The following is a 144,179-nucleotide window of genomic DNA, read 5'->3' on the forward strand; positions in this document are numbered from 1 at the left end:
CTTGGACCTCGCCTTTGAAATGTCTCACTTGCATGCCAAGTACACTGTCTTCAGGCTTCCCATTGTTCTCGGGGCCCTTGGTTTGGTACCTCCTGATCTTTTGGCGCAGATCAGGAAAGTGCCCGGGTTCTCCACCGGGAGCACAGCCCTTCTGACAATCTGGGCAATGCAGAAGGCTGCAGTGTTGGGGAGCCTCCATATTCTCCGGAAAGTTCTTGGTGGGTTCGACTAGGCAGTGTTTCCTGGGAGAAGTCCCATTCGCTGTCTGGGCTGCGTGTAGAGGGGGCGAGGGCCCTGAGCTGATGATGAGCTTGACCAGCCTGACTGTGCCAGGATCACCCGAACCCTCTCTGCTGCATTTTAATCTTAATCTGTAAATAATAATAATAATAATACAGTTTTTGAAGCTATTGTTCACGATCACGTCTGGTAAACGAAACAAATTTGATTACATGTGGTAACAGCCCGTTACGCGTCTCAAAAAGCTCGTGGGTACGGTGGGGGTAGCCTAGTGGTTAAACCTTTCGCACATCACGCCGGAAAGACGCGGGTTTGATTCCCCACTTGGGTTCAGTGTGTGAAGCACATCCCCAGCATACCCCACCGTGGTATTGCTGGAATATCGCTAAATTTATAACTAGGCTCGCTCACTCACTCACTCACCACGCTCGTGGTCTATGGTCCAAAGGCCGACTAAACAATGATGTCAGAGGTTTGTAGTTCCGCAAATAAAGTTACTGTATTATTTGTGCAGGAAGTATGAAGTTGAAAGATTTTGATTTTAAAATGACGCGTGCGGCGATTTATTTCCGCCCTGGTGATTTCTTATGTGTTTCTAATCGACCAGTCAGTCATTTTCAACACCTATGGCAAAACAGGTTGCTGTTATTCTGGCGTCCATTTCGTTGCTATTTGAACATGCAGGTATGTTTCAGCAGCTGCTTTAGATACTGACACAAGCTCTTTCCTACATGAGGTTTTATAGTTGAGTGGACAGTTATTTCGTGGATGTTGTTTTTCGAGGACACTATTCGATGATTAATACATAACCACACTATACATGTACACTGCGTATAGGAAATAATATCACACAGTTATTTTTTCATTAATGACTGTGTAATGCGGCTATTCAGTAACTTATGCTTGTCGTAGGGGGCTTATAACGGGATCGAGTGGTCAGGCTCGCTGACGTGGTCACATGTTATAGCATCCCAGCTGCGTAGATCGATGTCCATGATGTTGATCACTGGATTGTCTGATCCAGGCTCTATTACTTACAGACTTACGCCACTCACATAGCTGAAGTATTGTTGAAACAACAGCCAACAAAACAACCATTTCAGAACATTTCGAACAAAGGCTCTTACCCAAGAGACAAAGCAAGTCAAATGTATTTAAATCTGCAATATCTGTATGTATATATCTCATATGCACTGGCATTGGCTAGTGGTATGCTTGCACAATGGAACATCCCCTACTTTTCTTATAATGATATACACACACAGTACTCTGTCATTTCTGTTCAGTGAACATACCGTCTCCGGCAGCCATTCTACTCGTCATTCTACTAGTCCTCTTTCCGCATGTCTGACATAAATCTCTGCACGAGCAATCTCCTCCAAACATATGAAACTGTTATCAGCCTATGTTCCAGCAAGGTATCTGATCTCACTACCAGAACCTTCTGACGGTACCAAATACAAACTCAAATCCTTCTGTCAGAGATCTTTCGAACATTATACCCCCTACATGTGGACCTTTCTTCCCCAACATCTGAAACTTTCCCCTACGTGTGATTCATACAAGGTTGGTCTCAAAACCTATGATAATCTTTTCTGTCAGTTCCATGCATCATTCTAACGTTGCCATCTTCGCTTCCATTATGCTTTTTGTTTGTTGCGCTTTGAGCATGCTGAAAGCGTGGAAATGAGCGCATTATTAATGTACACTATTATTATTATTATTATTATTAGATATGTACACGTCGTGGGATGGTCGAGCACCCTTACTACGGTTGTCTGTAGCCTCGGGGGAACCAGCATCACTTGTCTGTCGCAGTCCACCCCCGGGAAAGATCAGTTGGTTCAAAAAGTGCGCAAACTCGTTCCCTAATGAGATTAAGAACAGCAAGCGGACAACGACAGACTCAGAAGGTATACAGTTTAACTGAACTTAATTTGGTAGTTGTTTTTTTTCATTTGTGTGAGATCATAGATACATTATCGGGAAATGTAGTTAATGATTCACAACTTATGATTTCGCCCTATTTACCATAGCAGCGGAGGTTCATGTGAAAATCCACGTTAGAGACCTACACCAAGTCGGACGCGTGAAGATTCGGGTTAGAATTGATCTTCAATAACCCATGCTTGCCGTAGGCTTCGTAACGGAAATGCAGTGGCCAGGTTGCTGACCTGACACACATCACTGTATTCCAGATGCGTAAACTGATGCTCATGGTGTCGATCACAGGACGGTCTGGTCCAGACTCTCATATTTACAGACCGCCACCGCCGCCATGATATTACTGAGCAGACTTTGTAGGTTCTGAATAAAATCATCTTCCAGATAATGGTTCTGCAGACAGTGGCACCACCATCCGGGTCTCACCGAGGAAGCACAGACTGACACAGTCTGTTCCCCACTACTTAAACATTTTTGAAATAGCTTTGTCATTTTGAATCACATTCAGACATCTCTACTTTTTTCATAGGTACGCTCCACTTCTCCTATGTACAGGAAAGTGACACGGGAGACTTCCTGTGTGGTGTCAGTGGAGTTTCATCGATGCTATTTGGAAGTGAAGTCAATATGACCGTCCAAACATCAACAGGTACACGTCATAAAAGCAGTAAAACCATTTGGCAGTAGAAATCAATAAGCATCTTTCTCAAAACAAATAAACTGAACACTAGAGAAGAGCTAGAAATATGTCTCATAAATATTAAACAGACATTTCAAACTATTTAGCTATTACACGTGGATCAAACAGTCCACGTCTCAGCTTGGCGTTTAATCACATATTCTGATGTTTCAGATCAATCGGTGGACGTGAAACCAAGGGTGATGTTTCACAGTGGCGTCATCAGCAGTGACCTCTTAGAGGACATAAAACTGGAATGTATCTTCAGCGGCAGGTCTGTTGTCATATTTTGTCACACAACTATGCATTTTGTCATGTATTAGTTTGTCACGTCGGTGTCAACCCAGTAGCTTATCACGTCGGTGCCGACCCTTTACTTTGTCACGTGTGTCTCTGGACTGTAGTTTGTCACATCGGTGGCAAGACGGTAGTTAGATAAGTCAGGAGGTCCTTAACCAAGTTCTTTGTGTATGTTTGCTCAATGAAGCCTTGGCATGGATGCTTGTGTTACTATAGCAACATCCTTTGCAGGCCTATACCAAATATTTCCTGGACACATTCCAACAAGATCCTCGAGTCTGATGGCCGAGTCCTCGTCTCTCACAGCTCGGTGATCATCACAAAAGTGACCGAGGGAGATGCCGGAATGTACGCCTGCACTGGAGAGAATGTTGCAGGGAATGCCTGTACACTTGTTACTGTAGACTTGCCGCACACTGGCAGCAGTAAGTCTATTTTCGTGTTGTCATTTAAACTTTCACGGGGAATTCCGGGTTAGAACTGATTCCTATTCAAGAGTTTTGGTTGATTCTTTAAATTTTGCTATCGAAATCCGACGACGGGGATCGTTCAATACAATATAAATCAGGTGTATATCCGATCGACTTAGAGTTTACTCGTTTAACTAAAGGAGTTACACTTGTTGTTTTTTTGGCAAACTACGCCCACATCTGTCAACAAGTCATAAATATTAAACAAAACGCTTAGTTACATACTGTGAAAAATTTCTGTGTGGCACTATTGCACATTATGTGAAGAATGCTGTTTGTAGCAGACAATTATGTTTTATGTTAACTGCGTTGTACAATGTTATGTACACACGCCTGTTTGACACATGTCATCGTATCCAAACTGCGTAGGTCGATGCTCATAATCTCACTCACGGAATTGTCTGGTCCAGACTTGATTATTTAATTGAGCTGGGATTTTGCTGAGTAAGGCGTTATTTTATAAGCAAGCAAACACAAATAGACGAACTCGCACATTGATCTACATTTCACAGCCGATGTCTCCGATACGGGCGTCCCCGTCGTGATAGCTGTTGTCGTCATCGTCTTGGGGCTTGGTAGTGTTGTCCTATGTATTTCGCTTTGGTATGTACATTTTTTTTATTACACATCCTGGATCGTAGCAAACTGGCCCGTGAAGATCCGGGTTCGAATTGATCGCAGTACGTGATCAGGCTCGTTGAGTGAGTGAGTTTGGTTTTACGCTGCTGTGAGCACTATTCCAGGGACATCACGGCGGGGGACACCAGAAAATTGGCCACACACATTGTACCCATGTGGGAAATCGAACCCGGGTCTTCAGCGTGACGAGCGAACGCTTTAACCACTAGGCTACCCCACCGCCCCTCAGACTCATTGACCTGGTCGACACGTGTCAACTGCAATGATCGATGCTTATGCTGTTGATCACTGGATTGTCTGGTCCAGACTCAAGTATTTACAAACTGCAGCCATGTAGTTTGAATACTGCTGCGTATAGCTAAATCCACTAACTCACTCATAACTTGGCGTGACTCATTTGTAATTATGACACAGGAGAAGAGTGAAAATGCACTGTTTTTATCACTTGGTTTCTTTACTTCTAGGCGCAAGATGAAAACTAAACTGAGGAAGCAAGAAAATCAACTTTCATCAAGTGAACAACAGGAAATCGAAGATTTTGTTGTTAAACAAGACCGAATGCATCAGGATATCCTTTAAATTTAAACATAAGATGATGGTGTTAAAGGATAAGAAAAACGGAATAGGTGTTTGCAGTGTATATCTTATTTTAGGAGATTTATGAGTGAATAAGTGAGTGAGTATAGTTTTACACCGCACTCAACAATATTCCAGGTATATGGCGGTGGTCTGTAAATAATAAACTCTGGACCAGACAATCCAGTGATCAACAGCATGACCATCGTTCAACTGGGAACCGATGGCATGACTCAGCCTTATCAGCGAGCCTGACCACCACCCCATCCCGTTAGTCGCCTCTTACGGCAAGCATAGGTTACTGAAGGCCAGTATTCTAACCCGGACCTTCACGAGTCTTGAAACTGACTGGAGATATTCTACCCCAGATTATATGGTCTACGGAGAACCAGGGAGAGTTCCACCTTATATATTAGCCTCTAAAAGAGTAATCTGTTTCTGCTATAAGCTACATTTTGTTGGAACTGCACCAAAACTATCAAAATTGATTAATTGTATAATTATGCACTTATCCAAGGCGCTAGAGAAAACGAATATTACCTTTGGACCAAGTATGTAAAGGGTGTCGTTGATAAATCTAGTCTATCTTATATATTCCATAACCCCGTACATGTTTCATGCCAAAGGTTAACTTCTCGGGTGGAATCAATCCATAAAGATCAATTTTGTCAAAGTTGAAAGCTGAGAAAAGAAAATAGTCCTAAAGGTCTTTATTACAAATACATTAAAATCTCACGATTTTACAAAATTATCTTCTCCTGCCCGCTTGTACATATCTACCAATGTTAAAATACAGAAGCTGTAACAATGACCTACTTGAAGTTGACCGTTGGCATGGCATTGAGCGTGAAAATATCAAAATAGAACCTGCAATCTCTGTCAACCACCTGCTGTAGCACATGAATGTAAATGAATCCATTATGTAAATATGAATCTTTTACTGAACAAAGAAAGAAATACATTCACATTAGATACTTATCCTTCCCTAATCTAATAACTTATATAGTTATCATATTCCTGAAGCAAAATCTTGCACAATCGAAACATTTATCAAAATGCCTAAACTAGTTGACACTAGTGTGAAAAAGACTCTACTGTAAAATGTAATTATCTTGTACTGGTATTGTAAAACTATACTTGTGCTTTCTGCCATCTTGCATTTATATTTAAGTATAGGTTTTGTAAACATTTCTCTTGTACCACCAAGATTAAAAGCGAGTTTGAATTTTGAGTTTGAGTTACGACAAAAATGGGTTACTGAAGATCAATGCTAACGGGTATGTCTTATCTTCTTGTCTTCACGGGTATGTGTTTGAAGACTGATCGGTAGGCATTGTGAATGTTCAAATATAATCATTCCTTTTTTATGTACTTCCCTTACAGTCACGTCAAAACGTTGAGCAATACTTTCACTTTCATCTCATATATGTGTTGAATTTATAATCATTTGACGGGAAGTAATTTACAAATTTAGATCAAACATGTTAATAAACGAACTTGTTGAATGATATTGATTCTTAACAGATTTACTGAAGACACTGTATGTTTGTCCTGGTATACTGTCAAATAAACCGTTGTATTTTGATACAAGTTCATATCCACATTCTACGTCTACCGTGTACTGTATGTTCTTCTACGTGTCTACAACATTGCGTAAGGGGATGCTCATTGTACAATTATCATATATTTTACTGATTATGAAGAACAATTATGAAACAGTCGCTTTAAATGAACTATTTTATATTTAATATATTTTCTATATACATAATCCAGTTTGGTTTTTTTGTGTTGTATTTTTTGGTTTTGTTTCTGATTTTCTTTTTTTTATTTGGCTCTAATTCCGTTAAATTAGAGCGGATTACACACACCCAACATGTATGCTAGATGATTAATGAATGAGGGAGTATTGGTTTACGCCGCTTTTAGCAATGTTTCACCAGTATCACTGCGTGAACACCAAATATGGTCATGATGATGAGGAAGTATGTGATGTTGTTAATTATTACTAATCACTAATAAATTACTTATAAACTGGCAAATAACTAATAAACTGACTGGAGCGTTTCAATTCGCTCATCTGTGTCACCTGTAAGCATTGTAATCACACCGACATGTGACTTTGAGGTATTAGTATCCGACACCTGTGGAAGTTCATGTAGCATGTCTCACTTACAGGGTAAATTATATTGAACAGTGATCAGGAAGCTCACTCCCGTCAAGGTTCACGTAGCGTGTCTCACTTACAGGGTAAAGTAAATTCAGCAGTGATCAGGAAGCTCATTCCCGTCAATGTTCACGTAGCGTGTCTCACTTACAGGGTAAAGTATAATCAACAGTGATCAGGAAGCTCATTCCCGTCAAGGTTGATGTTGCGTGTCTCACTTACAGGGTAAAGTATTTTCGGCAATGACCAGGAAGCTCATTCTCGTCAAGGTTCACGTAGCGTGTCTCACTTACAGGGTAAAGTATATTCAACAGTGATCAGGAAGCTCACTCCCGTCAAGGTTCATGTAGCGTGTCTCACTTACAGGGGAAAGTAAATTCAGCAGTGATCAGGAAGCTCATTTCCGTCAATGTTCACGTAGCGTGTCTCACTTACAGGGTAAATTATATTCAACAGTGATCAGGAAGCTCATTCCCGTCAATGTTCATGTAGCGTGTCTCACTTACAGGGTAAAGTATATTCAACAGTGATCAGGAAGCTCATTTCCGTCAATCTTCATGTAGCGTGTCTCACTTACAGGGTAAAGTATATTCGGCAATGATCAGGAAGCTCATTCCCGTCAAGGTTCACGTAGCGTGTCTCACTTACAGGGTAAAGTATATTCAACAGTGATCAGGAAGCTCATTCCCGTCAAGGTTGATGTTGCGTGTCTCACTTACAGGGTAAAGTATTTTCGGCAATGATCAGGAAGCTCATTCTCGTCAAGGTTCACGTAGCGTGTCTCACTTACAGGGTAAAGTATATTCGGCAATGATCAGGAAGCTCATTCCCGTCAATTTACATGTAGCGTGTCTCACTTACAGGGTAAAGTATATTCAACAGTGATCAGGAAGCTCACTCCCGTCAAGGTTCATGTAGCGTGTCTCACTTACAGGGTAAAGTAAATTCAGCAGTGATCAGGAAGCTCATTCCCGTCAATGTTCATGTAGCGTGTCTCACTTACAGGGTAAAGTATATTCAACAGTGATCAGGAAGCTCATTTCCGTCAATCTTCATGTAGCGTGTCTCACTTACAGGGTAAAGTATATTCGGCAATGATCAGGAAGCTCATTCCCGTCAAGGTTCACGTAGCGTGTCTCACTTACAGGGTAAAGTATATTCAACAGTGATCAGGAAGCTCACTCCCGTCAAGGTTCATGTAGCGTGTCTCACTTACAGGGTAAAGTATATTCAACAGTGATCAGGAAGCTCATTCTCGTCAATGTTCACGTAGTGTGTCTCACTTACAGGGTAAAGTATATTCAACAGTGATCAGGAAACTCATTTCCGTCAAGGTTCATGTAGCGTGTCTCACTTACAGGGTAAAGTATATTCAACAGTGATCAGGAAGCTCATTTCCGTCAATGTTCACGTAGCGTGTCTCACTTACAGGGTAAAGTATATTCAACAGTGATCAGGAAGCTCATTTCCGTCAAGGTTCATGTAGCGTGTCTCACTTACAGGGTAATGTATTTTCGGCAATGATCAGGAAGCTCATTCCCGTCAATGTTCACGTAGCGTGTCTCACTTACAGGGTAAAGTATTTTCGGCAATGATCAGGAAGCTCATTTCCGTCTATGTTCATGTAGCGTGTCTCACTTACAGGGTAAAGTATATTCAACAATGATCAGGAAGCTCATTCCCGTCAATGTTCATGTAGCGTGTCTCACTTACAGGGTAAAGTATATTCAACAGTGATCAGGAAGCTCATTTCCGTCAAGGTTCATGTAGCGTGTCTCACTTACAGGGTAAAGTATTTTCGGCAATGATCAGGAAGCTCATTTCCGTCTATGTTCATGTAGCGTGTCTCACATACAGGGTAAAGTATATTCAACAGTGATCAGAAAGCTCATTTCCGTCAATGTTCACGTAGCGTGTCTCACTTACAGGGTAAAGTATTTTCGGCAATGATCAGGAAGCTCATTTCCGTCTATGTTCATGTAGCGTGTCTCACCTACAGGGTAAAGTATATTCAACAATGATCAGGAAGCTCATTCCCGTCAATGTTCATGTAGCGTGTCTCACTTACAGGGTAAAGTATATTCAACAGTGATCAGGAAGCTCATTCCCGTCAATGTTCATGCAGCGTGTCTCACTTACAGGGTAATGTATTTCCGGCAATGATCAGGAAGCTCATTCCCGTCAATGTTCACGTAGCGTGTCTCACTTACAGGGTAAAGTATATTCGGTAATGATCAGGAAGCTCACTCCCGTCAAGGTTCATGTAGCGTGTCTCACTTACAGGGTAAAGTATATTCAACAGTGATCAGGAAGCTCATTCACGTCAATTTACATGTAGCGTGTCTCACTTACAGGGTAAAGTATATTCAACAGTGATCAGGAAGCTCACTCCCGTCAATTTTCATGTAGCGTGTGTCACTTACAGGGTAAAGTATATTCAACAATGATCAGGAAGCTCATTCCCGTCAATGTTCATGTAGCGTGTCTCACTTACAGGGTAAAGTATATTCAACAGTGATCAGGAAGCTCATTTCCGTCAAGGTTCATGTAGCGTGTCTCACTTACAGGGTAAAGTATTTTCGGCAATGATCAGGAAGCTCATTTCCGTCTATGTTCATGTAGCGTGTCTCACATACAGGGTAAAGTATATTCAACAGTGATCAGAAAGCTCATTTCCGTCAATGTTCACGTAGCGTGTCTCACTTACAGGGTAAAGTATTTTCGGCAATGATCAGGAAGCTCATTTCCGTCTATGTTCATGTAGCGTGTCTCACCTACAGGGTAAAGTATATTCAACAATGATCAGGAAGCTCATTCCCGTCAATGTTCATGTAGCGTGTCTCACTTACAGGGTAAAGTATATTCAACAGTGATCAGGAAGCTCATTCCCGTCAATGTTCATGCAGCGTGTCTCACTTACAGGGTAATGTATTTCCGGCAATGATCAGGAAGCTCATTCCCGTCAATGTTCACGTAGCGTGTCTCACTTACAGGGTAAAGTATATTCGGTAATGATCAGGAAGCTCACTCCCGTCAAGGTTCATGTAGCGTGTCTCACTTACAGGGTAAAGTATATTCAGCAGTGATCAGGAAGCTCATTCACGTCAATTTACATGTAGCGTGTCTCACTTACAGGGTAAAGTATATTCAACAGTGATCAGGAAGCTCACTCCCGTCAATTTTCATGTAGCGTGTCTCACTTACAGGGTAAAGTATATTCAACAGTGATCAGGAAGCTCATTCTCGTCAATGTTCACGTAGCGTGTCTCACTTACAGGGTAAAGTATATTCAACAGTGATCAGGAAGCTCATTCACGTCAATTTTCATGTAGCGTGTCTCACTTACAGGGTAAAGTATATTCAACAGTGATCAGGTACCTCACTCCCGTCAATTTTCATGTAGCGTGTCTCACTTACAGGGTAAAGTATATTCAACAGTGATCAGGAAGCTCATTCACGTCAATTTTCATGTAGCGTGTCTCACTTACAGGGTAAAGTATATTCAACAGTGATCAGGAAGCTCATTCTCGTCAATGTTCATGTAGCGTGTCTCACTTACAGGGTAAAGCATATTCAACGACGACCATGTACCTCACTCCTGTGAAAGTTCATAGTGGAGGCTGACTTACAGGATAAAGCACATTCAACAGGGATCAGGTAACTCATAGCCTTCAGGTCTAAGTGACAGTTCAGATTCACAGGGTGAAGCATTACCAGGTAACTCATAAAAAGGGTAAAATTCTTTATCGATAACAACATATATCTTGAATGAGGTGAGACGGTGGGGTAGCCTAGTGGTTAAAAACGTTCACTTGCCAGATCCGGGTTTGATTTTCCATCTGGGTACAACGTATGAAGCCCATCTCCGGTGCTATTGATGGAATATTGTTATTGGAATATTTGAATATTATTAATCACGGTGTAAAGGCAAACTCACTCAGACACTTGTATGAGATAAATAGGTCCTGGGAAAACACAGTGTTATACCCTCGAATCTCAGTCAAGCGAGTAGGCTGAGGCTAGAGTTAACTCACTTGTTAATGGGGGTTGTCTCTGAGGAGTTTCGTCTCGGGATATCCTTCATCTCAGCGTGTGGGATTTGTCTTATCGTCCAACATGTCGTCAGTACCAAATGCTGACGCCATTTTCCGGTTGTGAAGTCATCAGATTTGCCCACGTGACCTTTCGTTTTGACTTTGGAGTGTGACAATTTATACCTTGATTAGTGTAAATTTGAATTTTCCGTAAATAGTGGTTTTGAAAGGAAAAGACATTTCAAAATCAAAAGTTTATTTAGGAGTCACGCGAACGACTATTGTTGGTTGTTTCACATACTAAATCTGCATAGCAATAACGCCGAGTAAACTCCGTGCATTGTTTATCATGTCATCTGACGATGCCCTTATCACACCTATTTCAAGTGTGTTAGCTGCTGATAGGCTGTAGAAATGACCTCGAGTTATCACCCTTGAGTGATTGCACTACACATCCTGGGGCTATGTAAACACGTGGTGGTAGTCAGCTTGAAGAAAACAACATTTGATAGCCCAGGAATTGTTCCAGCTGTGATTGAATTGAAAGACGTGTCGAGAACTTCACGTTGCTTGGCGAGGGAGGTTTGTCTTGTACGAAACTGAGGACAGGCGTCTCCTGGACCGGAATTGTGGATGTGTGTGGCTCCAGTCTAATCGCTTTCCTCGAGTGAGGTGCAGAAGTGGATGAATTTAAAGTGATTTAGATACAGGAAACTAGTTTTAAGAGTCCATCCTTGCGGGCATAGCTATTTATTTCCATTTAAATTGTCAAAAGGATTTGTTTGGATTTGCGGTTTTATCCTTGACAAATCGTTGACACTTAACTCCAGGAAATTGAAAGAGGCTAATACGTATTATCGGGCTTAACCTTACGTTTATATTGACAGCTTGGTGAACGTATGGATTTGTCTTTCAATCTGTTTACTTGGAGTTAGGGAAATGGAAACTGCTGACACAGGTAAGGGTAACAACCCGAATGTTTGCATAGCGACCGAAGACGAAAATTATGAGGCCTCGGTGTTGGATGGTCGATCTCTAAAACGTCACTTGCTAAAACGATCAGAGAGCTTACGGACGAGAAGACACGGTAGGATTGCTGTGCCTGTGATCACTGTTCAAGGAGCAGACGACACCGGTGCAGCGCCGAGGTGCGTGAGTAAATTCAGCAAAACACATTCTCTTGATGAGGGAATGGAGGAGAGCAGCAACGCCGGTCTTGAGTTCAACATTGTAGTTTCACCCACAAAACTTGTCTCCCTGTCCAAAACCACGTTTGGGAACTTGAAGAAGACAGACATGTTGACCAATGTTGAAATCAACGGAGTGGGAATTTCCCACCGTGACAGAGTTGAGGGAACCGAAGGTCAAACGAATAGTGACGTCGAATCATCTACAGAAAGTATTCCTAATGGAAGAAACGCTAAGTCTGATTCTGCTGATAAAACCAAAGAGAGGAAGACTTCACTTCAAAGAGAAAGGAAGACATCAGGCAAGGCTATTCCAGTTAGACGTTTGTCGCCAGTTCCAAAGCATTTGCCGGATTCCGCAGAGAGGAAGCAGTCCTTAACAAACCTGATGGACTCGGGGAAGAAACGACGTGATTCGGTTGCCGCTTTGCCGTCAGCGAAGTCACCGAAGTCCACAAAACATCGTCGACTGAGTCTGGCTCCCACTCCTTCAATACCTCGGCGTAGAAGCAGCGTCAAAGATACGCTTTCGTCCTACGTTGGTCCCTCTAGAACTGATGGTCATAAGAAACGCGTACGGGAACTGTTAACAAACAACGGCTTACCGTTCGGACTTGATCGAGACGAACTGGAAAATTGTCAAATAGTGAAAGATAAGATAGACGTGCCTATCCCCATCTTCAACGTGACCAAAGACGACACTAAAATTTGCATCACCGACCTCAAGACAATTGAAGACGCCATCAGAAAGCTACGACCAGATGTGACGGTGGTTAAACCGTCAAATGAAGATGGGAAGGGGAGCAACGGTCATCATACAGTACCGCCCATGCAAGGTAAGAGACTGCAGACGTAGCAGTGATTTCAGAGAATACACAAGATTGTACGTGGGTTGTATCATTAAAAATTGGTCCACTTCTTTGGATTGTCCAACCACATCACGAAATAATTGTTTCCACATAAGGACTTGAACCAGTGACTTTGGATCGCTACCTCGCCTGTGTGCCTTAATCGTTTTGAGGGTAATTGTCTGACACAGTGGTTTATGTGGATCTGACTTTCAGATATGAGGCTGTCGGGTAGGCAAATGGTTAAATGTACCATCTCCAAATAGGAGGCATGGGCTCGAATCCCATTGTTGATGCAAAGTGTGAAGAAAATATAGTTTTCCCAACGCTGTTATTGTCGAGGTAAAATTGAAAGCCTCGTCAATTTCTTATCCAGTTTTCTCTAGGAGCTTTGACGAGAGGCCTGGGTCAGTTCACGTCATCTTCCACCTATATAAGTTGATAATCATTCGCAGCTAAACACGTATGTAGTAGCATTTATTTTATGTCAGTGTTATATGTTTGTATCATATATTTTGTCGTGTTGTTGACCGATAGACAAAGAATGCTTGCAAATCTCGAATATCCGACTAAACATACTCGCTTGACTGCTTAGAAGCAACATACACAGCACTGGAAATTATGTGGGTGTATCAATGAAAATCACAGTATTTCGAAATTACCATGATTTATCTATGAACTTGGTAATGATAATCGAGGTCTACGTGCGGAAATACTACAGCTTCATCGACAATCGTCATGAGATAGCTGGCGATTGTTGTTTCTGGACTTTGTTATGTTGATCGTCCCTGCCCTAAACTGATAGCCCTGCCCTCTCAAGTAGACAGTGGAGACGAGATAGTGCACCTTAATAACTGTATCACGTATTGCTTTCATTCATGTGTGCTTTCTATAGCTTGTGTTTCATATTTCTCAGGTACCTTTAGCTCACAGTAAAAACTTTCTGTGGGAATTCATCCTCGTGCTCATCTACACTAGCAGTTTAGGGTTCAGGGCCTTCTTTTACAAAGCGCTAAGGTGATCGTAAGGCAATTTTAGTGCAATGGGAGTTAAAGTTAACTTAGGAAAGGTTGCTTCGTAAAAGAGGCCCCTGATTATTAGACAAGTGTTTGCTGCGTGGATGGTGGCTGTCTAAGGGAACTTTACTCTTGAATAAATGAATCTATAAGAATAGACCAGGGACAGATTTTCAAAGGCAAATTGCTGGAATATTTTTGGCAGTAATGTTTTACCCCTACTTGGTACACTTCATATCGATCATGACCATTATCCTTCCGCGGTAAGGGGGTAGTTTAGTGGTTAAATCGTTCGCTCGTCACGCCGACGACCCGGGTTCGATTCCTCTCATGGGTTCAAGATGTGAAGCCCAATTTTCGTAGCATCCGCTGTGATATTGCTGGGATATTGCTAAATGTTGTGTAATAAAATACTTTCTCACTCGGTGCCGAATGAAAAAGAACTGAGTAAAAAAGATGGATTTTGTACGTTGAACAGAATATTTGCTTATTAGATCTGATGTATAATATACATTTATTTTATTTGGTAAACATTGTTGACATATTCATATTCGTGTCTCCGTGTTGATGAGGGTCATTTTGGCAACGTCTCAGTTACTAGATTCAGATGTCTGATTTATAGTTAAATTATTCCTAAAAGGTAATTGCATTTATGAAAGGATTATTTTATATGGTTTTATTTTAGAATCAGAATATGATTTAAACATATGAAATCAATAATAATGTTCTGTAGGTCATATGACAAAACTCAATGACCGTACGTTTGCTTCTCTTTTTAGTATACCAGATGGTCAGACCCGTGAAAACCGTTAGAACTGATCTTCAATTACCTGCACATGTCGGTCGTAAGAGGCGACTAACGGGATCGGGTGGTCAGGCTCGCTGACCACGAAGACGCATATCATAGCATCCCTATTGCGTAGATCGATGCTCATGGTATTGATCATTGGATTGCCTGGTCCAGACTCGATTATTTACAGACCGCCGCCATATAGCTGGGATATTGCTGACTGCGGCTTAAAACTACACTCACACTCATTCACTCACCCATTCATATCACGGTCGGTTTTAAAAGTTATGGAGAGAAAACGTAATAGTGACAATAACTAAATGCGTTGGCAAGATCTCAACTTACTGACACACATGGTTTTCCTTGGAGATATCGAGACTGGATAATCAAGCACATGCGACACCAGCTAACACAAGGACCGAAACGGTTAACAAATAATGCATTCTAATATAAGAATATAGTTTGTTCAAATACAATCGAGGACTTGAAAAACAGACACAAGAGCTACATTAACAGAGACATTTGATAAAATATACTGACAAGAGATACAAGATCAAAGGCGCCTGTATCTATATCGAGTAGTGGCTTTTGACCTATAGGCCACGGGTGAAAAGCATATATCAGATAAATGTTCAGATTTGGGGAGATACAGTACGACACGGATAGGTGTCTCCAAAGAGCGACGTCATTAGTCATCTTCCGTACCTGGAAAGGCCCACCTCGTTTGCCACTCAGACCTTACAGATTATATGAAAGGCCACATGTAACCAAAACATCAAAATTTAATATAATTAAAACACAATTATCTCTTATTCATGACATATAATATAAATTGTTGCTTGTAAAAAACAAATAAACAAAGTAATAAGCGTACAATCTCGATTCAAAAGTGCAATATTTTGTACTTGGGCTTACTTCCCTCGAAACGAAGTCCTCGGGAGACCGAACCCAGTCATAGCGTATGGGCGCGCACTCAAGTGTAACGACGGCTTCCGATTGGCCGGTTCATGTGCTGATACGCTGAGGGCTCGTTGTGTGTACAGAAAGAGGATCTGTGTGATGGGCATTTTAGAAGTAAGTCAGAAGAAAGTAAGATTCTTTATGGATGACAACTTCTTTTATTGTACTTGATGCGTCATTTCAGTGTGTGTTCATATACAGTTGTCAAACAAAATCATATACACGAGAAGAATTTTTTATCCATAAAGGATGTATATAGAAACGTTGGGTTTTGTGAATGCATGTTCTCTGAATTTGCGTTTTATCCAATCAAAAATCACCTCAGTAGAGATGGTGAGCTACTGCGCGGCTGGAAACTGTCATTGGTCCAAGTACAAAGCGGGACTTGAAACTAATAAGAGTTTGCACCAGTTTCCGTCAGATCCAGTCATCCAAGAAAAATGGATGTAGTTTGCAACCCACAAACATAAAAAAAAATCATGTCATGTGTACACTTATCACACCTGCCTAATAACATAATGTGGCAGAGACAAGACTCGGGTGCACGAGTCATAAATCAATTTATTTTGTTTATGGCGTTTAGCCTAATAAGTGTTAAGTTCAAATTGCACGTGGTCAGTGTTTGAAGCTGTGTATTGCATATTGTCTTTAGCAGACAGGCAGGCAGACATATAGGTGTCAATAAACCAGAAATTGAGCTTTTTCTGTGACAGACGCTGCTTCCCACAATCAGGAAGTTATTTTTTATGTAACGAGTAGATTATTCACTTGTTTGTGTACACAACCAACATTAGACTACTGCTCATGACCTCATACCACGGGCATGCATACTGTTTCAAGCTCCGCGAACCTACTCACTGCGCATGCGTTATGGGCGCAGCTCAGCACAGCAGTTGAAACCACTTTTGCTTTAAAACCATTCCTCGCATTAAAATGGTAACTATAATACACTTCAGTCTGAGTGAAACAGAAAGAAATTTGGATTTTCAAATATGGCAACAATTTACTTGCAATAGGAGCGCATATCGTACATGATTGTTATAATGATTGTTATGATTGTATGAATCATCACAGGCGACTATATCAGTACATGTTGTAAGCGATACATCGTAGGGATTCGTCCTCATGCTGACAATCAAGCCTCCTTGAATTATCTCCACCGGAATCATTTGTCATTCCTTGCGGCGTCTGCGTCAGTTCTTGCATACCTTGAACAAAAGGTTCCCGGGCAAGAACTTTTCGTCCAGGATAGCCCCGAAGATGTTCGATGGCGTTCTTGTTGGACCTCATTTCGGGACATTGTAATGTTTCGATGATATTGTTCTAGAAATGCACTTTGACAGCTCGAGAAGGGTGACGTTTAACAATGCTATTAATAAGTGCTGGACGACTGGCATGGGATGCGTATCAAAATGTGGCACGACGACGGTATCCAGTACTTCCTGTTAACGCTGACCAATGAGCGCCCCATGCAAAAGGGTTCAGCTGTATCATCTCTGGATGGCATGCTTTGGAACGACCTCTCGTCTCGCGAGTACGGCCGTCGGTAACGTGTGGTCAAAAATTGACTTGGTCATCATGGGTTCGACCCCCACGAATTTCGGCGGTGACAGAGTGTTTTCTAACATTCCGACTAATAACAAACACTGTGGTTAATGTTTCAAGCTTTTATCTATGTTTCGACATTAGTGAGTCATGCATGCCTATTAATTGCCATCGTGAAATTTTCTGAAGGTCTATGTTTTACCATATCAAGAAAAGGGAATTTATAGTACTGTCATCTTATATATCAGTTAGAAAGACTGTACTGTACAGAAAGAGCCTACTAGTCCTTTGGGCGCTTTTGAGTACATGAACAAGCAACACCATAAGCTTTGAGAAATCGTAAGCATGTGCTTACGGTTCATACGTGCATTGCAGAATGCTAGGGTCTTATCGCCTGTTTGGACCAAACCTGGCTAAATTGAACTTGGATTAAGGTGAGGTTTCATTAGGATATCATTCCTACTTGTTTACAGTTATATGAAAAGTCTAGATTCCCTCAGGCCGGGTTAGGAAATTTCATTGTCATAGCTGTCAAAGCTATTTCATTTGGGGAGAGAATCACGCCTTCTCAACAAGACTCACCCTCTTCCGCAGTGGTACTGTAAGACAATGTAGTCTAGACTAGAACAAATCTTGTTTATCAAACATGTTGAACCAACACAGTTTTAAAATTATAACAATTATCACAACTCAGCTTAACCTGATGGAAAATGTGTGTCAATTTGGAAGAACGCCAATCGGGATGTCAGGAAGTTCGTTTCGGTGGCCGTGCCTGTGTGTGTTTTTTAATGAGAGGATTACCAGCAAGGCGCCAAGGGCGTTGTACGATTTCGCGGAAATAACCGACAACCAACTGGGGGGATAGGCATTCCTTGTTTTGGGGATTAAGTGGTGTGAATGGTAGCGTTTTATTGCAATATTCTAATATAGCCTAACATATTTAGAACTTTGGTTCGGTATTGGTGAAATCAATGGTTGCGATCTGACGCTGGTTTTCAGAAGACTCATATACATTACTTTATTATGCTCTCAGATTTGCAGTTTATAATAGATCGAAACTAATTTTCTCAAAAGAGTTATATTACATATCTATTGTTTTTGTTTGCTTTGATGAGGATTTTTTGCTTCCTTTTTTATTTGCTTCGTTTTATTTTTATCTTTATTTTTATTTTATTTTTTGTTAAATTTATTAATTATTTTATTATTTATTTATCGAAAAATAGTTTTGATTGTAACTTGAAACACTGTTTATTCATTGGACAACTCCCCAAACCCAAATATTACAGTGCTGTGCGAAAGATATTATGAAAATCATCACCTCTTTGACTCTCACGGTTATGCTATGCACGAACAGCAATGTCCACAGCTGTCTGAGTTTGGCTGCGGTATACCTGTTAAACTCAAACTTCAAAATGCCAAAATTGGCAGCAGTGGAACTTTATCTAGCCAATGCTATGTCGCATATGGCACATAAGGTAGACCGTCATCAGACTGGCGAGACTGGACTGGCTGTATAGACATCTAACAGTCACAGAAATAATAAAACATAAGAGTCCAACCGCCAAAATGACCATCACCTTTGTGTGCTCCATCTGAGCAACAGGCCGCGCGTAGTAACGGCATCAACCTCAACAGACGGACTATCGCATAAACAGTAGCACAGTGACGACTGCGTGCTGTGGCGCCCGGCTATTAGTTTACAAGTGAAAGCGTTCTAAGTTAAGATTGAACAGTCAAAAAGTTTCTTCAGAACTATTTTAATGTGTTATATTCTTAAATAAACTTGGCGCCAATGTGCAACCCTTGTTACTTATTTACATTTAATCGATTGTTTGATGTGTCAGTTGGGGATGGGGGATGGGAGTGGCAGGTGTAGGCAGAACGAAGTATATAAGGGTTTCAGGACACATCTAACAACGCAACTGCAATAGCTGAAGCCACTGAAACAAACGTTTCCGATAGCTAAAAGAGACCGCTTGAGGAAATTATGACATATAAGTGCGACGTAATATCATTTCAAAGCAATCTTGTTTCCTGCTTGAGAGCACGACGTTTCTTTAACCACGTACGTATGTATGTATTTTCAAACCAGATATTTTTTTTGTTTCAAAATGGTTTTAGCTAGTTATATATAGACATTCGAAATAGATATTGTTATTCTTAATCACACGTAAGATACTAGTATACCAGTTATCATAGTCAAGAGATTCAGAAGCACAGGTAAACATTGTACCCAATATAAGTACATACGTGACGTGTAAGCATACTTTACCTCACCAGCTTATCTTATATCCAAGCTGACATGTATATCTGCTTAAGTGACAAAGAGTGCAATCGTATTTACGTCACACAATAAAGTTTGATGCATGAGGCTGTATGGATACAATCATGCTGCACAGACGGGAATTGTTTGAAAATTAACGTTTACCAATAAATTGAAAACGTTACCAAAACGTTACCAGGCCGTAACAGTCTCCGTAGCGATGACGTAAGGTCGAAATCACATTTATGGTACTCGTATCAATTACATCACCATCTTTCTTGTTTAATTCGTCTTTAGTGAGTGATTGAATGAGTGAGTTTAGTTTTACGCCGCACTCAGCAATATTCCACCTATATGGCGACGGTCTGTAAAATTCGAGTCTGGACCAGACAATCCAGTGATCAACAACATGAGCATCAGTCTGCGCAATTGGTGAGTGAGTGAGTGAGTTTTAGCAATATTCCAGTTATATTTCGACGGTCTGTAAATAACGAGTGTGGCATAAATCTAAACACACACACTCACTATAGTCTGGATTCGTCTGTGTCACATTTGTCAATCTGGTTCTTCCGGGAAGTAGTCGATGTGATTCTCTACAATGAGTACAAGGACTCTTCTTCGACCCTTTGTATTGTCTTTTGTCAGCAATCCATACCCCTAAGAGCTGACTAACGGGGTCGAGCGGTCAGTCTGGCTGACTTTGCTGACGCTGCCACAATTGCTTGCATCGATGCTCAGGATGTCAGTCACTTGATTGTCCGGTCTGGACTCGGTCACTTACAGACCTCCATCATTTAGATGGACCGCCATTTAGCTGGAATGTTGCTAAGCTCACTCGTTTGGCTGAAATATTGGTGAGTGGTGGAGAGTCAATATTGCCGTACCAGTATTGGTAGAATAGAAGTCTCTAGGGACTAAGCTGGCCGTAAGAGCTTGGCCGGTCCTTAAACACTGATTATGTGCCCACCATGACCCGATAGTGTGTATTGGGAATTTATCTTTCAGAGTCTGAAAAACATCTGGGTGGAGAATACCTCGTGTACTTACATGTAACATATGATTAACCATTGCCTTTATCCAATCATTATTAATATATAATTAGATTAAATTTACCACGAACATGCGCCCCAAATTAGAAATTTAAACTGTCTGGACGAGTTTCCTCCTCTTCCTGTTGTATAGTCTGATCAATGCTTAGCCTTTTAACCCCTGCTTGCAGCAGTTACCATAGGTGTTAATAATGTAACACATATGCACTTTTATCATTCATCTTATTGCTGATTACAGTGAATAAGGATGGCATTACTGAATTAATAATAATTATTTATTATAGTTATTTCACTTATAGAATTATATTCTCGCGCTCCCGATATCTTGGAAAAGTATTTGATTAATATATACTAAGTCGATATTTGGCACGATTCTAGGTGTGAGTTGTTTTTGCGTCTATTCAGTGCCTGATAACATTACGCTGATAAAACCTCTTCAGTGTTTATCCGCCTTGTCAATCACAACGTATAAACATTATATCATACCATTTGTTAAGATTACAAACATTCGTGGATTGTAGATAACTGAACCATTCAGAGGGTTACATTTGAGACTGTGTAAATTGTCCACCTTTTAAAGTATTAGCAGACGTTAAAATCCCCCGACCTCTTTCAGATGTGGGTTCCATGTATTCTATGGGAACGGAAGGGGGATGGAAGGAGTGAAGAACACGCACACACAACCACCACACACACACACAGATAGAACACGTACACAACCACAGACAAACACACGCACAAAACCACACCCGCATGAGCGCGCACACACGCACACACAACCAGCCACACACTCACATCTAGCCCACATACAAACTTACAACTTCACGCCTCTCCCCCACCATCCAGAATTTGAGAAAATTATCAATTTGCTTGTATCAACAGTGACGAATTCATCCGGATTTGCATGTGACGTCAGACTGCCTGATATGCATTACCGCACCCCACCGAGATACAGCAGGAATTGTGCTTACAAAGTTCATAAAGACAATACACAATCACTCACACTCGCGCTGGTGGATTACACCCAAGTGATAAACATCTAGGCCCCGCACCATACCGGGCTTTCCTCCCACCCAAACCTGACTTCAGAGCGCACTCAATCACAAATCCCTCACTCACTGACCGGACCACTAAGCTCAGAACAATAAAGCAAGTAGCAATATCCTGCACAGCACCCAAGCCCCGATATCGTTATTTACCAGTCACGTAGACATTTGTAAATAACAGCTCCTTCCTTGCAGAAAGCTATTTATATCTACATTAATCTGACGTCCTATTAAATTCTAGGTTGTAGTTGATTAAGTGTACGGAGGAAGTTGGATTGTTGTCCTTGGGAACGGTCTACGGGATGCTAATTATGGAATGTACACATACTGCTATCAGATTCTCTGAAATCAACATGTATCGAAAAGAGGAAACGCTACTTAGTAAATAACAAGCCCAGTACCGTTCGGTATCACATGTACATGGCTGAAGGCAGTTAGATGTTTATCCAAAACTGTGTTCCACAGGAGATATCTCCTAGCAGATATCGTTTTGACACTAGAGTATGTACAATGCCCTGCCAATGTTATGATGTGATAAAGTTGATGACGTCGCAATGCTAAGACATCGCTGCACTGCAAATTTAATGGGAATACTTTGTTCAGAGATGTACATTGAAACCTAAATTAATGAAGAATGATTTTGGATGATAAATAGAATCTCACCCTTGTGTCTGCTAATATCAGTTATATGACCACTCGTTGATAAAGGTTAAAATAGGATATTTGTAACTTTATCAACTCATGTTGATATATTTGATATCAGTAGACACTTGGGTGATATTATCTATTTGCCACAGCTACACATACTGATGTTGATGATGTTGATGATGATGATGATATCACAAACCTCATTAGCACAGTTAGTGAACATCAGAACCTACTCTTTCAGACTTCGTTCAAACTGTCTCCTGGAAAAATGAAAATAGTGTTTACAAAAATAATATTATAGAAATATATTTAAGTTAAAAAGAGACTGTCATCTGTCGTAACATCACAAAGCTAGTGTCTTTATTTGAAAATTGTTTTATTAACAAATAACCTACTACCATGTAATTATTAAAATTCATGTTTAAGTCTCCTAACCTTACACTTGTTGATCCGTGAAGATGCAGGTTAGAATGTATCTTCGGCAACCAATGCTTGCCGTGAGTGGCGACTAACGGGATCGGGTGGTCAGGCTCGCTGTCATATCATCGTATCGAAATTGCGAAGATCGATGTTCATACCGTTGATCACTGGATTCTCTTGTCCAGGGTTGATTGTTTACGGGCAGTTGCCATATAGCGGGAATATTCATGAATGATGGGGGGAAAAACAATCCACTTAGTTTCTTACAATCTCTTCCTTGTATAGACGAACACACACACACACACACAAACACACACACACACACACACACACACACTCTCTCTCTCTCTCTCTCTCTTCCTCTCTCTCACACACATAAATACATACACACATACATACACATACACACACATCCATCCATAAATACATACATACGCACACACACACACACACACACACACACATCTACTTTATTATGTTTAAAGATCTTTTGATGTAATCAAAGAAGTGCAGACTGCAAGATAGTCAGATGCCTCTGCTCGGGACAAGGTTATTTGAAGAGTATATTTAGTAATGTTTGGACAAACCACTGACAAAAGCAAACACAAACATCCGCACGTTCCTGAAGGTGTTTTAACTTGTAGGAGATGGATAACTTGATCTTCGAGAGATAAATAACGAACCATTCAGCTCTCCAGTTTCCTAGAAGTGTGAGACGATATCAGTGCTCTCGGTAGATTTTAACGAGTAGGTTTTATACGAGTGCGTGCAGAAATAAAATGAATACAAATATGTCGTCCAGATCTTTTGCACGTGAAAAGTTCACTACAGTTATGAATCATTTCAAAAGTTATTTTTTATTATGTTACTGTTTTGTGGTATGTTTTTAAAATTAAGTAGATTAGAATCTATGCGTGCCAAACACGCACACAAAAGATTGTTTGCCTCTTTTACGCGTGAAAAAGCAGGCTTCTGCGTTCATGCGAACACTACCATATAAATTTAGTTTTGGGAATCTGAACTTAAATAGAATCACAATGAATCAAATTATAGATTAATGCATGAATATAGCGGCGGAACGAATATGAATGGTGGAGGAAGAGACTGTTAACATGCCTGAACTGGCTTTATTAAAGTATAAGATTGAATGCGTAATCTGCTCATTGAAGAGATGTACAGTATGGTTCAAAATTATTGAGAATAGCTAAAGCATTTCATATTATTAAACGAGAACAAATCAGATAAAATTGAATGTATTGTGAAAGTGAACTTTTCATGTTGTGTAGGTAACAATTTAATATTTTATCAAGTCTCCTTGAGCTTCACGGCACAGTCTAAGACGGGTAGGCATACTTCCTATCAGAGAGGTTAGTGTCTCGTGAGTTATGCTGTCCCAGTATCGGACCACTTCTCTCTTCATGTCTTCAATTTTTGTCAACCCCTTTTGATTCACACATTCCTTCATCATCCCCCAAATGTTCTCAATGGGATTTAAGTCAGGACTATATGCAGGAAATGGTAAAGCAGTCACATTTTTCTCCTGAAACCACTGCTTGGCATGTTTTGCGGTGTGTTTAGGATCATTATCTTGCTGCAAAATCCAGTCATTTCCATAAAACACATATGCACTTGGAAGGAGAAAATTATCTAATATGTTAGTGTAGCGTTGACTTGTCAGATTTCCCTCAAACACACACAGCGGGGTCGTTCCTAATAAGGATATCCCTTCCCATACATGAAACTTTGGGCTGTATTTAGGTCGTCGATACAACGGTGCTGACGCAGACTTTGTCCATATTTTCACATTATTGGGATATACCCATATTGAGCTTTCATGTGTAAAAATCACATTTTCCCAGTCAAAGTTTTCATGTGCCAAACACCACTCAACACGCCTGTCTTTATGTTCTTGTTTCATGAGAGGAGAAGGAATTCCAGTCTTTTTCTCCCATCCAAGATCAATCAAATTTCTTCTAACTGTAGATTTTGATACAACTGTTGATCCCCTTTCTATCATTTCATACCTGATGTTGGAGATGCTTGCCCTTTGCATTTTAGACGCTAAAATTCCCAGCCGGACGCGATCTGAGAAGTCCAATTTTCTGGGTCTCCCTGCTCCTTTCTGGTGCCCCAAATCCTTTCCCTCTTTAAAATTCTTCCTAATCCTATACACAGTAGAAAGAGGAGTTCCTGTTCTCTCTGCCAATGTATTTACATCATCAATTCCTTGATTACAAAACTCAAAAATCAACCTTCTTTTATCTTCAGCAGACATTGTTGACAGTGCTGAGGAAATGACGTCTGCTACAAATTCAGGGGAGGTAACTCTAATTGTACTATACTCAGTAGGCCAAGATGAGGTACCTCCCTTATACCATTACTTACTTTTAAGTATCAGTGAATCAGTTGAGGTGTTAGGATAGCTAAAAGTAAGAAGAAAAAATTCTCAATAATTATGAACCAGACTATACTTGTTCATATTGTAAATGAGACCTAATATATGTTGTACCAAGAGGACTCTAACCTTTCCTGATCAGTAGGATCAGAGCAACCGTGTGTACACATGTCCCGATTATGATCATTGAAGCCCCGATCGAGGGTTGGTCCTGTTGATTAACCGTGGAGTGCAATGTTCATATGCTCACGGGACCCCCCAGGTGAATATCCATGGACCGCCAGGATTCTCTGATCGTGGATTGTCCCTCATTATGGACACTGGAATGACGGGATCATGTGATCATGTGTCCCTGCACATGATTAACCCTTGAGTGTTGGGATCATATGTTCGCGTGTTCTTCCATATGATTAACACCACAGCGATTGGTGATGATTATGTGTTCTTCATGATCATGCATCTTTGATGTGCAAGTTTTGTGATCGGAGTTGTCTCTGGTTATGATCCCTCGAGGTCCAGGATCATATGATCAGGTGTATATCCTGATGATGAACCCTGAAGTGCCCGTACCCCGTGATCGTGGGTTGTCTCCTGTTATCAATCAAGAAGTGCTAAGATCCTGAAATCGTATCTTCGACATGGTCATAACCCTCTGTGTCACCAAACGGTATATTTGCACGTCCTGCTTCACGTTGTGCTATCCCCGTGCATAACTATTTGATAGATCAAAGCCGCGTGAACTTCCTATACATTAACCCATGGGCGTTTATTTAACATGACGTCATTCTCAAAACGTGCCTTCCTGTACAAATCACCAGCAAGATATCATTTTCGGAATAGTGTTACAGGCAGGTGGATGCATTTCCCTATAGACAGTGCCAGATTAAGTACAAATGGCATCTGAAAATTGTCAAGAGGAAATTGAATTTAGATATATTGAACAGCAAAAGAAAATTAACGCAATTTTCGAAGAATTTAAATCTCATTAAAGTAAGTGTTCATGTTTAAGTCTTTTATTCTAAAACTAAAACAGCGTTGCGTTTTTTTGCTGTTCCGTATATGTAAATGTGTATTTTTCTACGGGAAAAGGGTAATATCCATTTCACTTTCGATTAAACAATAATGGTTATTACACCTGGAGCTACACAAATGTTTTACCAACACTAACAAGTCAGATAATGTATAATAATTATCAAACTGTTTCCATATATATAATACATCGGCCATGACGGCTCTCTTGCGGGAATGCTTCACTGCACATAATCTTGCTTATTAAAATTCCTAATTTCATGTTATCAAGTAAACTTTGCACCCCCTCTATGGCGTTGATATTCCACATATTCAAAACAAACAGCCTTAAGTCTGAATGGGAGGGGCGTGTTGGCAATGATGATGGCTCTGAGACAGTTCTGGTTGCGACTTGAGGAGGTCATGTGTCTGTGTGTCAGGAACTCTCAGAATACAGGTATGGTGTTGTCCAGCCGTATATTTGTTGTTATTATGCAATACTCACTCATTCACGGGATACGTCAAGATTCAGTTCATGTGAGGTATATGGCAGAGCGGGGACTGATACCTGGTTTCAAAATACAATGCTGCATAAGCACAGTTGGTAGCTACAAACCTTATCTCTACCTCAGATTAAAGTGGGCTTTGTTGTGTTAGTTCTTGACAGTGGGTGTAAAACAAAGAGTAATAACATAGAGGTTGTTTCTGTGCGAAATGTCTGTATAAACTTACGTTTAAAACTGTTGTATTTCCATGGTGATGTGGGTTGTTTACTAATGATTTACTATGAGCTATCATTAGATACATGACATTTTCTGATTTCTCTTTAAAAGGGTAAATGCGGCGTAGTACCATCTCGTTCAAAATATATGTGGAGGTTGTGCTAAAACCTTTGATAATACTGAGGACACAAGCAACTCAATAACAGGGATTAATAATTTAACTTTTCCGACGTTTTATTGAACCTGACTACCGAGATTTATGGCAGTGAAGGACCGTACCAACTCACCTACTCATTTTATTATTTACTCCATATTTGGCTGTGACACCAACCCATCTCATCTATAGTCAGAATTACCACTGAAAAACATATTGCCTCTCCCCCAACAATGTAATAGTCTAACCCTCACCGGTATTCTGGAATTTCAAACCAGAAACAAATGCTTACTTCCGTGTGGGCGGCAGTGTATATCCATTTAACGTCTTGCGTGTTACCTTTCATCATGCTGCACCCTACGCCCAATGTTGGAAATGAAGTGACCCAGGATGTTTGCATATGACCTCGGAGATATATTTGTAGTAGTATTAATAGCCTTCCCCATTCATTAATGAACAGAATCTTGTAACAGCTACTTCAGACAAGTAAACGGAGTGTTTAGAGTTTGGCTGGTAGTAAATATTCACGGTCAGTAAGGATTTCCATTTGAAACAATTTCTAGGGTGAGTGCTCTTTATGTCCTTTCATACTGCATGCATGTATATGAGTTTACCCTTGTAGTACTTTGAAATGTTTGATTCTACAGCATTAGCTCTTATTGTTCATGTTTAATCTCTGCTTTGTTGTGTATAAACTGAGTGTGGTGGTTGTTTGACTAGCTTTTATAATACAACATATAATATGATTAAATAATAATTATAATTAATGCCCCCAGAAAGCATCTCTTTCCATTTCGTCATTCCATAAATTTCGATGATAAAAAATTCCGACGGGATGTGCTTTAGGGACACGGTAAATAGTAACACATTGTCTCAACTAGATGTGAACATACCTTCACAGGTATTAATACCTGTGGTATTAGGCGTTTATTTTAAAGGTAGAAAACCTCGAGTTCATCAGTTCCGGGAACAAAATATTTTATTACGGCACAGTGAGTGGATGAGTTTAGCTTTACGTCACTTATAGCAACATTCCAGCACAATCACGGCGGGGAACCCCAGAAATGGGCTTCGCGTATTGATCCCAAATTGGGGAATCGTGTCTGGGCTTTGCCGTGACGAGCGAACGCTTTAACCACTGGGTTACCCCACCGCACCAGAAATGCATGAAATCATGCACAACATAATCATTCATATCGTTTTGCTCCAATTTACTGTATTAAAATTGTCCTAACGCCGTTGGGAGCGTTATTCGGGTATAACTGAGCGGAATGTGAATATACTTTGGCCCTTGATGAACCAGGCGTTGACAGTATGACAAACAAAATCAGCGGGGCTTGGTGATGATAGAGCGTTACTTCTTGCAACAAGCATGAGGTAAAGCGGACAAGCATGGTTAACTGACAGTGAAACAGTGGGACATATTTTCGTATAATTACCTGGTATCGGACGCTTGGTTGTCATATCCATCATCCGAGTATCTCATGTTGACGTTCGGTGTGTTAAACACAAGCTTAGTGATGATGGTATATCTTGCACAGTGCAATATAATGAATTCGAAATACGACATGCAAAATACACATAACGTGCAATTCACGATGATAAAATATTTTTATCATTTCGAAAAGCTACGATCGGGAAAAATGCCAATGTACCAATACACGATACCCCTTCATCTCTTCCTTTCCTCCGTGCAGACAAGCAGGACAAGATGCACGAGAAGCTACTCGGGGTGGGTTTGGCAGCCATCACTGAGGGAGAACCTTCTACAAACAGAGATGACGCTACCAGCAGCAGTAAGTTGTCCTGAAGGTTTCCTGTATCGTCACACATATGATAAGAGATAGTCTTAGATTATTTTGTTGCTTTCTACACAAGGTCGTTGAATAGTGTTTTGAAGTGATACACACCAGGGGCTCGAGCTCCTTTCACAAAGCCACCCTAAGGTTAACGTCAGCTCCCATTCTTTAACACTGCACTAAGGTTTTCTCGGTCTAAGGTAACCTTAGTGCAATGTTAAAGAATGGGAGTTAAGGTTAACCTTAGTAAAGGTTGCATCGTGAAAGGAGCCCCATGAAGAGAGTTTTATGGACTTCAGAGTATATCCTTACTCCTTCATCGCCTGAAGAAGGTATAAGGATATACTTCGAAGTGCTCAAGGATGAAGGAGTAAAGGTATACTCCGAAACATTTCGTTCCTTACAATAAAGAATTTGGCATTCATAAAAACTCGCCAGTTTTTATTTTGCAAACTTACATTTACACGTCATCATGTAGTGATGTCATCATATGATAAATCAGTCGGAACATCTACTGTTGATCATAAAAATAATGACTTAATAGGATTCAAAGAAAATACAAAGTTCACAAGTTTTAGTGGGTGAGCAGCGTCAGACGCCGCTTCTAGCAATATTCTCATAACAGACTCGTGTGACACGTCCATTCTGTGCGCACAATTGATGTCGTCACACGTTTTTACCTACGTGTATTTGCATGTACATTTAATGAGAAATCGTGATGTTACTCCTTGAGGAAACAAACGTCATGTGGACACGGCAAAGTCATTCAAACCAACGCCCGCATATGATTCAGCCTTGTCTCACGACAATGACATCAAGCGTTGACGAAGCGGCACGTCAATCCTGTTCAACTGGTAAAGCTTGTGATGAGTCAAGGTCGAGATTACTACACAGCCTTTTGTCCCTACCAGAGAAACTGATTTATGCGTTACGATGTGCAAACAACTAAAAGTGTTCAGAGAATTGTTCTTATTGGTATTGGTGGGGCAGAATACACTCATGTCTTGGCGAACACTTGGTATTCATCAACATTTATTGTGACTCACCATATGCTTATGAGCCGGAAGCATACGGTGGCTTCTGCTTTTAGGAAACAGTTGCTAAGATAAATGAAGTCGTGTCTTGAGGCATTTATCGCTCATATCGACGCAAAATGAAATCACTATTATTACTTTTCATCTGCTACAAACACTTGCTTTGAACACAGGTCTATTGAAATACGTTGCCCCGTATCAACATGTACGTCTGAATCAATTTATACCTACAGTACAAAAATATGTAAACTTGTTGCGTTCTTCCGATAACTATCAATTATCAACTGTATACTGCACGTCTGTTTTATGTTCCGAACTGTTAACAACTTGTAAAGTTCACGAATTGTGAAGCAATGGCTGAATACTGTGCACAAGCATACTGACATGACTTATATGGTTTATGTGTTATTATTAAATGGCGTTTTACCAATTTATTACTTTCAAATACCAGTTTTACACTAACAGGTTAGCTCATCACATCTCGTGTAAAACCGGTTGCTTTTCGGCTGGTGCGCTTTGCTATTTTTAACAGATGGCTGTGAAAACGTACTTATTGGTTTGTATTACAAGGGAGTAAGGGCGGTAGTTGGAACAGTAAATCCAAATGCACGTGCAGTACGTGATGAGCGTGAACTTAGACCAAACCGACTTGTTCTCGGTGTTTCATGTAATGTGCATACTTCCATGTAATACAAACCAATAATAGCGATTTGAAACTATGATTGTTTGTTAATCAACTCTTATCCTAAGTTGAATAAAATTCTGAGATTTAAAAGTTCAAATGGCAAGGTAAAATAATGAGGATTCGCAATCTTAATTTCACTTTATTCGAATTACGTTTCCATTTTGTCAAATCATCTTAGTGTCGGATCGTTAATGATACACAGGGGGCAGTAGGACATACATGTTCACATACTTATCGTATATTGGCCTATTTATTTATCTAATGAAGACTACTTCACATCAAACAGTCTATTATCTAATATACAAGAGGTCCCTTGTACTTTTATCTCGTTCCAACGTCGACCTTGACCTTGACGTTGGCCTCAGTCAGGTTGATCACAATGGTAGTTGATAACCAATACATGATCACAGATCGGTCAGTGTTGTGGAGTTTGTGTCACTTGTATGTTCCAGACAGTTCAGACAACATGCTTGACAAGATCCCTGGAGGTTTAACTGTAATAACAGAGGACCAGCCCAAACGGTCGAGAGAACATTCAACAAATGACGGTATGTATTCTTTGATAATTGTTAGCACGGTTTTGCAACCAGTGTATATTCAGTTGAAAAGTATTGATATTCTTTGCAAATACAGAGTCCACAAATAATTCTTCGTTTTGCCTTTAAGACTTTTTAGAATTCTGTCTTACGATGGCATTTTACAATCATTTTTTCACGAAAACCTCATTTTCTACTGCACCTGCGTAGGATTTTGGGCTATGATCAAAGTAGGTTCAGGAATTGTAATTAATCTGGGTTGCTGAGGAATTAGAAGAGGAAATAACATGATTAATGGTACAGATATTCGTATTTTATATAATCAATATTGCATATTCCTATGAGAATGATACTTTTCTTTTAGAAATAACTGGAAACGAGCGCAAATATTCAATCCGGACATGTGTGAAGCGCATGCGTGAGGATACGGAGGACTACGAGCGTCAGCTGCTGGGCTGTAAAAGTGTTGGGACATATGCCTCTATGGGTATGTAAACAGTGGACACCGCTATTTCGATCACTCTGTGATAACTGGGGCTGTCTTCTGGGGAAATGAGTTATTTGGATAAGACTGAGTTGATCTTACATGTCGCATTGGTCATAATTAAGAATTTTGATGATCTGTCCTAAACCTTACCATATTACTGTATCAATAATAAATATTTTATGTTATTAATACATCTATCCGCTTTGCAAAGTTTATCACTTATGATGACGCGATATCTCGCTGTACAGAGTTCCTAAACTTAGTCTGTGTTGGAATCCAAGATTCCGCCCCAGTATATCCTTGGTCTGTCACAACCATACCTTGCAGATGGTTTGACCATGTGATAATCAAATGCAGTCTGCATGCTTAAGGCAACTATGTGGTGATTTAAGAGAACAGTTCCACTAGCCTTCCAACCCATACTCAGGGATAATGTTTCAGAGACAGTACACGTGCTATTATCCAAGCAGGATGCCATCCGCTGTGTCCTCGAGGCCATGAACACGTTTCCCGACAAGGCGGAACTACAGTTCAGCGCTTGCGCATCACTCCTACAAATGGCATCGGCATCGGGTATGACAGAGCATTCAGGATCGACTACTTTTAAAATACTCATAATAATAGCTCGTTTGTGAAAACGTTAGTTTCAGTTGTTTCAAAATTGATAGATTTACTTCCTTATATATGCAGCTTTAACACAGTTCTTGCCCCAGGTCATTTAACTATTCTATGTATTTAATTTTTCAGAAGCCAATTGTTTCATCATCCAGCAGAATCAAGGCATCCCGGCGCTGTTGACAGTAATGAAGAGTTACTCAGAGAATGTCCGCCTCATCCGGATCCTCCTTAGCATCATCGGTTTTCTCTCCTCAAATGGTAAAGATCACTATGTACCATGTAACAATGCCAAGGTGGCATACATCGGCATCATTTTCGATGACGCAAAGTAAGGTAATATCAGGGATCGATTGCTACTCGACTGAACCGAGATAATCGAAGAGTCATGAATGAATGAGCTTCGTAACACCACCATGTACACAAAGAATCTGGGGCGGTGGGGTAGCGTAAAGGTTATAGGTTATTCATGCCCAATCCCCGGGTTCACTTCCCCACATGGGTACAGTGTCTGAAGCCCATTATCGGTGTTCCCCGCCGTGGCATTGCAGGAATATTGCTGAAAGCGGAGTAAAACTCTTCTCACTCACCCTTTCACACACTGATGGTCTCGCTCCACGCCAATAACATGTTTGTAAGGCGGATTTAACATATAGTCCGTTTTAAAGATATTGGATTCCTCTTTGTAACAGTTTTGCGCATTATGCCTACAGATGAACTGTCCATACAGCTTCTTCAGTATGGCTGCCACTCGCAAGTCCTCGGCGCCATGTCTCAACATGCTGATGACAACGCCATCATAAAACAGTGTCTTTTTATTCTCGGGAACCTTGTCACAACAGGTGAGCCTCATCATTTATTAGCGGTCAAAGACGTAGTTCACAGAGTTGCATCCCTTATCTGTTAGCATCCACTGCGTCATCCTTCGATATGCCATTGTTAGTCGGAGACCCATGAAGAAGTTGAATAACGCCATCGTATGGCAAAATCGATGCTCTTGACGTTGATCCAGTTGTAACCTGGTGCAGGCTCAGTTAATACAGAATATTGGGGCTTTAAACAACAAAGAAGGAAATATTTGTTGGATCACGAAGTAGTTAACGTCGATCCCGTCAGATTTACCTTGCACGAAGAGATGTTGTCCCCACTGCCGACCTCCCTTTCACCTCACTTTTCCCCTCCCCGCTCTTTCTCCCCTCATCTCACTCATTACCTCTAGTATCCACATTGAGACTTTCTTGCCTTGAAACCCGGGTTAAAACATTGTTTTCAGTATCCCATGGTTGTCGTAAGAGGCGACTAATGAGATCGGGTGATCAGGATCACTAACTTGTCTGACATGTCATCGGTTCCAATTTGCGTAGAGCGATACTCATGCTGTTGATCACTGGGTTGTCTGGTCCAGATTCGATTATTTACAGACCGCCTCCATATGATAGGAATATTGCTGATTGTGGCATACAAATGAACTCAGTCACTCTCCTGCCTTGATCGTATTTCTCACATCAAAACAAATAAAGTTAGAGATAGAAATCAATAAATCTATATTGACGTCAGTTGAGCCCGGACAGTGATTTGCCTGACCGGTTACTGACCTCTGTCAGATGCGGACATGAACAAGGATACATCGGGGCTGTAGTATACCATGGTACCAGCTAGCGAAATCCGCTTTGAAAATAATTACCTTTCACCCATGGGTCATACTACTTAGGGAAAATAGGTCACAAATTACTCGCCTTCCTTGTCAAATCATTTCCTGAGACAATTTGGAAATTTTTTATTTGCGCTTTTCGACGGACATAATTTCTACTTGTGTTATTTTAGTTTTGTTTTAAATCATGAGGGGAAAGGTCATTTTATATTTCATGTGACCATGACTCTTATGCAGTTTCCGCAGATTAATTTTGTGCTAAGTCGCCAGATTCGTCAGCTCCCTACACGTAGGTTTTAGCACATTGAGACCAAACTTCTGAGACCTCTTCTGGCTTTCCTACGTCAGTTGACACACTCATATACAATTAGAATATTCTGCTCTGAGTTTACTGTTTCATGTCATTCAGAGAGAATATTACATTATTTTACGTCATGTTATTGAACGTCGGAATCCCTGAAGATCCGGGTTAGAATTAATCTTCTGCTATCCATGTTTGTGGTAAGAGGTAATTAACGGGATCGGGTGGTCGTGAGTGTGGCTTTAGACAACAAACAAACACACGAATCACATATCATGGCAATGTCGGGTAACACGAAGATGCCCCAAGACATCCATGAATACATTCTTATCATCTTGCCAAGTATCTCGATCTCGATCGCGTGAGGAAGCATATTATTAAAGCCAGGCCATTCTTTCGTGAATAGCTTTAGGTCAATGTTTAACCCTAGGATGTCGTTAAGAGCATTGTCTCTGCCTTTTCCTTAGCTGGGGATATACCTTATCATTCTCTTATTTATTGTTCTCACTGAAAGCAATGAACTGGTCTGTTTTCCATCATACTTAATGCATTGAGGTTTTGTATGTTGCAGTTGAAACCGCCAAACAGATCATGCTTGTGGGTGGCGTGCACACCGTCATTGACATGATGGAAACATTCCCGGATGATGTCGACATCTTGGAAAATGGCTGTCGAGCCTTGGGAAGCTTTGCTGCTTATGGTAATTTTCAAAATGGTTTATTTACAAACAGAATTCGTTTGTACAGAGTAAGTTGCGTTTAAACACCTTTTGGAACAACAGCTTATCAGCTTTGAATTGATCTTCAGCAACCAATGCTTGTCATAAAAGGCGACTGACGGGATCGGGTGGTCAAGCTTGGTTGACAAAAGCTACCGTATCCCACTTGCTTACATTGATATTCATGCTGTTGATCACTGGCCTTCTGGTCAAAATTCGATTGTTTACAGACCATCATAAGCTGGAATAATACTGATTGCGGCGAAAAGCTAAACTGACTCACTGACTGAAATAACTGACCCTGGGGTCGTTTTGAATACTGCATTTGGACAAAAGGAGTTTTTGAAGCGTACACGCATAATGAAGAGAGACCACAATAACATCTACAGCTATAATCATGCAGGCCAAACGTACATCTAAACACATGATCTAAATCATACACTTCTACCTTTGTCGTGTCTGACGGTGACCACCATAGTCATGAACTGTTCTGTCCTAATGAAGTGTAGATTGAACAAACAGTTCAGAAACAATACGAAGCAGATGGTGATTTGAACGTTGTGCGTGTTTTCTAGATGATACATGTCTAGACGTTAGTCAGGCCGGAGGCACCCGATCTGTCTTGGACGCTATGACGTCATCACCGGACAATGTGTGTGTCCTTGAGTGTGGCTGTTGGGCATTGGCTTGCCTCTCTACCATGGGTAAGACTTTGATAAATGAAATATTTCATGTTCGTTTGCATAACGAAAACCAACTGCTAAAAGTAATAGGTTTGCACTCCCGAACCTTCTGAATGGGATGAATTGTCATTCCGTGTGTGACGGCAAAATGGCAAACCATGTGTTCCAGATGTCGGAATGAATTCATTTATGTCTGTGTATTCATGAATAAGGTCTGAAAACACTCATCAATATACACAGGGTGTCATATATGAGTGAGACATCTAATGCAGTGCTAGGGCGTTAAACTACGTCCCCACGCTATATCAATAAACGTGTTGTCCGTGTGATTCAAGGATCATAGTCGTGAATCCTCCAAACCTCGTCGGATGCCTGAAACCTATAGACCATGTTCCTGTTTACGTTTGAGGTTCTCCTTAATATCATGCTGTACTGATTGTGTTTGTCCCCAGCTGACTCCTGTGAGGAGATGCATCAGTTGGACGGGGTTTACACCCTACTGACCACCCTGGAGGAACACCCGGAGGAGGAAAGTCTGCAGGAGTATGGGGTCAGAACCCTGTGCAACCTGGCGGCACTCGGTATGTATAACGTGGATATGTTTCAGTGGAACTGTACAGCGAGTTCTGAACAAGTGTAGAGGTCCGTGAACCAGTGAGTTAAGTCCTAATAAGCTACATGCCAAAATCAGACAGACTTGCATGTGAAGCAGAAGGTTACAAAACTACTTGAACCAGTTGTAAAGTCTAATAAATAAGGCCCAGTCTGTAGGAGGTATAAGTCTTGATCCTTCTTTACGCTATTCTGAATATATCTGCTTAAAATTTGTCGTAAATACCACTCACTCCACCATCCTCCATTAAAGAGACGACGATGCAGTCGGTGTCGACGGAGAGGGTGTTGTCGATCTTACAACGACTGATGTCACAGTTCTCGGACAATGTTGAGCTTCAAGGCCAAGTCATGTTCGCCCTCAGCCAGATTGCGATGTATGGAGGTAAATATCTTTCCTGGTGTAAACAAACATGAAGGAGTAATATATTTCTGAAGTATCAGATTTTCCTACTTCCATTGTGTTTATGGTTACGTTTGGGCATTGAATCTGTCCTTGCATAAAGTGACATGGTGATTATCAAACAATGTTCCGATGCAGTTCCATGTTGATACGTATTGATACAGTGTATGATAGGTTTTCATGGCCCTGGTAGTTTGAGGATATTCCTTGAGTGAGTGAGTGAGTTTAGTTTTAGGCCGCTTTTAGACATATTCCAGCAACACCATTATTGGGCTTCACACATTGTAACCATGTTTGGAGTCGAACCAGCGCCTTCGGCGTAAAGGGCAAACGCTTTAACCACTAGGCTTATCTTTATCAAGTAATACAGACGTTGGAATATACTTAAAACCGTCATGTAATAAATCTCACACTTTCATATCTTATCAAGAGTTTCCATTTTACAGTTTTTGCTATGCTTTTCAGTTATGGTTTTCATGATCAACATTCGCGTCGTTTATTTTACAGATGACATGCAGCACTGTATCCTGAAGAAGGGGGGCGTGCGATCAGTGGTGGCCATCATGGATTTACATCCAGAGGATATCGCCATTCAGGAACATGGCTGCAGAATCCTGGGAAATTTGGCCGTCAACGGTAAATGCTTCTGTTTCTTTGTTTTTTTCTGTGACAATACGTGGCATCAGTATAGCAATGATTGAATCAACCTGTCGTATATTTTCATTGCCTTTAACATCACTCACTACCCATCTCTACTTCTACAGAAACCATCAGACGTCAAACGGAAGAAGAGGGCGCTTCTCGCGTTGTAATCGCCGCCATGTTGGCTCTGGACACGTGCGAGGATATACAGGAATATGGCTGTATGGCGCTGATGAACATTACTGCTGACAGTGAGTATATCATATATCATACACATCTGAACACCAGTCGTGAGGTTCTGTCTCCGGCGATACCGGTTGATAAAGTATAAGAATTAAAACAGCCCTTCAAAAATGGTGTCCGTTATGGTGCAGGGGTTGAGTGGGTGAGTGTGGTTTTGAGTCGCCCTCAGCCATTATATGTTGCAATATGCTTTGTGATAAACATTAATAACTTGCAGTCGTATTACTACATTCCAGTTAAAGTCAATAAAATCCGAGTTAAGAATAATGGCGGTGTCCTTGCCCTTCTGAGTTGTCTGAAAAACTTTGAGAGTCGTCCAAACATCATCTTGTCATCACTGAAGACACTTGGCAACATCGTCGAACTTGGTGAGTACAACAGGTTATTTTGTAAGTGATCATGTCATTTTTTGTAAATGGGTCAGTGAGAAGTCCCCATCTTACGTGCACGCATTACGGAGAAGTAAGTGGTTACTTTATCCAGCCTAGTGTTGGTCAGATGAAGTGGTGAAGATTAAGAATTTATGTTGGGTCGATAAGGGGGAATGAAACCAACACCTTCAACGCTATGTGGGAATACACAATCCGCTGTGCCACCTCACAATGCCTACTCCTTGATGCATCAGCTTTCCCAGGGTCGGTCGTGTTTTCAGTTATTATCGATTTCGTGTTTTGTTACAGACGAGGTTTGCCGACTTGTGATGGACGAACATGGACTACGGACAGTGGTGGATATCGCCCGTGACCACAGCGCCAATCACGACATTCAAGTGTTTGCCGCCATGGTGCTATGTGGGCTCTCGCGTTTGAAACGTAAGTACACGAGAGTTCACAAGAGTTTCACAAGAGTTTCAATAGTCTTTTAATAATTAGTAGGACAAAAGCAGGGTGCTCACCCCTGCAATTCCAGCGGACTAGCCCCAAAACCCCTTCTTTCACGTTCTCTCTCCCTAGCTGCAAAATGATGGACCAGCTTCACAAACATACGTTAATAGCAACAAATGTAATGGGTACATTATAGTCGCTTCTTTCCATCAAACATTTTCTATCGGAGAACGGTAAATTGATAACGGTAAACGGGTAATTGACACTGGGTTGTCTGGTCCAGACTCGATTATCAACAAACCGCCGCCATTTGCCGGAATCTTGCCTGGTGTGGCGTTAAACAACAAACAAACGGCAAACATTTCAATTACATACATTTGTGTCATCCTTATAATGTGGCGAAATAGCAGACCTTAGTGTAATATAGATTTTCAAGGTAAACTCTCAAGACGCCGTGTATCTGTATTCTGAATCTCTGTGTTGCAGATCTGAACACAGAAGAAGTGGAGATGATTGACAGGGCGATGACGAGGTTGTTGTCGTTGACGTCGCTGGACGCTGACATCACGTTGTTTGTGTGCCAGACGTTTGAGAACCTTCTAAGTACAGGTACGTAAGGGGCCCAAAAAGCAATGGAGGGCTTCGTGGGTTACGCATCGAAGTGCAGTCTCAGTACACAATTCCCTATGTGGACCGTTAAAGTGATACCGTGCGAGACACGGTGGTGATACCGGTTCACAAAGAAGATATATTTACGCGTTTCGAAGATCTATTTCCACTATATCTACACCTTGATCTGCGATTGTTTCACTGTTTCTCCAGCCTTCTATGCAAACCAAGGCATCACTACACTAACGCCATGGATGAAGCAAAATCAACTCGAGAGTTATCCCCCGTGGCAGTTGCCCTGTGCAGGCAACGAAGTCCACTAAAATGGCGTACATTTGTCGATCGAGTGTTAGTATAATACAGATAGCCATTGTAAAGCTGAAATCGCACTAACTGCGACCAAAACAGCTTCATACTTTGGAAACATCATATTGATGCCGACCATTTGTCCAAGCTGCTTGTCAAATCCGTGTAAAGATACTGGACTGTTTGTATGTTCATGATAATCACACACTTATCCTTCTCTTCCAGAGCGCGGTATGCGCGTCTTCATGGCCGGAAAGCGGCTTGACATGATACTGACCACGATGCAGAAATTCAGTGCCCATCCCGAAATTCTTCAATGCGGTTGTAAAATCATTGCAATTGTGGCACTTGGTAAGTTGCTATGGGACATCCACAACCCTTGATCACAAACCACGACAAGGATCACCTCCCCTATTTTCAATGGCGTGACGATAATGTTCTTAACGCCAAGAGGTATTTGCTTCCTTTAGGTGTTTTGAAACTGAAGAATTGTCCTTGCTGGGTAAATGCGACTTAACATGTTGAATTTGTTTGCAGATACCCGTCATGAAATGACAACAGACGCTGTAAGGAGCGTACTTAATGCAATGAGAACATACAGCGATTCGAAGGATTTGCAGATAGTGGGATGTGGAGCTCTGTCGTGTATAAGCGAAAACAACGGTACGTGACGTTTGGCTTTTGATGTCACAGGCGATGACAGGTGTACATAATGAGATTGTAGGTTTTTGGGACTATCCCTTCCTCCATATTTTTCATACTAGTCATATTAAAGTATGAAACAGTAAAAGGCGAAACATATACTCCAACAATCGTTTACTCTGAGTAAGGGAGTGGGTTTATTTTTATGCCGGCAATATTCCAGCTATATGGCTGCAGTCTGTAAATAATCGATTCTGGACCATCCAGTGATGAACAAAATGAATTATTGATCTATGAAACTCCTTTCGAGAGCAAATTATTTAAGCCTTCAGAGCCTCAATGAGCTTGAGGAGGCGTTCAATAGTATATTTTTGTTTAAACTCAAACACAAATGTACGAGTTGGTTTTAAGAAATTATTAATTGTTGACATTGTTGTAACTAAAGCGGTGGATCTGTTGTCCTGACTACTGTAACGCGTTAACACTGGTGGATATAATATTTTTAATCGTGCTTTCAGAAACTAGACTCCAGAGCCAACACTCTATGTACAGAGCATGTCGAAACAAACTGGAATACCAGTCCTTGTGACGTTGAACTACATTCGCTCGTTACTTACCTATCTGTTTTATGCGTCTCTGTATGTTACAGGATCTTTGGCGGCATTCGTGCTGGAAAATGATGGAGTAATGCTCATCTCAGACGCTCTGGCACAACACCCTGGGGAACATCGGCTCCACGCTGTGGCACTCATGGCCCTAGCGAACCTCTCGCCAGTCGGTAGGTTTAAACGGATTTCACTAAACTGAACCCGTCCAACGAGAAGCAGTTCATCAATGCTACACACCAGTTTAAGATCACCATAAACACTGATCTTCAGAACCCATGCTTGTCGTAAGATATACGACTGACGGGATCGGGTGATTGATTCATGCAATCGTATCCCAACTGCGTTGATAGATGCTCATGCTTTTGATCGCTGGATTGTCTGGTCCAGACTCGATTATATACAGACCGCCGGTATGTAGCTGAAATAGTGCTTAGTGCGGCGTAAAACTAAACTCACACACACACACACACACACACACACACACACACACACACACACACACACACACACACACACACACACACACACACACACACACACACACACACACACACACACACACACACATTCATTGTACATATCATAGCATCATTTTCTTTTATCTTATGCTTTGATGAATGATATTATTAGGACACTTCGGGTACCTATGCGTGCATACCCACGTGCGTGTGTACCGCTCATCTAGTGGCAAAAGCTTTCGAAAGCCGGGTTCAACACCGAGTCGAGAGTGCGATATCTGAGAGTCATTATGGTTTGTTGACACTGCTATTTCGTACATGCAGGCAGATCACGTTTTGTAGGTGATATGTGTCTATCATTAATTTATGTATATATGAATATCATTCTGCTTTTCTGAAAGTTTTCTTTTTGTTGTTGTTGCAGATCTATCTCAAAACCCAGCTTTATTTCATACAGTCCATGATCTCGTCTATGGCGCGATGACGAGATTTCCCGAGAATTTGGAGATTCAAATCTGTGCCTGCAGCGCCATCGCTCAGTGTGATCCTATAGGTTTGAAACGTTTTTTTATTTATAAATCATATATTTGATACTAAGGAAACCCACCAATAGCAGAGTCCATTATTGTCACTTAAATAATTAGATAAGAATGTTGGGTCTATCATGTCGTACTTGAAAACAGGTTCCTGTTCAATAATATATGCAGTAATGTTCGTACCTCTGAAAACCTCCTCTTTTGGTTTTACACAAGACCCTATTCATCAACAAGCAACACTAAGGAGCGCTATAGTACAGGTTGGCATGATTAGTTTTACACTTACATGTCCCGTTGTGTATTTTAGCGGGCAACAAATCCTTCAAGTTCCTGGAGGCTCTCAAGTACACGATGAGGAGGCACGGAGGAAAGGAGGAGATACACATTCCCTTGGCTAAAGCTCTTAAGTGCTTCTGGCGAGGTGAATATATACCACTCAGCCTTTATTAGGACACTACGTTGGGTTGTGCTATTGTTTGAATTGGGCGGAGTAATGGCCATATTAACAGTATTCCTGTTATATACTCATGGAAACAAATAACGGAACACACGAAAGTGCAAGTGTAACTTTTTTATGTCAAAGGTTTCACCCACAGTGCTTTAAACACCTTGTGAAAAAACCCTGAAAAGAATAAAGGAACACGTGTACTTTCATGTGTTCCCATATTTGTTTCTATGAGTACATGTTACAGCGTGTCAGCTTGATGTAACAATGAATGAATCTAGTTAAACGTAGCTGTGGGTAATATCCGCTGCAGTTTGGTGCGAAGAAGTGCAGGTCTTTGACACTACCATTCTGAAATACCTTGAAACACGGGTTTCTGCTAAGCATTGAGAATCATCAAGGGGGATAAGGGGTTGGAAGCCAGTGCCATTTCCTTCGCCTTAGACGGATGAGTCAGCCATGTAAACTGTGTCGTGACATAAACTATATACCGGGAGTTATTTGAGAATTAACAAGTATGGATATTTCATGTCTGAGAAATACGTCAGACATGACAAGTGATACGTGAGTGACTCACTTCGAATTTTATTGCTTTTCACAGGCGAACAGAAAGGTGTTATCACAAAAATACTGGACACGAACCCAGTTTTTCAAAACGTATTCACTGCAGAGCTACAGGACACGGAGGCGCTCAGTATTAGGTAAAAGAGACTTGCCGAACCAGATCACGCACTCTGTAAACATGGAACTTCAACGAACTGAATCAGAACAGCCATAGTTTAAAACCTCAGGACTCGATTCCGCCCTACTTCTTCAGAACCGCCTTGCACCACGTTTCCAATCTTTGAATCTACATTAAAAATGTCTGTCTTGACGCCGGGGATGTAAATAATATGTTCATAGTGATTTACGTGTCTTTGAATGATCGTGTTTATGGCTGATCTCAAGACACCTTGTACGTCATTAAAATAGGAAATTAACAGTTTGGCACTGTTGCTTTGTATGCAGTGTTCGACAGTGATAGACACTATAAGACAGACAACACTGATTAAGATACCTCGGATAACGCATCAATACGTCATATGTCGGCATTTTGTTCTTATGTGTGTACTCGCTGAAAAAGATGCCTTTCAATTTCTTTTAGTTTCATGCATTGAAATTATTGTGTTACAATGTGTTCAAGCGTCTAAGAGTGAGTGAGTTTAGCTTTACGCCTCTTTCGGCAATATTCCAGAATATGATGGCGGGGCACACCAGAAATGGGATTCGTACATTATATCCATGTGGGCAACTGAACCCGATCTTCGACATAAGAGCAAACGCTTCAACTACCAGGTCACCCACCTCCCTCGCTCACATTAATAATTATCTTGTAAAGTGGAAAGTGGGGAAATGGACAAGGTTACCCCACCTACCCGAAGCGTCTAAAAACAAGAGAAGACGACTTCAACTGATGTTCAACAGACTCGCGTCTTAGAAGAAAGTTCTAAAACATTAATAATGTATAGTGTATATATATGACCAATATATATCGCCCATGATTTGGACCGCATGGGCAGTGTCCGGATAAACAAGGCTTTGTTGGTAATGTAAGGCCTTGTATTTTGGAAACCTTGCAGATATATTCTTACATGAGTAATATGCAATCTGCATTTTGTGCTGAGTGCTCTGAAATGCATGTACTTTTATTGCAATGCAACATGCATATATTGAATGACGACTGTAACTTGTTACACGACTTTGACTGTGACTCTGCATGGTCAGCCATTGATTGAGGTGCAGTTTTGAAGTTGGACATATTTTTCTGTTTCATACGAACACTTGTTTATCTGCCGTCCAGTAGAGCATTGTGATAGACTAATAAACTGTGTCACATAAGTTGTGTTCTTGTCCTATGTGACCGTCTGGCTGGCTTAAATGTTGGGTCGAATCCACGTTTCTTCAGGTCATGGAAACTGTAACATATTATCCTGACCGTTATCAGAACCTATCCAACAATGAAAAAGTATGTTATTTTTTTAAAAATTGCAAATATGAAAATAAAGTTTACCGTCCCTTGCTTTCGTGAAAGTAAAACGTCACTGTTATGTTTCAAAATACCATATTTTGAGCATTACAATAATATTTTTCATACGTTATTTTTTTCGTAGTCAACTTTATTTAAACTCAGCTATCGATATGATACCTTGGATGGACTTTTAGTGTATTTAAATCTCTGTTACATTTGATCCAGTGCTAATGGTTGTGTTTCAGCCATAAGAAAAGTAAGAAGGCCAGGCATGCATTTACACTGACGTAGTTTTGTAAGTTGTTTGACGCCGCGCTCAGCAATATTCCAGCTTAATGGCGGCGATCTGTAAATAGTCGAGTCTGGTCCAGACACCCAGTGATCATCGGCAAGATCATCGGTATCGATCTACGGGGTACGATGTCATCCCTGACAACCCGATCCTGTTAGTCGTCTCGTACGACGAGTTGTAAAAGACCAATTCTAACCCGGATCTTGACATGCCTACATAGACGTACTGGCTCACTGAGGGGACAGTGACATACTGGCCTGTTTGTATTTACAGTGACATTCTTGGCACTAGGTGCCACTTCTAGGCTAGTGAAGTTCCACTACTGGGGCAGATGACTTTGAAATGATTCATAAGCTAACCATGCCAATGCCCTAATTCATCCCAGAGCCATAGCCTGTACTATAATATGTTTCCTTAACGATTGTATTTTTTTCGGCTCTTTTTATGCATTAAAGTTTCAAAAGCATATATACATACGGTATTCTGCCTGTCAAACTGCATATTACACGGAGCATGGTTTTGTCACGCTCCACTGAACAACATATGTAAACACAGACAGGTTTATCTTCAAAGATCTATGTATAAGAATTCTAGCGTTTCTAAGACTCTTAAGGAGCTAACGCGTTCAAGAGGACAATCAGTCAAAAATCAATCAATTTGATAATTAGTATAGAGCATGGTTCTGGACGAGCCTTGACAGCTGATCAATCATTGGTGTTCAATATGGATCAAGGGGCCATCTCATAACGAAAAGATAACCTTACGACAGCGTGACTTGTCAAGTTAAAAAGTAGTTTAAAATGCATTTGGCGAATTTGGATATTCCTTTTGTCTTCACAAACAAATAACGTACAGTCAGTGAACTGAGTCTTGTTGAATTGATATATAACGCGGCTTATGTTGATGACTCAGCCCACATACTATTTGGAAATACGTCGATATTTATTGATGAAAAAATACATGTTAACTCATGCCCATCACGTTAAACAGGTGTTTTCAATATTAAAGTACGTCTGAAACATATATCTCTCTTGAAAGGGTTCGAAAAAAAATATCTGAGGAATACGAAGCAATCATTATGTAACAATGGAATAAGGTGTAACCCAAATTATGAAAGACTTCTTTCATCCAAATGTAATCAGGTAACATTATGAAGCTTGACGGCGAGTTACGCCCCAACATCAAATTACGACAACACGTAAAGTGTAACTGTAGTATCGTGACTACAAACTGCGTAACTAAAGCGCAACTGGAGTGTATTCATCCAGTGGATTTGAGACCGTGTTGTCTATCCCGACTTTTAGATCCTATCTGCGATTACGGCCCTAAAGTGACACATGAGTATAGAACGTGACTGTGTAACCCAGGCTGCATGGTCGACCGCAGCGAGTCTAACGACAATAAACTATATCACGACAACCACAAACAAGTCACACAGCTGTTCAGTTGTAATGTCCGTTAGTAAGTGCAGATTGAACTGCGGCATACCGGAGCTTGCGTGTTGTCGAGTTATATAAGAGGGTGTGTATGCGATCAGATACTGGGCCTTTTGTGTAATTTGCTCGTAAGACAATTACAAACACAATCTACATTAATTTGTTTTGAAGACTTGTTTTGAGTGACCATATGCCTGTATGTATGTAATACCTATCTGGTTGAAACACCCGACGGCCATGTATACTGACAGTGAAATAAAACGCAACTTAAAACAATGTTTCGAATATATTTGTTTTGCATTCGTCGCTTAAAGATTACCGCTGATCCACTAGTTCTCAAATGCCACGTGATTATATATCTTTTATCCAATAAAAATAACTTACGCCATCAAACTGCAACAACTTCTAGTTTCAATCATGGTGAAATTCCGGGTTCCATTGCACCTGGAACTGAGCAGTTTCAAAATGTAACATTAAACTTGCATTTTAAACATGAACGTTTGAGAGCATGCGTTTAAATTTATCAAAACATGCTACAAGAACAAGGAGTGCCTAATCCCAAAGCGGAAATGATTTATCCCGATAGCCATTTCTCGACCTGGTCGCTCTCTGCCGGGATAAGGAAACGCTCTATAGTTTATACCTCAGATTAACAACTTCCCGTTGATGCTAAAAGTGGGATTTCTGGTCGAAATAAGGGAGCTTTGTTACACACTTACTTTACGTCAATCATTCCTGTGTCAGATTGTTGTCGCATTGATTAGTGGAATCAATGGCATAACGGCACGATCTTTGTGCTTGCTTTCAATAAGGAGCAATGATGTTATTCTTCTATAATTCCAATGGTGGTGTGATCATTCAAATTATAGCATTAAATACATGGCTATACTCATGTTCGATTCCTCTCATTGATACACCTTATATAACATTACCTTTGAGTTTTCCTTTGGCACACATATCTATGACGCCATTATTCGTTGTCGAGGATTTCTATCCTTAGTTGAGTCCCAAACGTTTTCACGGGGTATCAGACTCATCTGGATGTTGCCAGTATTTTCAATAACGGGCCCTAGGGTTTTAACGAACGCCTTGTTGGAAAGCTCATGATTTCTACGGTCGTTTGTGTCATCGACACTTGTATAGATAACTTCCTCGTAGACATCTTTAACAGATGATCGGCACCATACCAATCCCATGGGGAAACTTTCAAAGCTGGTCTGACGTGAATATTCATCTGACTTGCTCCACAACAGATACTCCGGATTTAAATTATACATTTCAGAAGTGCCCTTTAACATTCGTTGTCAGCAGACTGTGGTTGAGATGTCTATGTCCAATTAATACTCTGAACGCAATATCTAATCTTCTCGCGTGTGTTTGTTGTTTAACGTCACACTCCGGAGTAATCCAATTATGTATCTGTTTTTGTTTTTGTTTTTAATAATCGAGTATGGACCAGACAGTCCAGTGATTGACGTCATGAGCATCGATTCCCGAAGTTGGGATACGATGCACTCGCACACAGAGCCAGGGTGTGTGCACCAGTAGGAGAGCTCTTAACCACTGATCCAGCTGTTCTAAGCACGGGCTAAATTATCCATGAGACAGTATCTCGATAAAACGACCACGGCTATATCAAACTGACGGATACAATCAACTGTCTTCTTTATAGTTCTGTAGCATATACTTGCTGTTACGTTCATAACACGCTTATAACAAATCTCATTACCCGGCATATTATCTTACATCATTGTTACGCTGATGATACTCAAATGCTAAGAAAACTCAGCGTTACAGATGCAAAATCACAAGTTGCAGAAGTCGATGTGTGTGTAGGCAGTGTGAAGACATGGATGACTGCAAATAAACTCAAACTAAACGATAACAAAACAGACACAATCATGGCTTGTTCACCAGTCAACAGTGCTAAACTGAGTGTAAATTCACTTAAGATAGGTGAATCTCAGATCTCAGTCCTACAGTCAAAAACCTACACTTTCTATGGAGCCACACGTCAGTAACTTATGTAAAATCTGTTATCATCATATAATGAATATCTCCAGCATACGCCACCTGCTAACAACTAATGCAACCCACCATCTTGTTAGATCTATGGTGTTGTCCCGTTTGGACTACTGTAACAGTTGCTCGGGAACATAAACAAAGACCTGCTCTCCAAATTGCAAAAAGTCCAAAATGCATCTGCCAGACTGATCTGCAGAACCACCAAGCACAGCCACATCTCCCCAACCCTCAAACGTCTGCATTGGTTGCCAATCTCAGCTAGGATAGAATATATGATACTTAGCATAACATATAGTTGTCTTAACAATGCAGCCCCATCAAATCTCTCTAGTCTTGGCAGAAATTACGTTCCAAGAAGGACTTTAAGATCAGCCAATCAGTCATTGCTCATCGTCCCCAATGCACGTCTAAAGATATATGGACACCGACGTTTTTCCTACTTGTCAGCTATCCACTGGAACAATCTACATGCGTCCATCAAAGAATCCCAATTAAAAGCCAGCTTCCAGTCTAACTTAAAGACTTTCCTGTTCAAGAAGCACTACAACCTCTAAATGAACTCCTGTTTGTAAATATGTGTATATGTCAGCGCCATGAGCAACCACTTGGTGACTGGATATAGGGCGCTATACAAATGAAATTATTATTAACGAACAATTGTTACACGAACTAGAACTAGAGGTCCCTTTGTGTCAGTTACATCCGTAGTTTACAGTACATGACGTCAAACCGGGATTATGATCCTAAACTTGTGCATAAGTCACATCAGTAGTAGAATTACTAGTATTCCCCCATACAACTGAGTAGATGCCACGCTGTAGTGCCCATAACTCTCCTCCATGTTTGCCCGCGAGGACAGCCAGCCCGGCCTGTGTGTACCCTGTCCTCATGCAGAGTAATATTGGGTCAAATTCACAAACGTGCAACAGTGATTGGCGGACCTTCTACTTGATACGACATAGGGCAAGAGGACTGTTGTGGATACGAGTACCAGAGGGCACTTCACAGGAATCAAACTGAGAATTGTTCGTAGATGACGTCTCAATTACGCACAGAACGGATTTGCCTTATTGTCAATGTATCGTTATTTATGGGTTTGCTACTTCTGGAATACCTTAAGAGCGTGTATACGTTATCTGGCGCTTTAACTCTGAGAACAATTTAGTCAGATTGAATTGGTTTTGGAGATTCGACTTTGACATCATGAATGATATCCAATACCAGCAAATATAATAATAATAATTGCCAATATTGTGTAAATGCCTAAGAGTGTCTTAGTCTCGAAATTACATACGGCGCTAAACAAAAATGGTAAATTATCATTTATTATTTTTAAATTTAAAAATAGGACCAGTAAAGGTCAATAATTAAATACTTTTGTTGTAAGGACGACTGGGGTTTGGAACATCATTACCGGGTGACTGGTCGATAAAGTGTCTCCACATAAAACACTTAGAAAAGGCCCTTTACTTGTTTGAAGTATGCGACGATTAAGCAGATCGAGTGGTCAAGAGTTGTCACTTTGTTGTTTGCGAAGCTCACGATATGATTGAATGCCTTTATTAAGACTTGCAGCTAATTGGCGCGAGTGTGATAAAGGTGGAAAATGGAGACTGCAATATATAACAATAAATTCATTTTCAATTCATCGTCGTGAATTACCACTCATGTTACTAGTCACTAGTTTGCTTTCGTTACTGCTTGACAAGTATTAGGTGAGCCACGACCTGACAAATGACCCCAATTTGCATATATGGGAACACTCCCCAGAACATTCCATTTGAAACAAGAGAGAAACAGGCTGTGATCGTCTACATTTTGAAAACTTCAATTACCTTGTGCGAATCGTGACGTGATGGTGTCTTGCTGAACTACATCGCTCTGCGAGACACGTGTTAAACAGCAGCAGTATGGATTTCAAACGCGTGCACTCCGCTGCCTCATCCAGTTCTTGTCAAGCAGTAGATTCCGTTATTATCAGGGCGCTATGTAGAATCTTGTAGCTCACCGGGACATAATCCAGCATATCTCACAGCCATGTCAGTTATTACGAATGCATGGAACTTGAACCGAGTGATATGTTTTTACTCCGCCTTTCGCAATATTTCAGCAATATCACGGTCGTGGACTCCAGAATTATTTTGGCTTCGCATTTTGTACTCATAAGTGGTCCGAACCCGATACTTTGTTTTGACGAGCCAATCGAGCTGATTTTAAATCCATCACGGTTAGATGTAATGTATGGACATGGGTTGATGTTTGATACAAATGCATTCACAGATTCTGTAAAGTATACACACATTTCACAATGATATATGCATCGTCATTTGACACATTCAGTGAACTGATATATACACCAACATTAGACTTTAATATATACCCCGACATTAGACAGATCGGATGAACTGATATATACACAGACATTAGACATGTACACTAACAGTAGACAATGGTATATACACCGATATTAGACAGATTGGGTGGAATGATATGTACACCAGCATTAGATAATGTTATATACACCGACATTAGACAGATTGGATGAAATGATATATAGACCAGCATTACAGCATTAGACACTGATATGTACACCGACAGTAGACAATGATATATACACAGATATAAGACATTTCAAAATGATAATATGAAATAATATATACACCGACAATAGATGTGTTCAGTGGAGTGATATATACACCGACAATAGACTGGTTCAGTGTGAGTGATATATACACCGACAATAGATGGGTTCATTTGAGTGATATATACACCGACAATAGACTGATTCAGGCGAGTGATATATACACCGACAACAGATTGATTCAGTTGAGTGATATATACACCGACAATAGGCTGATTCAGGAGAGTGATAGATACACCGACAATAGATGGGTTCATTTGAGTGATATATACACAGACAATAGACTGATTCAGTTGAGTGGCATATACACCGACAACAGATTGATTCAGTTGAGTGATATATACATAGACAGTAGAATGATTCACTGGCATTAGACAGAAGATATTTTTCTACCTCATCAGTTTAGGAACATTATCGTCATGTCATTGCCCACGAACTATCTGGGAAGCTACACAGTGGCATTTTTCCACTTAGGCGCTTATTTGTATATTCTGTCATTGAAAGAAAATTATTTCTGTTCGTGAGTCTCAACACTTTGAAAAGTATTAAGCACGGTTCAGTGGCGTCACTGACTATCCTGACAGAGCTGATATGCCTAACTGTGAACAAACGGGCGTAAAATGAACATTTGTATTACACATCTACTCCAATCAGACAATTGACATAATTCCTCGACACCATTTTGACATGACTGTCATTTACTGCGGTCCCTGTCACGTGATTGTATGACGTTGGACCGTCATGTTGCTAGGATGAAATAGAGATCTGATTACAACTTCTTGATACAAGATCTTTTGCTTTTGACTGCCCCGGGAAATAAATCCGCAAACCTTTGATATGTGTTATCTTTTGGTCAATACACACCCGTTACTATCACTAAACAAACTCCCTCAAGTCACTTACGCCAATTTATATTTTTCCAATCTAGACATAAACATTAGGCAAGGAAGAAAGTGACTTGTTTGAGATTCCACTGGTCTCTAAACTGCAGATAACGAAGCGAAAGAAGTGTATATCTGAAATACCTTAACGGCTTCAAGATTTATTTCGGCTTTGCTACTTCATGGCAGTGACAAGTGTTGTCGGTTAAACACATATTTTGTGAATTAACATTTAGCAAGGTGGGTTGGGATCAAGACCGCCATGGTGTTTGAAAAATAAGATTCGGAGAAAGAAAATTGAGGACAGAAATCAAGTTATAAACTGATGCCCTTTCAGATTAACTAACGCAGCTGCAAGCTTGGGCAAGTGTTGATGGAAACATGACGTTTCATCATCGGGGAACTTTTGTTTATATCTTTGTGTAATGACAGATAATCAGAACGGTGGTTAATACTGTAACTATGGGTTCATTTCAATATCAGCCTGAAGAGGAAAGGTTAAAAACCCTATCAAGAACAGCTGGCACGAAAGACGGGGATTCAATATTTAAAGCCAAGGATATTTTCGTAAAGTTCGAAGGCAACTGATAAGTATATCTCGAAGGAGATTTGCGAACTGAAGGTAAGTTGAAAAAAATATTCTCTAATGCTACTAAAGCGTTTCAATAGCACTCAATCAAAATAGCCTTTCTTGTCACTATGCATGAAGGTATAATGGTGGCTGACTTTCTGCAAAACTACATATATCTTGTTTTGCAAATGGTCTTTCATTGATCATATTAGGAAACTGTCATGGGCTTGTTACCGAAATGAGTGATAACACCACAAGAAATTTAATAAATCTCCTAACAATACTTGATTCCTTGTGAATCTGACATCGGTGGACAATCAAATTTCTTGGTAGTGTACCTACTTTGAATGGCATTCTGCTAAACTGGTTATTTTTGTGGTGTACGAACTAACTGACCTTTCAATTATCGGGCCTTCTTGTAACAGGTTTTCGTGTAGAGGAATATTAAATGGGTATCCGAGAGAAACTCAATAGGTTCAGCTTTGAAGTGTGCAGATGTTATCGTAGAGAGAGGAACGTAAGACTAGTTAAATAGTTACAAGTTTATTGCTATTGTCTTGAGGGTAGTATTGTCAAGCGTTTAACTTTGTTGTTTAAATCAGTCGCCTGAAGGCTTGGTATATATTATATTTGATAGTGTAGTGTTGTGTGGTATGGTATGTTGTGATGTAGAATAGTAAAATATGGCATGATATGTTATGGTATCCGACAAAATTTGTACTATATTGATTTTCATTTAAAATCTGTTCTTTACGATCATTTCAGATCAAACTTTCAAAAAAGGAAATCTTGAAATCTGCGCACATTAATTGTCCTAATAATGCAGGGTATTTGATATTTATGTCATAGCTGTGTTGCGTGCATCAACCTCGTAGAGTTCAGGGAACTTTTTAGCCTAGTAGCCTTTTAAGTTTTGTAATCGTTTGCACAAATCCATGTTACTCCTTATGCGTCATATCGGCATTATGGGAAAGAAAAGATCACCAGGGTCTTGTTTGATGTACCCTACCCAGACCTGATAACCGGGCAGGATCTCCAGGACAAATTCACCCCCACCTTCACCCCCATCCCAAACCCCCAGAGAACAAGACAATGCATCGTACGGCACAATATCCCGGACAAATTTCCACCCCACTCTTCCAGAAAAAAATATACACATCCCACCCCATCCGAGGGACAAACAGTCAAGATTAACTGTTAAAGATATCCATTTGATTATTTGTCAGTATCACAACACGGTCAAAGAGTCAAAGAACACAGAGCACTTACTTGAGCACATGTTTACATCATTCATTCCACATTTAGTTTACTTGACATATTTGTACAATGTCAATGAACATACGTTTATTCGTTTGTCATTTATGTTATTGGGTCGTAGTAGTACAAACTTCACTTCATCAAACATCAGTTCAAACATCAATTCACATATAGCGACCAGTGCCATGCCAGAAAGCGTCAGGTAGCGTCTTCTCACCAGCCACACAGGTCCTGCAAAACCCCACCAGACGTTCTTGGGGCAGGGGGATCTTGTCCGTGTTTTTGCCAGTTCTATGCAAGGTAAAACAATCTACCCTACTCCGTGATACCCAAACCTGCCCCACCCTGTGATGCCCTATCCTAACCTGTGACACCTAACCCTACCCTACCCTGTGATGCCCTACCCCCCCTACCCTGCCCTACCCTAACCTGTGATACCCAACCTTACCCTACCCTGTGATGCCCTATCCTCCCTACCCTACCCTTCCCTACCCAGTGACATTCTACCCTGGCCTGTGATACCCTACCGAATCCTACCTTACCCTACCCTAAACTACCCTACCCTACCCTTCCCTACCCTACCTTACCCTACCCTACCCTACCCTACCCTACCCTACCCTACCCTACCCTACCCTACCCTACCCTACCCTACCCTACCCTACCCTACCCTACCCTACCCTACCCTTCAGTTGTTGGCGACCTATAGCCTGTTCGATTAATATTGTATCGTCTCCAAAAGTAAAGTTTTACGTGCTAGTTTTAAACCTAACCCTACCCTACCCTGTGATGCCCTACCCCCCCTACCCTGCCCTACCCTAACCTGTGATACCCAACCTTACCCTACCCTGTGATGCCCTATCCTCCCTACCCTACCCTTCCCTACCCTGTGACACTCTACCCTGGCCTGTGATACCCTACCCTACCCTACCCTACCCTACCCTACCCTACCCTACCCTACCCTACCCTACCCTACCCTACCCTACCCTACCCTACCCTACCCTACCCTACCCTACCCTACCCTTCAGTTGCTGGCGACCTATAGCCTGTTCGATTAATATTGTATCGTCTCCAAAAGTAAAGTTTTACGTGCTAGTTTTAAACCTAACCCTACCCTACCCTGTGATGCCCTACCCCCCCCCCCTGCCCTACCCTAAACTGTGATACCCAACCTTACCCTACCCTGTGATGCCCTATCCTCCCTACCCTACCCTTCCCTACCCTGTGACACTCTACCCTGGTCTGTGATACCCTACCGAATCCTACCCTACCCTACCCTACCCTACCCTAAACTACCCTACCCTACCGTACCCTACCCTACCCTACCCTTCAGTTGTTGGCGACCTATAGCCTGTTCGATTAATATTGTATCGTCTCCAAAAGTAAAGTTTTACGTGCTAGTTTTAAACCTAACCCTACCCTACCCTGTGATGCCCTACCCCCCCCCTACCCTGCCCTACCCTAACCTGTGATACCCAACCTTACCCTACCCTGTGATGCCCTATCCTCCCTACCCTACCCTTCCCTACCCTGTGACACTCTACCCTGGCCTGTGATACCCTACCCTACCCTACCCTACCCTACCCTACCCTACCCTACCCTACCCTACCCTACCCTACCCTACCCTACCCTACCCTACCCTACCCTACCCTACCCTTCAGTTGTTGGCGACCTATAGCCTGTTCGATTAATATTGTATCGTCTCCAAAAGTAAAGTTTTACGTGCTAGTTTTAAACACCACTAATATACCCTGGTTATTGTACAACCCCTTCATGGCTGGATGTTTAACAACATGATTTATTATCCATGCAAAATCCTTCTCGTCACTTTATGGCGGAAGCATTCATGATCGTACGCATTAAATGGCCACATCACGATCATGTAAACCACACGCAATGCAATACAATGTACACGCAAAAATGCGAACTAAATCCCTTGTACGGATGAGTCAATGTGACTCTTTCCGTCTCGCACACACGTACAGTAAACGCATTTTCACACCTACTCTGTTTATCACAATAGGTGTTTTCTGCAGGTCATGGTCCGGTGTGATACTTGGATCTGTGTCTGTGTGTCACCGACTATAATCCCTCTCTTGTAATACACTGCACAAAGCTGGAGATTATAGAATGCGTAATCTCTGTCGCCTAATCTCTGTATTCACGTTATAAGCCGTAGGTTACAAATTACAGGTGTCGTGTGCGGCCTCTCGGACTGGAACAGAGGCATAAACAAAATACTAGTACTATTGATTTTATGAATGTAAGAGAAAAGCCGTTTTTCGATATACGTTCTGAAGAATTTGAGAAGCTGTATTGAACAGGCGATTGACTATATTAATTTCTCTTAACCGCTGAGAATAGGAAAGTTCTTGAAAACAGGCAATTTTGTATCATTCACTTCACATACGCTTTCTATATATTTTAGATAGCTGTTGTTTGTTTTCGCTCTCAGTGGAACAAGATAACACTGGATATTCGATACATCTGGATTTGTAATATATTTCATTCGTAAATGACATATGTCTTTTAGAGAAACAACGAAAATGCATTTTAACATATGCATTCACAAGTACGTAAAATATTTCCGTAAACACTAAAAAGCACGAGTGGTAATATTATCCACAAAAACATAAGTGTGCCTGAGCTCCTTTAATTGCGCCCCTTGGTTGTACATGAATCACAATATGTAGGCTTTAAATCCAGCAACCGTGCTGAGGATGATTCTTGATTCTTAATGTTTTCGTGAAAAAACTACCGTTGCTTCCCCCCTCGCACGTCGTAATGTGATGCCTGAAAAAAGAGAATATTTCACGTCAGATCAACACCAAAAGGATTATCATTACTAGAACGCCATTTGGTTGACAATTAACTCCGAAACACTGTAGACCTGAAACACAGTGGTATCAACCATCAGACATGCATTTCTTCATTTTGTTTCATTTCGTAACCAACTATATTTCTTTCTTTCTTTTTAACAAAATTTCAGCTTGTCTCTAAACCAACTCAATCGTGTGCAAGTCTGGTTTTGCGCATCCTCGATATATCCGGGATATACGTTCCGAGAAATCTCCACTATACCCTGGATGTATCCGCATTCTCACTGTAGCCAATCAACTAAACTGCCCTTACAACCAAGCTTGCCGGTGTCATTAAAGTTAACCGTCGCAGCTGCAAAGGTTTGTTCGCATTGCGACTCAGATCTTGGGATATCATGCAGACAACTATACAGGTCCGAACAAATATATGCAAGAACTCAGTTTACCTCTGAAGGGTTTGTGTTGCCAAGGTTAATAGTTTAGAAAGATTTTTAGAGGCGAAAGTGAGTTATGATTGGTACCCTCAACTTCCAAGCGGAGACGCCTCATTGGTTAAAAAGCCATCCAAGGGGGATGATGAATTAATTCGTAGATGCATCCAGGATATTGCGGAGATTTATCTGAACGTATACCCTGGATATATGGAGGATGGGTTTTGAATAATATCCTAGCAGTGTGACGGCTGGAAAAACCAGGAAATGGACTCCAAACAGTGTGACCATAGGGATACCCAACCTAGAAGACCCGTTAAGGTCCGGGTAGAATAGGCCTTCAGCAACCCATGCTTGCCATAGAAGGCGACTATGCTTGTCGTAAGAGGCGACTAACGGGATCGGGTGGTCAGACTAGCTGACTTGGTTGACACATGTCATCGGTTCCCAATTGCGCAGATCGATGCTCATGTTGTTGATCACTGGATTGTCTGGTCCAGACTCGATTATTTACAGACCGTCGCCATATAGCTGGAATATTGCTAAGTGCGACGTAAAACTAAACTCACTCACTCACTCACCCAACCTAGAACTTTGGCGTGATGAGCAAACGCTTTAACCACTCTGGTACCCTAACTACCATATAGCAGGCGTAAGCACGGTGAATGAGTTTAGTTTTACACCGCACTCAGCAGTATTCCAGCCATATGACGGCGGTCCATAAATAGTCGAATATGGACCAGACAATCCAGTGAGCAGCAGCATGAGCATCGGCCTACGCAATTGGGGTACGTGTCTACCAATACAGCGAGTCGACCGCCTGATCCTGTTAGTCGCCTCCTAGGACAACCGTAGGTTACTGATGACCAATTCTAACCCGGATCTGCATGGCTCCCACAACAACAAGAAGGGAAAATAACAGGCGACACGCGGTCGATGGTGAAAAGCGGCATATTACCTACGGCATGAACGTGGCACAAGGGGCACTACAACACCCAACTATTGTCGCTCACCGCACGCACAAACCCGCAGTACGTGACGCCGTTGATACCCTGACATGTCCCCTCCGGAACAGAGTGCACTCAACAGCTGTTGTAGCACAGCTAAAAACACACAAGGGGAACATTATATTTGCTCTGACATTAGTCATCACTGCGTGGTCCTATGTTGACCTTCATGACCCTTGTCCTCAAATTGGGGACAAGTCGTGATATTATCAGACTTTCAACGAATTACATCGAAACTGTCTTGCAATTCCAGATCAAAGTTTCCTTTGAATTTCGAATACTCTTACGACATCATCAATGACTAAATTCACAGTGGGTTAAAATGCATGTTAGCCCTGTTAAGGAGCACTGCGTCGACCACAATTTATATTTTATAAAACAGTGGTGCCCTTCTATTGCTTGTAGTGGACTGGGCAAATTTTCAGTAGATGGGTTTTGTAATTGGTCTTTGTATTTGTAGCTTTTATAATAAGAGCAACCATTGACAGATACGTATTGCATGTCATACTCTGTAGTTACGTTTCCTCTCAGTTACCGTAGTTCCGTTACTTTCAGCACTACAGCAACACCTTTCATGATCAGACAGCAGTAACGTGTGTACTCGAGCAGGGCAGTCTTCCTTCTTGAGACACTGCTGTAGCTGGTCTTCTGAGACACCACAGTAACTTATTTCCGAGACACCGTAGTGACGTTTCTTCTGAAATACCGCGGTAACGTTTTTTTTTCTGAGACACCGCAGCGGCGTTTCTTCTGGGACACCAAAGTAACGGGTTTTTTTCTGAGACACCAACGTGAATTTTTATGAGACACCCACGTAATTTTCTTCTGAAAGACCACAGTAACCTTTCTTGTGAGGTACCACGGTAACCTTTCTTCTGAGACACCACAATAACGTTTCTTTTGAGACACAGCACATACGTTTATCTTGAGACACCACTATAACGTTTTTTGAGACACCGCGATAACGTTTCTTCGGAGATACCAAGGTAACGTTTCATTTCAGACACCGCAGTGACGTTTGTTTTGAGACACCGCAACAACGTTTCTTCTGACACACCGCAGTAACAATTCTTCTCAGACACCACTGAGACCTATCTTCTGAGATAACACAATAACCACTCTTCTTAGACCTGAGTAATCTTATTTTTCAGAGACATCGTAATAACGTTTCTTCTAACACGCCATAGTTACTATCCTTCTCAGACACTCCAGTAACCTTTCTGCAAACAGTGCAGGCAATTTCGAAAATTTTGCAGGCATGTGTTTTCTCAGATACTGCAGTAACCTTTCTACTGAGATACAACAGTTAATTTCTAAGACACTGTAGTTGTCCTCGGATACTGAAAACAACTGAGTTCTTAGATGCTAATAGTAACCTATCCTCTTAGATATTTCCAACAACTAAAACCGGTGACAGCTAAAGCACGTAGATATGATAATCAAAAACAGATTGACTGTGTGTAGTTAGAAAAGATAATTAGAAACATATTGTTTGCAGAAATGCGAAATAGTACAGTGATGTGAAGTAGCACTGCGGATAAATTAACACAGCTCTAGATTATCGATAAGGTTTATACCAATCGACCTTCGTAACTGATCGCGTTAACTCGGTCAAATGCCACTTAAGCACACGGTAAGGAAACAAGTGTTCTGATGGAAGATAAGGCTTTTATATACTTTCGTTTCCATGTAACAATGCACAACACTATAAGAGAAAGTTAGCAAGCGATTATTTCTCAGAGTGTGTCAAGCTGATTTCAAACTCCAAGTGGAACAGGTGGTTGAAGGTTGCCACGGGTTCCAACTATTTACTGTTATCCGCTGATATCATGACGGAAAAATAAAATTAATGTCAACAAAAGTTTAAAATATGACTTCCCATAAATACCATTCTTTATCAAGAAAGCAAGCTTAAATATCCACGCGTACACAGATAAGAACTCAAACGCTCTTTGGTTGTATTCTAAAACCGGATTTAGCTACACAGGTATGTATAAATTACAACACATTTAAAAGAAATTTATCGGTGTTTTCCTGACCATGACCAGCAATACTGCATTGATTCAGCATGTACTAAAATATAATACAATATTGTACAGTAGTATGTGCGACTACTTGGTGTTGTGCTGGTATTTATCTATATTCTGACTATAGGCTTATACTGCCGTTTAACTATCAAAGGCCTTCGCGTATACGATCCCTACCTATTGTAGTATTGTAAGAGTGCGCCGTCACTTTCTCTAGTTGACTCGGCAAATATTGCTCGCCTTGACTTCAACACGAAATATATAAGGACTTTTGTATACATAGTTGGACTACAACTCGGCGTATCAATGCATGCATTATTACAAGAAGTAGGTTCTACCATGGACGCGAGAGTAACGGCAGCACACACTTGTGGGTAGGTAGGACATATTTTCTTAATGTATGTCTTGTTATCCATTTGCTTGCATATTGAATGCATATTTATCTTCTGGTCATGTCCTTAATTTATAACATTTTAAATTCATTTTGTTAATGTATGTCTTATGTTATCGATTTGATTGCATACTGAATGCATATCTATCTTCTGGTCATGTATTTTAAATTAAAATATTGGCTTATAAAGTATGGTGTATTGGCCGTGTTGCCAAGTGCCTCGAGGAACACGATACCGCGTTATGAATGCTATATCATTACTGGATGTAACAACATGGGGATTATTATTGAAATTTCGTGAAATAGAAGTATATGAAAACAGTGAGGGCGATTGTTCGCAAGTATTCATAAGTACCTCAGGCGGTGTAGTCCTAAAGTATTATAACTAGCAGGATCGAATAAATGTGAGGAAGAGAAGAAGAAAAATATTTTATGATATTGTCACACACTTCATAAAAGTGTCCGGTCAACATTGACCAATGAGACACTGAGTACATATAGCACATGATGTATGCATGATGCTTTTAACAGTAATATATTAAAAGGATGTTACCGTAAAGTATCACAAAGGAGAAAGATACATACAATACATCACGACCAGTTACGTCAAGTTAAATGGCGGATTTGTGGGTGAATATGAATGACAACGTAACGCAACTCAGCACAGCATATGTGGATAAAATGTTGATATGGATCAATCCAAACCACTCTCTCTCTCGCTCCCCCTCCCTTCACACACACACACACACACACACACACACACACACACACACACACACACACACACACACGCACACACATATATATATATATATATACATACATACACACACACATACATGCATGCATACATACATACATACATACATACATACATACATACATACATACATACATACATACATACATACATACATACATACATACATACATACATACATACATACATACATGTGGTACGTGCGTGAGTGCGTGCGTAAAGACAATGCTTTTCTGCCTCATTTGCCTTTATTTATCTGACTTACTTGATTTATTAGTACACTGCCTGAGATCCAACTTTGGATTATTCATTTCACGAACGCTTCTTTTCCGGCGAAAACCACCATATCATTGCTAACAATGTCTATTATGTACACCCAGGCGTGTCATTGTTGTCAAATACAACCCAGTGCACAATACAAGGTGTGCACAACACATAAAACGTGTCAATGCATACAATTCACAATCTCTACATACGGCCAGCCTGTAATGGTAATGATATATATTTTTAACAAACACTCGTTAAATTTTGTCCAGCGCCGTCAGTATCACGTAATATAATATTCAAACAACATTTACCAGTAGCGCCTTCGTGTTTACCTGATTTCTTGTTTGATGGTGTATACGCGAAAACCATGCCATTTCACTGTGGAGTGTTTGACATTGAGGCCGGTACATTACGACATCAAAGTCAAGCTGTTTATAGGGTTATACCCGTGATATAGTGATATAGGTTATATTGATATAGGTAAACAGTTACTTTGTTCACCCAGAGCCCCTATTATGTACGATTTATAGGATTACGTAAAGTGCTTTCTGATAAACTAGTATATATCGGAGTTTGGACAGACAGCGAGTAAATATAATTTTCAATCACAGATTTTGACTGGCACGTAAAGTAATGGGCACTTCAAAAGCGAATACTTTGTAGATAAATACCCCCGGTCATTTCACTTCAAAAACGTGGGTGAGACAGGGTGAGTGACGTGGTTGAGTTTTCACCAAGAGCTGAGAAGAAGTAAAAGAATAAGGAACTGAACTCTTTCCACATACAAAAGAAGTTTCTACTAGAACCGAGTGAGTGGATTTAAATTTACACCGCTTTTAGCAACATTCCAGCAGTATCACGCCGAGGGACGCAAGAAATGGGCCACACACATATAGTACCCATGTAGGGAATCGAATGCGGGTCTTCGGGATGATGAGCGACCCACGAACCCTTCTACCTAAGGGGAGTCAGTTGTACATTTCCGATGATATCATGAGCTGTAATGATGTACGTTTACATCGTCTTGTTGAAAGGCAGACATTGTTGAAATGAACAATACTTTGGTAAGGGTGTTTCTTTCGATTCCTAAGAAAGAAACGATTTTTTCCAGCAGTTGTGTAGTCCAGTTGTTAACAAGTGTTCAACAGTCAAGACGAAAGAGTGAGTTCAATTCCTGATCCTGGTACGGGTGTATCCCATTTCTGATATTAGCCACCATTACTTCACTGGAATGGGACTAAAAGCGGCGTAAAGCTACATTCTATCACTCTATGCGTTCATACAGTGACTTTTAAATGACAATTTATTAATATGACCATCTGTTATTGTTCTATATTGCTTAATATATTATACACTAAAAGACCTCACACCAGGAAGTTATTTCAACAGACAGATAATCGTACGCCTACATTGTCTGGTCATAACAGACATGTTTATCTGAAATCAATTATGAATCGAAAGATCAACAAACGTTGCGTTAAGAGTTTTTAACCCCCTGGATGCCGAGTTTTTTTCAGGCGCACATTTTCGTAAGGTTTGAAAAGTGAGCGTTGTGCGAGAATCGCGTTTACATGGTCCTGGATCTGCGTACGGCTATAACAGTACACACAAATGTAGAATATTTAATTTCCTATCCGTTGGTATAAATATAACTGCGACTACATCAGGAGTTTGAGAAATAGACACTGCTAAATGTTGTCCAAAACTTTTGTGTGCGTTAAAAAACAGTAAAATTCTCCGTTTTTTATCGTGCACCGATAAAAGCACTCTGCTATGATATTTTTTTTAATTTGTCATCTTCACGTTAAGTGTGAGCGAAGAAAATATAACTTGATATCTGAACGACATAAGTGTATATGAAATGGATTTATGTGCTAATGCATAACGTCATACGCACGAAATACCCCTTTGTCTTTAATGAGTTTTACGCAGTTTTATCACGTATTTTACAGGTCACAGCTGTACTTACTAGACTTTCTCTCTCTCTCTTTCACACACACACATACACACACACACACACACACACACACAAAACACACACTTTCGCCACTTTTGGTGAATCCCACAAGCATGGAGGGTCAGAACCATCAGTACAAAATGGGATTCGAACCCAGGATCCTGAAATGGCCAAAAAGGAAACAACTCGTCACAGCAAACCGCTTCAGGTGATGATGTAAGACAGTTGATTATTTCCTGTTTGCTCTACATAGCCACTAAACCTCTCAGTGCCACGTGGTTCTATTAACAACCCAGGTATTAGCCGGTAGCGTTTACCTAACAACTACTTATAAGCAACTTATATCTTTTTATCGCAGCATGCCACTTGTATAATGTATACACACACAGTCAACAAACAGCATTATTAAGTTCAATGATAATACGTTACTTTTCTAGTTATCGGCGTTTGACAAAAGAATGTTTGTTGTCTACGTGAATAACGGGAGCTGGGATACGAGGATATGTATATTCCATTACAGTACATGTTTAGCCCGGGTTACGGGGCCGGGTCGGAGTGCTCGTGTATGTTATGCTTGATACAAGCATCGTCCATGCAAAGACATCATTGTTCAAATATTCTAAAGTCAAAGAATGTTTTACTTTTTCCTGCAATCGAGAAACTGCAATTTTGTTATGAGAAGTTTAAATGATATACGGCATCTTCAATGTACTGCAGACTTGGTCGCAAAATTTACTTTGCTAACGTGTGAATGACAGATAATGACGTCTATACGTTTAACGTGACACCGTATTCTTGAAAGGACGTTAATACTGATGCACTTGTTACACATTCCTGAGGAAAAAAGATTTTTTAAAGAATAAACGCTTATAGCATTTGACTGGTTTCAGCTAATGTTATAAAATGAGATACAGATATCACTTGTGATGTATATTCTATGTATATTAAATCGCAAACTTTTCATTTGGGATGGACTCACCAATCTTTGCAAGAAGTGGCATAGGGGATTGCGAGGTCAGATACATTGATCCAAGTTAAGCAGCGGGCGCTCATTGTGTCATTCAAGTGGTTCCAATCTCCTGTGCAGACTTGAGGGCCCTGGTAAACCATTATGAGGTCGAATCATGAGTTCGAATTCTGTTTCACTCTGATTCTGTTTCTCTACTTTTGTCAACACAATACCCGTGCACGTGGGTACCATCAATGCATTAAATGACTCAAGCCTACATCAGTACTTGCTTTCCTCTCACAATGCTTTGGACTTCGAACTTCCTTATTCTCCTACAACGACCCAGAGCTCGAAGCGGCGTTCAACCGAATTCACCCGCTCATTCACTCACTATCGGCAATGTTACGCTTTCTTTTAATTACCATATTAGAACGTTTCAGATTGTAGCGGTTACTATGGCAGCATATGCGATGTATGTATCCAGGGAGCTAATTTGCAATCATTTGTGAAATCATTACCCTCAGACATGCAGCTAATATATCTGCTGATGTCCTTTCCAGTAATTTAGGAATAATAAATATCACACTAATGTCTTTCGTTTCTATGTTTGGGTCGTACAAGCAATAACATTGCGATCCTTCACCGGTTGCCAGTTTCGATCAGAACCTGTTGTACCTTCCCGCGCCTGGTTCTATGTCTACTGGGCATAGAACACACGAAGATAAAACGTGATATGAATGAGCGGTATTGTTAATGATCCATGTTTAAAGATGACATCTATCATTCATCACTCAACATATAAGAAACCAGAACGCCCTTCGTCATATTGCATGCGGCGCTCGATCCCAACGAAGCTAATAAAGCGTAGCTGGCATAAAGAACAGAGCTATGTCGTGTTAACTCTATGCCTGTCGCGAAATGATCGAACTCTGTTATCGATCGATTGGTTGACGGTAGGATATTTATATAAGGGTGTAGTATGTCGTTTGAAAGCTTATTTTTCCCTCTGCAAGATGGGTGCCATCACTACGTGATGTTTTGAAAAGAAAACATTTCATTGAGATTAACTTGTCAGTGACGTTGTTGGTGATTTGAACATACAAGAGTTAACCATGTTGTCGTCAATGAGTGACAGACCACAGTTAAGTCTTCAATCACCCTCGTAACCGGCTACGCAGAGAGAGAGGTTCACTTGAAGCTGTCAAATACAGCCTTGTGTCATAACCCGACCATATTTACTGGCCAGTTAAAGAGGACATTTCATCGGGGGAGAGAGGTCACGATGGACACGTTACAAATTAGGAGGTATGTGTTTTCTTCCCACTTCCTTAATCCGGTGTTACAGTGTTGATCTCATATCGCTATATCTTGTTATGGTTTCATGCCTCAGGAGTTCCTCAAAAGAAATTATCGCTTCATCGTAAAAGAGTGCGTGCCATAATATGCAGTACTTTAGTTTTGACGATAAGGACAGCTTACGTGACCATGTGAATTTATGGTTTATTTTAAACAAAAGAAAAATGATAAAATCATAACCGAAATTATTAGCGATAAATATGGATTATGGATTGATAATAAAGTGAAAATCATTATTCGATTCTCTCTGGTCTCGTTTTAAATAATAATCGTCAGGTTAAGAAAGCTAAACCTTTAATTGCAAATATAATGCGGGTTTGATGATGCCAGTCTCATTGTTTGCGGGATATACGTTTCCCATGTACAATTATCCACATGATGGCTCCTACTATGGGATGAAAATATGGAAGCGGTTATGAACGTATTCAGTTGGCTTGTGATCGATGTGAGTCAAGTCTGCAATTTTTTGTTGAACATAAACGTCATTGGATAACATTAAATGTCCACTATTATCTAACTGTGTATACCGCCTTATCAATATGACCAGAATGCATATGCATATCTCTGATCAATATGATATGAATTTATATCTCATTGAATCATCGTTGCCTGAATGTGTGTACTGTCTTGAACAATATTTTATCTGAGTATATATACTATCTGGCTCAATATTATCTGAATGTGTGTATTATCTGGCTCAATATTATCTGAATGTATTCACTCTCCTTATCAATGTTTTACCTCAGTGTATGTATACACAATTTGGATGAATATTACATACATGTGATCATTATCTGAATGTGTACACTATTTGGATCAATATTACATGCAGGCGAATGGTATCTTGATCAATATTATCTGAGTGTATACATTATCTTGATCAATATTATCCGAATGTATACACAATCTTGATCTGAATGTGCATATCATCTGAAATAATATTATCTGAATGTATGTACAATATATTCTGGATATATTTGATCTCACTGTGTATATAATCTAAATATCAATATTATTTGAATCTGTACACAATCTAGATCAATAGAATATATACCATATATAAACGTATATCTTCTTGACCAAAGGCATCGCTGAATCACCATTGTATGAATGTGCATATCATTTGGATCAGCATCATTTGAAAGTTCAACAACATCGTCAGTATCAGTGCTATCTGAAAGCATGATTATTTCTTTACGTATCAATATTAACTAAATGTATGTTTTGATACTTAGAAGTGAACGGATACATCGTATCAACCGGTTAAGTTCTTGTATTTGCAAAATGCATTACACCGAGTGCTCTACTTAAACCGACTTATGAGCTGTTGTACTTGTGAATGCGTCATAGAGTGAGGCCACAAAGTCTTTAATAGTCACTTTGGAAACTAGGTCTTCGGCGTGACTAACTGACACACCGAGTACAAGGCCACTCCACCACCCTGTCAACCATTTAGCTCAGTAAATAGTTTCCAGTGTAATATATCGAGTAACAAGTACTACTTTCACGATAGTTTCCGAGTCTGCACAACATGCTATCTGCAGAGCACAAGGGAGGAACAGTTCTAATCTTTTGTGTTGGTTTGTCTGCACCAAACTGTGCTCGTGGGTTTCATGATAGTGATAAAACATGTATTTCATGTTTTAGCTCAGGGAAGTTAAAACATGTCACGGCAAAACCAAAGAGAAATCATTATCGTGATGTTAAAGGTCATAGTTACCGTACCGGGCAAAATGGGATCACATATGTATCCCAAAAGCACGACTTAATTGATGAAAGTAAGGAAGGTTTTGCACCGATTGCATGTCATTCTGTTGTCACTTCTATCTTGTGTTTTGGGCCATGTGGCGTCAGTGGGCATGGTGAGTTTGGTTTTAAGAGGCTTTTAGCAATATTCTAGCATTGTCACGGTGGGTAGGGGGTAGGGTGAGTCAGAAATTGGCTTCACGTATTCTTCACTAGTGTGGAATCGAACCCGAGTCTTCAGCGAGACGAACAGACACCTTAACCACAAGCTTACACACCGCTCCCTTTTGTGAAGTACCATGTCGTTTCTAACGTCGTGTTCAGAATTAATGTGCATAATTCTAGCCATGTGTACATGCACGTGTAGGACAACACGAGTGCGTAGTTTATTATGTTGCCTCGAGGACACCATGCCGCATTTGAACACAAACATTCAAGCATTCATAATACACAGTGCATCATCTTCGATATGTCCTCAAAAGGCTGGACGATAGAAGGGCAACAGGTATCATTCAAACGTCTTTTGGTAACGCTGCACTGGAAATTGAACCTCCTTCTGTCTCAGGGGAAACGCTTAATCTATAACACCACGAAAGTTTTAAAGACACCCTTGAAGAAATCTACCATGATATGGAGCCTTTAAATATTCCATTACCTCAAAACTCCTTGGTAGTTATTGAGACTCACATTCCACGACACAATTACATTAATGTTATCACGACCCTTGAATTCTTCGTGGTAATCTGGGGTTTGACGTCATAAAATAACAATTGATATGCTAATTCATACCAAGATACACTGCCAGAATATTCCATCTGTTTCTGCCTTACACTAAATATGTCGGACAAAAAGGCATTCCTACCGATTTACTGTGGCTATATGAATAATTTTGTACAATGAATACAAAACGACCGGTTTACCGCTATACCTCTGTTAGTTCACTGCGATTAAATGATCGTGGCTGTTATAAATGTTTATCTCTGGCAAACAGAATCAACCAAATAGTGTTATAGATTCTTTATTGGTGTGCTGAGTTTTCTCCGTTACTGACAGATTCCAAGTTCCCGGCAACCTGTATGGGAGGCCACTGAAAATCGGTTGACTTTTAGGCTGCATAAAATACTACATGTTTCTCGGGCACATTTGTTTCAAAAGTGGCGAGGGCGGCAGGACTTTTTATAAAAATGCTAAAAATATCTTTTTCCCCCAGAAATACAGCCTAGAATGTTTAGCCACGTGTTAATAAGTTGTTGTACGTTCAATTTCACTAGTTCTTACCGATACTCATTGATTTCTTATAGCGGACAAATGGATGATCGGGACGCGGCCAAGTGAAAATTGTTTGTTTGTTTTTAAATAGCAATAAAAAAATTGTTACTCGCAGATGCCTGAGAAACATTTCTCTTCTATAATTTAGCCTATTGGTTCGTTACATGTCACCGTGTTCCGTTCCGTGGATCGGCGCTTTTGCTTTAGTCCAGATTTGAGTGTTTACAATTACAGTCTTATTGGTTGGCTATATGTCTCCGTGTCCACTCGGAGCACCGTCGCTTTTGATGTCAGTCACGGGATTGTCCAGTCCAGATTCGAGTATTTACAAACTACTGCTACAGAGCTGAAAGTATTACTGTGTGATGTGCCATCAGTATAAAACCAATCTTAACCACACATTTAGTTCAAAACCAGACCAGAAAATGGACCAAGTGCACTTGTAGACAGGAGTAGACACACATGAAAATTTCCGCTTAAAACAGACTAAATCGTGCGATTCTTAAGAATCGTGATTATATATTTAAGAAGCCATATCAAATATAAAATATTATTTATGCATGTATATAAAGTATCTAAGAACTGACTTGCTTGCGTTTATGGTAGTACAGACATAAAAAAAATCCGATGTGTATATTGTGCAAGACCAGGTACTGGAGAATACTTTGATTATAACTTTGATTACATTTGTTTATAAGGATCAGAAACTTGATTGTATGTCAGATACAAGCAAAGATGTCAAGTTCAAATTCATGTATAGAAATCTATACTAGTACTTGTATTGGTATCCGAGTATATGTGTATGAGAATACGACACGGTTGCTGAATATCACTATAACTATATTATCTCATATCTGATATGACACACGATGATATAAACAAGTCTCTTGGACCTTCGTGCTCCGTACACGTATTGATAGTAACTTCAGTCTTATCTGTGAAAAGCTGTTTGCACGATTAACCACAGATGTTCGTCAATGACCCCAGCATATTATCATCAGTATCGTAAGCATGGATCGTAGTCTGTCATACAGACCCTTAAGTATAAATATCCAAGAAAGCCCACGCAAGTCTAGAAAATGTGGCAAGTCTAGATTTCCACAGCTTCAGACTCTGGAAATGAAGAAAGTCTCAGGGCTCCATTTCATTATATTATTTTTTTTTCACTATGGACGTTTTTTCAGTAAAATATGTTCATTTCAGAGACTAGCTGTAAGTCTACATGGATCGTTACTCGCATGGAAATGAACTACATTTGTGTTGGGTACAAAAAGAGTTACGCCGTGTCAATTTGATGATGCGAGTTGAATATAAGTTTCTATCACACCTCTGTCGGGAAAAATATTGCAATTTATAGACAGTTTGTAACGCAGGAAGAAAACACGACTCTGATCAACGTTTACCGTTACACACACCAATGTAAGGAATATATGACGTCACTGATTATACAGATGATACAGTATATGTTTGTAAACAAGCATACATACCCGCTTCCTACCAATATATTCCGACTGCGTAAACAAACCTACCTGTCTGTATCATATTTCTGTGTATTATTGGCGTCCCAGCTGTCATTGTGCAAGAATTTGCTGGGAAGAGTTTCTTCCCTTTGGCATACCAGAGACCCATGACTTCCATTTCGGGTGTACCGGGTTACATTTGGTCTTCAGCAACCCATGCGTGTTGTAAGAGGCGACTTACAGGATCGGGTGATCAACTGATTTTTTGACGCATGTCATCGTATTCCGATTGATGCTCATGGTGTTGATCACTGGATTGTGTGATTCAGACTAAATTATTTACAAACCGCAACCATTTTAGAATATTGTTGGGTGAACGTTATACAACAAACAATAACATAAACGGCAAAACCTTTGTCACATCTATAAGGCATATCTGATTATATGAGTTCTGACTATATCACTGGTATGTTTTTGTTTCGGCATTATTGCAGCTGTGCGATGTTGTTTCTAAACAAGGATCAGACAATCCAGTGATTATCTCCATGCGGTACGATGACAGAGTATGCGTTTATGAATCACTATGAGTGATGATAGCAGGTGTGAGTGAGAAGATGAGCGTAACTATCCTGCCTCATAGCAGGTGTGAGTGAGAAGGTGAACGTAACTATCCTGCCTCATAGCAGGTGTGAGTGAGAAGGTGAGCGTAAATATCCTGCCTCATAGCAGGTGTGAGTGAGAAGGTGAGCGTAACTATCCTGCCTCATAACAGGTGTGAGTGAGAAGGTGAACGTAACTATCCTGCCTCATAACAGGTGTGAGTGAGAAGGTGAGCGTAACTATCCTGCCTCATAACAGGTGTGAGTGAGAAGGTGAGCGTAACTATTCTGCCTCATAGCAGGTGTGAGTGAGAAGGTGAACGTAACTATCCTGCCTCATAGCAGGTGTGAGTGAGAAGGTGAGCGTAACTATCCTGCCTCATAGCAGGTGTGAGTGAGAAGGTGAACGTAACTATCCTGCCTCATAGCAGGTGTGAGTGAGAAGGTGAGCGTAACTATCCTGCCTCATAGCAGGTGTGAGTGAGAAGGTGAACGTAACTATCCTGCCTCATAGCAGGTGTGAGTGAGAAGGTGAGCGTAACTATTCTGCCTCATAGCAGGTTATAGCATAGTTATTTGTTCACCTGAAATAATGCGGGAACGAATGGTATAATTCAAAACAGGGAATTGCATCGGGCCTCGTTTTTGCACTGATGACTCAAATTTGGCGACTTAGTCCACATGTCTAACTTCTTGAAAGCTTTACTGTGGCCTTGAATGCTGTACCTTGATCAAATAACTGCTGAACAAGAAGAAAATAACTCCCTGGTCGCGTTACATGAATTGTCCACACCATTCCCGTGTCAGACGTTTCATCATATTGTGTAAGTTGTGTTTACAAAATACGTTATATACATTGTGACAATGAATCAGTAACGTCAAATACCTAAGAAGAAATGCTAATCATGAAATATATCTAATGGTTACCATGTTTCCAACGCGTCAGCGTGGCAAAAGCAGTAACTGTGCAAGAGCGACGGCATCAAACAACATGCATGAACCTGAATAGTCTCAAACGTATTCTGAATAAGTGCTCTTGTCAATGGCTACTTTCAGTAAAATATATTTTTCTAAAGAATTGTTTGATGACACCTGAATAGAATAATGAATTGTCAAAACAAGGACACATTGTACTGGAAACTAAAGTGTATTGTTACTGTCTCCTCGAACAAGGCGACAATCTCGACTTTGCATTAATGTTTCTCTCATATGCTCCAATTATAACACCCCCAATACCGACTTAGCATTCCGGAGACAGGACAAGGAAAAAGCTCAGCGTTAATATGGCCATACATTTTGATGACTATTATTCAATCAATCAACGCTGATATCGATTATTGATTCCTACAATAACATGAGGAAATCAGATTGTGTCGTAGAACCATTTAGCCACTCGGGGCGTCAACATCCTTTGACTAGTAACAACCGACTCTGTTTCCTCGTGGATGGAGTCTCTGCCTACAGGACGGATCGTAGATGGTTCGATTCCTGACTTCTTTTACGTTTCTTTATGTTGCCTTTCCTGGTATTTGACATTGTGGGGTGAAACAAGGGTTGGCTGATATAGATGCACAAATAATGCTAATTATGCGTTATTCTTTTGCGTCTTTTTTGGGCTTTCATTTTACTATTACGTTTTTATTTGTGAATATATTCTCTCCATCTGAGCGGAAACTTATTGGTTCCATCCAAAGTGTTAAGAAATAACCTTTGTAACTAGGGGAGCTCTGCATAAAAGAGATACAATGGAATTTCAGATTTTTAATGGCCCTACTCCAGAAAGTCCTCCTGATTACCACCAATTGTTAAATGAATGATATATTCTTATCATTTCCATATCCACGAATCGGCATATTCTCACCCATTGTACTTATGTAAACGTGTTTCTGGACTGATGGCTTTTGATCAATAAAACATCCTTAAATTTGTCTTTGCCCAACCACCCTCACGAAAGCTCCTTTTCTCCCATTAATGTACTCTGGGTGAGAAACATTAACAAATATTTTTTGGCAAAACACCAGAAAAGTGGCGACGTGTATGCCGTAACTGAACGCAACACACAAATACTTTATAACCTTAATCAGTAACCTTGTTCTTATTTTACATGAGCTGTTTTGAAGACGATAATCACATCGAACATGTTAGTTACTGTTTTCTGGTAATACCTGTTGCGAGAGTAAAGCTATTCCACGATAATCTAGCTAAGACCTGCCATGGAACAATGTGTGCTTGCAGTCCAATTGTTGACATCAAGATATAGCAAGCACATTATGTCAACTTCAAAAACTCTTGTGTTAGCTGACGATTGGCGGATGGCTGGCTGCACAGGTAATGTAGCTCAACGTACGAGCCACGTGCAGCTAATCCACCCAAGGTATGTAAGGATTAATGTCCACCTGTTTCAGAGTAACGCATGGGAAACATTCAAACGTCGTATAGACATGAACAGGCGTAGCGCTATGTTAAGGAATATCTGTCATATGAAACTTTTCATGTACGAATGACAGAAAAGATGCGTCCTTATGACTGCAAGGTAAGTCATTTCGGTGATGTTCTTGAGAGGCATATAGAAATTGGTATTCTAGTATAAGATAAAACATACTGACAGCAAAAGAAACGCAACTCTGTTTTGGTCAAGTCTTTATATGGAAGACATAACAACAACCGCTAATTGTTATGAATTTTCATTGTTTCGAAAATTGTTTCTTTTGCTGTTCAGTATATTATGAAAGTCTTCTTTACTGTTTGTTTTTCCTGTGTCCTTTAATAGGTGAATAAAGAAGAAGTTGACATCCATAATATGTTGCCATTCAGTCCCCTCGGTGTTTGGAACAAGTAAATACTAGTATAGCAATGTCAATTTCCTTTTCATATTGATTCAGGTGAAGTTTGAAAGTGTGCAATACTCTTCCCTCCAACACTGATCGAAAATAATGGTTGGCGTAACATTCTAACGAAACTGCAGTACATATCTATTCATATGTTTCAGTTCGTGTGCGAATTAAATATCAGGAAAAGTGTAAACAGGAGTGAAATGTGCATTATTAAATAAATGTTCATATAGTTAGTATTCTTAATAGTAGATTGTGCAAACTGACGTAACCGTGCTGTCGATTTGGTTAAACGGTTTGCTGATAAAGCATTGAGCTGTTGTATTACTTTGCCCTTCATGGAACATCTATCAAGAATGTCTTTAGCCTGATTGTGGTTGCCATGACGTCAAGTGAATATTTCACGTTTATAACTGTACCGGCTATCGAAAACTGCAATGCTTGGGTAAATCCCCCAAGAGTACTTTCAAATATGTTTTAATGAGAATAGGAAGATCCTGGTTATATGAGCCTCTTGAACTAACTGTTACTTTGCAAGTCTTATATATAGTTAATTTTGGGTCAACAGTGAAAAACATCACTTTGATTGCAACTGTCTTAAATTTTGAACTGACTGGATGTCCACTAATCCAACATATGTATCTAGTTATTTGTTATTATACGTATCTGGTTATTTGTTATTATATGTGACAGTCATGAATTTTCACTGCTGAATTTCCAGGACATTTGCTAATAAATATTCTCCAGTTGTCGCCTGGATTCCTAAGATTCAAAAGGTCATAAATTGTGAAAAGTAGACATCAAAGGCTCGAGTTGCTTTGATATTGCTCGACACGTTGGGGACCCATGAAGGTCCTGTGAGGATGGGTCTTCAGCAACCCAAGCTTGCCATAAAAGGCGACTTTGTAGTATGAGGCGACTAAAGGGATCGGGTGGTCAGGCTCGCTGACTTGGTTGACAAGTGTCATCGGTTCCCAATTGCGCAGATCGATGTTCATGTTGTTGATCACTGGGTTGTCTGGTCCAGACTCGATTATTTACAGACCGCCGACATATAGTTGGAATATTGCTGAATGGGGCGTAAAACTAAACTCACTCACTCGACTCGTTGCGGAAATTGTCAGTTGAAATATTGGCGACATCCTTTCGCTAACAGTCTTTAAGAAATACCAGACTGCTCCTGATTTTCTATGCACACTTTTGTGAATTTTGTGAAGATTTATTTTTACTTTTGAAGATATGATCATCCGTGGTCATTACATTAAATTGTCCGTCGACATTTTTAACATGAGATGTGACATAACCAATTTATTCTCATCTTCCTGTTTATTTTTCAGTGGTGGCGACCTCATAACAGGTCGTCACAATGGCTCCCTCCGATGACATCATAGGTTCTCGCGACACCTTTCTCCAGATGACGTCACCAGAGATCTACAGCAGACGTTTTTCTGAATTTGTACGCCATTTTCATGGTGATGACTTTACGGACGCGTCTCAGCTGAGAAAAAGACTACGATACACAACAGGGTTCAAAGGCGAGATGGCGAAGCTTAACAAACGGAAGGAGCCTCGTCCAGGGGCGGAGCCAAGCAAAAGGTACCGGAAGAGAATGGTACGTACCGGAAGTGAACCGTCGATCTTTCCACCAATCAGCATCACGCGTAGTGACATTGGGCATACTTCTCCCCCTACGTCAAATGTGTTGACAGTTCGGAGTGACATGTCAACTCCCCAAGCAACGAAAGAAGACGCACCATCGCCGATACCAAAAAGGGAGACCCAGAAATCTCGCAACACCAACAACCTCTCCGTAGACGTTAGTAAGTCTCAGGAGATGGTCAGATTGTCTCCAATTGCTTTTTCTGACCGGAAAAGCAAAACTGACGGAAAAACGGAAAAGCATGTAAGTCTTACCCCTCGTGGGAGCATACCTAAAATAAACGCCAAAGGTCTTCTGGAATCCCAAAGGCAGGAGAGATCTAACAGCCTCACGGATTCACAAAATAGAAACGAAAGATCAACCACAGATTCGCCGAATCGACATCGTGGAAAGGGCAAACACTCTAAATCCAAAGTTATTGAGGAACCGTTTTCTGTCCGACGTAAGATAGAGCAGTACCGAAGATGGCATGAGGAACAGTACCTACAAAAATTAAAACGTTTAAAGCAAGACGCGGACAGTGAAGAAAAGGATACTCCGACAGATGTCAGTGGGACTAAAGAAACTGGAAAGAGGCCAGAAATCGATCTGGCTAAAATCCTGGATGAAAAGTCTCTCGCTGTGACTGTTAAGCCAGTCCGAACGATAAAGTCCGGAGATGAAAATAACAATAACAGTGACGTCATAGAAACCACAGTTATTCCAGATATTACACAGCGCAAACGTTCACATAGACTAAAGTCGGGCTGCACATGGAAAACATGGCGTGACGTTAACGAATCAGACGCCTATTCAGACGTTAAAAAGTACATCGAAGACAACGAACTGATGAATTCAGAGAAGGAAAGTTGGATAAAGGCATGGATTTGTGAAGTCGAGAGGGCTCTGTGCACGACAGATTCTCACAGTGAAACGGATTCTGTATGATGAGGGCGTTAACAACCACGTTGTGTCCGAGATTTGACGTTACTGACATAGTTCCAAAAACAGCAAACTACAGGTCCTTGAAACCCTGTTAACGGTTGCCTGTCAGTTTCGATCGTGCCAGAATCTCTATTCTTGGAGTATTATCCAAAGATTTCTTGGTTCCCTTGGTTTCACCGAAACCGTCCCGGAATGTCATTTTCCGATTTTTCAGGGTTGCTCCGATTTCTCGAAACAAATAAAGTTTTTACTCAAAGTTCAAACTGAGAATTTGGAACAATTTGGAACAACTGAATTTTTAACTGAACTGCGTTTCATAAACAGAAATGCCCAGACAAATGAAGTAATCTATCCACCAAACTCAAATTGTCTACTATATTCGAATTTAATATCGATTTCAGTTCAATCTAGAAAATGAATTTTCTTGCGTTTTCTCAAATTTGAGTAAATACATATACATGTACTTAAATTTGTTTCGAGAGATCACAGTCAGATCAATGAGGTTCCAGTGAACTCTGTGTGTTGTTAGTCAACATGGTGAACAGATTCAAGTATGTGTTATGATCTCATCCAGCGGAGAAGGTGACCGAGTTGTTGGAAACGATATTTTACGAGTATGTACAAATTATGTTATTTATTTTCAATAAATGCGTGATGGATAGACTACATATACCCTTCTTTGTCCATTGGGTATATGTTTGAAGATAACCCTTCCTTGTCCCAAATGTTACGAAGGGAAAACATAGGGCGAAGTGTGACGTCAGTCCGAAATCATTCTTATGGTCCTGCCGCTCAATTTGTTGGTCAGTGTTGGACTTACAATAATGAACGTATTAAACGCTATGGAATAAATGTTTTGAAATGAGATTTGAGGTTTACGAAACACATTAGTTTGCTTGCTTGTTTCTGAAAAATGTAGTGACCTAAACATTACATCGACCTGAACAGAATTGACTGTGCCATCCCTGATGTAACATCATCGACCTGACAGAAGATGCACCAAGTTGAAACGCAAAGGAGTAAGTGATGAAGGCGTTTAATACTTCGACGAATCGAATACTCTAATATTTCTTGCTAAGCCTTGAGTAAATCCAAAGTATTGATTCAATTCTGCTTATAACCCATGACGTCAACGGAAAACATATGTTAATTAAAGGGTTTACTCTGACATCCTCTGCGTGAAGACCAGAGAACGCATCCATACGCGGTTGTCTCAGCTGAACTGGCTGCTGAACTTTCAGTCGAACTACATAGATATTCCCTCACGAGTAAGCCAAGCATCCAGACAAACTACTGATTTGGGCCTGATTTGGGCATTTTCAAACGAAGCAGTTCCGAATACAAAAGACAATTAAGCATTTTGCTTTACACATCATGTCACTCCTGAGATTGATTTCAACACCAACGCCGATATATTATGGATTGTGTATTTGTGATTTATAGCGGTTTTCTTTCGCTAAGATCGAAATTTCTGCTCAGATTGAAGAAATGCAGCCGAAATGTTCCAGAAAAACCATATCAGACTAGCTTAGGATCCTATATTTTAACTGGACGATCAATTTAAATGACAATTTACATGACGCGAATACTTGTAGGGCTGTCCTCATATCTTGACGCAAGATGTTCTAAAGGAGTCTAAGATCAGATTTTTTGCAAGTGAGATAGATTGAAGGAGATATTTCGTGTTAGTTCCATGGTACCGTTTGTATAGAGAGCAATAAAATGTCAAATTTTGGGAATCAACCCAATGTCATTATCATGATGTGTTGAACATCATCCATGACTATGATAGGCATTTGATACGGGCTTTCCACAGATGTTCGAAACTTGTTCATATTGCAGTTGAGATAAGTTGAGACTTCAAATGGTATCGAACTCGTTTGCAAGAAAATAGAAAAACCTGTCACGTGTACCATGGAAGATGATCTTAGTAATTGGTGACTATGATGTACACTCCCAACACTTCCAACTAAGAATTACCACTCACATCACGTCGGAAGCTGAGTTTTATCACATCTAGGTCACTACTTGTTAATATATATCCTGTGTTGAGATGGAAAATGCGTTTTTGTTGTTATTTCTATGATACACATGTTTGCTTTTAGTTTTTTAAGGGGTTGTGGGGTAGCCAAGTGGTCAAAGCGTTCGCTCGTCACTCCTAAGGCCCGTGTTCGATTCCCGAAATGGGTACAATGTGTGAAGCCCGTTTCTGGTGTTCCCCGCCGTGTTAATAGTGGAATATTGCTTCATGCAGGGCTTGGTTTAGGGGTCTTATTTTTAAATTAATACCTTACACTTTGAGCCTTTGGCACAGGTAGTCATACCGACACAGTAATAGTTCTGTATCTGCGAAGACATGGCATTCTTCCAAATCAATCACAAGTATAAGTGGTCGCGAATGTGGAACAAGGAAAACAAGATGTCGACAGAAATCGCAAGACCTGTTACAAGAATCGTATAGTTGTGGAATTACGTTATTTAATATGGGACAATGACGTGAAGTGAAACCAATCACAGGCAAGCTCAAGACTCAAGGGTGGGAACACATCAGGGGAGATTTAAATTTGGGAGAATAACGCAGTGTGACACAAATAACAGACAAACTCAAGAATCTAGAGCGGGACACATCCTGTCAGGGGACAAACCTCTAAGTGAATAACACAAGCTTACACAAATCACAGCCGAACTCAAGGTACAAGGGCGGGAACACATCCTGTACTGCAGGAAGGGGGCACAACTCAGAGTTTCGACGCCTAATGCCACTCGACCGGTCGTGGCCCTCTTCTATTGATAAGGGTATATTTAGATGAACGCGTGATTGAAAAGAGGGCTTAACGCTACGACTATCACAATGTCTATAAATCAATGCAGGCTTAGATAGACGAAGATAGGATTGCTTTGTGGCACGAGACTCGGATTATCTGTCAACCGAAATCGCTACTCACAGATCCTCTTACTGGGCACACCTTTCATATATCGGAGGCTCTTGTAATCATTTTACTGGTACAAGAACAGATAATAGCAACTCCAACGACACTTACTATGGGCCAGTTCAAAGCCGTCGAGCTACAACAGACACCATCAACCAAGTTGTTCTAATCTGGAATCGCAAAAGTCATTTGACAGTCTGTCTCACAGTCCCTGTACCACACTATTTTGCCTACTGCCAAGCCTTTCTGCTGTGCTAAAGCCTTAAATGGAGCAAGTCTTGCTAACCTCGTGTTCCTCTGGATCTCTGATCTCTCTGAGGCTTCTTTTCAATTAAGATGGGTTTGTTGCTATCAAAATTATATATATTCAGAAACTAAGCGTTAGTCTAGTCCTATGAATGCATGTGGACTACCAGTTTCCACTGCCATCTACCTCGTTAGAACCTGTGAATCTTTGGCCAAATCACCTTGTTGTATTGGTAAAAACATGCTGTGGTGAAGAGGTCATGATTCAAGATGCCCACTGTTTGGGGTTCAGCCTTTACTTACTAAAAGCTTAAAGAGTATTTACGACCACATTCAAACGGTTCAGGTTTACGGTGTATATGTTATGTAACACACTCATCTGCTGAAATGAAGTCATAAGACGTGTGATACAAGATGCCCACTGTTTACGACAGTATTTACGACAACATTCAAACAGTTCAGGTTTACGGTGTATATGTTATGTAACACACTCATTTGCTGAAATGAAGTCATAAGACGTGTGATACAAGATGCCCACTGTTCAGGTTCCCGTCTTTAATTACCAGCTTCTTAAAGACTCAACGTTCAAACGGTTCAGGTTTATGGTGTATATGTTATGTAACACACTCATCTGCTGAAATGAAGTCATAAGACGTGCGATACAAGATGCCCACTGTTCAGGTTCCCGTCTTTAATTACCAGCTTCTTAAAGACTCAACATTCAAACGGTTCAGGTTTATGGTGTATAGGTTATGTAACACACTCATCTGCTGAAATGAAGTCATAAGACGTGTGATACAAGATGCCCACTGTTCAGGTTCCCGTCTTTAATTACCAGCTTCTTAAAGACTCAACATTCAAACGGTTCAGGTTTATGGTGTATATGTTATGTAACACACTCATTTGCTGAAATGAAGTCATAAGACGTGTGATACAAGATGCCCACTGTTCAGGTTCCCGTCTTTAATTACCAGCTTCTCAAAGACCCAACATTCAAACAGTTCATGTAAATATTGTTGTTCTTTAACCTACACTCAATATTCACGCTACGCGAGCACTACCAGGAAATAATCATGGACCAGACAACCAGTGATTGATAAAATGAACACAACCGAAGGCATGGGTGTAACGATGGCATGCAGTCAGCAAAGACATGAATCTGACCAGATGTATTCATACACCTTTAACACTGGTTGCCTAGGGGTGGTCTTAGGCTAGCAGTTAAAGCCAAGGGTCCTCGACCAAAGATCCCGTTGGATTCAGCACATGAGCCCAATTAGGAGATAAACATCATGTGTTGGCCAATTTCCGGGTGTCAGCCGGAGGTTTCAAATGAAATATTCCCGTGCTTCAAATACTCAATAACACCCGGAAATTGGCCAACACATGATGTTTATCGACATGGTAGCATCTTGAGTTGCTCATTTGTGACATCATTCTAACTTTACGTCACAATATGACTTGAATGACGTCACCACTGTTGATGAGACAACAAAACAATTGTTTACGTGTCAATACCCAGTGAATAGTCTTGCAGTTTCCGGGAATCTAACACCATTTGATCATGTTTTTCAACCAATCAGATTACAGAACACAGTGACTTTTGGTTTACAATGTGTTTGAAGCCCATTTCTGATGTGACATTGCTGGAATATGGCTGATAGCGGCGTTCGACCATACTCCCAAACTCATAGGCTGTCTGCAATCTATTCTTATCCCATATGGCAGGTTAACCCTTTGTCAGACCGCTTGATAATCAATTGTATCTTTGTTTATGGGTTGAAGAGTTGTCTGCCTTTGTATGTAAAATGATTTGCTACTTTGCCGGTAAATGATATCTCTTGTCGGGGGTGGTAGGCTAGCGGTTAAGGCCAAGGCTCCTTGGCCAAAGATCCTGCTGGATTCATCACATGGGTCAAACGTGTTTGAAGTCCATTTCTGGTGTCCCCAGTCGTGATCTTGCTGGAATATTGCTAATAGCGGCGTTAGATCATACCCCAATACTCATAGGTTGTCTGTGATCTATTCTTATCCCATATGGCAGGTTAAGCCTTTGTCAGACTGCTTAATAGTCAAGTGTATCTTTGTTTATGGGTTGAAGAGTTGTCTGTCTTTGTATGTAAAATGATTTGCTACTTTGCCGGTAAATTATATCTCTTGTTGGGCGTGTAAACTGGCGATATATGCTTCAGGGTCTGGTGCTTCGTCTCCTTCAAGGCCATGCTATTAGTGCACTGAAACATAAACTATTTGTGACATTTGATCCAAAACCCATTATCTTCATTACTCGTGAACACCATAATATGGATCCAGTTAACTGCAAGGCTAACTCACACAGTATATTCAGTCAGGTAGCAAACAAGCTATTTTCATTTGGGTATGGTCTAAAATATAATCAAACTTGTTTAATGGATAAAGATCATGTGCTATTTCCTTGGCAAAATATATATAAATCTTGGCAATCTTGTATTTTTGTTGTTGAAATAATATAAGCACTGTTTTGTGTATGAGTATATTAAGTGACAAGAACTTGAAAGTAAAATGCTGATCTGAAAACAAACAATTCATCACTAGTTTCATAAGGCTGTATAAAAACAATTAAATTTTCTCCCGCACAATTTTTTCAAAAGTGACAAGGGTGGTAGGACTGTATTTTAAATTTTTGATAAAATACAGTGATGAGGGAGGAACACATTTTTATTTTTTAGTCTCAGAAACACAGCTTGGGAAGTTGAGTATGTGTTAATGAGTTGTAGATTCAGTCACACTCGTTCTTATAGACACTCATTCTTATAGTGGACAAACAGATGATCAGGACACAGCGAAGTCAAAATTATTTTTTTTAAATAGCAATAAAAAACTGTTATGTGCACAAATAAAAGTGATGCGCCAATGCCTGAGAAACATTTCTCTTTATTGTATTTAGCCTATATACTTCCAAACCCCATGCTTTTAAGTTCAACAGTGCAGTCAATTATCCTTTACACTGCACATTAACAATTACAACTGGTATTTAATTTCTTTAAAAAATACGAGGCAACTTTATGATTTTCCTGAATTCATTTTGCGAAATGTATTCCTTGTCCATACTGATACCTTTTACATACATAAACCAATTTCTTAGTAAAGTACAAAGCACCTATCGTTTGGCTAGAGTCTCATCTGGGACACTGATTCTCTGTACTGACACCCAATCACAAGTGAGAATTGGCACTGCTCCCAGATTCACAGGCTATGTCATCTGACTGAATCCTTCATAACTCCATGGAGGAAATGTAATTAAATCAGTGTTCACACTCAGCCACTCTTGTTGTTCGTTTGCTCCAGACTTGATCTCACATCTTTCAATACATAGTTCTGTTCTTTAAACCCTGCTTTGTAAAACTATTTTAACAGACAGAAACTACAATGGCATTGAATGCTGTAGGTTAATGACTGCAAAACAACAATTTCTCCCATTCAAAGTACATTTGGACAGAAAACAAAAGGTGTCTTTGGTACACCTTTTAATACAGAAATATATACAGTAAAGACTCCATTTTGATACGTGTAAAATACAAATGCAGACAAGGTAAACCTTCAAGTCAACATTCACCACATAATACTGTACAGACGGTGTCACAAAACCAACAATCAAACTGACTTGGATAGCTCAGTATAATCCAGTCCTATCACATCAGCTTGATGTTGGAGTACAAACCAGACTGATTCAGGCCTTCAGACCTTTCCAACTTTTGTGATGTCAAAAAAGACCATCTGGGTTTGGTGCTCACAAACATAAACACCATCACAGCGAGTCACAGCTTTCTGGTACACCAGATTGATGCAACCTGCATAGAGAATTACAGTGTCTTTGATAACATTGGGATTACCCTTGATGACACAAATATCTTCAGGTAAATCTGTACCCTCACACAAGTCTTGTATACTGGTAAGTCCACATCTCTCATCACACCATGCGTTTTGTAATAAGTCAGCATTATTCCAGCTATCTCCTCGCTTAAACCAGACCAAGCTGGTTGCTGCATCAATTTCCCATGCTGTCATATCTCCTTCACATCCTGCCTTAGTCTCTCCACCGATGGCCACACTGCATGTTGCAGCACTTGTAGAACGTTGTCATTGGCTCATCTGCTGACCGCGTTTGTATCTGCATGAAGAATGCCCGAGGATGGTCACACTTTGGACATTGTTCTGAAAAAACAAAGAGATGGAAATTTGATATGGTTTTATTCAACAGAATGATCAAAGTCATAACTCCCATTCTTTAAAACAGTGTGCGTGAATGAGTTTAGTTTTATGCCACACTCAGCAATATTCCAGCTATATGGCAGTGGTCTGTAAATAATCGAGTAAGGACCAGACAAATCAAATGATCAACAGCATGAGCATCGATCTGCGCAAATGGCAACACATGACATGTGTCAACCAACCCAGCGAGCCTGACCATCCAATCCCATCAGTTGCCTCTAATGACAAGCATCGTCACTTTTACTAGCAAGCATAGGTTGCTGAAGACCTAACCTACCAAGGATCTTCACAGTTCTCTTAAAAACAGACTTATGACAGTTGTAACACTAACATTGCTACAATTAAATACAGCCTAGTGGTGCCATTTACCACACATGATATGACATGGTAGTTGTGTACCACACCATGGTCAAGCACATTTCAGCTGTATGGACTTCTGAGCAGCAACAAATTGATGCTCATGCTGTTGATCAATGGACTGTCTTGTCCAGACTTAGTTATTTACAGACTGCCACCATATTGCTGGAATATTGCCGAGTGTGGCCTTATACAACAAAGCAACCAATCCAAGTTGAAATTTTTATGAACAGTGTTAGATAAGGATAGGAAAATTCAGAATCAAAAAGAAACTTTTTCACTTGTAACTAAAAGACCAAGAAATATTCATCATTTTCTTGTCACCACTGTTAGGGGAATACTCATACAGGAAGGCTATGCATATGATTTCTAAAAATATACTGTTTTCATTATGAGGTTTTTTAATTGATTCATAATGAATATTTTAAACTACACAAATTCAAGTAAATGGTTATGTAACTGATAAATGTATGTAACTGATACATTAACATCAATAGCTAGTAAGATATAATAATAAGTAAAAAATTAAAAAACATAAATGTATAAAAACAAATAACTGTATTAAATAGCAAAAATATCACCAACTTAAAAACATTTATGAGGAGGCTTATGAGTTCTTTACATTGATGATTGATGATCCACACAGGAATTCCATGAAAATATGATTATTCAAATGTTGTTTTTTTTAAATCACTGAATCTTTTAAAATGCTGTTTTATGATTTTGTAATTCAATGCTTTATTAATTTATATTAATATGTTTGCACTGATTTGTATACAAATATTTAAAGCTAATATGCATAATGTAAAAATCTGTATAAATGCAACACGTTCAAGTCAAATAATCAAAATACTTAGTCAGTGACTTCACTGAATGGTTATTTTATCATTTAAAAAAAAACAAAAAAACATACATAAAACAAAGAAATTAGAGGCATCATTCAGTGAAAGAATGGTCACAGTAATATAAATTTAATGTTTGTTCATATATGGTAAATTTCACATCTCACATGGAATTAATTCTTGATTGTACACTATACTCCTACCCTTCTTAGACAACACACTGAGTCGCAGTGGTAGAGGAACTTTGCCAGCCGTCTGTGAACGACATCGAGATGCACCATACTTTTCCTCAATAGATGCCAAAAACTTGTCCATCAACTCCGACATTGTTGATGAGAAGATTCTCTTGTCCAAAACAATCACTAATCTGATTACAAGTTGAGCGGCTCATAAACACACTTCACGTCCTTCTAACTCAGCACGTCCTAACTCTTTGATATCACTGTGCATATACTCCATCAAAACTTTGAATGACATCTTCTTTGGAAACAGAGCAAAATAGAACAACAACAATGACTTCAAGAATGCACAAGGACCACCTCCTGGTTCAGTACAGTGTGACATAGCAAACAGATTCCAGACAAATAGCTACACAATCCCATACACAACTCAATATATCCACAGTTTCAGATCCTCCATAAAGTTTTTCCTTTGAGACCTGTTTCTGTCACTCCAGGATGAAAGCAATCCCTAAGTTGGTCCATACAACGCATTCTTCTGTTGTTTCTCTTGAGTCCAGCAATATTCCATAGATCAAATCACAATTCTGAATCTAAACGTCAAACACATGAATACTCCTATAAAAACGTCAGCTTCATTTACATATCATATTACCCATAATCGATCCAAGTTCAATGTGGCCATTAAATAAATTCACAGCCATTCGTCTATTGTATATTTGTAACAATGCTCAGAGAAACCGAAATGCTTCGATATACAAACACTTTGTAGTAGAGAACTGCTGTATTTGCCTTCTGTAGAGGTATTTGTCTGGATTATACTGCTTGTAAACCTGCATTATCTACCTATTTCCTGTGAAATGTTAAGCCGATTGTACTCCAAGTGATCGAGATCAATATACAACTGACAACTCTCATCAGTTGGCCATTACTCTGTCGTCTGCTGAAAGGCAGCCATTGTGCCAGAATGAACAGACGTCTGCTTTTTCAGACGCTTTTCAGATTATATAAAGCAGCTTTGGAAATAATGAGTGACATTTATGATCAATGATAAGCCTTTTCCAACTATATCTACCAACAAATCATCAACACACATACATTTGTGACCTCAAGCATTACCAGGTTACAGGTAGAGGTCAGGTGTTTCTGTTCAGCTCAAAGAATGTGCGAAATATTCTTCAATGGGGTATTGTATTCCCTGGGTAGTGTCACATGTATCTCATCAAGCCTCAGAGCATCACTTGATCTTCATAATACAGTCTAATGAACAAGTCAAATATGTCTTTCAAAATGAACATCCTCTACATTTCAATGGATAAATGGTTCAGCTTATACAACTGCTGTGTTTTCATTGGGTAAATCTCCGAAGTTATCAAGGTAGCCAAATGATAACAAGTGACCAACATCATTTTTATTTTCAAAACACTTTATAGCTATATAAATTACTTATTATTCAACCACTTACTTGTCAACAATGATTAGCTGATATGAAATGCTTCCAATATCTGTATTGGATATACACCATATGTCTGGTGCTGATGGGACACAGTCTAGGTCAGTTTTGTAATAGAGGAACAGTGAAAACTGAAAATCAGTTTTTGCAACTTAACTTTTAAGATACTTTTTCAATACTCGCCAGCACCAGAAGCTCCTCTTATAGTAAAGTATTTGCCAAAATCACACCTTACTAAAATGTAGCTAATGCAGTGAAACACTGGACTTAAGATTCTCTTTCAGCTGTTTGTTCCCCATTTTCTAAACATGTCTGCATTGTCAGCTCACTTGGGTGCATATGATATTTGTCTGATGTAAAGATAGTGTTTCAGAACTACAGCCATATATAAGACATGCCTCTTTTAAACATTGTGTGATTTGCAAAATAACCCTTCTACAATGAAAGATGTGACACTTTGAATATTGAATGACTTGCAAAATAACCCTTTTACAATGAAAGATGTGACACTTTAAAGTTTAATCTATATCTGTCTGTTTAACTCTTAGTACCTTTACTTTTAGCCCTTGGAAAAAGCCCCTGAAAATAGGTCATAATGGGATTGTTATGTTGATGATTTAACCCTTGTCATGTATTTTTGACTATATAAACCTTGACCGAGACAAAGAAAGGTCAGACATGTCACGTCCCACCTTCAGTGATTGCTGACATGGTTAGAGTTACTAGTGAGTGAGTCAATGTTATCGCCAGTGTTTTTGTGTTTTTCCCAATGGCAGAGATCTGTATATGATGAACTCCATACAAATTTACATTTGACATATCACAACTTTTGCTTCTAAAAAAGAACATTTATCACAACATCACAACTTTCAAATGACAGAACTGGATGGACAGTGAGTAAGTTTAGTTTTATGCCACACTCAGCAATATTCCAGTTGTATGGCGGCAGTCTGCAAATAATTGAGTCTGGATCAGATGAACCAGTGATCAACAGCATGAACATCAATCTGCAAAACTGGGAATCGATGTCATATGTCAACCAAGTCAGCAAGTCTGACCCTCCAATCCCGTTAGGCATCTCTTACGAAAAGCATGGGTTACTGAAGATCAGTTCTAACCTGGACCTTCATGTGTCAACACAGAAAGAACAGGTTTCATGTTACAGATGATTGATATCAGGAGTAACTAAATAATATGAAGGGATCATGAAGATTATTTTACATACAAACACAAAACTTGCCCATAACTTAACAATTTCCTGATATGTTATCACAACGATTTCAAAAGATGTAATAATTAAATGTGGATCAAATTGCATGTAAAGTGAACCCACGTTACCAACCATAAATAACCACACAGACACCAGGTCCAATTTACCAAAATGTGTACCCACATTTTACATTTGTTTGTTTAATGTTTAACTCTGCACTCCCAGCAATTTCCCAGTTTTCAGAGTCAGTATGGACCAGGCAATCTAGTGATCAACATCATGAACACTGATGTATGCAGTTGGGACACAATGACATGTGTCAACCAAGTCAGTGAGCTGACCATCTGATCCTGTCAGTATCCTCTAATGACAAGCATGGGTTACCGAAGACCAACTCTAACCCAGATCTTCAAGTTACTACACTTAATGAGGTTTAACTGTACTCCTTCTTTGAAATAAACTTACAATCATCAGAGCACTAAGACTTCATTGTGTAGGTAGATCCTGAAGGTGGTCACAAGAGTGAGTGAGTGAATGATTGAGTGAGTTTAGTTTTATGCCTCACTCAGCAATATTCCACCTGTATGGTGCCAGAATGTAAATAATCAAATCTGAACCAGACAGTCCAGTCATCAACAGCATGAGCATCAATCTGCACAAACGGGAACCAATGACATGTGTCAACCAAGTCAGCGAGCCTGACCACCTGATCCCATTAGACGCCTCTTACCACAAGCATAGTTGTAGTAACTCTATGCACCCTTGACTGTTTGTGCGTCCATATCCAGATGACACAGATCTGTGTTCATGCTCTCATCCATTGGTTATCATGCCTGGCCTCATTATTTGGAGGCTTCTGTGCAGTAACTGTAATACAGCAGACTGTATTTTCATTCTACATGCTAATGAACCTGTCCACAAGAAAAACACCACCTGTTCTAGACTGATTTTTTTACAGACTGGCAACATACAGCTGGAATATTGCTGAATGCTGCATTTAACAACAAACAAACAAAACCAAGTATCACAACAGTCTGCAATCCAATGAAACCTTATACCAGCCTTTTATTTATTCTTTGAACAATTTTTCTGAGGTGCCAGGTGAAACCCTTATGTAATGGTAGGTTAATTCTCAACAACCATACATGAGGCAAGCCTTTTTACTTCTGTCTGTGTTTATATAATATTCCAATCTCAAATACTAAACAACCTGATTGAATGCTTTCAAGCCTACTTCAAGGAAATGACTCACAGACCTTAGCATTTGATACTGATATGTTTTCATGCAATACAGCCATGAATCCTGGCAGTAAACACCATATACACTGCACACTCCAGAAGCCTGTGCCTAGTTATACATGAATGCACGGTAAACATGCTTATGTATACTGGGTGTGGCAATAGTAAAGTATTTACAGTGACAGCACTTGGTTTTATAAAGGGCTGGATACCTGTAAAGATTTGCTTGAATGAGTGAGTGAGTTGTCTTATTTGCTGCTCTAACCAGAATGTCAGTTGTAAGGCAGGGTGATTGAGTGAGTTTAGGTTTACACCGCACTCAGCAATATTCCAGCTATATGGCGGCGGTCAGTAAATAATCAAGTCTTGACAAGACAATCCAGTGATCAACAGCACGAGCATTGATCTGCACAATTGGAAACCGATGGGTCAATCAAATCAGCGAGCCTGATGACAAGCATAGTCGCCTTTTATGGCAAGTATGGGTTCCTGGAGGCCTGTTCTACCCCGAACCTTCATGGGTCTTGTACAAAGAGACCTTAGCGCTAAGGGGACTGTAATTCCCATACCTCAACACATACTATGGTAGTCTTATCACACTAAGGTTGTTTTGAACGAAAGTACCATGGTGTTTATCCAAGATTCTCAAATAAAAGGCTCTGGCAGGCATATGGGAAGAGAATGTTGTCTGTTCCTAAATTGGATTGTAGTTAGTGTTTTTGTGAATTCATATGTGCTTTAAAATAAAGATTTGCTCTCAAGTTTCAATGCATTATTATTGTTGTTGTTATTGGTCTTGTTATCAGTTTAATACAGCTCATTACAACAAAGCCAAACATCAGAAGAAGACAAATCCCCCTGGACCCCACTTGTTTGACAGCACCATCTGCTGACAGTTACTTAAGTCCAACTTGATTACAAAATTTCTGTCTAATCTGTCCATTAATTGCCAAGAGTAGTTATTGGGCTACCAACACAACAACATGGACTTGGCTTCGGGACTTTGTACATCTATGTGAGGTGGGAACTGAAAAGTTTTTTATTGCAACTGGACAGTATTTACTGATACTCACAAGAAACATGGAGTTGAATTCTGACACAAAGTCTCTACAAATCCTTGTACATTGAGTGATTTCAATGCGAGGTGAAAACCAACAAGATGCAGGTCTTGTGCGTTTAGTGACACAAGAGACCATCATCAGAATGGATGGGGCACCTGGCATAAAAAGAATTGTGGTCCCATTCAACAAATTTACATTAGAATGTATGGTGGACCCAGAAGCATATACACTAAGAATATTAACTTGATCAACATTTGCTCTACTTTTTTTCGATTACCAGTTTTCAAAGTGCAGTATTTCTAGTGTTTCCCACCATGATATCGTTGAAGTATTGCAAAAAGCGTAAAACCAAACTCACTCACTCACAACTGCAGTGGAACTTGTACTAATGCATTTGAACACACTGAACATTTTGAAAACACCATGCCATCACTTTTCAAAATCCACCACGTCTGCGAGACGTTCTGACTTTCTAGCATGTGTAGGCAGTTTGCCTCCACTTGAGAACATCACACTGATGTACAGTCGCAGAACGCCAGATAGATTTAGCACATGTGGGAAATGTACCAAATGTATTTTTGGGGAGTGGGTGTTATGAATTTTGAGTGGGTATTTCACTTTCTGTTACCCACTGCTTTCAAATTTGTGTATATACTTTCAAATTTGAGTATATACTACTGACTATGTTTACTAAGGAGGTATGTACTGCCTTCTGTCATCCTTAGTCAGAACCAACATAAATATTTGTAACTGATTCCATAAGAAATCACCCAACTTACAGTGCAACACTAGTCCTAAACTAACAGCACCACTTGATAGCAACCGATGTCTTTTTCATTACACAAGAGATTATTAAAAATTTCTTCCATACTTTTTGTGTATCTAGCATTTTAAATGCATAATTGGTATGCAACAATAAATTTTCAATGTCCTTATAGAATATTTCTATGTATATTTTGTCTGGATATGCAGCTTATCAAGATCTCTGCATTCCATCTTTGCTCAACTAGAAAATGATTGTACCACTAATAACTGTGAGTGAAAACAACTATGACAGAAACATTAGAATTAATATTAATAGCAATGGTGAATATGATACCAATAATTCATCCACACTCACAACAGTTGAATGAAAATCTAAATGAATCCACATGAAAAGAAATGCAGGAAAATTAAGGGCTACCTATGCAATCATGTCCAGAATTTGTATTATCTGGTTGCCTATCTCTGAAGTACAGAAGTTAGACATTCAGATAATGTGTAGCATTTCTTTTCTAAATATGAACTATCATCTTCCAAGTCTGTCTGACATCTGCTGGTTGTGTAGAATAAATATATAAATAAAAATCACAAGATGCCATTTTAAATGTTTTGTGCTAATTATATATTGGCTTGTCTTTTTCCTTTTACCAGTGACTACATTGAAAATAGTACTTAAGGCACAAATGGAAGCTTATATAAACTTTTTATAATTTATTTATAAACTTTGGGTAATTTATTTATAAACTTTGGGTAATTTATATACAAAGAAAAAAGGGCAAGAACAGGAACAGATAATTTTTTAAAAAAAATTAATTAAATGGAGTTGTTTGTTAAATGAAGACATTTACCTGTCTTGCATTTCAGTATGCGTCAGATGTGCTAGTAATCGTTCTCCTGATAAGTAATAATATCAAAGATGTTCTCATAAATATGACAGTTACATTAATGCCCAATTTGAATAAAATGTAGCTCAAGGTTCTTATAGTTGATCACTCTTTCAAACAGTCAGCAAAAATGTTGTCACCTTGTACACAGTAGGACTTAGTTTAGCCAGTATCAAATCAGATCTATTATATTAAGTGTTTGTAAAAAACATTATCACTTTGACTAAACTGTTTATTTTTTTCTGACAAGCTATTGATATCAAAGAAGAAAGTGAGATGGTGAACCATGTGTTAGGCTGTGGGAGCTGACAAGTTATCAAGAGTAATGCCCCTTACATGATCTTTCCTCTGTCACTTTTTCCCTCCCACAGCAGATTTTCATTAAGGAGGTGATGTTGACTCTTAACGAAGAAGCATGTACAAAGTGGATGCTATCACCCCACCCAACATACTCCATTCCTCCTCTCCTCAAGAATTTGTACTAATAAGTGACCCCCTACCCTGCCATCCTCCAATAAATCTCTGCTATACCCTGGATGCATCTACAGCCCAATGAATCTATTACCTCCCTTTGCTGAATTTTTATTCAATCAGGTGTCTACACTGGGAAGTTGAACGTATCAATCACACCTCACTTTCACTTCTTCAAATATCTAAGTGATTAAACTTGGCAACACAAATGATGCAGAGGTTCTCTGAACAGGGTATTAGGAATTCATACATACATTTTTGTTAAAGTTTTAAACCTGTCAATTTGTCTTGATGATTTCGCCCTAATCTGAGTTGCAAAGTGAACAAACTTTCTCAGCTGCGACTGCTATCTTTTTTACACTGGCAAGCTTGGTTGTAACGGCGGCTTAGATCCTTGGCTGCTATGAGAATGCAGAGCCACTCAAGGGAGGTAACAAAATTATCATTATTATCATCACTATTACCCGTAGATGCATTCAGGGTACAGTGGAGATTTATCAGAATGTATACCCTGGAGATATTGGGGATGTTAACTTTCATGTCTTGTACAAAATCAATGACAACCCCCTAGCATATGAGTAAAAATGACACCCGCTACCTCCCCAGAACAAAATGGGCGACCCCACTTAAATCATCAACACCAAAAATAGCCATAAATCCTGCTGCCTATAATTTCAAACATGTATACATTAATGACTTTTCTGTATCTATGAATCACAGACCTATAAACTGGATGAAACCAAATCACAAGTACATGAATCAAATGTCAACAAATGGTTCCTGATCTAGGGAAATCTAAAGGGTAGGGCATTTTAAATTAACACTAAGGAAGCGATCAGACTGAGTCAGCAATGCAGGAACGAGAAATCCTGTGAGAAGGAAAAACCCTGAAAACTTCTAGCAGTCTGTTGCATGGTAACCACAGCTGTAAATAAATACCTGTAAATAATTTTATAAAGTTGGATACAGGTGGGTGGAGGTGAGAGTTGTCATGGAGTTATCATATTTTCCTTGTTTGACAACCAGGCAATGCTGCCAGGACTCAAAATAAATTCAGACAAGACTGTACTAATGTAAATCTGTTGTATAAAGTAAATCTGAAGTTCTTATGGGTTGTTTTACTTGACAACAGAGCAAAAAGGAATAAACTTCACCTAACCTAACAGAAATGTTACCAGCCACAGGACAGCGGACTAGGGCCTTCCACAGTCTAAGTAAACTTAGTCTCAGTGTATTTCGTTACACTCCACCACTGAGTCTAACAAAACCTAGCAGAAGGTCGCGTCAGGTAACCTTTGAGCAACCAATGACAGTCCTGTCAAACAAGAGACGGTTAAATAGATTTAACCAATCAAACAACGGCTACTATTTAGGGATTGGTTTGACTTTCAAAATATTCAGGTTACCGACACAGATCTCTCCACAAACAAAAACCTGCATATAACACAGCTATTTGACCAGCTGTATATACGCTTTGGGGGTTCTGTTGACTTGGTTACCATTAGCCAATATTTCCGCAAGATGACATCCTTGAATATTGCCAAAAACATTATTTTCAGGGACTGTTTACTCACCGTTGTCATGGTTGTAATGTGCGCCGTGTGCATCACCCGGAAGTTATCGTACACTAAATAGCATTCGGAATCGTTCGGGTACGAACCTTTTCGAGATAAAAAGTTCAAAAGGTATGTGCGAATGTGCACTTTCGCGATTTGGTAAGCTGTGTTCTGATTGGTCAGTCTCAAAGGTTACCTGACGTGACCTCCCATAAGGTTTTGTTAGACTCAGTGGTTGAGTGTAACGAAACGTACTGAGGATAAGTTTACTTAGACTGGGGCCTTCCAGGCACTTGTAGTATCTGTATATAATTCTTACAGAGCCATCTAATACACGAAGACAAAGCCATCAGACAAACAAAATTAAACATCAGAGCCATCTTGTAAGACTATCTGACAAACATTCAGATACGGTCCAGGCACTGGATCAAAGTCAAACTTGTTGCCAAGGAAACATAATATATATGCTACAAATCTGCTAAGAGCAACAGGCACCAATTTAGAGCGCAAATCTTCATTAACATAATGAAAGAAAAGCAAGATGTCTCAGATATGTACATGATGTACTCTTGTAAAAACAATATACGAACTGAATAAACATATTTTTGCCATGAAGGTGCGGTGGCTCACAGCATTCGCTGATCATACCAATGACCTTGGTTCCTTTCTCCATACAAGAACCATGTTCACGTCCATTAATCCTGGTGTCCCCCACAGTGACACTGCTTGCTAACAGCTGCGTCAAACCATACTCACTAACTCTTGCCATGGAACAGTGATATAATAAAACATCCCTAAATGGCAGAAGATAAATGTTTTTAACCCAGTTTTTGTGTGTTCTACGTTTCATTAATGGACATCCAACTTCAGGATACAGCAAAAAATTATTATAGATGGACGGACTAATGGAGAAACAGACAGGCAAGTTAATTTCTACAATATTTTATATTACACACCAGGAGACAAACACAATATAAGGCCCTACCTGCCGTAGAGTCAACATTTTCCCAGGCCTCAGCTCCACCAAGTACATCATCCACCTCCTTCAACTTGGGGTACTTTTTGTGAGATATCTGAAAAACATGATGGTGAAATAGACTTTTGTCATGACATGGCCAAGAGATCAAACCATCAACTTGCCGCTCCATTGGCAGACACATAAACTTCATCACAGATGTGGTGAGACCCTTAGATATGCTGGAAACAAAAGAATCGGCAACACTGCCAACGTTTCTCTGGAAGACAGAAGATAAAACACTGATTCTTGTTGTCTGATGCACACAAAAATCTGCAGATTCTCTTCCATGCATCCACTGGCATGGGATCTTGAGTCATATTGTATATTGTCTGTTGTGAGTCTACAGACTAATGAGTTCTAGATCATGGGTTTTCAAAACAATCAGATTAACACCTATATAATACTCTGAATATAATCCCTGATTTAGTTTCACTGACTCATTTATACTGATTAACATATAATGATGTTTACCATGTTATATCTTTGAAGGTAATGAAAACTGCAATACATCACAAAGGCATGTCACTAAGTATGATGTTAAAAGTGTAAGGCTACTTTACAAGGACATTATCATTTAAGGAAGTCCTGGTACTGCCATTGGTAGCTCAAGGAGGGATGACAGGAGAACAGACTGAGGACATTTGTGAGTGATAATAGCCAGAAAAATTCATTTCATTTTTTTTTTCATTTATCATCAAAACTATACTTTTGGAAGTAATTTGTAATCAGCATGATAATGCACTGTATTTCAAACCAAGCCAACCAAACAGTAACAAAAATATTATTTGAGATTCTTGAATGTCAAGCATTCTCTTCCCTCAGACGTTACTCCTGTCTTATCTTCCTACATAACAAAATGTAGGAAGATACGAACAAGTAACCTCTGTTGGAAGAAAATGCTTGAATGTCAATTTTGGTATTTTCATAGAGAATGGAAACTAAACACTAAAAACTTAGACTGTGCAATGCTAGGGAGCTCAGAATACCACACAGGAAAACGGCACCTAAGTTGCACCTCTGAAGTCTGGCAGATGTTTATTCATCTAATCTAACTCCATTTAAATATGATCAGTTGCTTTCAATGCATGCCTAGTCATGTGAGATGAGACAGTCATACAATTACAGATACGTGCTGCATATGTTTACATTTTAAGGCAAATTAGCTAGGACGTCATATACATGTATAGCAAAGTTAACAATCATGACTGATAATGATCTGCCTTAAGGAAACATAAGGACATCATCATCATGAAGACATTACTGTGGCATGTATTTTTCCTAACATTGTCAGACAAGTCGGTCAGTTTCACCATATGAATAGACCACACATTTTGATGAAGGCTGAGTCAATATCAGAAGATGGGCAACTGACTTGCTTCAAAACCTGTCAAACAGATCTGTCTAATTTACCAACATGTTCTACAAATAGTGTCTGTCACACACATTTTGTCTCCTAGTATATCTTACAAGTTGGACCCTTGAAGATTTGGGTTAGAAGTGGTCATCAGCATGAGAGGTGATCAACGGAATCAGGGGGTCAGGCTTGATGACTTGGCTGATACATGTAATCATATCCCGGTCACATAGAACGATGCTTATACTGTTGATCACTGGATTGTCTTATCCAAACTTGATTATTTACATTAAGCTGGAATATTACTGAGGGCGGCCTTAAACAACAATCAATCTTTCATTTTGAATAACTACTAAATTGCTGTCTGGATGGAGCATATCTCATATTGAGAGTAACCTTTACATATCCCTTTTAGACCTACCTTTAGAATACCACAAAATTTAAAAACATGTCATAATACTCTATTACGTAATTGCAGGTGATTTTGTTGAAAAGCATGTTCTTGAAACAATGCCCAATGATGCCGGCATAGCAACAAGGTCGTAAAGCTCGGCGAGTGCATATAAGCTCCACTCACTGATGTTCATCTCTAGCCGTCATCTCATTGCAGAAACCCAACGATATGGCAAGTTTCCAGTAGTAGTTCACCAGCGAAATGCAAAATTTTTCGACACCTGGCACCTGACATCAACATCATTTTCAGTTTGAACTATATTGGCTCATTCCACACATGGTATCTTGTAGACTACGAAACAAGACGATTGTGCCAAATAGTATCAGGGAAATTCGGCTACCATCAGTAGATTGAAACCACAAGACACCAAGTCTACCCGTAACCTTCATAATTGTCCGCAACTTTATTCGACTCTCTCCGTTTATTTCTGTGATGTCACAGGAATAACTAGCTAAATTTCCACAATGTGCAACAATGTGGATGTAGCTCAGTCGGTTAGCTGTTTTGCTAACAATCCGATGGTCGTGATTCTCACAAACTGGTTGCCCGTCTCAGTGACATGTGACCTACGGCTGAGAACATCCTCACGAGAATTGTGATACTAAATTCTAAAGGTGCTCCCCCTTTAATACAGAAATTTTACTGAATCTTCTGTACTTTTTAAAAATCGCATACTTTACCTGGCCTCAAACATTCAAAGTCGCCTACTCGGAATGAAATCTACAATTTCGAAATCATATAGATAACGACTTTTAGAGATATTTGATACAGTAATGATAAACACAATATTATATTATACTACTACACCTTTCTTGTGATGTTCTGTATGTACGGACAGGTATTGCACGCGAATCGCAAACACTTCGGTCCCTCTTCCACAACTAAAACGTTAGCACATATTGGACAAAATGTCAACATGTTTGTAATTGTCTGAGTGTTTGACCACTCTACTAACACTGAGTGACGAAATGATCACGTTGTTTTGAGTAAAGTGAAGTAAACTTTGCCTTCCAGTAAATGATAACAAAGTAAAAACATGTCTTAGATGTGACTATTGTTAGAATTACGTTTTGAGGAAATATATTTTACCGGTCTATTCAAATTTTTAAACTATTGCTATATTATCTTCTCATCTTTTATGTTTCGAAATACCCGTAAGAGCTATCGAGCTTATCATCACAAACATGTCATCAACAATACTTTATGAAACCAGTTGTTCCTATAGTAGTCGTATCACGTCATGTGATTTCAAGATGGCAGCCCCCGTTGTAAACACACGAGATATGGGTGTGACAAGTGATGTTTCTTAGCGTGTCTTTGATAATTGTTGTCTGAAACACGTTATTTGGTAAACCGTAAACATATCACCTGTAACTGGCAAACAATGTGAGTACATTTGTGGTGACTTTTCTTTGGAAACACTTCGAATAACTGAAAATGATCGAAGCTCGAGTTCCCGTGTTATGATTAAAGTTATGTTCCAAGTCAGTGATATTTCGACAATTTCGGGGGTTATGGTGATAGTAGTTGTTGATTTACCTGAGAAAGCCACAGTGACTCAAATCATTGGATGATCATGGATTATTGTTACGAATCGCTAACCATTCAGTGACTTACTGACAAAAGCTTGTGGACGTAACCAAACTAATTCGTAGTCACAGAGAATTCACAGACGCTGAGAATCAATACACTGGATAGTTTCAAAGGTGCATTAAGCCCACCTTACTGAATCACTCCAAGATGATAAACCTGCGTTATGTCTGTCCAAAGCAGAGGAATATCACTACAGAGATCTGACCATTTATTTTATCAAATATTTAATGACTTACCTGCAGATTTGTGACTGGACAAGATGAACGTCCAATATGAGAGGATTGATGAGATCGCAGGGGAGGATATGCGACCTGACCTCTACTACCAGATGGAAAGAAATCCTACTGGGCCAGAAAGAAGATGGCCTAAAGTTATTGGAGTTGTAGAAATCATCAGTGGATTTATTACAGCTTTCTTAGGTAAGCTTGGGCATGTTGGATGTGCCAGTGATAAACTGTTAATCCCTCATCCGGGATTATCTGTCGGCACATGAAACAAAATGGGCAAGTGGGACTAACCCAATGAAATGTAAACAGTTGAAAACAAGAACCCCAAATATTTGAAGTCGTTCTTGAAAAGAGTGACAGGCAATTTTTGTACCGTGAATCAGCTGATTACAGTTTCATCAATCCCTGTCTTCGTCCATTAGTCTCGTCATGACACTTCAGTAAGTTATTACCTGATAACCAATTCAAAGCATCCACTAATTTTAAGTTGTTATTTCTGTAGTCTGTTATGCACTTTCCAGCAAAAATATTGAGCAAGTGAAGATCCTTACATGCAGCAATAAAGATGCAAATGCTGTTTAAGCATTTTCACAGTATTTGCCCAAGGCATAAATAGTTGGGAGTCATCAATATTCTCTGGTTTCATGAGAGGGAGTCATGGACATGTTTTTGGGTGTCAGCTTCAGTTTGGAACTTTCATCAAGACATCAACCGTTATTGTTTAACGAGAACGAGAAAAAACAAGGCCGGGCCAGTCAGGTATATTTGATCATCATTGAGCAGTTAGCTGGCAAACTATAAGCTATGTAGTTTTAAGCAACAGCAAATTACTGCTTGACAAGTGGTAGATCAACCATGACCTGAAAATTGACCCCAATTTGCATATATGGGAACACCCTCCAGAAAATTCCATTTGAAACATGGGGGACAGATTGTCGTCTAAATTTTGAAAAGTTCAATTTCCTTGTGCGAATCGTGTTGTGATGGTATCTTGCTGAACTAAATCGCTCTACAAGACACGTGTTAAACAGTAGCGGTATTGATTTCACGCCGCGGTTACTATGTCTTGCGCGTGCTTAATGGCCAATCTACCTGTAGCAACCAAGTGTATTTGTCCAGATTACATGCCCTGTCTGCTTGTCATATACTTGTTTACTGCGCTGGCTCTTCTAATACTTGTCAAGCAGTCAACTTTAGATTCTATGAGCAAAGGGTCAACAATAATGCAAGCTTCTAAATTCACTGTATATTTGAGATCATTTGTGCGTCAAATACACAGGTTTTCTGCATCAGGGTAAAGACTGTGTCAATACAAATGTAGTTTCTTGTAATTTCAAAACACTGTTGTTGGGTTAAGATTGCAACTGAATGAAAAAGTACTATTATGACAATTTGTTAAAAATGTTGGGAAGGCATAGAATTTAATCTCAGAAGTAAGTATCTAGACTTCTAGCTAGTTATATGAATAGTATTTATGTTTGTCATCTTGATCAAGGTTTGATTTACCCAAAATAGTTATGTTTAAAATGCGGACATTTAAATTTGATGTACCCTGTATGTGTTTCTCACAGTAACTTATCATGGTTAGTTCCAGAACACCGAATCACAAGTTTAAGACATTCAAGACTGCCAATAATTACGCTTTTGGCTTTCAGCTGATGCAGACACTGGTTGTACTATATAGTGTTAGTATGTTTCGTCATTTTTCATGTCATGATTGTAATCAGATATCAAACAAGTATAACGGAAAGATACAGCATTTAGTGAGAAGGCTGTGAAAATAGGTCAATATCCTTGCGTCAGACATTCTTGTATGTGATCATGGTGATGTTGTAGCAGAATAATAGAGGACTTGCTGGAGTATGAACAGCATTCCAGTATCAGTGTTACTTCAGGTCATTATTGGAATGATACTGACAATCGTTGGACAAAAACACAGATACTTATGTTGTAGTAGTGATATGTTCTTTAAAAATGTCGGGTCAGTTATCTTTAACCATCAGTGTCAGCTGGAGCTAAACATATCCACTACATAGATAGTCATCAGCCAGGGTGCTCCGGTTAGCTTGACTTAATCAGCAGGTCAGTGTCACACTGAACATGAGGAAGGGAAATGTTTATGGTTTCCACTGACAAATGATATCAGTCATATCATGCATATTCATATCATGTTGTAACCATAGTAACATCATGACCTCTCCATGATTAATATGATTTATCAGAGTAAACTGTAACCTAAAACAATCACTATCTAGACCTGTTCAGAGGTAGACATTTTCCTTAAAGAAATATCACTAAAAATGAAGTGTATAGAAGCAAAAGATGGATAAGTGTTTCTGAGACATCCATTTTATCATCATGATTGTATTTCTGTGTTATTACTACCAGATAAATTTGCTAACTGATCTTTATTTTTACACTGAACCTCATCAGTATCGTTAATATCACTACCATAGGTAACCATGGTAACTAGGTTTAGAGTTAAGCTCACAAAATAGCCCCTGGCCCACAAGACCCTGGCTAGTAAATATCTAGTCAGGTCGGTAAAACTGCACAGATTACTGGCTAGTGAATTTTCATGATGATACTTTGCCTAGTTGTATTCATTTGCTTAGTCTCTTCATTCAAATACTGGGCTAGTGAATTAGTATGTGGACCAGTAGCTTTCCGACATAGCTGGCTAGCAAAAGTTTGAAACTATTTTGCATGATTTAAAGCACATCAAATTGTTTTAAATTGAAGAAATGTCGACTTGAATATGAAATAACATCTTTCCCATAATCATAATTGTGTTCTGTATGTCCATTTCATTTGATGTTGGTAACCAGACTGACAGAAGGTTATTCAGTATTTCAGGCCATATGACCTATAGTACAACTGTTATATATTGTTACATCACACAGTGACATTGATGTATAAATATTGATTAAAATATTGCTGTCTAATTTAACCAATAGACATAGAAGATAATCATGGTAATATGAGCATGCAGACAATGTCCATTCACTAACATTAATAGGAAATCTTTCATGCAAGACTAATTTTTGTCCATGAAAGCAAATCATGCAGTTGAATATTTGTCTTCTTAAAAAACTTTTGTTTCTTTCTTGTACATCTTCAGCATGTTATGGGCATAGGAAATGTGTTCCTGACATTTAATGGGTTTTATTACACACAAGGTGCTTTTGTGTACATGCATGTTGATTTTGAGGTGTTAAATGGTATTTTTGCTTGATTTTTACGTGTATGAATCAAGTATCTTTTAATGTTATGGTAGATGTATTTTAAATCATAACTGTTAAACTATTTAGTGGTTAACAAAGCTCATTTGTTTTAAGTGTTCACATTATGGAAGAACAGACTGATTTCAGTGCATCCTGTTATGAAATGTAATAAACTTCTGGTAGTGCACAATACTATTTGATAAACATGTTAAGTGTCACAGAGTTCCAGATTTGATGCATATTTATGTATTTTATGCAGTAAAAATCTCATTTACTCAATTAATTTCAAATCTAGGAGTACAAACAATAACACTTAAATAAATAATAAAAAATAATAACAATCACTCAAAACCCAATAGGTCTGCAATACCTTGCATACTTTACTCAGTTAACTGAATTACCTTTTGTATGATAATTCATCATGGTGCTCACCAAACTCTGCAACAGCATTAACAAATGTTTAGCGATGCTTTGTTACTATGCACATATACTATCATCCCTGTAGCCATTATTCTGAGACTACTGTAGGAGTCACATGGCTTCTATGTTGAGTGTTTGAAATGGCTGCGAACTATTTGGCAATGTTAGAATTACTACAAACTTATGTTTATTGAGAAGCATTTATATTTACATATTTAGAAGTGTTAACTACCCAATAAGGATAAGAAACTCTGTGTAGAAGTACGCAATTCTTTTAACTAGTGTGAGTATAAAAAATGCAAGTTACTCCTCAGAAATGCAATTGCTCATACATACACAGACACTGGAGTAAATACCCAGTTGCTTGAAAAATTATCTGGAGCTCTAGTGTCACACAGTTCAGAGAAGATGATATTGATGAATATTCCCAGCTCTATATTTTCCCAGTCAAATTTTATATTACTTTCGTAAGTATTGAATACAGATGAGATCATTTGTCTGAACGCTTGGTTCAACTGTACCATGAATTTTACATCATCAGTGCTGAGTGGTTGATTTGAAAGTTTAGCTATTTTGAAATATTTCATGTGATTTCACTGATAAATAATCACAAGAAAATGTAAAACTCAATCCAAGGTGTGTTGCCAAGTGAACAAAACATAATCTCATGAATGAAAGTTATACATTTAAAATATATATAGCTATTAATCTCTTGAATGCAACCATATGAACTGCAGTAGGATTTTTGAAAACATATCATCACTATATATCATGATTCATGATGTGCTGTTGCAGCCTATATCTGATATTACGCTGAATCAGTAAATGTATTGAAACTGGTATGCTGTTCCATCATCAGTCCAAGTGAAATGATGTGATTATGTAGCTTATACTGGGACAGACCTCACTACACATGTTTATAATGACTCATACAACAGTCCAGTCAAATGGCCTGCTCATCATGAGACACAACCATTCAAAATCCAAGCATGCCCTGAATGATGACCTGTCATGTCTTGCTCAGAGATGAAATCTAAAACAGGAAATGTAATACAGTTGCCGTACGTTGTTTTGAGTGCAACATTGTGCCCTGTGTACCCTGTGTATCATATCATGGACACATGCACTTTCAGATTGTGCCCTGTGTACCCTGTGTATCATATCATGGACACACACACTTTCAGATTGTGACCTGTGTACCTTGTGTATCATATCATGGACACATGCACTTTCAGATTGTGACCTGTGTACCCTGTGTATCATATCATGGACACATGCACTTTCAGATTGTGCCCTGTGTACCCTGTGTATCATATCATGGACACACACACTTTCAGATTGTGACCTGTGTACCTTGTGTATCATATCATGGACACACACACTTTCAGATTGTGACCTGTGTACCTTGTGTATCATATCATGGACACACACACTTTCAGATTGTGACCTGTGTACCCTGTGTATCATATCATGGACACATGCACTTTCAGATTGTGCCCTGTGTACCCTGTGTATCATATCATGGACACACACACTTTCAGATTGTGACCTGTGTACCTTGTGTATCATATCATGGACACATGCACTTTCAGATTGTGACCTGTGTACCCTGTGTATCATATCATGGACACATGCACATTCAGATTGTGACCTGTGTACCCTGTGTATCATATCATGGACACATGCACTTTCAGATTGTGCCCTGTGTACCCTGTGTATCATATCATGGACACACACACTTTCAGATTGTGACCTGTGTACCTTGTGTATCATATCATGGACACATGCACATTCAGATTGTGACCTGTGTACCCTTTGTATCATATCATGGACACATGCACTTTCAGATTGTGACCTGTGTACCCTGTGTATCATATCATGGACACATGCACTTTCAGATTGTGACCTTTGTACCCTGTGTATCATATCATGGACACATGCACTTTCAGATTGTGACCTGTGTACCCTGTGTATCATATCATGGACACATGCACATTCAGATTGTGACCTGTGTACCCTGTGTATCATATCATGGACACATGCACTTTCTGCATGGTACCTGTGTACCCTGTGTATCATATCATGGACACATGCACTTTCTGCATGGTACCTGTGTACCCTGTGTATCATATCATGGACACATGCACTTTCAGATTGTGACCTGTGTACCCTGTGTATCATATCATGGACACATGCACTTTCTGCATGGTACCTGTGTACCCTGTGTATCATATCATGGACACATGCACTTTCAGATTGTGACCTGTGTACCTTGTGTATCATATCATGGACACATGCACTTTCAGATTGTGACCTGTGTACCCTGTGTATCATATCATGGACACATGCACTTTCTGCATGGTACCTGTGTACCCTGTGTATCACATCATGGACACATGCACTTTCAGATTGTGACCTGTGTACCCTGTGTATCATATCATGGACACATGCACATTCAGATTGTGACCTGTATACCCTGTGTATCATATCATGGACACATGCACATTCAGATTGTGACCTGTGTACCCTGTGTATCATATCATGGACACATGCACTTTCTGCATGGTACCTGTGTACCCTGTGTATCATATCATGGACACATGCACTTTCTGCATGGTACCTGTGTACCATCAGTATACCATCACAATGATATAGTGGACACTATCATAGAGTAATGTCTGATCGTGACCTGTGCACATTACTTGCAATAAGTATGAAAATAACAGATATTGCGTCTTGTCTTTCAGGTGCAATGGAGGTGTTTATAGTGCCAATGACAGACAACATCCATGATTCAGATGTGATTTACTTGAATAAAACTAACTGCTATGGTGCAGGCATTCTGGCAGGAATAATGGTAAGTATATATAGGAATAGTGGTAAGTATATTAAGGAATAATGGTAAGTATATACAGGAATAATGATAAGTATATATAGGAATAATGGTTTGTATAGGAATAATGGTTTGTATATATAAGAATAATCGTAAGTAAATATACTCAAAGTAGGTGAGTGAGTGAGTTATGATTTGCTGAGTGTTTAGCAACATTCCAGCAATATCATTCCATGGGACACCACATGGTGCCAATGTGGGATTCGAACATTGGTCCTCACATGACAAGCAAACCCTTTGACCACTGGACTAACCCCACCACACCTCAAAGTAAGTATAGGATAATGATCATGGATAATTTTTGATGGATAGAATAAATGAGGCTTATTAGCCCATAAATATAAACTTATGATTAGTTTGATCTCTAAAAGGAAATGACCCATGAAGGTCCAGGGTAGAACAGGTCTTGAGCAACCCATGCTTGCCACAAAAGGCAACTATGTTTGTCATAACATGCGACTGATGGAATTGGGTGGACAGGCTCGCTGACTTGGATAACTTATGTCATCGGTTCACATTAGATCTTCAAGCAGCACTTTTGTCACGTTTTTCTCAGCAACACTCCTGGAGCTAAGGTGTTAGTTCATTCCTCCAATGGGATGTGTACCAAATGTCAATAAGTACTGCCACATACTTTATGCATAACAGAAGTTTGAAGTTGATGATAGTGATTTCACTTTTCTCCTCTATGTGTGATATAACATATTGTCATTGTTTCAGATGATCTTAACAGGAAGCACAGCCATACGGGCATCCATCAGCAAACGAGCTTCAACGGTAAGGGTTACGAATCTCTAATACGTTGTGAATGGTCAATGAATGTCTCTCAGATTTTGCAAACAGGATGTAATTACAAGTAATAAGGAAAGATGTGGAAAGAGTCTAAGTTTTTTTATTGATCTTGTTATTGTTAAACCCGAACAATATAGTTCAATACAGTTTTCATGGGTGGATCCAGGCTTTTGTAGAACGGTAGTGTGGTGGGTGGGAGGGGTGGTGATACCAGGGTAGTATAGCTTGACCCATCCAAAACTAGTAAAATTCAGGAAAATGAGTCACATTTCCTTGTTGATGACCATTTTTACCTTCAGCTGAATATCAACACTCCACAGGACATTTATGTGGAAATATTCATTCCTGACAGAGATTAATATGAATTTATTTGGTAATATTTTTAGTTTTATGTGGGTATTTGATATGTGTTTCCTGCCATGGGTCATTTTGTTTACAGAAACAAGTACCAACATAACCATTTTTTAGATATCAAACTTTATTTCAAATGACTTCCAATTTGCATCTGTCCATGTCATGCCCCATGAGTGTTGCCTATCGCACAAGGTCCTAACAGCAGTTCATGTCTGTGTGGGGCTGTAAGGTGGTCCAGTGGTTAAAGCGCCAGCTCATCATGCTGAAAACCCGGGGTCGATTCCCAATATGGGTATGATGTGTGAAACTCATTTCTGGTCTCCTCCACCATGATATTGATGGAATATTGCTAAAATCCTACCTCCTCATTCACTCACTCATGTCTGTGTTGTAGCTTGACCCAGGAGGAACTTCCATGATATGAGCACTCATTATTATTCTGCTGATCATGCAGATAATTACATTTAAACAGACAAACTTGACCATGTTGCAAATACAAGGTGTGTGGCATCTCATATGTGCTTCCTTGCAACAATGACACACAATGAAGATCTTGGTTAGAATTGGTCTTCAGCAACTCCTGCTTGTCTTAACAGGCGACTTAAGGTGTTGGGTGGTCAGGCTTGACTTAGTTGACACGTCATCGTATTCCAGCTGCATAGATCACGAATTGTCTGGTCCAGACTCAATTATTTACAGACCTCTGCCATATAGCGGGAATATTGCTGAATGTGATGTTAATCTTAACTCACTCCTGGCAATAACAGTCCTTACATGGTATGTTAGCTATCAATCAATTTGTCTGTATAGTTTATTAGGTTTCCATAATCCATCAGAATTGTAATATGAAAAATGTGAAAATAGAAACAACACTTGATTAAGTCATACCAAAGCTGAACACAATAGTGTGTGTGTTTCCCAGGTGTACCGCTTCTACAACCTGACCATGCTGACCCTGGCTCTGTATGTGGCGATAACCATCTTCCTCATCACAGCCTATGGACTTGGCTGGACGGTCAAGTCCAAGTATCCAGTGAGTACTTGGCCACTTCATGGAGAGGAGCAATGTACCAGTGTTGCAAATCATCATGATACAGAGTGCTATCCCTTTTATTATTGAGCAATTAGAGTATTAGTTGTTACATGTTAGTAATTCCATGATGATGGTCTTTCGTTACTCTTTTCCATGAAATCGAAATCTGCTTGATCAAAATTATTCTGTTTGAGCCATTACTCCTTTTCATGAAATCCAGATCTTCTTGACAATTTCTTTCCAGTGAATACGCAGTGCCATTTAGAAAGCAGGCACATGTAACACATTTCTAAATGGCATTGTGTAAAGATAGCTTCCATTTTTGTGGTGGCTGAGTGGGTTAGATGTCTCACTTTATGTACTGGCGATTAGGTGCCTGACTCTTAGGATGTTGGTTTGAGCCATGGAAAGGACTAAACCCAACAAAATACTAGAATGCTTCATTGAGAAAGCGAAATCTAAAATATAAAATGAGTTAACTTTCATTCCATTTCAGCCAAATACTCACATCCATGAAGTCCACATCTTCGTGACAGTCAGCACCGTGCTGGGTCTGATGTTTGTCACGTCAGCGTTTGTCAAGTACTATGACCTTGTGTTCTGTGGCGAGATGCAGCTCAGCAAGAAATGGCTGGACTGTCTATGTTGCTGTTTTAACAGAAGGGTACGTCAACGCTCCTTTCACGAGGCACATCAGTAACTTTTTGATGGGGCACTGTTGACCAGTTAACAATGATTAATCCATAGATACGAGTATGTCAAAGTTCATTCATCAGTTGTGCCCTTTAATCTTTCAGTTTCTGTGATGTCTTTTTGTTAAGTTGTCATGTTTCTCTTGATGTTCCCATAGTTTTCATAATTAGCTCATAACCAAATTTATTTCACATGAAACCACACTGACTACTATACTGATACATGAATGTACAGGGTGTAACTTTGCATTTTCAGATTGTAGTGATGCAGATGAAATAGATCTAAAAAGAAAGCAAGTGCTCTATATATGTTTCAACCCAATTGCCTGGTTTAATGGGAAAGAAAAAATTCTGTATGTTCCAAATGAAATATCAGAACATCAAATACTGACTTGCATAAAACATTGAAATAACTCCCACTAAAGCTCCAAATTTATCTGAAAAGTGCGCCAATCATCTGGTACCAAACTGCCAGTAGTCTTCAGATTTGGTTTGCTTTTGGATCAGGACCTGTGAAGGTCAGGGTTAGAATTGGTCCTCACACAGCCCATACTTGTATTAAGAGGCAGCTAACAGGATTGGGTGGTCAGGCTCACTGACTTGGTTGAAGCATGTCATCATTTCACAGCTGCATAGGTGGGATGCATCCTGCCGGTTGGAAAGAGACAAACTCACACCCTGCTATACCTTATTTTTATATTTACTTAGATATGTATGTTTTCATCCTTTGTAACTCTAGGACTTTCATAATAACAACCCTGGATCTATTCCAGCTTTCTCACAATTTCAAATCAATGACCTTGTGATCATGATTTTTATGGGGAGGCATGTATAGTACTAGCCCTTCCACCCCCTCGCCTTTGACTTTGAGTTGAAAAGCAAATCATATTGGCTCATATAGTCCAACATTCTCTTCCCACAGAGGTTACTCCTGTCATATCTTCCTACGTAACCTCTGTTCTAATACGGCCATATTTCCAGGAAATCCCCTCGCAGCAAAAAATCGCAACAGGAATTATCTCCCTTGTTGCTATCCAATCAGAGCACCCGTTAAAAAGACTTAGCTCCAATATGGTGGCCCCCATGGAGTTGGTTCATCAATGTGCGAAGGAAAGATTCGGTATTTCATGCTTAATTGAAAATCAGAAACTGGTAATAGAGAGTGCAGGGATCAATCGCTATGTTTGTAGAAACAAAAACTGGTTGTGGCAAGTTTTCCCGATGCATTCAGAAATTACCTAGAACTTGCGAATGATCACTCTTGAAACAACGTCTCTGACTGCACAACTAAATCTGAACACCTCCAATCAGAGAGGTTATAGACAGAGGTTAGGTAGGAAGATATGACAGCAGTAACCTCTTTGGGAAGAGAATGATAGTCCAAGGGCAGATGCTTTGAGATCAGGAGAACCACAGGAATAGACCCAGGAGTTAGCACAGGTTTACAACAGGGAAGCCCTGGAGGTTGAGAGGAAGTATGTTTTATGTTTTATGATAATGTTACTTTTTGTAAAGTTTGCTTTTTCCAAATGCTTTCACATGTGTCCACATTGGAACTAAATACCCTGCTGGCTTGTAATATACCCCCACAAGTCCTAGGTAGTCACAAACATACAACCTTCAAGTTTTATCAAAGTCCACTAGTCACAACTTCCACATATGCAGGGGACAAGTGAAAACCAGTGCTATACTTATAATTCTCAGTGTTTCAGTTTTATGCGTATTTGAGAAGATGTAGTAAGTATTTGTGTCTTCTTGAGAAAGGACTAGCTACACACTCCGAGGACTAGTGACATTAGGTATACAATGGTTCACTGGACACTGACACTGACACTGGACACTGGACACTGGACACTGGACACTGACACTGACACTGACACTGGACACCCAAGAGCCGTCCATCTATGTTCACCCACCAGTGAAGATCTTGGTTAGATTTGATCTTCAGTAACCCATGCTTGTCATAAGAGGATCAGGTGATTAGGCTCTGACACATCTTTTCCAGTTGTGTAGATAGATGCTTATGATTTTAATCACTGGATTATCTGGCTGAGGCTGAATTATTTACAGACTGACATCATACAGGTGGAATATTGCTTAGTGCACCATTAGACAACAAATAACAAACATGCTCCAGCCCTCCACATCTCTCCTGGTGAATGCAAACCAACACAGTATTTGCATTTTGTAATTCCAACCATTTCAACCCTGCACACTCTTAAACTATTATTCAGAGGTCCACAAAACTAGAAGTTGATGGCAAATAGTGTGTTTACAAGGATTCAACCTTAGTGTAGATTAATACAGCTTTTGATGTAATGGGACTTTAATTTAGTGATTAGTAATGTAACTCCTTTCCGGGTCTTGTGTTAAACTTTAAACCGGATTGTTATTCTAATTAATATTGGTTTTATTCACTTGCTGCTTTTGTGAATAGTTTACAGTATTTTTCAGTATTGATGCAGATTCCTTGAATGTGAATGTCACAGCAATGTGTGTCAAACTTTACATATTTTGATTATATTGTATATCATAAACACAGGTCACTGCACAATACTGATTGCAGGGTTTGGTAAAGAACAATATCTTTAATGTTATTAATATTGTTAAATGATCCATTACCTTTCAAAATATGTTGTAACTTTAGGTTATATATTATAAGTAATGCATGCACTAATTGCAACAATTGCACCATCCCACTCACCGTTCACCAAATCTGGCTCCTGCAAATAGTATATTGTATGATTTAAGACAAACATATGTGTAAAATGTCATGCAAAGGTTGTTTGTTTTACAGTTACTGCAAACCGAGTATCAACATTGATAGAAAGTTTTTTAGTAAGTAGCAGCTTTTGTATGGCAGTTATTATAAGATCAAGTCATTGAAGATGAGATGCTATTCAAACCATCTTTCATCTTTGAAGCTATTGATAGGTCTAGAGTTTTGACTAATATATGCACATTAACACAAACACTTTATTATTTTTAGCACGTTGCACTTACATTTGAGTGATATCTATTTTGGTTGTGGTATATCTTTAATGTGAATCATAAATCCTAATTTATATATGCAATGCAGAACATAGATTTTGTAGCTAACAGCTTTTTAAAGTGAACTGTCTAAAAGGACTTTACTTTTGTACAATAATCATCTGAATTTCTATTGCAACATTCATGCTGGATTGTAACTGGCTGAGGCCCATTCAAGTATTTTCAAATAGCTGCTACAGAGAATACTTTTAAGTTCCTTGTGTTTGAATTGCCGGTTTGTTGACATCACATTTGGTTCACAAAACCTGCAATTTTGTGTCTTTATTTAATCGAATGAGACACCATTCTTTGGGGCTTGTTAATATTTTCCAAGTAAAACAGATCCAAGGGGAATAACTGTAAATGCCTAACTGACACTCTTACCAATTTGGTGTAAAGTATGCTTGCATATGGCCTACCTCCAATAAAATTTGAGTTAGGTAAATTTCTTTGAGTGTCAGTTTAGAAGGTGGGATCTACATTATTATACAAACTTTGTGGATAACAGATTCTTTGTTTTCATGAGGGTGATGTTTTATTACAGATTCTTGTACTGTTCTCAAACAGGAATGGCAATGGTACAAGAATCTGCATCAGAACATCACATTCATGAAATGAAGTGGTTATCCATAGAGTCTGTTCAATATTGTAGGTAAATTTGTTGTCTGTTGGACGTAAAGTAAGAGGGTGTCTGTCTGCTCATGTTAGCCTAAAGACCATTGTTTAATGAAAAGTTAGTGCAAGCAAACATTCAGCCAGTATTCTCTGGTCAATAGGTGTATGTAGCCACCCGAATGACATTCCAAAAGGTCCTTAAGACAGGTCTTTAGGACATATAAGATGCCATATCAAAAGTTAAAATCAATGAAATATTTTATTTCATGTGTTTCCAGGAAAATAGTGTAAGCAACAGTTTGTATCTTCATAGAAAGCATAAATTAATCAGGTTTTGAGTACTGCTTGTAGGATAGTCATACTAATATCAGATCCCTGTGCTAACTATTACTGCATAAGGCTGTAGGAAAAATATTAAAGATATGAAGTTAGGTTACCACTCATTATATTGTATGAGTGAGCATTGCAGCTGTGATCATCTATCAGGTGGCAAGTGGTTTGATGTATACTCATAGGCAAATGTTATTTTGACAGGGAATTCTTTCATTGGTAATCATGTAAATAAAGTTTTGGATTTGAACCAGAGAAAGTGTGTGTTCAAAATGGTAAAAAAATGCATCCAAGTAGTTGTTTGAATTACATGAGATTTGTTAGAAGCAAGACATAATCAAGAAATACCCAACATCTAACTATTCCAACAGGAAACCTTGATGAAATGCTTTGGAATTTTTCTTTGTACATTCCTTCGTAGATCTGAAGTTGATAGATTTCATTCAAGGGGAGTAACTCTACTTCACCTGACTTGTTGGACAGGTTTTATCTACATTCACAAGTAATTTGAATTAATATGATTCATGATCTTGATCATTTTAAGAAAAATGAACTTTAAAATGTGCAGAATCATGTTATTGACTCATCAGGGCCATTGCTGAAATGTGACATGCCCCAGATGTGATATAGTCCCCATTACCCCATGTTTGCTGTGGTAGTCAACTCAATGCATAGTTAGGACAAATGGCTGCCTACATCTCATATTACCCAGATGATATGGATGGTTGTCAGGTTCTCCTTAGTAGCTGGAGTGATGGAGACCCAAGTATTAACATGCTGCTGAGTAAAACATAAGTACTTGCATGCCAATAAATAAAACTTCCACTCATGAATTTATTCATAGAACAGGGTACTCACATTGTGACTACTTTGCGTTCCATGTTCAGAGGGTGACAAATCTGTATGTTTCAGCTTTAAGTAAGACAATGGGCCAAAGATTTCAATGAAATCTTACCTACCTATGTATATAAGAAAAGATAGGTCATTACTTGTATACATATGTTTTGTTAGACTGCAAATGGTTGAACTATTAACACCTCAAGGGAAATAATTTTTTTGTTTCTCTTCACAGCAAAGTGGGGCACAGACATATTCCAGAATGGCTGCAAGAGGAAGCCAACCGCCAGGCCTACCCATATAGATGATAGATCTCTTGCACAAGGTCGTCAGTGATTCTTTTGCCTGTCTGTCCTCTGTTGCGTTCCGTATTCAAGAACATGATTGAGAACTCTGACACTTAACATCGAAAAAAGAGAGTTATCTACCCTGAACTGATGGATATAAAGTGATATTATTAAGTGTTTAATGCCATCTCAAGGTAAAATATTCTCATTGTCTTTTGTATCTATTATGTTCCTGATGAAATACATCCGTACCTTTAGTTTAAAGTGATTTCTAAAATAAATGAGGTCTGTGGTGAAAAGACTGATGGGGTAGCCTTGTGGTCAGAGCGTTCATTCATAACACTAAAGACCTGGATACAATGTGTGAAGCCCATTTCTGGTGTCCCCTACGGTGACATTGCTGGAATATTTCTTAAAGCAGCCTAGAGGTAGTAGAACCCAACTCACTCACTCTGTTGTGAAAGGGTTGATGGGGTAGCCAAGTGGTCAAAGCGTTCATTCATCACGCCAAAGACCTGGATTCTATTCCACACATGGGAACAATGTGAGTAGCCCATTTCTGGTGTCCCTCACTGTAATATTGGTGGAATATTGCTGAAAGTGTTGATTACCATACTCACTCACTCTAGGGTGAAAGTAGATTGTTGTTATGTCATCTTGACATCTTTTCACTGAATTTACTTTTAGATTTTCTTTCATGTGAAAGATGTTTTTCCTGTTCAGTGATCTCCAGTTGTCTCAATATCATAGGAATACAGTCAGTAATAATGTTTGTGTATGTTTATTTCATCTGTCAACCACAAAAACAATGATGACACATAAACATGACCTGGGGCTCTTTTCACAAAGCAGCCTTTACTAAGGTTAACCATCACTCCTATTCTATAATACTGCACGAAGATTACTTTAGTGACTTGCAATCACCTGAGAGTTTAGTGACAGGAGACCCTGCTCTTATGCTGATAGACTGTCTGTGATTCCATCCATTGCTTAGGACACAGGCATCTGACCACAACTCAGTTCTTAGATGAAGACTTCAAGAAATCCAAATGCGGAGTTTTCTTTAACTAATATTTAGGTCAGATGCCTTTGAAAAGTCATTTACAAATGTGTGTACCGGTATGCTAGTGTAGGAGCCTAATGATTTACAACAGGATTTGTGCGATGAGTGGTTACAGGCAAACTGCGTTTTTCTGAGGATTGTGCTTAAACAGATTCATCACCTGGGATCTTGGTCTTCACATCATTATTCCCATATTGGGATAAGTACGCAGGATTGTGTAATTACACGCTTAAGGAAGGAAATTATGATGAGGGATTTTAGTTGGAAGTCAGGCCAAATATTTATTAGTTGTTGTTTATTTGCAAGTTTCATTTCAATCAATATATTTCAATAAAACCCATGCAAAATTGATCAAGAAACACTGAAAACAATGACACCAAAGCACAGCATTTTGACTACTCATTGTCTGGTACATTTCTCCTCATCGTATCACAAACTTTGAATCAGTGAACAGAAGTCCTCTATTTCAAGATGAGTAAAATTCTCCATGTAGACGACTATGTTAACCAGAACCTGGATGTCAGCCCTGAAGAAAGTAGTTTTTGTGACACTAAATTACACAGTATTTAATTACCTGTTTTCATATGTCATTCTGCTGCGATGCAGATCAGTGCTCATATATAAGAGCATTCCTGGATCCATCTTGTTTGCTGCTGTAGAATTTGAATTTGCGACCCGCTTAAATCTGCAACTTTTAACTCTTTCTATATCCATAATGTGAAACACTGCAAATGCACTCACAGAAAATCTCCACGCCACAAAATGCAATGTATATAGAACCTTAGACCAGTAGGTAGAAGCTCTTATACTAAAGAAAAAAACTTTGATGAAAAGATTGTCAGAGAAACGATATGTTTAAGTACTTCATGTTCATAAATTATTAATTTTACATTTTTTTCTGATCCAATGAATGAATGTAGTAATATAGCTTACCTTAATTCAGAATAACTTTGGCATTTATCCCTTGTAATCTAGTTTTGGGTTTAATTTATATTTTTGTATATTGTGCTTCTTCGTGTGCATTATGTATTTACAGGTATTTAATTTTCACTTATGGGTATGTTTCGTTTGTGTACAGCACATAGAATTTGTATGTGTCATGTGTCAGTCTTTGTGTATCAGAGCCAGGACTCTTAGGCGATTCCCTGTTTTCAGGAGCAGTCTTTGAAGATAGGGGGACCTGACTTGACCTGACTGTGTGGAAGCACTCTAGAATAATGTCTTTTATAAACATATGGATGGTTTTGTCTGGCCTCAAGAATGATAGTTGGCTGGGAGTAGTTTTTGGTTGATTGTATCAAGTAGAAGCGAAAAGTTGCTGCCTTTTCTTTGTCGACACAATAAAACTTTTGGCTCCAAATGTTGTTGGACGGGGTTTCGGGATACCACAATATATTTCAGCCTGACCACCCATACTGAATATATCAGAAAGATGAAAGTTCTGCCCTATTATATCCCCAATCCTTACCTCGATGTCGAGTATTCATTTTTTTATAAGAAGGAATATACATCCATGTTCCCTCCATTAGGGTGAGTGGTCTTGTCTGATGGTTCGATTCCCCACTTTGGTACAGTATATTCCTTGTGTTCCATGATATTGCTGAAATATTCCTAAGAGATGGGCTCAAATTTACTTACTTAGCAGAGAAAGGCTTAGGTTTACGTCTCTCACTAATTGTATAGTCAGGTTGATTTGACTTATTCTGCTTTACACCTATAATTAGGCTAGCAATTGGGTGTGAATATTGCATGAAATACTCTATACAGTGCCTATAGTTATAATGAAGCAATATCCCACCTCAAAATTATGTCGATGTTATACTGTTAATGTTAGTCTGCACTCATTCTTTGCTTGCCTTGGGTTATTTGTACTCCTTCAGTTGAAGATAAGATCAAATGGAAACACTTTCAATATGTATATAACAAGGGTTTATGACTGATGCAAGGTTATGATGTGTTGTGACAGTTACATGCACAAAGCTGTTTCTAATTTGGCCAGTGTTGACTCGAAATAGTATTACCTCAGTTGCCTCCCTTTGACCATTTCAGTGACTTTGTTGGTGTGGTCAGTTCACAAGTGGTCCTAAAGATACACTGCACTGGATTAATTCCTTGCTTTTCTATGGAAGGAGAAAAAAATAACATGTAAACATCTTCACTTAAAGCATTAATGCTAAGTTAGCTAGTCAGTCCATTTCAGGAAATATTTCAGAGAAAACAATCGGCAAGTGAACTGGTATTTTGCTTACATTATGACATAAATTTATGTAACATTTTTGTGCAATGTGACCAGTGGCATCTCAAGCATTATAGTTTGTTATTCAGTATTATAAGACATAATTTATCTAAGGCCAGTGATGTGATATTCTATCCAACAAACATTGTTATCAAGTATATTTCAGATGAAATTAAACACGACATTTTGTGCCATGTACATTATAGCTACTAGAAATGACTGTCAGAAATGTGTATTACAATCAGGAAATGGAAGTCCACTGAATGTCATGGCTTTGAGTTTTATTGGGACTCTGTCATATGTAGATCAACATGCTTACCCAAATACCTTCATTCATCAAAGTTTCTAAGTTTCATCAACACTTAGTTGTTAAGAATATATGACTCCTTTTCGGAGATCTTTGTTTTGTTTATAATGGTGTTTCTTTGAACATATAAAAAAATTGTTTTGATGACATGATGATGATGATGATGATGATGATGATGATGATGATGATGCAACAATAAATTTCTTGTACTTACCATGTGATAGTTTTTGTTATCCTTTGTCTTGCATGCATTGCATCATATTAAGGTATCTATTTAGTTGATTGGTGTGTTGTTTAGCACTGCACTCACCAACATCCCATCTACATGACTATATAATTGAGTTTGGATACGACAATCTTGTGATCAACAGTGTCAGCCATGTCAGGGAAGATGACATCCCGATGCTATAGTCAAATCTGACGGACAAGCATGGGTTGCTGAAGACCAGTCACCTCATACCGGACCGTCAGGGGTTGTGTCCCTTTGGTAGCTCATGGCATGTCTCACGCTGAAGAAATGGGTTCACCGGAGTGAGTCCATTGGCGTGGTAGTGGCGGTTTTCAGAATATTTTTCTTTTGAAGGAAAGCCATGTTGAAATTTCTGTTTAATGCTTCTATTGTTTATCTCAGGCATGCACGCGGGTTTGTGGCGACTGGTACTGCACCGGACTTATTACATAAATGCATGAAGCGTTTTATGGATAACAACTTTCTAATTACGCCCTTTCGAACTAATTCTTACTTCTTCAGTTGAAAAAAATATGTTTTTTTTCAGCTGAAGGGGCAATATCTGACTTCGAAACGTCGTATAAAGAATAAAAAGAAGTCTTTTGGTAGGACTCTTCCAGGCAGCGGAATAACCCACCTTCTTCTCTACTAATCCAATAATATACAGGAAGACATTATAACTGTCAAGAGTAATGGTTATATAAAGCAATGTTCCATGTTTCCTTTAGCTCGCAGTGAAATAGACCTTCACTGATGTTTCCAGCTTTAGTCACACCATATCCGTGATCGTTGATTTCACCCAAGTCAGTCACATCTATGATATGATCAGTGTGAGGTTTTCCTCAAACCAAGGCTGTGATGTTACTGACATTTTGCCAAGACGGCAGTTTGTCATGTCTTTGAGACGCTTTCTTGGCGCCCTATGTTGATCAACGTACTCACAACACCGTCTACATCATATTGTATATAATTGTGTTGGAAATTGTTAAACTGGACCGACTTACTCGTTCAAGAACTCACTTCACTGCATCTGTTGACTTACGTTTCATACTTAAAATGGGCCGACGTGGAATGGAATTTCTCAGATACCTCCACAATCTATCGGGCATCTCTGGAGCAACGGTGACAGTTAATTCCAACGTAAGGAGTCGTTACAACGCCGATCCTTCTGTTTTATACAAACTATTGTCTTCTTTATGTTTATAATCCAGAAGACCTTGATTTAAAGTTATCAAGAGGGTTCGTGTATTGCTGTAGTCACGTGTACAAAACTTTCGAAAATGATTTCCTGCAATTGCTGCCTGAGGTCCTGTTAGTCAGAAGACGTTAATGTCAGATAACACAGACCCCAGATGTATCCGGGTACCTACATGGAAGTCAGTGTCAGTGTGTTGCTACGGTTAGGGAATATACGCTGTATCTGGTATAACTACATTTTCTCTGTACCGATTCTGATAAATTTGGGGTTTGAGAGGGAGAGAAGTACCGAATCACCAGCACACAAAGCCGTACTATAATCAATTATCCACTGCGCCTTCCACGAAAATGAAAGCACGATAACTGGTAGTTTAGACTTACTTGTAGGCCACCACTCATAGCCTGTACAGTTTAGACTTACTTGTAGGCCACCACTCATAGCCTGTACAGTTTAGACTTACTTGTAGGCTATCGCTCATAGCCTGTACAGTTTAGACTTACTTGTAGGCTATCGCTCATAGCCTGTACAGTTTAGACTTACTTGTAGGCTACCGCTTATACCCTGTACAGTTTAGACTTACTTGTAGCAGAGACCATATAATTATGGTCTCTGCTTGTAGGCTACCGCTTATACCCTGTACAGTTTAGACTTACTTGTAGGCTATCGCTCATAGCCTGTACAGTTTAGACTTACTTGTAGGCTACCGCTTATACCCTGTACAGTTTAGACTTACTTGTCGCCTACCGCTCATACCCTTTTCGCAAACACTTGTTTACACACCTAAGCTAATTTACACACCATGTAAAAAATACACACTCATATAAAGGGGTCTGCCAGCATATTGCGAACGTATCTACACACAGGGATATATTTACATAAAGAGCAAATTTGCATGTGGTCTCCAGGTCATGTAAATGTTTACCCATACATGGTGTGTATTTCAGTTTCAAAAATCCCAGCTCCCAACGTATTTTAAACTGAAGGTGAGGATTTACGTTACGTAACCCGTTGTTTAAAACTAATTGGTAATATACTATCAGCGAATGTAATCATGACGATATTGTCGAGATATGACTCGAGCGTGTTATTAAAGTCAGGAGTTAATATATTCTCTTCCAATTCCTAACACCTGAAACAGGACAGCGGTATCTGATAATCAATGGTACCAAGCCAGGATTTATGTCGATTAGTAACTGTAAGATGATTATTAACCTTGTAACACCAGTTCAGCGATTACCAAACAGGAGGACGATCTAATGCCTCATTTTCCATCCTTCCCGAGTGTGAACAGTGCCATGTGTCGTAACAGACGACAGAACTTCCCCTCCACTGCCAAGATCCAGAGCAATGAATCATTGAAATAAAGGATCATTTGATACATTGTCAAATTTCGTTACATGGGTGATTCTTTCTTATTCAAGGGTACAGCCTACTGATCAAGGATGCAACCAAACATAAAAAGTGTTGTTTTGGCGGGTCTGTGTTTTGGGAGGTCTTCGTTGTGGGAGGATGCCTGTAAATATACACATCTGTTAATCATATGGATGCGAACAGGGTATTATTCTCTAAATATACATCATTTTTATAGAAACAAATTGTTCCATTTTGTTTGAAATGGAGCCCCAGTGATATGGGAAACTCAGAAACCGAGGAAATCTAGGCTTGATTCGTATTCAGCTTTAACAATGCATTTAGGGCAAGTCCGAGAGAAAACTGATGCGGTTCGGGAACTGTTAGACATACTTTGAAGGTGGCTGTAATAATATAACATAATAGCAGATATACCTCTCCGACAAGTGTAAAGTGTCATGGTTCAGGTAGCCGAGTATGGATATACAATGCCTTTTAGAAAGATGTCAGATATAACATATATGCCATTTGAGCACATTCTGAAAGTCGTTGTGTATCCTTACGGGCAGTTTGTTCATATGTGTATATATACTCTCGTACTGGCGCCATGGTCAACTGGTTGCACGGTCTGAAAAGACGTCCTACTTCCTGTGTTCAAGCGCAAGTCGCGTCTTTTGTGAAGGTAATATTCGTCATAATGACGGGATTATGCTGTGTCCTTCAGGACACACCCATGTACAACTGAGCAGTGTTACCCATATCGAAAACTCGTGTTTTCTGCAGTTTGGACTTTGTCTGTCCTTTATGTCCGGGGTCTTCTGGTATGTTCCCGAACACAGAAGGTATTGTTGGCGCTTCAGAACCGTCACATAACTCCCTGACAATGCAACCAATGTTAATCCTGTCCAGGAGACATCTTTATCACTGCATGTTAATACACACATCTTTGTGTCACCTTCTTTTACCCTTTTTTCGGTATTAATATCATAGTTCCTTTTGTTGTAAACATTCGACGAAGTGTGTATTTATGTACGTGTTATTGTGGCCATTGGTAATTACCCCTGTCCTATTGAGAAACAGATATATTCTGGCCCCTAAAAGCTGGGACAAATATATTTTTCTGAACTAAAACCGTATCGTCTCCAAACAGCTCATCGCATTCAAGTTTGTTTGTTCTATTGCTTGTTGTTTACCACTGCACTCAGCATTATTCCGGCTACATGTAAATATCGCGGTCTGTAAATAATAAACTACCTAGAAGACAATCCAGTGATCAACAGTATGTGCATCGACCCACGCAATTTGGATACGATGGTATGTGTCAACCGAGTTAGTGAGCCTGACCCGATCTCGTTAGTCGCCTCTTACAGCAAGCACGGATTGCCGAAGATCAGTTCTAACCTGAAACGTAACGGATTATAAAGAATCTTGTAGTACCATATGGTACTTATTCTATGTTCATTCCAGCTGCTTGTTACTACAGTACACATACATGTAGTATTAATTAATCAAACGAAATAATATACATGTACATGCATCCATAACTGCACTGAATGTGAACTGTTTGATCACATGCCAAATATATTATACACCTTCTCAGGGGTTCATCAGATTCAAGAACTACAACCCATATTCTTCATAAGAATATATTTTCATATTGATATTACGTTAATAAATACACAAATCAACATCTAATGATGATTAGTTCATAAGGTTTAATTATACATACGAAACTGGTTACGTCCTACTAAATCTACGTATATTTTCATCCTCTTTACAGACCAGCTGTAGATACATTGAACACACATTATGGCATGGAATGGTTAGACACTCACACAAACTTTACGCCAATGTCAGACAACAAGGCACAGACAGGACATGAACACTCCCAACAAAAAGGTTTGCTGCTTTGTAGATACAAAGCTTTGTTGGTACTTTCGGGTGAGAGAACCAAAGACAAATACCTTGGTACCCAAATAGGGTGCATATAGGTTCATATTAATATGATATAACAAGCGCCACTAAAGTGAAAAGTGTATAGAACCGGGTTTGAGAAAGCAAACTCTATCTACATCAGTGTCGTCAACACAGACACTCTCACGTGGCTGATGGCATGTAGTGTCCAGCGAATACACTAAAACTATAACAGATACCACGTGTGTCTAGTACATTATACGAGACCATTTTCTAACACAAAAGCTGTCAAATTTCCATTTCGTTAGAGAGGTTATGACATTTTCAGCCATCACTCTTCACGCCGACATATGACCATGTTAGGCAAGAGATTTCCAGATAGCATTTTTCTTTTCTTCTCACCTCATATATGTTAAACACATCGTTTTTGCGTTGAATTTGTGTTCATGGGTCTTTCTTAAACGCAAATCGGGGCTTATATTCTAAGAGTAAATGAGAAAGCAAATTATTTATGAAGATCAATCATAAGATCAGTTAATCAAAAGGAAAGTCTGTTAAAATTGTACTGGCGAAAAAGTGTATAAATACACAATTCTGTAAAAGCAGTGTTGCTAGTGGTGTAAAATTTTACAATTCGAAAAGTTTCTTGTCAGAACTGAAACTCTTGTCATACTGAAAGATCACCTCCTTACACAGTAATAATGTTCAGTATAAAGTGTTCTGATGTGCCCATTTGTAACGGTTGATTCTGTGTCAGGGCGTCAATATGTAATAAACTAATTAAGTATCGACAGGAGGTAGGGATTGGTATTGTTGTGATTATTTGTGTATAATGATTCCACATTACTTAGGTTGACGATTCTCCAGTCATTCTCTCCACATTTGTGATTTCACCGTCCAAAATACTGGTTAAAACGTCTGCTCCATTGTCGTCAGTTTGATAATCCCACCAAACACAGGTTGCGCTTACCACAGATTCTTAACACAGGGTACGTTATCGAAAGACACATCCCGATGCTTTCTGTTATGTTTTGCATCTGTTTCTTTGAGGCACAAATCGATGTAGAATTAAGCCTCCACAATGGCGATGCCCCGTTATTTCGTGAAGGTGAAGGTCATGCAGTTTACTCAGATCAAGGTGTATATGGAGGTGGTGGCTCTGGTTTATATGTCTCCGAGTAGGGAGGGAGCGTGACCAGACCAGGTGAGCTTATAAAAAACACGCTTTGTGACATTAGATCTGAATCCACTGGATATCCGGTTGTGCTCGGAAGTGAATCACACACTACATTTTGTTGATAAACATTGTTTGCAGCCCTCTGACGTGAGCGTCTCCTCCGAAGTTGTCGTCTCTTATAGCATCGCAACATGGAAAACACGATGCAGGCAAAGACTGAGAATACTGCAAAAAGGGTCATAATAAGACCCATGATATAGGCGGTGCTCGCCATGGTCTGAAAACAGAAAAACAACTTTTGCAATCTTTTATTGTGAGGGACAATTGTGGGCAAAGTAATTGTATCTTGCCTCTAGCTGTCGCTAAACAGAGATCTAGGGATGTAATTTTAGGGGCCATGTCATAATTACCTTTTTAACCATACCATCGCTTACCAGGTCTGAAACTTTATGTAACAGTCGGAATATGCCTGCAACCAAGTGGCCATATGGTCTTCATCATCTCCCTGATATTCCAGGATGTCTTTTTTTAATTCTCAGATTTTTCTCTTCTTTTTTTTTTTGCTCTTTAAACGCCTCTATGAATAATCACAGTTTTCGTACCCGTAGCACTGTCAGAGTGTACATCTGTAATTGTAGGGACCGCCATGTTTATTCCTTATGCTATTGTGTTCATTTAGATCATTCGTTAGAGTTATTGTCTTCATGGTTGAGTAGACATGAATGAAAACAGACATCAGTACAACTTCACAGTGAAATTTACCCAGATTCAAGCACCAAATTATCCTCACCGCCAAGCGGGCATTGTAAATCAGGCCTATCATATGACTCTACATAAACAATGTTTGAAAAGGTTTGAATTGTATTTAGAGGTGATACACATACAGAGGAAAATACATGTGTATAGTGATATCAATTTACTTATGTAACAAGAAGAACATACTGGTCGAGGGAGTAAGAATATACCCGGAACACCCTCAACTGTTCCTCTTATTACAGAAGTTGACGTCAGTACATTGTCCATCGAATACAAAGGCAATTACGTTAGGTGTGTGAGAGTGTGAGTGGGGTTTGACGTAACTTTTAGAAATGTTCCAGTACAGTCTAGTACCTTATCACAAGGGACACTGTAAAATTACCTTCAAAGTTTATTTCTGAGTGTCGAATGGAACCCTTATCATTATCACATCCCCCACTCGCCTCTTACAATTTAGCATTATAACGGGTGTACTTTGAATACGACTTTCTCAATATCACTTCCGTGTACCTTTCTTACATGAACATAGTGACCCATATGACATTGCAATCATGCCGACCCAGATCAAATGCTTTACCTTTTACAGCCTCTCAATGGTCGTAAAGCTCTGATCGAAAGAGCACGGGACGGTAATTCCCAACAAAGAAAACTCAAATTATTAAATGTAACACAAAGCTCATATATAATCATCCCCTACCACAAACCCACCCGACTGGAACGACCAGGGTGTAAGTACTATGATAGTTTAGTTTACATGTACCTGAAGAAAGACAGACCCTCAGTAAGCAATGGTGACCTAAATTGAGTTTGGATATGAGTTGGCACATTGCTTTTTTTGGTGGCCAGGTGATACCCTTTGTATCAAAGATGTTTTAACTAAACACGGTATTTAAGGAAAGGGTTTACCTCTGGCTATCTTGGTATTGTGTAATTGTGTATTGTTGGTAAAATGACACTGCAGATGTTCTGCTCTGTTTACAGTGAACATTAAACCTCTGTACACAGTTTCTAAGACAACTTTGACTCTAAAGTCTTTGCCTGTTCTGTCAAACACATGTCTACATTTAGATTTTGTGAAATATGACTATTTAAACTCACAAAACTTATATTAAAAACAGAAACTTAATTGTTGTTACGTAACTATGAAACAAATCATTATGATAACATTTTATTCTTTGAGAAAGAGTCTAAAAGTGGTCAAAATTGATTATTTGTCAAATAGCATAATAAATTATACATTTACGTGTTAAATTTGATACATTGTGAAAGATTCTATACGTATTAAATTGTATTCTTTGTTAAACAGCATATACGTGCTAAAATATTATTCTTTGTCAGAGCCTGTGCGTAATAATTTGGAATCTTTGTCAAGGATCCCATACGTGTTCAGTTGGGTTTTTTTGTATCAAAGAACCAGAATGTGTTAAAACTGGACTCTTGGTCTACACGTGTATCGATAATATTGTTATATTTGTTATGAAATATATTCAAAGGTTAATCCACTGTGATATGATGTTCAAGAGTTCATAATGCTCACACATGATTAGTATACATACCTATGGATGGAACCATAAGGTTACATGATCGGTCACGGCACAATGCAAATAGATTCCTTGTGCGTCACACGTCCCGTGATCGACTTGGCATGTTCCGATTCAGTCTTATCTGGCGTAAATATGTTGTTGACAAAGCTGAAGTAGTCACGTTTCAGTCTCGGACCACTCGAGTCATGTGACCCGCCAAAAGGAAACTACCCGGGTGTGACATATGAAATATGGGCCTTCTGTGTCGCCGTGTATAGATATGTCGGACGCTCAGTGAAACCGGTGCTGATGTGCTGAGGTTATCAAAACCTTAAAAAGGAGACAAATACTTCCTTCTGAAACACAGTTTCATTGAAGAACTCACTCACTCACTCACTTTGACATCGGCGTATTTGCCATTGGTGAACATTTAGAAAGTGTACTTACTTCACCTTAATAATGTTTTAATTTGCGTTTGTAACGGGTGATGCACAGAATATGACAACTGGGTCACATTTTCGGCAGATATTCCTGACTTCGACGTTTCGACATAGTAATGAAGACATGGTTTTCTTGTGTGGTTGCCCACGGCAGAGGATGTTATTCCTATTGTCTTTGCATATTGCTAAGTTTTGGGAGCACGCTTCAAGGCAACTGCGCATGCTACAACCCGCAAGGTAGGCGGGTATTCGACATGGCGAGCCAACGCTTTAACACTAGGCTCACCATACAAATACAGGCATACGCACACGTACACGCTCGCGCTCGCGCATACAATAAGAAACACACACACAAATGAGACATACAGAGCATACACACACATGCACGCACGCACGCACACACACACACACACACACACACACACACACGCACGCACACACAAACCCATATTTTTCTCTAACTATGATATGCCTACCTGATTGAATAACCCACCTCATGTTCATTATGCATCGTTACACACACGTACATTCAGAAGTGTAACGGATGGTAGTTGAAATGCACGCCATGGGTTTTTGCAGTCTGTGTTCCAGAGGACCAGAATAGATTTTGCCTTTGTTTCTTGGTAACTTTGACAATCTGTTCCAGATGACCCTTAAACATGCTGTGTCCTTCCTTGGGTTGGTCAGTCAGTTTCTGTTCAATTTCTGGTCAACTCACTTCAGTAGCTGTACTCCCTGTCCAGAGTTACGTCCCTTAGGCGTGGCAGGATTCCGATTGTGTTTTTTGTTTCTTGGTCGTGCTGCGAAATGCTAAAACAAACACCAAACGAACACAGTTTCAAATGATGGAAAGAAGTTTCGTATGAAAAGAATAGTTACAATTGTAATGTCAATTATGAGAAACTGACAAATCCTTTACCTGATAAGTCTTTGGAAACTGCCTGCCTTAAGTTTTAGGAAGTGGTAGAAGGTAAGAAAACAGCAGACACATCACCTAGTCTGGTATATAGTACACTCTAACTAAAATGTTTGTAGTAACAAGACATTAATATTTCAATTTTGGCCCAAAAGCCTGATAACATTGTTCACTTAAGTCATTGTCACTATCGCAGGTTTAAGAAATCGGGAGCATTACGAATCTGCTGATAGTTATCAGTTATCGAAATCTGGACAAGATATTTCAGCTCTTTACGTACCCCTACGATGTATGGCTAGCACAGTGTGGAACCATCCAACACTTGACATCTGTGCCCTGATCACATACTGACCGGTTAATCTGTTACGTCACGTGGACAAAGCGTCCGACATACGTTCATTAAGTATATAGGCTTAACTTTTCGATCCCTTGACATTACTTCACATCTGTTCTGATACGGACAACAATTTTCGGTGGAATTGGATAGTCGTCTTATGTCACTTATTTTGATCCAGATTAAGCGCTGTGATTAATATACACCCCGATATATTTACAAACGGGATGACTGGTTAAATCTCATGATAAATTATACAGTCAGAAGGCGTGTTTAAGCTTACCTATGCTGTTGATTGGTGAGAAAAGTCAGGTTGAAGGGAGGTTTCAATTAATTGAGTGTTCTGTGTGCTTACTCAGACTTCTCGGACCGAATACAACATCCTACCAAAATATGCAACATGGCGTTAGTGGCTTCAGCAACGTTTTTGTCCGTTGTTTAATGCCGTACTCAGTAACGTTCCAGTTGTATGGCGGCGGTCAGCAGATAATCCAATATGGACCAGACAACCCAGTGTCAGTTATCTCAAAAGGTGTGTGAGGGTTTACCATTCTTGTATAGAAAATGTTTCATAACAGGAAGCGACTGTTTTACCCATAACATTTTTCCCGTCAGTCGCTTCTTATGACAAGCATATTTGACGACAAGCATATTTGGGTGGTGATGTCTTTAGCAAGTACCCCAATTCCCTCTCTTGTTTGGAAGATGAATTTGGGCAGTGCCATGATGAGAGTAGATATATTAATATCAAGATTGTAATATGTGTAATTGGTCAAGTTATTTAAGTGACCGATCTGAATGTGAATTGCTTTTTCCTGCCACTGAGAGTAATATCACACACACACACACACACACACACACACACACACACACACACACACACACGCACGCACACGCACACGCACACACACACGCACGCACGCACACACACCTTACACACACCTTACACACACCTACTTTGGTATTTAGGTCGCAATCTACATAAATTGACTTAAAACTCCACTTGAAAGGTGGGAAAATAGACTAGGCGCAAGCAGTTGATGTCTATCATTTTAATGAAACATACGGCCACGGTTATTGATGTGACAGAATTGGGATTCGAACCAGCAACCAGCGGATCCCGGCAAATCGAAGGGAAGCTACTCTTTTAATCAAACAGTCAACTTGTTTCCCTTGTAAGAATGAACACATGTTATCACTGACATTTATATGTATATTTAATCGTCAGTACGTGTATATGCTTAGTGAATAAGTTTGGTCTGAAGACGTTTCGGGTGAACTGACTTAACACAGCGTTTATAGTATCATGGTCCCATCACTGAAAGTTATCAGGTTGATGCTTCATGCTCTTAATAGGTGTTCGGTTCACAAGCAGGGTCGTGGTGCTGAAATAACCGAGAACCATCACCAGATATTAGATTCGAACAAACGATAATAAGTTTCTGTAACGTCCAGGGGGCGTAACTTTTCCTAACTGGACTACTCATGACTGCTTTATGGACCAATCGTGATCCAGCGTAGAACTAATTCTCATAAACCCATGCTTGTCGTGGGAGGCGACTGACGGGATCGTGTGGTCAGACTGTCTGACTTGGTGGACACACGTTAGTGCGCAGATCGATGCTGATACTGGTGATCAATGGATTGCCCTGGACCAGACTTGATTATATACAGACCGCCGCCATATAACTGGAATATTACAGAGTTAGCCTTAAAATTATATTCACTCAGTACTTTATACGTCAGCAGTTGTCTGTTTGTTGTTTAATACAAACCACAACAATGCTCCAGCACGTATGTAGCACGGAAGTCCCTTACGAAACGACTCTGTAAGTAAATTTATGAGGATCTTAGCAGTACGCAATTTGAACACCATGGCATGCATCAAACAGTTCACCGAGTCTGACCACCCGATCCACCTAGCCGTCCTAAATATACATCAACATGAGCATGACCAATTCTAACTAGGAAGGGTTTTAGATATGGAGTACATGTGATTGTACATTAGATACTCACTCGTATGTTAATTTACTCTGGCCTTTGTTGCCAGTGATGTTGTGATTTTGTATTCGTACAGTGCCCTTGTGTGGTTGATGGTGTCGAATAGGCTTAGGTCTTTTCAAGTCACGAAACCATTGATTTTAACTGAATAATCAGTAGCAAATGTTGATATTGATGTTGATCAAAATGTGCAAATTATTTGGCATTCATTTTTTGAATGGGAGATGTCATCAAGACATGCAAGGTGAATATACATGTATCACTCATAATGGGGCCAGCACTGTTGACTACATGATAACTTTGCAAAGCCTATATCCGTTTATATCGGACTTTGGTACTGGTACACAAGATGACTCAAACCATTTTCCAGTCTTCTGTAGGTTTGACTACAGACATCAAGGTTCCAACGACTTATAAAACCAAGACACATGTGAATCCAGTGGCAAGGATACAACCCCCTGGTCACAGTATGTCTGGAAAGAGGAGAATAGTGCAACCTTTAAATCTAAGTTCAAAGAGTTATATTACCTACAAAAAGATGAAATTTATCACTTAATACCAACAGATGTGAACACTGCATTATGTTTACTTGTTAATGTTTACAAAGGAGTAGCATCTATAAACAAGAGAGTTTACGTTTCTAGTTCAAATCATTACCCCAAGCCAAAATTATCTAGTCAACTTCACTGGTGGGACACTGAAAACGAAAACGTAAAGAGTGAGAAATACCACGCACTGAGGAGCAACAGAGATCATAACTTGGATTTTAACTTATTCAGGGAGCTACGCACTAAATTCAAGAAAGCATTTGTTATCAAAAGACAATCTTACCAGGATAAACAGAAATTAATTGATGCAAGAGGAAACACTAAATTATTCTGGAAATTGCTGCAACAGGGGAGACAATCACACATGATAGATGGAACCAGTACTCAGGAATGGACAGATCATTTTTCATCTCTCCTCCAAATAGAAAATCCACCATCTTTACCTCCCATTATAGACAAAGATGATAGTGATACTAGAGCAGTATTAAATCAACGTATTGATTCGATTCGATTCGATTGATTCCTCCACTCTCTATTGCGCTAGTTTCTGCTTTTCAGTCAAAAGGCTTTTCATGTAACACATGATCAAGTGGATAGCAAAATGGGAGATAATTCGGCTGCAATTTTTGGCGGCGAGGGGATTTTACAAGGACCGTGAAATTGATCGTATGAGAACAGAGGTTATCTAAGAAGATACAAGTGCAACTTCCGTGGAAGGAGAATGGCATCAACAACACCAGCGATCCGGACACCAACATTCCGTTATAAGCTTCATACGAAACACACTTTTGCTTTTGTGACATTCAGGGTTAGTTACAACATATACGATAGTGGATCTACATAGGTCAAAGAATACAAAGGTCAAGGTGTCACGAGTCCTTAGTGCATGTGACCTGTCAGTATTTACCAGTATAACTGATATTACGCACGATCATCAGCCGGAAGTACTGTGTGGTAATGCGTCAACATCCGGTAAAGGACATTTGTCACTCACAGAGTAATCTGTTGTTTCCGTCACTGTGATTATGCCAGGAACCTCAAGGTCTCGGAAAGGGAATGCTATATCTGTGTCCATTATGTTTAGTTGTGTTTAAATCCGGATTTACATATGCGGTATAGATTGTATGTATGCAGTGGTGCAGGCCCTAGCTTGTCGAAGAAGGAGACAGTGAGGATTGGGTGTTTATATGTTGATATATGAACCCGTGAAGTTTCTGATTAGAATTGGTGGCCTCTACCGAAAATCATGTGTAAGCCCTGTCTTTTTTCATAACGGTAGCTACCCCTCTGTCGGCAACCGATGCTTGTCGTAGAAGGCGACTACTGTGATTGTGTGGTCGGGCTCGCTGACTTGGCGGGCATATGTCATCGTGTCCCAGTTTTGTAGTTCGATGCTCATGATTTCGATCACGGGCTTGTGTAGTCCAGATTCGATCACTTACAGACCGCCACCATATGGCTGGACTATTGCCAAGTACGGCGTTAAACACATCAACCAACAACCAACTTACAGCTTAGGATGATTCATAATTTCAGGGATTTGATGACTGAATAGGCCCCGGAACTATGAGAAATGACTGAACAGGGTTATTCAGTGAAATAGACTGGCAAATGTTATAGGTTGTGAGCATACTATCAATCACTGGTTTTCAAGGCTAACGTCATACGTTAAGATCATAGTATCAATCACTGGTTTTCAAAAGCTAACGTCATCGATTATGAACATATTACTAGCATATGGCTATTTGTTCCCGACATTGCGAATGTTAAGCATTAAAACATAATTGTTCTCATTTTTCGCTACTTAAAGTATATTCATGTGTCTTTGTTTGAGGCTCTCGAAGAAGCAAAACAATATCATTTAACAAGTTTTATTCGTGTAAAATAAAACAATATATCTTAAAGAATATCGTTAACTGGTGTTTGTATAGTGGCTGAAAGGACATATTTCATCATGACATTAGTATGTAAACGAACTATACATCACATAACAATGTAAAATGAAATAACGTCAATGTTTATGCACAACGCCATATTTACAAAGTTAACGGTCCCGTTTATACAGCGCGCGAATTCTTTTCCGACATGACGGTATGTTTCCATGCCGACCATCACGCGTTGATCACAGAGATGCTATGGTTATACCATGTGACCTAGGGTACAATTACACCACAACATAATATTTTGCAGCGTGGATTTGATGTGAAGAAACAAAACTAATAATTAAGAACGGACAATATAATATCGATTGCACTGTTCGTGTAATTATGTGCTCAATCTGAGGTATCGGTTATGAGGTTATTTCTCGTTAGCTGGTGAAGCTTCTTCAAGTGATATGTCAATTAAGCCCATGCCTACATATAGCACGCGTGAGAGACTCTCTATGTATTGTTTGTTGACTGAATGGTTCTGGATGAACGCTCCACGTTCGGTCACATATGACGATGCGTCAGCAGGAAATTAGAGGACGACCCTAACTGATGAACATTTGGAGAAGTCCACAAACACAGGCTCAGCGCCACCAACCCATAAATATAAACACGACGAATCGACGAATCTGGGATCCGATTCAATGGACGTAACGTCCTCCATACCAAAGGGACGTAACCCCCTAACATCGTGACACTTTAACAAGAAGTTATTTAAAACCTGTGGTATACAAGCAGAGACCATATCTTGGATTACATACATGCAGCATCTCTGTAAACCAGCCACTATGTCTTAAACGTGCATCTGTGATGAGAAAATGCGTATCTTTATTCAGAATCTGAATGAGATTTCCAGCTACGTGATTAATTCACGCATATGTTTAAAGTCATTTGGGGTGAAAAGGCGATATATAGACTAAGTGTGGGATGATCTCCCGAACTGATATAAGCCTACAATGGCTATCACTTTGTTGAGACTAACAACAAGGGATGCAGGCCCCTGAGGTATTAACCTGAGACATTCTGGGATTTGAAAGCATTACTAGCAGATAATTGCACGCTTTCCGATGTACCCACACGTATCCATAAGATATTGTAAATTGTTCACAGGTCCCCCAGGCACCGTGGGTTGAGGTACCCACGGTGTGTGTTTATGTTCCCCGAGTCTGAAGGGAACACAAACAAAGGGGGAACATAAACAAACATAGAGGGTACCTCAACCCATGGTGCTCGGGGGTCCAGCGAACAACTTATTTATCTTACCGAACACCTCAATGTTCCCCGAGCCTGAAGGGAACACAAACAAAGGGGGAACATAAACAAACATAGAGGGTACCTCAACCCATGGTGCTCGGGGGTCCAGCGAACAACTTATTTATCTTACCGAACACCTCAATGTCAATTTTGAACTGTTTGAAGCATGGGTATCGGATCGTAGACTTAAGCCAATCTGTGTGAATCAAACGATTCGAATCTTGCATCGTGCTGTTTTTTCTCGAAGGTGTTGTCTTACTAAAATCGTTGCGATGTAGTTCATAGGGACTACATTTTGAAATTTATTTACTGGGAAGACAGTCAAATGTTTTCGTAGCCATCGCTACATTTTGCAGACGACACAAGAAAAACAGATTTAGATTTATCTCCCTTCCATCGATTTCCATTTGCAAAACATCGGTTGTTTCCGTGCATCAAGCATTATTTAATATTATTCGAGCTAAAAAGTAACTACCACGAAGTACCGAATGAACATTACTGCTATTGGCAGCGGGTCTATATTGCAATGCACCTCGCCTGTATACGGGGTAAATGATAGAAGAGCTTTGCGCCACTCATACAGCGACATTTATGTGTGAGGTAAGACAACAACGAATCACCAGTGCCTTTGGCACATTATATAACAATATTAACAAAACACATAAGTTGTATATGAAAGACCGTACATTGTACCATATAATCATTGGCGTACACGATAGACCGTACATTGTACCATAAAATTATTCGCGTACACAAGTATTAACGAATCATGTGCGGGACCCTGATTAAATATTTCACATCATACGTGTATATGGCAAGGGTTAATACATCTATACTTGAGTAAATGAGGTATATGGCACTGTGTTTACATTAGGAACGAACACACTGAAAGCCACCTGAATATGTTAACGTCATGACTGTTTACACAATGATGTTATCTTTCAGGGCCCCGTTTCACAAAACTCGCGCAAGCCTACTTTTCTCGTAGCATCAGTAGCTCCTGTGTTACATTATAGGAGGTACAATGGCTACGAGAAAACTTACGAGATCTTAGGCTTACGAGTGTTTTGTGAAAAGGGCCCTAGATGATGATATCAAGATTATGACCTCCTAAACGGCGATGGTAACTTATGTTAACGCTATAACCTTGAACTGGCACTTCGACCTTCAACGGGAACGTAACCCACCTCTACTCACACAGACAAAACACACACACACAAACACCCGCGCGCACGAACACGCGCACACATACATAAATATGTGATATCAATTGTAGATTGGGGATCGCACAGTATTGTGCCTGGTCATACCTGCTGTCTTTGCCTACTATACGTATTATCCACTTTATGTGGTATCAGATGGTAATGACATCATTAAAATTTTGCTGACAACGGCGTAAATCAAACAACTCACTCACTGCCCTGAACGGCAGAAATTTTCATAAAGAGTACATAAATGAATGATTGTACTTCTGCCGTTTCACCTGGCTTTGAACTAATTTTGTCCGATGTTATTGAGAGAGTAAAATTATTTACAAGGAAGTGACATACACCAAGCAGTTAATACGGCGCTCGTACCTAGAACAAATGCACCCAGTACATCCTGACTGACACCGTGACTTACTTCTGTAAGGGATAAGTGTCAGACAGGTTTATGACTGAGGTGAAATAGACGAGACTGGGTCACACGATTAGCGTGTACACGTACATACACGACAAGCGTCTTACAAAACAAATATTGACACTATTTTCCCCACCACTATGCTGCCTGTGGGCATGTGTGAAAAAACGCTATTGGCACTCGATTGAACAATTCGCAGGTGAGTATTGTTTCGTGTCACTGTCAGTATCCCATCCAAGTCACGCCTCGCTGTTAACAATGCACCAAACAGGCGGGTCCACAAAGGAACGAAACAGGTGTCAGATTAAGTTGCACAATCAGCTGTTGTGACAACTTGAATTTGATATACCAATTAAAGCATTGGTAATGGAATCCAATTAAGCTCCTGAATTACCAGAGAGTCACACTTTATCGGTAGACACTGATTCTTCGTATAGTCAGAGACCATAAATGGTCTCTGGTATAGTGTGAAAAAAAGGAAGTACCACCACTTACATCATTCTGTATATTCTAACACAGCTATGACCACACCTGCTTAATACCAGACACCAGTCGATCATGTTCATCAAAAGGGTCTTGATGCCCATTCCGGATCAATCGATCGGAAAATGGACTATTCAGTCAATGAGATATCTCTTTAAAAGAACCCAGTTGCACATGTCCATGCAGTTCACGGCGCGTAAGGTGGGGGTGGGTCAGGCGCTGCCGATCGCGTATAGGGCGGAGGAGACGGGAGGACATTTTGTGATATAATAAACACATTGCCAGAATTTGCATGGTCGAAGTACGCGGCGGGATTTCGTGGCATCGAAATGTCTCCAGAGTTGAAATCTTGCCTATTTCCCGTTACAGCCGGAAACGACTCACAATGCACATTCTGTTGGTATACGTGACTTGTTTCAGGACATCCCGCTGGGTATCGAGGAACTTGTGGAGGGGAGCGGTTCCTCCAGTCTCTTCTTGTCCATTTACCATCCTTCCAAACACCGCATCTTCTCAGCAGCCCCCAGAACATACATCCTAACATGAAGATGGCAACTAGGATTGCCGTGGACACCCCTCCAAAATAGCCGTCAACCATTCTGGAAAACAATGGTCCTATAATTATATTCATGTCTTATACATGTGTGTAATGTGCATTTATACATCATGTTAACTTGTTTGAGTGGCATTCTGGAAGTTGGTGGTATAGGGATGACAAAATTTGCAGAATGCTACTTAAACAAATCATTCGTCTTCTACATGGCCACGTGGTAATCCGAACCATCAATATCTTAAGCCAAACCCCAACCCCTCCTCTAGCCCAAAACACCTGCAACGTTTTCCTGTTATGTAATCGAAATAAAACCGTTAAAACTCTATTGAGGTCTTATTTTGAACCCAGGGGGCATATGTACAATTTACTAACTCCTCAGTGACGCAATGAGACTGTCAATAAGTCGCTATACAGGTTTTTGTTCCACTAAGCGGTCTTAGCGGTACTTGGGTGGTAAAACTGACTTAGATCTGCCATAGTCTGTGCGCTAAAAAGGCTTTGGAGAACCCTGCTTAGGCGCAACCCCATCAAAACACCATTACGTCATATTGCGTTGAGATTTTCTCAGTTTATAGGCCCGTATGGGAGATACCGCTTGAACGTAGTATTTTGGCTTGGTACGTACCTGGTGAGTTTATTTGAACTAAAATCCGATTACAAATCAGTTTAGTATATATTACGGACTTTGTATTTATTTATTTAGACACCAGACATGGGCTTCACACAAATTACCCATGTGAAGAATCGAACCCGGGTCTTCAGCCCGCTTTAACCAATAGGCTACCCCGCCGCCCCTTGAGCTACGGTGGCCACGCTGATATCATTCAGTATATCAATAAACATGACACCCCATATAGACAGGTTCACTTACGAGTTGAATAATGGATACAGCGTGATCATGCATACATAGAGTTGTGCAATGCAGCAAAGCACTGTTGACAACGCATTGAATTACAAAAAATATACATAGACGAGACTCCGCCAGAAAGGAATAACCCACATGTCTCACCTATTTGTACACGCACATTTCAATGACAAACCTCTTGAGAAAACATACGAGGAAGTGTATAACTTACAGTGTAGTCCAGATATCACATTCGGATTATGAGAGATAATACATTTATATCATATTCGTGGAGCATCCTTATTATATATATGTTCTTCCTTAACAGGGGCTCAAGGAGGCACATTCCCTTACGTATATACAACACACACACACACACACACACACACACACACCTCAACATGAACACACAAAGACGTGCCTTTTGATATATATACATAAATACAGCACACACACATACTTCCTACACATATGTATAAACAACAAACACATATCCGCTTAACACCTCATGCCCCCTACCCTCACCCTTCCCCCCACCCCCACCCCCACCCCTCACCTGTCACCCAAGACACTACATCTACACACCTGCTGAGTCTTAAGGCTATAGTCGGACACTTGAATAAGTCGATACCTGTGTCCTTGTTAGACGTGTGGCAAAATAGCCACTCCACCGTTCACACCTTGCTTCTACACGAGTCCTCCTTACATGGTATCCCCATCACCTTGTTGAACTCCGCGCCACCTGGGGGTATTCACTGACAGATCTTGTTACCCCGGGGAACATGTCCTTTTTATGCACAACGGCTACATACAGCAACAATTTGAATATGCAAGTATGGCATTCGATATTTCTCCGCACCATCACACCACTGTCACGATGTTCCACAGCAAATATTTTTTTAAGGCTACATGTCAATGACTAAGCTTTCGTTCTGCGCTATTTCTTTCCAATACATAGGGTACGAACATAGGTATTTCTGTTTACAGTGTATGTACAGTTCTGTTGCCTCCTCGGTTGAACGGATTTCGGGGCGACATACGGCACACATACATCGTCATCAAAGATTTACATATACAGTGAGGACAAACCTTTAAATTAAGCATAACATCCATTGATTGACCGTAAAACGACTCACCGACCCTAAAACTGTGCTCCGTGATGTTTTTCCAATAGGTTTCAATCTTACTCACCTGCACACAGAGACACAATAGGGGAGAGGAGGTTTATATATGATGTCCACAATAACATGTGTCGGTCAAAAGGTTTAAGACCGGTAAACGGCCGTCCTTTGTCCACTGGCCTTATCTGGTCACGTCGCTTCTCTGTTGACCGGCAATTAAGCAACTAACGACCAAGCTGGTTGTCGGACCTGTTGGTCTGGCGTTCGTCTCGTAGCCTGCACGTCACGTGATGCATTGTTACCCATCGGGTAGAACGCCGGGGTCTATTTTTCACCTCACATGGATACTTGTAATCACCTTTCTTCTTTGATAATTCAGAAGGTCGTGGTATATTTAAGGTTGTCCAACAGTTGTAACATATGCCTTTGGAGGTCTATTTATCAGTTCAAATATATATTTAGTACCTCCCATTCTACTTGATAATTCAGGATTCATTAAGCACCATACCAAACATTGCTATTCAAAATTCATTCATCACTATGGCTATTTAGTACCCACCTTCCTACTCTGATAATTCATCATGTTGTGTTTTTTGTTGTTGTGAAGTTACCTGTCAGGTTATAGCTTATAACTTTGGTGATCTATTTATGACTTTAAATGGATATTTAGTATCAACTCTTCTGCTTTGATTATTTAGGATTTATTCATCACAATACATTTTATGTTATTTAGCACCCACTGTCTACATATTTTGATAATTCAGTATATGGAGCATTCTCTTCTCACAGAGGTTATGAAAGTATGACAAGTAACCTCTGTGGGAAGAGAATGTATGTCGTGGTATGTTGTATGTGGACGCTGGGTATCTATTTATCGCCTTACATGGTTATATAGTATCCACCTCTACTTTCATAATAAAAAAGTAATTCAAAAGTATTCACCACCCACCTCTCTACTGTGATAATTCAGGTTTAGTTCATCACCATAGGTGGATATTTAGTACCCACCACTCTACATAGATATGTCAGGAAGTATTCAAGTATTAACTCACTGGGATTTACTTGGATGATGTCACGAATAAGGGCGGCTAGAAAATTAATTACATGGCAAGCATAATTGCTGCCGAGGATTACAAGGCATTTAACGATATCTGAAACCTGGTATATATCTACTCAGAATTGTCCCGAACAGTAATCCATTTCTGTGTATAATCAGTATCACATTGGTGTGTGTCCTATCACTTTATGTTTTAATTTTAGATTTTATACATTTTATGCACTTACTGCCTAGTGCCTTGTGCGTCTCTCACTGGCCATCTGGTCTGGTGTTTGTATTTTACTATGTTCTTTTACCACTACCATTTGTGACGTACAATCACGTTACACATAAGTAAACTAGTCTGTCTGTCTGTACACTGATATAGTATTATATGAGATTTGGGGGAGGATGTATCAAAGTAAGACACATTGATATGGCATTTATTAGAATTCTTTGGGATTTTAACAAATTCATATTAGTGACATGATTTAAACTATTTCAAGATTATTTATTAAAAAATAATTATCATTCCGAGCACAAACGTTTAGGCCTCTGGTTTCAAAATATACGATCACCAGGTGAATTCAATGATAACATTACATAATGTTTAATCAGTCGTCCTTTTTCAGCTGGCTCGTTGCAGAACCAAAGTATTCCGCTGTATGAATGTTTATATCCATGTACATTTTATGCTTAATGTTATTTATGATATCATGTACTTTTGTAATCATACTATGAAATGCAAGTCGCATAAATGTTAATGTGTCTGGAGAGGTATTAATATAAAGCTTCTTACTTGTTTGAACAATGTTTCAGACACAAATATATGGTTTGCCATCACCTATTGTTTAAATTAGGTTGTGCAGTCAGGTGTGGTAAGTGGTTGAACAATAGGGTTAGGTATGGGTCATCTCAACATTTAGATATGTGGTGGCGATATATTTCTTCAATGTCATTCAATCTGGTGTGGGGCAAGGTGCACGGACGTCTACCTAGGCGATTCAAAGTCAGTTAGTTTGCAAAGTCAGTCTGCAGTCAAAAGCGTTGTACATTACGGGAAATTGGAACAAGCAGGCCTTCAAGTCACATCAGAAGATGTCTCTGGCGGCGTTCTGGGCCGCTATTTTGAAGTCAGTCACAACCAAGGAAGGCCTTAGGTAACGGTGAAGTTCTGTTGCTTTCTGCTTGAGAATTGTGATGAAGCGATGGTAAGTTGTCTGCTTTTTGTCTGGTAATAGGGCATAGACAAGAGGTTCTTCAGACTGGCAAAGAACTTCTCTATGACAACTTTTCTGGTTTGCTGGATGATTGTGCAGATCTCTGTTGGTTGTGATGAGACCATCAACAGTGTTGATTATAGCTAGGCATGTAGCTACGCAACATCTCCAATGAATGCTGGGAATGAGTGAGTGAGTTTAGTTTTACGCCGCACTCAGCAGTATTCCAGCTATATGGCGGCGGCCAATGAATGCTGGTGTTTCTGCGTCTCTTATCTCTGAATTTGTTTCCTTGGTACACACGATTCTGACCACCATGCTTGTTAGGGACCAGCTCCAAGTTCACCTGTACATTTGCCATTTTGCAATGGTGGAATAAAAGAGCAGAGACAATTTATACCGCCTTTTGAAAATTAAAATAAATAACAATAAATACATGTCAATTAGTGACAGTACAATCAAAAGTGTTGACTTCGCCATACACCCTGAACATACCTGAGCTCACCTCACCCCTGTTGACTTCAGAGGCACCTTTAATTAGAGTTCACTTTATGACATGTCCCTTCTGCTTGTAAAAACAAGATTAGTTTTAATCTGCTTCAGTGTGGTGGCAAAGCAGGAATAAACCATTGCAAACAAACGCGCACACACTTTCACACATCTTACATCGTATCACATTGTAGATATAGACTATAACTATAAACAAAGACTCACGCTTCGGTGGCTAATGCTAATTGCCTACCTCACATCTCTCACAGAGTTATAGTGCAATGTTGTTTTAACAAGACCTTATTGGTTAGACTCTGGCTAAGTGAGAGTGAACCGACACTGTGTGAAGCTGCACTGAATTTGACACCGTAATTGTGTCACGAGATGTAAGCGTGAATTTTCAGCAGATGAGAGGAACAACTATACAGGTAGCAACCTAGGTGACAAATAATAATGTCGCATGTTCTCAGAAAATAGCCCTCAAATTTTGTTGTACAACATGGCTGTAGTATGTGTTCAGGGAAGGACAGCCTTCAGTTAAACAGACCCGTGCAAGATACATTGTTGAGCGCGCCTGTCACTACAGTCAACTACACGAAAAAACAACTCAAAGGTACCGCCAATCTCATTTCGTAATGGTACAGTATACAGTATGTGGTCGGATAAAACAAAAGTTTAATATAGCCACCAGTTCGTTATAAACCCGTTCGTAATAACCTTACTTTACTGCAATGTATTATTTTTCTTTGATGTTTGTGTGTACATGTACCTGGTTGGTAGAGCAGAAGTACTGTTTCAACGTGTCTCATTGTATAACCTCTTGAACGGTGCGAGCGAAACGTGGTTCATGCGTTTGGCAAAATGGGGCAATGGGGTAGCTTAGTACCCCGCATGGGTTCAATGTGTAAAGCCCATTTCTGGTGCCTCCCTCTTGGAATACTGCTAAATGATGTGTAAATGGAAACTGACTCACTCAGAGTAGAATGGCAAAAAATGTTTTTAATATATACCTTTCACTTTAAATCTTTCAGTACGCTACAAGGTAATGTCAAAAGGTAGTGAGTCTAACTATATTCTCGATGTCTAATGTCTGTAAAGTTTCCATTTTATTGCGAAGGGATCACTAGCCAAGCCAGATACAAAGTATTACATATGTGGGTAATATAGTCCACCAGATATGAGTCATCACAACACTTTGGGGTATAATATTTGTAAAATAATTGCAGAAAATGGAAACGATATGCCATTTGGTATCTCTTGGATAATGGTGTGTCCTCAGAAACTATCATATAAAAGATACTATCAAATAAAAAAAATAATAAAAAAAACGCCTATGCGCTTGGTATTTTAAAAAATCAAGTAATTAAATTTATCTATTGTGTTCACACAATCGTCAAAATATGTAACAAAATTGTTGATAACACCATTTTACACAAATGAAATTATGCAACAAAGAGCAATCACTGTATCACAATAACAATCCAGATTACTTTCAAAAATTGGCTTTCGATTTCAGGGAGTTTCAAGGTCAAATCACTGAATCACGTCTTGACTCTGCGACAAGGAACATCGCCATTGACAGACTGGAGAATATCAATCTTCTGCTGCCAGGCGTCAGAATATTAGATTGAGCAAGATGACCTGCAGCTCGTTGCAACCAAACAGGTATAACAAATGACCGTCACCGTACAGACAGACCTCGAGTTACCACTGCAACCCAAGATCGGTACACCCGGGTACTACAGTTGCATGATCGTACTGCCACAGGAGAGAGCACAGCAGCCAGGGTGCCTGAACTTCAAAGGATATCCGGTGAAACTGAACAGAACAGGTTGAAAGACACTGGTCTGAGAGCCAGCAAACCCGACGTCGGGGGTGTGCAACGTCATCACCCTTGCGTTCAGCGAAAAGGTATCCACTTGGTTGTATAGATATTACCTTCTTCAAAACTGGTGTAAATATCAGGCACTAAAGTCTGGTTGTGGCCGAGTAATACATGTTTGTAAATACATTTTCACAACGGATTTCTCGTCTATGAGTTTCTCTCTTGGATAGCATATATACAGAATGGTACGGAATGCATTCCCGTCATAATGAACAGCCAAGGATTTGGATTGCTTGGTTTAGATTTAGACAGGGTCTGTTTTTAAGGACCACCCCGCTTTGATCTTTGACAAACATTGTGTCCTGATATTCAAGCTGGCACTGTTTACAATATATTGGGAGCTGACACTTGTGTGACTATTCAGTATTTAGCTTAAACCCTTTGCATTATGTATGAAGTCGTCTGGAAGAGGGTGTCTCCAAAACAAAATAGTTCCAAATTGCATTTTTATACACTGTAATAAATAAGATAGATTTTAGAGGACTTCTACTTACCACAAACACGCAAAATGTTTCTTGCATATTTGTTCTGTACACTGGTATATTTTAATTGATATTGTTTCAGTAGGCTCGGGAATGAGAAATACTTGTTTCGTTTCGTGTTATTAAGGAAAACTGCACGCATTACGTGCAGTAAATACGACAAACTAGTATGAGTGAGTGAGTGAATGAGCGTTGTTTTACGTCGCTTTTAGCAACATCCCAGCATTATCTCGGTGGGGTATACCAGAATAAGAGCATCGTACAATATGCCCTTGCGGGGTATAAATCGCCTTTCGTCAGCCTGACGAGCGGACACATGAACCATAAGGCTATCCCACCGTCCCTACGGTTAACAGGGACCGATGTTATCGGCAACCTTATGTCAAATTATTAATCTGTATAGACAATCATGTAATCCAAATCAATCCAAGTAATCAGGATTTTGTTTTTGCATGCAAGGGATACTAGTCTATGAGTGCGTGTACTGGCCGACGCATTGTTATAACAAATGGAACTGTGTGCTGCTGTTATATGATGAAAATAATCTCACGATGAACGTGTCTTCATGATGAACGCGTCCTCAAGAGCCCCATCTATGCCTTGAAATTCCCTGTGTGGTTTTAAGTCATTTAAGTCATTAGAAAAATCTTGGATAGTTCTCTATCACAAAAACTCATCTGATCAGTTTCGTAACATTTGTAAAGGTTTTATTAATCAGTGGGATGAAAGAGGACATTATAATGCCTTAAATAAAATTCAGGAAGAGACTGAACTATTCCGTGTAACCAGGTAGCGAGGCATTTGTAGGGAACATCTCAGTACAGACTCGTGATGAAATAATCTTTTTTCAGTGGAGTGAATTAATTTGTTTTCCGCCGTTTTTAGCAATTTCAGACGGCGGACACCAGAAATGGGTTCTACACATAGTGTCCAAATGGAGAATCGAACCCAGCTCTTCAGCGTGACTTGCAAACAAGGAAACCTCGACGTCGGGGGCGTCACTAGGCAACCCATCGCACACTTTTCTGTGGGCAATGTGGTAAGAAATTAATATGCTGGCGGGCATATAACCGTTATCATGTCTGTAGTTAATTTTGTGCTAAATTTTCACAACAGTTAACAAGAATTTTAAAAAATATCAAGTTATATCATGTTTCCAAAACTTAAACATATACAAGTATTCTTTGAGTAATAGCTTTGCGCTAGTATAAGTCGTGTTTTTGGATATGATTATTAATTAGAAACATCATCAATTGAAAATAACACAAATGGTAAAATCTTTTGTTACTGCACATTTAGTATCAATTCGTAGTTGGTGGGAACATGAATATAACATTTCCGTTTGCACTCATATTTTCTTCCTTCTCGGATCTTAAACCAGTCCGGTTCTCACACTGTAAACCAGACAAGAATTGTAATTGTATGCGGTTTCTTATGCAAATGCCATTTTTTCTGAAAAACCCCCAACAACATCGAAACTGTAAACTTTTAGCTTCAGTGCATTGTTTGTGTCATATGACGTCATTTCCACCGAACGTGGGTGGCGTAGAAATGATGATGATGATGATGATAAAGATGATGATGATAAAGATGATGATGATGATAAAGATGATGATAACAATGATGACTGATAGGCGCACATACCCATCGGCGTCATGGAAATCCTGTTTGCAAGGACTGACCTTGGATTACATATGCCTGTGTCCTGTTGGGGAGTTCGTTTTCCTTTGTTGTACGCTGGTTCCTCGTACTGGCCTGTTTTGACTGAAACAGGTCAACAAAGTGCATTTTAATGGAATCGGGTGGTTAGGCCTGCTGACATGGTTCATCCACCTCAATTTATGCCAACTCTTTGACGTCAGTCATTGCAGACCCGTGAAGATCTGGATTAGAATTGATCTTCAGTAACCATGCTTGTGGTAAGTGGTAACCAACGGGTTCGGACTGTCCATCCTGCTGACGTATTTGACACGTCATTGTATCTTAACTGAATAGATCGATGTTCATACTGTTGATCAGTGGTTGGTCTGGTGTATACACGATTAGACCGCCGTCATATACCTAAAACATTTGTGAGGACGGCGTTAAGCAACAACCCAGAACACGGCGTTAACCAACAACCCAAATCATTCACTGCCTTTTCTGGTCATGCATGGAGCGATTCATTTTAATTACTAAAAATCACAAAACAAACTCGTGGAACACGCCAAATGATAGATTGCTTATTTGGATACACAAATGTCACATTAAACACAGCTTTTGCTATTAAAGGGCTGCACATGTGTTTTCCATGCTATACGTGTTGTTTAGCACCACATACTGAGTGTGGTGTAGCGGTAAGAGCGTCTGCCCCAAGAGCCGAAGATCGCTTGTTCGATCCCCAGGCGCGTCTTACCAAAGGCCGCTGAAAGATGTTTACGTACTTGTTGTTCCTTGCCTGGGTCTCCGCATAAAAAAAAAGGTAAAAAAAAGGACTGGTCGTCTCGGAGTCAGCTAGTGTAATGTGTCTGAGTGGAGATTTCATGTTTAAGTGTGACACAGTGAGCTAACACCATAAAACCAGATTTATAGTACAAGTCTGGGATAGTACAAGCAGACACGAACAATATTCATAAGTGCGACCTCAAACTCCATTTCACCTCATCTTAATTCTTTTCAAGGTTTATTCGCAAGCTTTGTATTGTGAAAGGACCACTGGTGAAAATCTGAGAATAAACAAAGAAACACTGCGATGAACTGGTGTTCCCTTATTTGTTTATTTTATGGTACACCCCATGGTAAACCGTTCGATTGTCATAAAAGACAAGTAACTGGAATGGATGGTAACTGGAATGTGATCGTGTGCGAGCTGTGCTGACCGATGTTCAAGCTGTTGATCACTGTCAGACTATTTTAGACAGGTATTTTTGTACATATAGCTAGATCATTGCTGAGTTCGACGATACACAACATTCAAGCACGCATTCCGTTTTTCAGTTGATAGTGACGCTCTAACGAGAGACTCAGCAGTGAGTGGCGTTCAAGTAACGATATCCCCGTTATAACCAGTTTGTTCTGCCTATTTAAGACTTACACTTTGGGCTCCCAAAACTGTTCATTATGTCTTGTGTCTGTGAGTGAATGAATTTGGTTTTACGCCGCTTTTAGCTATACTGTAGAATATCACGTCCAGGGACACTAAAA

At 39.7% G+C, this 144,179-nt stretch overlaps 4 protein-coding genes and 2 long non-coding RNA genes across 8 annotated transcripts; 3 read left to right on the forward strand and 3 right to left on the reverse strand.

Annotated features, from left to right (window-relative positions):
• The first annotated feature begins 11,487 nt into the window (after positions 1-11,487).
• LOC137276811 (uncharacterized) lies at positions 11,488-43,812 on the forward strand. The gene is made up of 22 exons (XM_067808456.1): positions 11,488-13,069; positions 28,795-28,893; positions 31,068-31,163; positions 31,516-31,638; positions 32,080-32,211; positions 32,386-32,514; positions 32,967-33,095; positions 34,777-34,905; positions 35,499-35,627; positions 36,059-36,187; positions 36,472-36,603; positions 37,129-37,257; positions 37,386-37,514; positions 37,743-37,874; positions 38,187-38,318; positions 38,817-38,939; positions 39,471-39,596; positions 39,783-39,908; positions 40,537-40,665; positions 41,378-41,506; positions 41,797-41,910; positions 42,536-43,812. The coding sequence occupies exons 1-22, from the start codon at positions 11,986-11,988 to the stop codon at positions 42,637-42,639; spliced, it is 3,684 nt and encodes a 1,227-aa protein (XP_067664557.1). The 5' UTR covers positions 11,488-11,985; the 3' UTR covers positions 42,640-43,812.
• Positions 43,813-51,373: 7,561 nt separating this feature from the next.
• LOC137276813 (uncharacterized) lies at positions 51,374-76,163 on the forward strand. 2 transcript variants are annotated; one of them, XM_067808458.1, is made up of 2 exons: positions 51,374-51,839; positions 74,249-76,163. In XM_067808458.1, exon 2 carries the CDS (start codon positions 74,278-74,280, stop codon positions 75,496-75,498), a length of 1,221 nt encoding a protein of 406 aa, XP_067664559.1. In that variant the 5' UTR covers positions 51,374-51,839; positions 74,249-74,277; the 3' UTR covers positions 75,499-76,163. The 2 variants fall into 2 exon arrangements, with proteins under 2 accessions (XP_067664559.1, XP_067664558.1); XM_067808457.1 differs by lacking the exon at positions 51,374-51,839 and adding an exon at positions 64,777-64,955.
• A 5,403-nt stretch (positions 76,164-81,566) lies between these two features.
• Positions 81,567-96,798, reverse strand: LOC137276814 (DNA-directed RNA polymerase III subunit RPC10-like). Its single transcript, XM_067808459.1, has 3 exons — positions 96,570-96,798; positions 93,922-94,009; positions 81,567-82,865 (listed from the first exon to the last, which is right to left on the reverse strand). Exons 1-3 carry the CDS (start codon positions 96,678-96,680, stop codon positions 82,738-82,740), a joined length of 327 nt encoding a protein of 108 aa, XP_067664560.1. The 5' UTR covers positions 96,681-96,798; the 3' UTR covers positions 81,567-82,737.
• Positions 96,799-96,992: 194 nt separating this feature from the next.
• LOC137277964 (uncharacterized) lies at positions 96,993-115,911 on the forward strand. 2 transcript variants are annotated; one of them, XM_067809984.1, is made up of 8 exons: positions 96,993-97,148; positions 97,598-97,774; positions 103,974-104,083; positions 104,840-104,896; positions 106,188-106,298; positions 106,795-106,962; positions 109,788-109,828; positions 112,038-115,911. In XM_067809984.1, exons 2-7 carry the CDS (start codon positions 97,615-97,617, stop codon positions 109,812-109,814), a joined length of 633 nt encoding a protein of 210 aa, XP_067666085.1. In that variant the 5' UTR covers positions 96,993-97,148; positions 97,598-97,614; the 3' UTR covers positions 109,815-109,828; positions 112,038-115,911. The 2 variants fall into 2 exon arrangements, with proteins under 2 accessions (XP_067666085.1, XP_067666084.1); XM_067809983.1 differs by lacking the exon at positions 109,788-109,828 and having other exon boundaries at positions 97,003-97,148.
• Positions 115,912-120,172: 4,261 nt separating this feature from the next.
• Positions 120,173-124,028, reverse strand: LOC137276815 (uncharacterized). The gene is made up of 2 exons (XR_010956583.1): positions 123,876-124,028; positions 120,173-121,840 (listed from the first exon to the last, which is right to left on the reverse strand). It is a non-coding gene; the product is annotated as an uncharacterized lncRNA (long non-coding RNA).
• A 5,908-nt stretch (positions 124,029-129,936) lies between these two features.
• LOC137277966 (uncharacterized) lies at positions 129,937-136,149 on the reverse strand. The gene is made up of 2 exons (XR_010956636.1): positions 135,955-136,149; positions 129,937-133,965 (listed from the first exon to the last, which is right to left on the reverse strand). It is a non-coding gene; the product is annotated as an uncharacterized lncRNA (long non-coding RNA).
• Positions 136,150-144,179: the final 8,030 nt, after the last annotated feature.

The sequence above is a fragment of the Haliotis asinina genome, chromosome 3 (genome assembly GCF_037392515.1).
Source record: "Haliotis asinina isolate JCU_RB_2024 chromosome 3, JCU_Hal_asi_v2, whole genome shotgun sequence".
NCBI lineage: Eukaryota > Metazoa > Mollusca > Gastropoda > Lepetellida > Haliotidae > Haliotis > Haliotis asinina.

Excerpts from the sequence above, each read along its gene's own strand:
- LOC137276811 (XM_067808456.1), top strand. The coding sequence starts at position 11,986 with ATGGAAACTGCTGACACAGGTAAGGGTAACAACCCGAATGTTTGCATA. Across the intron at positions 36,604-37,128 it reads CCAGATTGCGATGTATGGAG|ATGACATGCAGCACTGTATC; the intron begins GTAAATATCTTT and ends TTTATTTTACAG. Across the intron at positions 37,258-37,385 it reads GGGAAATTTGGCCGTCAACG|AAACCATCAGACGTCAAACG; the intron begins GTAAATGCTTCT and ends CTACTTCTACAG.
- LOC137276813 (XM_067808458.1), top strand. The coding sequence starts at position 74,278 with ATGGCTCCCTCCGATGACATCATAGGTTCTCGCGACACCTTTCTCCAG.
- LOC137276814 (XM_067808459.1), bottom strand. The coding sequence starts at position 96,680 with ATGTTGACATTTTGTCCAATATGTGCTAACGTTTTAGTTGTGGAAGAG. Across the intron at positions 94,010-96,569 it reads TACAGAACATCACAAGAAAG|ATATCTCACAAAAAGTACCC; the intron begins GTGTAGTAGTAT and ends CATGTTTTTCAG. Across the intron at positions 82,866-93,921 it reads AAATGTTGACTCTACGGCAG|AACAATGTCCAAAGTGTGAC; the intron begins GTAGGGCCTTAT and ends TTGTTTTTTCAG.
- LOC137277964 (XM_067809983.1), top strand. The coding sequence starts at position 97,615 with ATGAACGTCCAATATGAGAGGATTGATGAGATCGCAGGGGAGGATATG. Across the intron at positions 104,897-106,187 it reads TCAGCAAACGAGCTTCAACG|GTGTACCGCTTCTACAACCT; the intron begins GTAAGGGTTACG and ends TGTGTTTCCCAG. Across the intron at positions 106,299-106,794 it reads CGGTCAAGTCCAAGTATCCA|CCAAATACTCACATCCATGA; the intron begins GTGAGTACTTGG and ends ATTCCATTTCAG.